We start from the raw sequence: 138715 nt of genomic DNA on the forward strand, positions 1-138715 counted from the left end.
CCTTTTCTGCTTTATTCTGATGTGTCATGTTTGACGCAAGCTCTGTGAGTAAACAGTTGAAAGCAGCACGGAGGCCAGTGACAATGTTACAGTGGTTGCTGTGTGTAGCACATCAACTGTGTAAAAACAAGGTGTAGCAGCAGTGTTTCTGGTTTAACAGCACCGTGCTAGGCAGGTGACATGTGTTTTTATGATCTATGTGTGTTTATGTAAATAACTTAGCTTGCGTACCGAGTTAAAATAGGTCAGCATTAACTGTTGGTTTCACACGGGACACAAAAAGCAGCCTCCTGGGTGAAGGTTTTTGTCCTGTGTGACTGTGTCTCTCTTTATACTACCTTGACTTCCTCTTTAACTCCCGACATAATTATATACTACAGCCACTAGAGGTCACCTCCTAACAATAAACGTAAATTTGTATCGTAATTAGCTGCTAGCACCGACAGCCTATGGCCGTATTTTGGGGGAGGATGGTCTATGTTTCAGACAATAGTTGGGAGGTATGGCTGAAAGGGGAAGGGTGGTCAAAATAAAAAACTAGGCCATGCTATCTTTGTAGGCCACACTGTCTGTCTTTCACAAGAAAAAGATTTGGTTTGGTGTTTGGTGTTGGATGGAATGCAAATATGCGAGAGGTTATATGGTGTCCAGTTTGTCATTTAGTCCTTTCCCACTTGGCGCTGGGGCAAAAGACTGTCCCAGAGACTAGAGACTGTCTCCTCCGGCAGCTGGAAGTAATGTACTACAAAGCACTTCTTATGTTGTTGGAGGAAACTGTTCTACCAAACAGCAGGCTATGTTGAAGACAAATAGCAGAAAGATAAAACAAATAATTTGTTAAATCCAATCTATAGTATGCAAGACAGACAACATAGGGATGCAAAACAACAAAAAGTTATACAAGACATTTACTAGTGATCTCACTCTCACTGGCCTAAACTATCCCATGTCACAATCTTCACTTCTGTCATTTAGGTTTGACCTTTGCTTTCCATTTAGTCTGTTGAGCTACTGAACAGGGACTCAGTCCAGCTTTGACCAGCCTCTGCTTAGCTCTGTACAGTTGTTTGGCAATATCAGGAGATGCCATGCTCTCCTTACAGGGATCATAGACTGGCATATACCAGATAGAACAACGGGTTGGATAGAAGGAGCGAGGAAACTACAGGACAAAACACACTTTATTTTTATTTTATGTGGGTTATCTGGGTCTAGCTTTGTGAGTTTTCTTCCTAATTATGTGTCAATCAAGTGATAAAGGTTGTCTGCCTCAATGGAAGTTTGAGTCAGAGCCAGTGAGGTGAATTACACCTCCTGGTTCAACTGAGGTCTAACCACATCAATGATTTGACCTTTGTTTTCATCTCAAAATAACCAGCTCAAAGCTGTAGGGTCACTAATGTGGTGACATCTCATGGATTCTTGGTAAAACTGGTATTATCCTTATGTTTCTGTATCTCTGAAATAAGGAAGGATTATCACAACTGATAAGATGACCTAAAGAACACAAATAAAATGTAGGCTATAAAATGCTGAATTTTTCTTTAAAATAATAGTTGACATTTTGGGAAATATGCTTATTTGCTTTCTTGTAAAAGAGTTAGGTGAGAAGATTGATACCACATGTCTATACAGTATGGAGCCAGGACACAGTTAGCTTAGCACAAACACTGGAGCCAGGACAAACCGCTAGCATGGCTCTGCCCAAAGGAAAAACACTTTCTTAAAAACACTTTGTTTAGTCTGTATGAAAACCAAACAATATGTAATGTTGTTAATTAGTGCAACTGTTTTTATGCTAAGCTAAACTCACCATCTGCTGGCTCGAGTTTCATATTTATCATATTCATTGATGGTTTATCTAACTCTCAGAAAGAAATCAAATCATGTGTTTTCAATCAAGTGTATTTCACAAAATGTCAAACTATTCCTTTAATATGCAGGTATATGCTTTATATTACCTTATTATGGCAATGTGGAACACTGGGTCATCTATGTTATGTTTTAACCAACAAGAGATTACATAGACACATATCTGCATTGTAGCAGAAAGTGTTAAAGATGTAACTTTAGTTTAAATCAACATGAACACATAGCTGCATTCTCACAAACATATTTGTCAGGGTCAGATTGTTTTTCAGGCTGACTTGTATCTTGTTCACAAACTAATAATAAAATTGAAAACCCCAAAATGAAATCAAACTGTAAACCTCACAAGGTAGACTTTCCTTTCATACAGCTTTTCTCCTCTCACATGTTGTTTGAGGGAGTTTGCAGCTGAATGGAGGGCTGCGGTTCTGCAGTAAACCATGTGCTCTGACTACCACTAATATGAATAACTTGTAGAGCCCATATGGCGTTAAAATTACTTTGACATTGTAATCTTCCAATAATTTGGCTGACTGACTCTGACTGACTCTGTCTTGCCTCATCATTTCCTTCGTGGCGACCATGTGCTTCTGTCAAAGCCTATCAGCTTTCTTTTGGATTGGCTGTCTACTTTTGCTTGCTATATAAATTGAATGAATGCTTTATGCATGCAGACTGTTGGTTATGTCTGTCTGGATTATTCCTTCACTTTATACATCTGTGAAGACCTGTTATCTCTACACATCAATGTCTACGTGGGGAGAATTCACCCCGTGTGTTTCATACATCAAATAAAGTGATTTTAAATAAAACGTTTACAGCACACCTTTCTTTTAAATAAAGTTTGTCTGAAGTCAAGTTTTTGAAACTGATTGAGCAAACAGCAAAGGCCATGAGGATTAGGCTGAAATAGGTTGAATCCCATATTTATGTATGAGGAGGTTAGATATGACCAAACACGTTCTTCATTGAACGGTGGGTAGTTATTGGATAGGTTTATCCTTGTACCTTTTAGAATACTAAAGTTCATTTAATTTTGTTAGCTGATAATTTACACCTGTCACCTAACACTGCCTCATTTGACATATATTTATAGAGGAAAATTCCAAACAGAAACACACTACTGATTTTAAGCATTGACTAAATGAGACAGCAGAACATCAAAGATTGTATCAAACTAAAAGTAAAGCCTCAGTAAATGAATCAAATGAAATGGACAGCTACAAAAGGGAAAAAAGGAAAGCAAACCAAACAAGAAAAAAACTGAATGACATTTTAAAAGACAATTGAAAAACATTTTGATTGATTGTAACTGAGTACTTGTAGTGTTTCTGCACTCTTACTTTTGTTGCTGTTTTACTGTACTACATTTAACATGCATTTCTTAAGCACTTTTTAAAGTTCTGATTACTGTAACTTAAGTTGATTTTCATTACATTGTCTACTGTCACACACCATTCACATATTCCATAAAAGCTAAATTAATAAATGCTTGTCTTACACACCCGGTGACTATTATTACATTTGTGTAAATTTGTGTGGTTGAATGATTGACCTTGCTCTCTGCTCTTATAAATTTATGGTTTTGTTATTTAACTGTTAGAACTGAGGAAATTGAATACCTTTAAATTATTTTACTAAACATTTCGAGTCAATATGAATAAAAAGTAGATATGCCACCTTGACAGTATGATAATAATATGTACGTGATGCAAATGTGATTCTCTCTCAGCTCTGTCAAGACTACCATCCTAACTTCTGTACAGGACCTAATAATGTCAAATGATAAGAAGAAGTTTGTGGCAACAGTAGATACATAATAAACACTGATGGAGGAGGACAGTTGTTACCAAAGTCCTGTCAAATTCTGACAGCTGAGATACAACCAGAGAGAATGGCACCTTAAAATGTTTAGAGAAACTTAGATGGAAACAAGTTTGAGGATAATCACCTCTTCAGGCCATAAACAGCATGGATTGCTGCACAAAGCTTTTTGTATTCACCCAGAACAACAGCCATGCAGAACGTTATTTACTCTGCAGCTGAGGATAAGGAAGAGGTTAGGCCTCAAACAGGCTACAGGTCAATCCCTAAGGGTAGGGCTGGAGATTGGGATTTTGTGCCAGGCTGAGCAACCATTTCTCAGGGACTAAGCGGGTTGAAAACCCTGTGAGGTACAAGTTAGGCAGCTAAAAACCACTTTCACAGCAAATGTAGGAATGCTGAACATGATCACCACATAATGGATAGCCAGAGAATTACACAGAAATTTTGGAAATGTCCACTATATGTCTTATTCATGACCTCAGTAGTTTCTTTCTGTCTATACAGGTCACAAGTGAAGAAACATGCCTGTGATGTCATGTCTTCTCATACTCCGTCTCCTTAGGTTACTATGTTAAAGGCCAAGTGTGGTATGTGTCCATGAATAAAACATATGCATGGCTTGTGGTTAAATTAAGGTACGGTTGGTCAAAGAACACTTAGTTGTATGGGTGAAAGGGAAAAAAAGTCAGAGTGATCACCACAGCTGGAATCTGACCTTTCATTGGGAAACCACCCATTAATCTACAAAGCCAGGATCAGGGCAGGGTGAAAAGGTGACAGACTGACAGGCAAGATAAAAAGGGTTGGCATTTTCAGCATTCACACAGATGTCACTAAGGTGGCCTATCAGCAGATTATTTTCTTTTTGATGAGTTGTTTAATTTTATGTTGCAACATTGAAACACTTGATTTACTTTCTGGATGTCACCTTAAAAAGATAAGGCTTGTTATATTCAATATTTTTCTTCAACAAATGCCATGAAACGACCAAAACCTGAAATGAAGTGATCCTACTAACAAGTATTGCCTGAGAAGCCTGATATAGTTTTGATCCATGCAACATAGGCCTGTGTTGTCATCAAAAAAACCCAAACACATAGATGAGTTACATGGTTGCAATAGCTGACATGTTCCTTCATTACGGGGAACATGCAACTATATACAGCTACAGCCGCAGAACAAATGTTAAGGAAGTTGAAGTGCCAAATATGGTTTGTCACAGGAGAGGCCGTGCCCAAAATGTGATGACATTTATCTTGGCCGCTCAGCCCACATAAATCCCCCAAGTATACAAGAATATCCAGCTGTGGCCATGCAGAGCCTCCGAACAAAATCCATTATCATAATTGGTTAGCAGGAAGAAAGTAATGCAGAAGCAGATCATAGCAGATCAAAAATAACTTGAAAATGTTAATAAAGGTAGCAATTTTAGCAACTACTAAGCAAAGAAATAAGGATAAGCTAGTCTATGCATTTGGGCCACAACAGTATGTCAACAGTATGACGCAGTACAGCACAAATAATGTGGTCTAATAAATGAATGAATGCAAACAAAAGGTGGCTTATGTAAACAAAAATAAATAAACATAAATATAGGTATTTTAGAAACTATTAAACATAAATAATGAGGATAAACCAAAGAGATAAACTCTGAATTGTGCCTAACTGCTATATATAAACATTCATAAAATTATAAGATGTTCATTAACCATATTTTGTCATTCCAACCAAGTTTGTCATTCTTACCTGAGCTCCGCATGCAATCATCTGCAACCTTTTCTGCATCAACACTGGACGAGCAGCCGAGATAAATGTCATTGCATATTTGGCACGGTCCCTTCTGTTACCCAACAAGCCCATGAACCATATCTGGAAGTTCAACTTCCTTCACATTTTTGCTACTGCTGCAGCTGGACGTTTCTTGGAACATGGGCACTGTAGCTTGTAGTTTCTCTCCTGCTGCTGTGAATACTCATGAACAGGACAAATGTTTATTAATCCGCTGCTGAAAATAGTCCCCAACAAATGCACAAACTAGTGCCCTAGCTGTTTTAGAAAATAAGTTTTTTAATCACTATGTCTTTGTGACATGTTTTTAAAGGAAATGTTCTTCCCAGGAGGTAGATGAGCAGATTAGCCAGAATAGCTATTTCACACTGTTACCAGTCTTCATGCTAAGCTAACCTGCTTCTGGCTATGGCCTTGTATTTATCTGACAGATAACAGAGTGGTGTCAATCTTCTCATCTAAGTCTTGGAAAGAACGAGAATAAGTTGAGTTTATTTCCTGAAAATGTTGAACTATTCCTTCAGTAGGAACGAATGCTTGGGGCAACAGACAGGGAAGTCTGTAAATACTGAGAGAAAGACACACATTCTCAGTTTTGGGCTATTTATTTATTGACAAAAGACAAAAATATAGAATGACCCCACTTTATCTTTTAAAATGAACTGGGTATTTGAAAATTACATATTATATATATATATATATATATATATATATATATAAATACATACATAGATACATACACACACACACACACACACACACACACACAGGTTTACAAACAAACTCCAAAAGACAAAATCCATAATTTAAATTGGCCAGACGTCAACTAGTTAATTGGCCTTGTGACATTAATATTAATCTTGATTTGGTGAGCACGGCCTTCCTTTGTGAAAATCTGGTGGGTGACATACTCTCTGGCCACAGCACTCATATTGAGCACCACAGCCAGCCAACTGTAGAAGAGCAGCAAAAGTAGAACTGCCAAGACCTTCAATTTCTGTTTCTCCACCATCATCTCCACATATGCTTCACCTTCCTCATCCTCACATGCTTGTTCTACACTAGGGAGCTGGCCTCTCAGGTTTCAGCATATGGCAAAAAAATAAAAATAAATGCATGACGGTAGGCAAGAAGCAGAAGGTGACACCAGTGTTAGAGTACACTTTTTCATTTCAGCACAACATTTCAGCCATTACTAATAAACTGTTTAAATAAATATAATATTTCAAATGTCTAGCATTTTACTAGAGTGATGAAAGTCTTCCTTGCTCATACAGCAGAGCCAAACACAAAAGCAACATTTGAATTATATTCATAAAAACCAGTGTAAATGTAAATGAATTATCAGTTTGAAAACCCAAAGAGGCTTATGATTTTTCAGCCATTCATAAGAGCAAAGTAATGCCATGCATCCTTAATACCCGTGCTTCAGCATAGGAGGAACAAGGAAGACTGAGTAATTGTATATGGTAAAGGTTAATCTGCTGTGCTTTCCACATAAAGAGAGTGACACCTCTGCCTGCTTAGGATCTGTTGGGTGAAATCCACTCGGGAAGACAGATGACTGCAACAGAAGCAATTTCAAGGTCAGACACTGTGAGTGATGTGTCACATTGTGCCACTACCCTGTGATCTCTAATATACAGAGACTGTAATGGATCCTAAAAGTGTAGATACACTGATCTATAACCTGACACACTGCACATCTAAAAGACACCTAGTAGGTATCTGATAAATGATTTATTCTCTGATAGGGATGATAGAACCCAATATCACAAGTAGAGTGATGATGGGCATACTGCATTTGGGGCAGCCCAATGCTTTTACATAAGATAATAATGGATTAATAGTTATTTGTAGTTACTGTTAAAATTAGAGTGACGGTGTACCAGTAGCTTTATCTCCAATATAAAATATGCTATGATTCAGTGCAAAAAGTATTGGGGGTATATAGGTGTGTTACTTTCATGCTGGAGACCTGGGCCCGTATTTATCAAGCTTCTCAGTATTACTCATAAGAACACTGCTAAGAACTGACTTAAGAGTGAAAATAAATCTTGGCTAAAAGCTGTGCTTAAAAGTTAGTTATCAAGCATCATAGTCTTAATTTGAGTGAAGTGTAGGACTAAACCTTAAGTGTCAGTCTTAGTGCTGATGTACGACACTTTGCTGTACGACACTTTGCTTTTGGACAAATACAACCGTGTTCGGACTGGATTATGCTCTGACAACTACGCCGTTTGCTCGAGGGAGAAGCTCGGAGTAAACTGCTTTTATTAAATTAGCTTTTCACTTTAGTTTTTAGGAATACAACGTTGATTTATCTTCACTCAAGCTTCTCAGCAGCTAGATGTTGTATGTTTAACAAATCTGCATCATATTGTAGTTATTTCGGCATCAGTTTGATCCGTTTATTGCTATTTAATCACAGCAAAATGTTGGCCTTTGGCGTTATTGCACTGTGTGTGAACACCTTAGGGATGTCCAGCGATAAAACCCAGTGAGGAAAGCGTTGCGTGGATTAAATTCGCATTTGATCTGAATGCGCAGTAAGGGGAGTTTATATTCAACACACATTTAACAATAAAGAATTTTCAAGATAATACATTATGATATAGGCCTTCACATTAATAAATGAAAGATAAAAAAGTTTATCTTTATATGAGCGTCATCAAACACACCTAGTTCTCCTGTATTGCTGGCTATTCGCATGAACTGTGTTTGCTTCTGTCGGATTACAGGGGTGTTGTTGGGAAGTCGATGAAACACGTGACAATGTGTGGAGCTGGAGCCTAAGTGCTATATTTGTTTTAATGGCTATTCGGCTTATTGATGGTTGTGACGGCCACAATCATCAGCATTGCTGCGTTTGTCCTGTGGCAAATAAATGAAGCGTCATCACCTACTTCAATTTAACTGAAAACGCATAACTGTGTAAAGTCAGTGGCGAGATGACATCCCTCACCAACTCGCTGACAAAGTTCATGCCTGCGCTGTCTGACCCCGTCTTATTAACTGCGTGTCGTCAAATAATTCAGAAACATTCTTCCTCTCCTGAAAGATTTGTACAGGTCTCTGTCTCCACAGTGCCATCACAAGCCCCAACTGGCAGCTCCTAACCACTTGAGAGACCTCTCCAGCTGTCTTAAATAACTGGTAGAATAAGAGTGATTCTTAGCTTTAAGAAATTTGATAACTTGCTTTTATTCTTAAGTTTAAAAGTAGGAGTAGATTTCATGAATTCTCAGCACTTAAGACTAAAGTGGCACTTTGAGAAGCTTGACAAATACCGGCCCAGAATTTCCACAGGAACTCAGACTGACACTTATCTTTATAAAACTATAACTGTGCACAAGTCAACCAGCAGCAGCCACGGCGCAATATTGGCTTTCATTTAAAGTAATGTTTCTGTCCACCTTATAAAACTTTGTGTGTGTGCTGTTTGGGTCTGGCCAGGTAGAGTTCCGTGGGTTTAACCATAGACTGTATAAAAGAAGTGGACGTAGTCACTGTGATTTCACACATTGACTTGTGGACTGCCGTTTTGAAGCCTTGAGTTTGGCCATGTTAATCTTTTGCAATCCGGCTCCGGACGTGATTATATCTGGACGAGACGGTGGCGCTTGCAAGAACTGTAATTCATGTTATCTATGATTTTAACTGGGATGCTAATTTATGCTAGCAAAAAACATTCTTAAAACAAAATGTACTTAAATAGACAGCCCGCTCCTAATAAGCTTGCTCAACGGTGCTGGTTAAATTTACACATTCCAGTCCATAGGAGTCACTCTAGCCTGATTGAGAGGTCGCCATGGTAGCGACTTGTCAATCACATGGTAGTCCCGCCCTAAAGCACACCCTGAGTTATCTTCTATTTCTTCTAAACAGGACCATAATTTACTAAATGAACATCACGCTGTACTCATTAGGAAACTGTATACTGAGGTAATAAATCAGGTGAGAAGTAGCCTCATTTTTCCAATATTTCTAATAGAACCAGACTTCTTTTTGCAACCACAGGAATCCCCCCCCCCCCCGTTGGCCGTTAGAAAGAATGCAGGTTTAAGTTACTTTGGCATTGTCTTCACTGGTGAGAGAGCAGGAGGTTGCCTTGGATTTAACAGAGCTTTTTTGCTACAAAAATAAAACAAAATGCTGAAAGCAGGAAGATGCTAAACCATTTGAGTTGTCGGAATTTGCGCAATAATTGCCTCTGAATACTTCACTACAAGTCAAGAGCTTTCACATAACACCAAGATCGATATTTTATTTGAAATATCGATAAGTGCACCTTTAAAGTCCATTGCCAGCTCTGTCCTCTAGTGGCCTACCAGGTGCACAACACTTATAAATGGGGAAAAGAAAATTGACATTCATTTAGAGATACTGACTCAATTAACAACAAAAACCATTTAAGCCCATTACAAGAATTCAACTCTAGGCTGTAATCCTACACATAAATATGCACTTTGTTTTCCTCCTCCACCAAGTCTCCTGATAACTAAAATATTTATTAGGATTTCACTCCAGACTGGTCATCACCAGAATGTATTCAGCACTGCAATTTAGCTCATCATCTCAGACATCACTCCCTCCGTCCTAATTAAGCCTAATTAACACATGAGGCAGCAATCAAAACAAAAGCTACTGTTCACCCTGTTTCAATTTTTGGAGGGAGGGGTAAATATACGAGCAAAAAAAAAAGCGAGTGAAACCTCACACTGTCACAAAAACACACTCACTGACACGCAAATTGACACTCCCTTTCAAAACAAGCACCAACACACTGACTGACCGACCAGTGCTGTCCTGCCGCCTGAAGCAGAAAGCCTGCTGTGTGGATGTGTGCAGCCCTCTGGACTTGGTGGGAGGGGGAGAAGTTTCCCCAAAGACAAGCTTGGATCACTGAGAGAGACGATGCCTTCCACCTCTAGCCCAGTCTCACAAGCTGCTCAGTGGATTTGCTGATTTCGGAAATTATTTTCTGCAAGTTATTCAACGGGACTGAGGAGAGATTTTGAGCCAGAGAATGCTCCCACAGGTCATTCGGATTCTGTATGTCTTGTCTTTCTGCTTTTTCCAAGGAGGCTTTATCAGGTGAGGCGCACTAACATTTATTGTTGTCTGTGTTGTGCGAGTTATTTTCTCTCTCATCAGCTGCTTGATATTAACTTTTCGACAGTTAAAGTCGACGCTGTACCGTGCTGTTCACATCACAGCTATCATTTCATAGACTTTTTCACTTGATTAGTATGCCGCTCTCAAGTTAATTATCAATTGTTAATGTTGTTGTTATTGTTGAGGCGAAAGAAATCTACCTAAAACTAACTGGCCATGTATCAGTTGTTGCTGCTATTCAATGAAACGAGAAAATGGCCCGTTACATAGCGTCACATCGAGCGAACATGATGATTGTAGGATTTCACAAATAATCCAGCATTTTACGCGCAGAGCCAACTGGGATCTCTCGCCACCAACTCTGGAAATCACGATGTCATTTCATGGTCGCAGTTTTTAAAGTGGCTGCAAATGCAAATTTAGTAATAGGCTACTACTATTTACTATGAAAAAAAGGCATCAGATATCAAACCCGGTTGTTTTTGTGCCTAGAGAAAATATGCCCTGGCGAAAACTACCTGTGGAATTCCTGCTTGGATTGCAGGAGCGATTGGTGGCTTTTGGGTGAGCTTAAGGGTGACGTTACGACTCCAGTGTATGATATGATATCCATGAGGTGATTCACATTTTAGCAGTAACAAAGAGGTCACTGCGAAATGCATGCACGTCATTGAAAGATGTCATGCAAGAATTTGCATCCCTGATTTTTTTTTTTTTAAACAACAGCAAGAAAAGTGAGTCGATTCATTATTGTAAGAAACGGGGGCAAGCTTCAGTCGGTGCGTGTTCAGTGCATCAGGAGACAGACAAAACAAAAACAGCTCCATCTCTCCTTCTCTGCTCCCTTCTTTAGTCTCACAGTTTGTACCACAAACCTCATGTCTCTCTTTCCTTCCTCATTCACTCACTCAGATCATCTCCAGCAACCAAGCTCCCTTTTCTCTCTTCCTTTATCCTTCCATGCCCGCTTCCTCTCATCCTCCCCCTCTCTATCCTTCTTGGTGGCAAAAACTTTTATTTGCAGTGAACACTTTCCTTATTTCATGCCCCGCCAACCTCAGGTGTGAGCGGAAGGGAATTAAGATCTGCATAATCCTGGAGTGGAACAGAGCCATGACTCTGTGAACCCAGGGGTGAGGAGAGCAGCTCTTAGCCTGGAGAGCTGTCAACTGACAGCACCTCCTCTGAGAAATCATATGCTCTCCTACCAGTCTCTCTGCTCTTCACGTACATTCGGATGGAGTGGGAAAAGGAAGGGATCGAGTAGGGCAGGTGTAAGAGACAGGCGGAATCTGATGAAGGTGGCGAGGGGAACGGGGAGAGATGAAGGGTGAAGGGAGAGAGATGGAGGGTGAAAATGGGAATGGAGCAAACTGGAATGGAGAGAAATGCAAACAAGAAATTGAGAGGGATATTCATTTAGCTGAAGGCGACTGGGAGATTAGTAAAGTAGAGGATGGGGCTGGGAGATGGAGAGAAATGGTTCAGATAGGAAAGAGGAGATGAGATGGAGAGGAGGGGGGTGGGTCGGTGGGTGTGACAGACAGGAAGTGTTGTAAGAGATGTGAAAAAGAGATTGTCATGTAAATTAGTGCACAAGCTGCACTGGTATAATTTCGAGCAGGATGATAGTCGACAAGAGGAAATGGGAAACAGAAATGAAGGGTCTAATATGTAACAAAGTTAATTTCATAGTCTGAGAGGTTGATGGCTGGGGGGTTAGTAGATCTGTGTGTGGATGAGTGTATGAGAGAAAGAGACTCTGGTTTCCTGAACCTATTCTGCGACCTAGTGTAGTTGCACGTGGGTTTTTTAAGCGGGTTTGGTTAAGGGACCTTTCAAGGGAGAAATTTCAATCACAGCAGAACTATGTTTTTCTTCACTTTTCCCCAGTTCCCTTCAGCTGCTTGAAATTTTGCTCCTGATTGGTAGCATTTATCATGTGTTGTTTCTGGGCTGTATGTTCCTGGTTTACAGTGCATTCCTCTTTATTTTCCAAGATGAATTAGTTTGGTGCTGCATATGTTTAAGTCAGGGCTGCGTATAGTATCAGTGCTAATTTGATAACTAAATTTTGGCAATAATGTATACTTTAACAATACTTTATCGATACCTTACACTAGAGATCATGTTTTTAACAAAAGATGAGTGCTTTCATTGGGTGAAGTTTCACTTATCAGTGGGGGCAACAACATGGTTATGGTGGTGGCACTCACGATTACAATATATAATAAGTACCTGTGCACTTAGTTGGTGTGTTTAAATTATGGAAAGGTATGATTCATGCACTGCAAGGCTGTGCTACAAGTCATACCATATGTCCACGGCGCAGCAAGCCCACTGCAACCCACAAACTCTGTAGCTATCTATTTACCACAGTGTCAGTTTGCTGTTTGTTGCCAGTAGCGCTTTAGACCTCAGTGACTCCAGGTGCCTATACTATGAAGCAAGTTCAGCATACTGAGGATATCATTTTGTTATCTGGCATAACTAACCCTTACAACTGCGATCAAGCTCAGCGGTCACACATCACTGGTCATCAACCCAGGGTTTTCCATTCCAGCTATGAGCGCATTCATATAAAAAGGGCAGTGTTTGCAGCAGATAACCAGTCGCAAACATGGACAAGTCTACTGACAGCAGAGTATATTAGACAAATAAAAATAAGTTAAACACATAATCAAGGCTAAAAGTAACAAAGTTGCAGCAACCACATGCAGTAGGACACAAAATCATTTACTATATGAATGTGTAAGTTTACAGGCTTTAAATGAATGTGTTGCTTAGTGTTGCTGTAGCAACTGTGTGTCAGTGTTTTGACATCAAAAACTATGTAACACGTAAACGAAAAATGCATTCATGCTTAGTGGTCGAAAGTTATCTCAACCATGGTTTCAGTTCCTAACATTTACTGAAAACTGATCTACGCCATGACTAGTCTCATTTATAAGAAATAAATGCAACCTAAAGTATACTAAACAAATTCATATTAAACTTATTGAATACCAAAATATATGTTCATATTTAGATTAGATTTGTGTCTTGAACATAACCTGCTCCGGAGCAGGCTATTGTCACATTTTTGCAGGCTATTGTCACATTTTTGTCAGAACTAAAAAGATATTGGCGGTGGATAGCCCAGTTGAAGTTGTGCGCACCCAATGGGGACTGTAAAGACACTTGATGTGTCATAAAGTTAACTAATAAGTTAAGTTGTCATTAGCAACCGTAACTGAAGCAGTGCTTTTTCACAGTGGGGTCTTAAAAAAAGTTTGTTTGATTTTGTTTCTGGTACACTGCTGCCGTAAGGACAATAAATAGATTGTTCATCTGTGAGGGAATTTCCTTCTTTAAGGTTAATATCACACAGGCTCCCCAAGGTCACGTTAGGGCCATTTGCTGAGCTAAAGTAAGCCAAAGGTGACAACCTGTGACTCTCCGAATGAGTAGGTCAAACTCCCTCCTCTCTGTCTGTGGGGTTGACTGTCTGACACAGCTGCTTGGAAAGGAAGGACTCTGTGGTCCATCTTCTAGGTAATCCAAGGTCAAGATTATTTTTATTTTATTACGGACAGATTGACTGAATGTCATTCAAGTCATGAAAGAGAGCCAATGTGACTTAGGATAACTTAGATAAGCACATTGTCTTGTTTTGAACCAATATCCAATCGAATCTTAACAGATCTGTGAACAAAACCTTATTTGGACACTTAGTGAACCTCTGTAGTTCTAGGAAGGATAAATACTCTGACCAGGAGGTATCCTTCTGATAAGGTTTGGTACTATACTGTTTTCTTACTACTGCTGATGCCTTTGTCTCCCCGGCTAGGCTTCAATAAATGTTACTGCTTAAGATATCCTGAGTTTTCTGAAACCTTCTTCTTCAGTAAGAGTTGACTAACTCACAAGAATTTCCATCACAGTATCCAGCGCAAAGCGATCACACACGCTGACTTCACCAGGATGTGAAGATCAAAACGCTGGACACTCAAACTGTGCAAATGCATCCGTGTCCTCAGGTCATCTGATGTGTATTTATTCATTGGCCAATTGAGAGTGAAGCATAGTGAATTGCGTTGAAGGGCAAAGAATCACACCATGGATCCCTGCTGCCCTTGCCTCCAGTCAGTGGGAGATGATGAGTCAGAACTGGAAATATCACAGAATAAGTCTTATTAGCCGATTGAGCTGGGTCCTCATCAGCCTGGTTATTGTGTGTCCATTTGATAGTGCGTGTGCACGTTTTTGCGTATGTGAAACAGGTAGACTTGGTAGGCCTACTATCTTTTAACATAAACAAATTATATGACTGATATCTTTGGAGATGAATATTAGCAAAAAAGCTATAATCCAGTTAGGGATATAAAAAGGGAAGTTACTGTCGACTTCACTGAGAGAATCCTCACTTTATTGATGAGAAATGTTTGGTTTCTTATATTTGGTTTTAAATATGTGGAACTGTTTTAATGCACTGTCACTGGGCTTACAGGACAAAAAAAATCAAACCTAAATGTATTCAAACACCCTTTTAAAAACAACTTAAGATTTGCATTGTTGTTTGGTGGCAGGTATCTTGTACTCCAATGGATGCCCAATTAAGATGATGTATATGTCACTGAGATACTTCTAGAGTTACTGCAATTTGTTTTATAAAAGAAAATTTTTTAGCTATCTAAAGGAGAATCTTTAAATGTCAAAATTAGAATCGAAGAACAAAGCTTTTCAGATTCTCCAGTTCACACCAATCTCTAAGAATCTGAGAGCTCATTATTTTCAGTTTCAGATGCCTGTTTACTGTAAACTGTGGTGAGCAGTGTCCTCTCACAGCAGGAAGCTAAACAGCTTTTAATGCACTTTCAGTGACCCAAATCAGTTGCCCATAGCTGTCATTTTATTAGTGGCATCTTATAACTCAAGAGTCATTTTGCTCTCAGTCTAAGCTCAGAGCTTCCAGTTTCAGTCAGAGGTTGTGAAGTGCAGGGAAAAGGAGGTTTGGTATTGGGTCTAGTCAGTTTGAAGAGGAATTGGTGGAACATTTTGTACCAAGTGACGTCTCTTAGGACAACTGTCCTTGAACACATCTAGTTTTTTTCCTGAGCACATACTTCTCATTTTAAGCACTGATGGTCTATGGTGCTAAAATAACTTGAATGGTAATAACCATTCTTTTAAATGTAGACTTGCTTTTCTTAGCATTTTCATTGAAATATAAAATTTGTATTTAACTTTTGTGAACAAAGTTGTGTTGTTGATTTGTGCTGGGGCTGAGCGATGTGGCTTGGGGTCGTATTGTGATTGTTTTGGTGGATGTCACGATATAACTGGCATACTGTTTGGCGATATTGTGATCTTGGTAGCATTCTAGTCAGCCTTAGCAAAGGTATTTATTATTGTATTGTTACCATGACGGCAGATGAAAATTAGCTTGAAACTATAATCTGGTACAGTGCATCAAATGATAATGTTTATGTTTTAATGTACGCTTCCCATAAAATAAATAAAGTGAATTAAACAAAGTAATTGACCAATAGCAAACTGACTTCACAGTGCTTACCTTTAAAGGAACAGTGCTGTGTTGCACAATCCACTTTTATTAATTAAAAATCTTATTTGCAGTTTTTTGACATGTCTCTGTGTGAGCTGCCCTGTCAGCAATTGACAATTGGCAAGCTTGACAGTTAAGTCAGCAATTTTGCTAATTTCCCCCTTTTTAAATAACTCTATAATTTAAATAAATTTAACTGCAAACAAAATACCAGAAGGTAGTAAACTGAGACTGACTAGCACTGGCATGTTCCTAGCTGGCTTGCACCTTAGCTGTTAGTTGGTCAGCCACAGTAGTTTACTGACTCGTCCTGAGAGTAGTCTCTATATAACCATGCTTTTACAACCCTAGATTTTGTGAAGGAGCACTGATGAGGGATGAAGGATCACTTTCTGGTGTCGTAAAGTTGTTGATCAAGCACTTAAGCTGCTGCTGTACTCATTGTAAGTGCATCAAGATGGTGTATCACAATCTTTAACTTTAATAGTGTAAAGTGAAAAGGGGTTTCCTAAGGATAAAGATTACAAGAAATATTAAAAAACTTAAAATGCCCCCTTCAAATTGTTTGTATCAAAATGTGGTATAATTTACTTTTGAGGCCCTTTCTAAGAAGCACCTGTTAATTAGCAAAGAATAGTAGTGTTGGTCACAGGAAACATTCTGGAAAGTAGTAAACACAATTTAGCCAGTCCAGACTTCAAAAGCTCAATTGGTGGGCGAGTACAAAATCTTTCTGTGATAGCTTTTAATTAAATTCTGATGTTAGTCCCAGCTGGTATAGAAGTATTGGCAAAAGCAAAGTAATATCTGGAGGCTAGTAAACAGTAAAGGGAAGAGAAAAACAAACCTTCATTTTATATGTTTAATAACCAACAAATAGTTGATAATGTGGCTTGTCTCTTATACATTTTCATGTGTACACTTCGAAAAACTTGAAAAATATGTCCTTTCTACCTGTGATTTGAAAAATCCTGAAGCAGAGAATACTTTTGCATACCAGTTTGAATTGCAAATGCTGAATTTAAGGAGAAAATTCACATAAAAAACAGACACGTAAACAAAGCAGATATGCTTTGAATTCATATGCAGGGTTTAATTTGTTTTTTTAACACAGCGGTGTGAAAAAAAAGTATCAACTGAATATTACTGGGATTTCACCTTGATTTAGACCGTCACAGACACTTTTGGGGCTCTCTTATCCTTTCTGAAAACACAGGAAATCCCCACACACTTGGCTGAAACTCAGACTAGAGCAGCGAGGAGTGCTGACGAAAGAAGAAGCATGAAAGGAGGACAGATGGGATGTTTACGTGAGTTAATGACTAAAAAATGAGAGCCAAGCTGGAGACAAGAGTCGAACAGACGGTTTGCTCTCCACAGCCAGCACCACCATGAACAGTAGTGGTGTACTTATCAATGAAATATGAAGATTAGCGATACAAAGAAAATTCATCAAAAGATAAACAAAGAGTTCATATTTTTGTGCCGGTAAGCTTTAAAATCCATTGAGGATATGCTGGGAAAAAAAAACAAAAAAACTTCAAAAACAAGTCATTAGTTACTCTGCTTTTTCTCAGAGGAATGTATGGATTTGTTTTTTCTATAGCTGGTTTAATTTTGCATTGTAAGTTTGTCTGCAGCCTGAAAAAATCCCTGAAACACTGACTTAAAGCAAAACTAACTAACCTCCCTCCTGATTATAAATATTTGTCATACCTTTTAAAAAAAAAGGTAGTTGGTGAGCACACATAGCCACACAGTCAAATCTAAAACCCCTGACTGAAGAAAGTTGTGTCACAGATCTCCCCACTGCTTCAGTGGGCATCAGATTTGTGTTTGGATATATGGTGGAGGTGACAGCTTACTGATGGTGTCTAGCAGTCAGCCAGTGCCTTCAGTGGCTGACACCTCGGGCTGTGCGATGTGACTGATGGTTTTCTGCCCATTTCATTCAAACCGTATATGACCTTTCTCTGTTTCTGTTATGTGAAATGTGCAAAACAACCTCCTTTACCATGCCTTTTAGACATAGTAATGTTCACTGAAATTCTGATGCTGGAGGATAGAAAACTGCAGTTTTGTCCTCAGGGCGCATATCCCTTTTCTCATATTAAGACTCACACCATGAGTTTAAAAGCTTAGTTTTCGTCTCAGTTCACGAGTTTAAAATCTTTGGCATTTTATAAAATGTTGTTTGTCATCCTGGAAGTGAAATAAGGGTCTCTCCCTGCCTATTCCTTGCCCACACTAAACCATGTGTTTGTGACATGCCTCTGCTGCCAGCCGAAATCAAACCCCCAAGCCACTGAATAATAAATGCATCATGAAGTGTAACTGATGAGCATCAGCTCAGGGTAAACTTTTAATCTCTGCAGAAATGTAGCCAGCTAATGCTAAGCTGGAAGCGCATTAAAATGCAACATTGTCCATTGGTCATGCAAGGAACCACCAAAACCTTTCAGGCATGCTCATAGAGGTTCAAATCAAATGTGTTTTTGTGTGTCCTGCATACCTCTCTCTTCACACACATGCAGAGAAAAAAGACAGAGTTAAAAGAAAGCTAGTTAAGTTAAATATATCACCTCATAGGAACAAACTGTTCTAACCTGTAAACTACAATGCAAGTAGATCTAATCCAAGATAAACTGAAGAATGAGGGTAAGAAAAGTGACAGTGATGTAGATCTTTGATATGGCAAAAAAAAAAAAAATTATATTAATAATGTATTAAATTACTATGTATAATGTAAAAGGGATCACTCATAGTGACAGACCCAAAGCAAATTATCACCCGACTCTGCCTTCAGCTCTATAGAACTTTTTTGCATCTTTCAGCTCATTGTAGCCTGGTTCACTCTCATCAGCATCGCTTTCAGGCGCAGAAATACATTTAGTAAGTAGCTTGTGACCATAGTGGAGCATTTAATAACTTTTCAGCTGCTATGTGTTTCCCTCGGGAGGTAGTGGTGAACACATAGTGATATATTGTACAATTACAAATACAAAATGGTATACAAATTTAAATATAGCCGCAAGCGGCGATTCCCAGGTTCAACATTGTTATAAAACATATCCTGCAAGTTTTGTAACAACTGGACAACTATTTTCTGATCTATAGCTTGATTTGTATCATTTGACATCCAGTTACGATGCATTTATAGCGCCCCCTAGTGGTCGATTTGAATGAGACATTCAGGGTATGTGTAAGGTGCTTATGTAGACATATCCTGGAAGTTTTGTGTTGATTGGACAAACAATATGCATTTTGTTTTATCCCCTGCAGTTTGTTTGCATTTATAGCGCCCCCGGGTGTTCGAATTCAATGAAACTTTCAGGGCATGTTTCAGTTACTTATGAGGACATATCCTGAGAGATTTGTGATGATTGGAGAATGAATATGGGATTTATAGTGTAATTTGTGTAATGCTAACCACCTTTCTTGCGTTTGTAGCGCCCCCTAGGGACGTATGTACATCAAACTGTTCAGGTACATCTGGGGCACAGTTCTGAACATGTCCTGTGAGTTTTGTGATGATCGGCCCTACGGTTGCTGATTTGTGGTCATTTATGTCCAGAGCCACGCCCCTTTCGAAGTTCATTGGTCCATATCTTGAAATGTAATTGAGATATCGACATGCTTTATACAACTTTTAATAAGGCTTGATCCAATAATGATTCACTGAAAATTTGGTGGCAATCGGAGCTACGGTCTAGGAGGAGATGTCAAAAATGTGATTTTCCAAAAATTCAAAATGGCGGACCTTAATAGTCCTTGAAGATTTTTTGTAGAGTACATTGAGCTGCACCTGTGTGAGTCAATCAGACTTACAGTGTAAGGGGCGTGGCCTTTCAAAGTTTGCATTTTTAAGCCTTATTTACAGCGCCACCATGTAGCCGATTGAGTTCATACTTCTATGGAAGCTGATGCACGCAGACAACAAATAATAATAATAATAATAATAACTAACTTTATTTCTTATAGACAGTTTGTTTCAACTCTGAAGGATATGGAGCAGGTGAACACTGGTCAGTGTTGCTGTTTATAAAGTTGTATTCTGCCTTATTCAATACAGGGGCTTGTGTTACATATGTATGTGTACTTGATGTCTTTTATGTTTTATGTTGGAAACTGTTCTTTATGTTATGTTATCCTGCATCTTGGCCAGGTCTCTCTTGCAAAAGAGATTTTAATTGCAATGAAATAAAAAAAAATAATATTAAAAATACAAGAGGAAGACCAGGGGCCTCATGTATAAAAGACTGCGCAGCTTCATACTGAGAGATGGCATACTCAGAATTTGAAAAGTATGTACGCACAGAAATATCCACATGTATAAAACCAGGCGTACGTCAGGTCCTACGCACCTTTCCTTTATACATCCCAATCAACGTGAAATTGAGCGCACCTGCACGAGACACATACTCCACCTTGGCTCCTCCCATAAATTACTATGCAAATGACTATAAATAATATAATAATAATAATAATCCTTATTTGTAGAGCACTTTTCAAAAACAAGTTACAAAGTGCTTTAACAAGTGTAAAGAATAATACAAAAAAGATAAGAGCATGAAAATTTAATATAAAATTAGTAAAATACAATAAAATAAAAGGGATAAAATAAAGTCAAATCAGATCGGGAAAAGCTCTCCTATAAAAGTATGTTTTAAGAAGGGACTTAAAAGAGTTCACTGACTCAGCCGACCTGATTTCCTCGGGCAGGCTGTTCCAGAGCCTCGGGGCCCTGACAGCAAACGCTCTGTCCCCTTTAGTTTTCAGTCGAGACTCTGGAACAGACAACAGACCTCTGCCCGAGGATCTCAAGGTACGTGCTGGTGCGTATGGGACTAAAAGGTCAGAAATATAACAAGGCAAGAGGCCATGAAGAGCTTTAAAAGTGATCAATAGAATTTTAAAGTCAATTCTAAAACATACTGGGAGCCAGTGTAATGAAGCTAAAATAGGAGTAATGTGGTCATATTTCTTTGTTCTGGTTAAAAGCCTGGCAGCTGAGTTCTGGACAGTCTGGAGTCGATCAATAGATTTTTGGGTTAAACAGGTGAAAAGGCTGTTGCAATAATCCAGGCGTGATGAGATGAAGGCGTGTAAAATGGTCTCGGTGTCCTTAAAAGTTAACATAGATCGAATTTTAGCTATATTTCTAAGTTGATAAAAACATGATTGAACAAGCTTTGTGGTGTGCTGCTCGAAATTTAAATTACTATCAAACCAAACACCAAGGTTCTTTGCCACAGGCTTAATGTGATTTACTAGGGAACCAGCAGATGGCAGTATTTGATTTGCCATCTGCTGGGACCCGATGACCAGGATTTCTGTTTTGTCTGAGTTCAGCTGGAGGAAATTATTTGACATCCATTTTTTAACTTCACAAAGGCAGTTGTTAAGTGAACTCAGCATTCCAGGGTCTGTGGATCTGACGGGCAAGTATATTTGTGTGTCATCAGCATAAATATGAAAAGAAATGCCATGTTTATGGATAATATGTCCAAGGGGAAGCAGATACAAGGAAAACAAAATGGGTCCTAAGACCGACCCCTGAGGCACACCATATTTAACTGGACAGAACGAAGAGACATAGTTGTTTACAGACACGCAAAACTTCCTATTTGACAGGTAGGATGAAAACCATTCTAGAGCAGTACCAGAGATCCCCACCCAGTGCCTCAGTCTGTCTAACATGTATATGTTACGCCCCCATCAGCTGCATGGTGCAAATAAAAATGGCAAAACAAACAAAAAAGAGAAACTTCAGAGAGTCTGAGATTGAGGTGCTGATCAGTGAAGTGGAGACGCGAAAAAATATTTTATTTGGTGGTTTATCTTCTGGTATCAGCAACAAACGCAAGGCAACAGAGTGGCACTGTGTCACAATGGCAGTCAATGCAGCCGGCTCAGAGACACGTACAATGGAAGAAATAAACAAGAAATGGTCAGACATAAAAGTAGACTTCAAAAAAACGTGTCACTGCAGAGTGTCACTGCCACAGGTGGAGGCACAGGAAAGCCGGAGCTGACGCCACAAGAAGAAAGGGAAACTCTCCTGTGTGGCGTCCTGCCAGCATTGTGAGGGCGAGTCAGACGTGTTTTTCTTTCTGGTAAGTACATGAAACACACGGTGACTTAAACCTTGCAGCTGAATTTACAGACCACTTGCAACAGACCTGACTACTCAGTGTCACATCACATTCCAATTTATGCACAAGTCAGCTGGACACAATGAATTGTTACACTATAATGTAATTTATTGTCACAGATTTGATGGAAAATCTTACTCCGTGCACCCTGCTGCATCCAGTTCGCACCCTGCTTCGCCCCTGCTTCCACTGCTGAGGTGAGCCAGTCAGGCCGTGTCCTGACGAACGCTGTGCTGGAGTCAATCGTAAATACAATGTCAGACATGCGTTGAATAAAAAAAAAATTAATGATGTTCTTGGTGACAAGTACTGCATTAAAAGAACTGGTTAAAAAATAAATGCCACTTCTAAGCTTACCACTGTTTTACATTGTGTGCTGCATTTGGCTCATTGTTTTGTGGGCCTGGTTCAGGTTCGTCATTCCACAGCTCCTGTGGCAGAGGGATGCCACGTTTGTTTGCCACACTGTGCAGCACACTGCATGCCTGCACAATGCGACATACCTTCCGTGGACAGTACAACAGCATGCCACCAGTGCGGTCCAAACAGCGGCAACGGCCTTTCAGCTGCCCGATGGTCCGTTCCACCACTGACCAGCGCAAGCATGGACAATATTGTACCGCTGCTCTTGCTCGGTCAGAGGGTTGGTGAGGGGATGAGGAGGCATGTCTACAGAGGGTAACCACTGTCACCTAAGGGTCTATGTTAACCACATCCTCATATTAAAATCCAAATGCACTATTACAAATCATAGTTTCTGTCATCTTACCAAGAAGCTAGCCATCTGGCATGGCCCCAGCTTGAAGTCTACACTACTATTCCGCAGGATGAATGAGTCATGGGTTGACTCAGGCCAGCGTGCCACAACATTTGTCAGGCACATTTGCGCATCACAGATACATTGATGGAGTGAAAATGTTTTCTGGTCACATACGCAAATTAATTTTCCGATGGTGCCTTTATAGCAATGTGAGTGCAGACAATCGCCCGCTTATCACACCTGGGAGACAGACGGATTATGCCTTCCCATACACCTGGCATGGGATGATTGTGAGATACCCGACCAGTCAGCAAGTTCCCTTTGGAAGGCCGAGTTGCAAGGAACCTAAGTGTGATGAGCACTTGCAAAGGGACTGGTAGAGCACTGTTTGCGGTTCCCCTTTCCAAAGCCGGGCCCAGTTCAGCACAGAGTTCCAAGAGGAATCTGAATTGGCTCGTGAGCCATCATCATCATGGGCCAATAAACACACACTCCCTCCGAATTCTTCCATGCACAATGTCCTCCAGGGGTGCCAAAGCAGACATTGCTTATCCATCCATCGTCAACTGTACAGGGTCGCAGGGGACTGGAGCCAATCCCAGCTGACACTGGGTGAAAGGCGGTCCATTGCAGGGCCACACATAAACCGACAACCACTCACACCTAAGGACAATTTTGGAGACACCAATTAACCTCTTTGGATGGTGGGAGGAAGCCGGAGCACCCGAAGAGAACCCACGCGGACAACATGCAAACTCCACACACGACCTTCTTGCTGTGAGGCGACAGTGCTAACCACTGCACCACCGCACTGCCCATGCCATTGCTTATCATGTTAACTCATCCTTTTATAGGTCTTCCCTATTTGCCTAAACCTTGTTGACTTAATTACACATCATTCACCTGAGCAATTACGCATCACACCTGACTTATTCCGAGTGCATGGCCACCAGAATGCGTTTTCTTCTGGAGAGAGTAATGCGTAATGGTATGGGTACCTCTGCGCCTTGGCAACTGTACAACTCCCAACTTGCGGTAACATCTCCATGGCACATGAACAGTTTACCAGCGAACTTGTTTGGCACTGTGAGTAAGGCTTGCCATCTGTGTGATATAAGTTTCACCAGGTTTACTTTGCACTTAATAAGCCAGACTTGATCTATTATCTATCTACTTCACGCGTCTTCTTTCCATTCATTTGCCGCCATCATATTGAGCACAGTTAGGCTATAGAGGGTGTTTCCTCCTGTGTTAGGAGAACAATATATTAGAAATGACATACCAGTAGGTTTTCTGATGTTAAACATTATCCACATACATGATCAAACTATTATGATGTATCAGCGGACATAAATATGCTTTTTCAAACACTAATTCATAGACATGGCACCATAACTAAAGTGAAAAAGTATCAGTGCTTTGTAAAGCCAGACAAATTAATTTAATTTTTATACATCCCACGTGTGCGTGAAAACCAGCGTACGTAACCTTTTTGTGTGTAGGCAGCGTTTATACATGAGGCCCCAGGTAGATAGCTGAGGGTGCAGTGTAGATGTGCAGGGTTCAGTTGGCTTCACTATGGTATTAAACCACAGTTGTGCTAAGAACACATGTGCATCTTTGTTTCAACATATTTCACTCTGTGCACTTATCAAACCAATGCAGCATACTATGGGTTTCCCATCAATATCTTAGTAACAAAAGATGTAACAAAGTGGTATGGTAATGCAAATAAGTTGACCTCTCCACTCTTCTTCTCTGGCCCTGGGAGATTAAAATGGCCATATATTGACTAGAGCAGCACTTTGGCACTGAGGTTCATTGCTGTGGGTCATTATGTTCTCTGCGATTAGGAACATGAAGTAGGGGAACATTATGAAACCCTCTATCATGTCATTATGTCTGACCATAAAGTCCATGCTGATTAAACTTCACGTCAAGTGGGGGGAAGGAAACGTTTGGCCTACAAAAAACAGACCTCATAATCTATGGTTGGACAAAAAGAAATAGTGGGTAGTGGAGTCAAACTAAAGCTCTGCTTTGTAATTGAATCAAAATCACATTAACTGAACCATTAAGAACCGTGCTGCAATCAATCAGTAATTACAGAGGCGTGTAATTTATCAACCAAATACTGCAGGCTAAAGCTAAGCTAAGTAGTAGAGCATACTGCACTTAATCATTAACTCAAAGTAAGATTTACACCTCAACCTAACCCATTGGCTTCAATTTTGTGTTTTTTGGCTTATTTTATCAGAAATCTAAATTTGTCCTAAATTGACGTAACATTTTCAAGGATTTATTTCCTCTTTGGACTGCTTTTAATGTACATGTAGGGTAGAGAGACATCATGATCTCAGGGTTTCCTCTAGTATACTCAGTTGTGAATTGTACCTGCATTATCTTACGGTACGACAGTCTTTAAATAATAATCAATAGTTCCAGTTCTACATTGAGCTAGAAGCTCAACTTTAAAAAACTACCTTGTCCAAGGAGGTTGGGAGGAAAATAAGATTGTATTACAGAAAAGTTACAATTTAAAAGATATTTGCTCAAACTATTAACATTTTTTGCAATGGTGCACTTTAACAGCCCTTTCTGTGGCTCAGGTAGCACATAGTAACACCAGGGTCACTCATATAAGGAAACTTGGGCCTAGCTGCGGTGAATCTAAAAGCCAAAACAACAAACACAATTGTTCTTCCTTCTCTATTTTACTCCAGCCGAGGTCACACACGACCAGTGAAGCAGAATTTGTGGTAAAGGGGAGGGGGTGGGCCGTTGAGGGGGATTACAGCTCATAAAATAACACAACTGCAGTAAGGTCTTAAAATGAAGGTGCTCCATGTTGGGATACAATGCAGAAGCCTGTTTGAATTCCTCTACACCATAAATGAATTGGTGGCACACAATTCACCCCCCCACACACACACACTCTACAGGAAGAACGAAATTACATTCCAAAGCCCCAATTACAGTTTCACCGCCAGTAATTAAACAGATGCATTGATGACCATGGGTTGCTTTGTGTATGAAACACAATCAAAATGTTCTCCTTATTGACATTTAGCCGTCTTTGCTGTAACAGCAGGAGATCTAATAGGGTCTCCAAAAATCAGTTTCCATAGAAGTAGCTCTGTATTTATGGTTGGACACGCACTATAGGTGTCCATTATCTGACACTTTGTGATATAAGCAGGCTGTTTGCCATAAGTGGCCTGCAGGTGACGATCTTTTATACACAAAACTGCAAAACTGCTTCAAGGGTATAATATCACCAGATCATGTACTTTCACAAATCCCTTGAGATGTGACTTCTGCATCACTGGCAGACTTTTTTCTCCACATTAGCGAGATGACTAGTTGTCCTTGACAGGTGAAGTGCAGTATTAATGATATCATTGTGTGCTAAAAAAAAACTGACGGTAGCCAAACTAAGTTTTTCTTTAGAGGAGAACAAAAAATAAATTGTCTTAGGCATGTGCTAATTAACAATCAAGACAATACAAATAAATACTGCCTTCAAAAAATACATCTTTTAATGAACGTTTCTGCTCCAGCAACAGAAAGTTCCGCTGAAATCCAGTCCTTTCATGGACCAAACAGGTAAACGTTCTCCAGCTGTAAATGTCTTTACTCCGTTAAACTAAACTGTGTAGTTATGGCCCAATGACGTCATGAACGAATCATTATTAAATTTGTTGCCAGCGAATTTAACAATTGATTTTTGTCGACTACATTGATTAGTCGTTGAAACCCTAAAATATAGAAAGATGTTGTTAATAAGCAACTCCAAGGTAGTTAGTGAATTTCGGTTGATTTTGACAGTTATTGCCAGATACAAGATATATGAAAGAAACAGAACTGCTGTTTTCCAACTAAAGAGGCTTCAGTGGACACATGCTACTCGTGTGTTGAGTTGGCCAAAAAATTCAGCTAAAGCCCTTATTCGGTCGGCTGATAAAATGGTCATTTCAATATAATCCAATATTCCAAAGCCCTAGTCTGAGCTGCATCAAATTTGAAATCACATTGACATTGTGTAAAAATTGTAGACATTGCGGTCGAGAAAAATGTGTTCTGACATTTTATTATGACTGTTTGGAGGACACAACTTGGTGTCTGGCTTGATATTCAAAAGATGTGATTTTTATCGTGGTTTTGTAGCTGGTGACGCACACTTTATTAGTCATGCATGGCCATACTGTGCTCATGGTTATCTCAGGACACACACACTAGGCTCAGACCATCCATAACAGGGCTAGGAACACATCTCTTTATCATGTTGAACAGATACTGTGAGTCCTAAATGTCTTCTTTCTCTCACTTTGATTCTTGACCGCTGAGACTCCCTCCATTTGTCTGTATGTCCCCATGAGACGCCCACATTGTAGCCTGAAATAGTGTGTCAAATCCTGTGCTCCCTTTTGGATCAGAAATGTTTGCTTTTCAATAAATGGGTGGTACATTCGATAAATGTGTCATGAAACACTTAAGACATGTAATTTAATCTTTGCAGTATGTGTCTGCAGTGTAGTGCATTTTTCTCTGTTATACAATGAAGTATGGAGGTATTATGGTAGCATGTAATATTATTTGCAAATGTGTGGAGGTTGTGAAAGTACAACGGCGAGTTAAGGCCTTTGTAGATTTTTTTATATTACCGAGACGGGAGGTAAAATTCAGCAAAAAAAAAAAATCTCTGATATTCTCTGACATTAAAGTGGTAAATTTGCAATGGGGTCACACCAGCTGAAATGCCAAATCTGTATGTACGGTGCAATGGAGCTTGAGATGCACCATACACATGAGAGAAATCAGTGTGGCGAAACAGGTGAACTGTGCCATTCGCATAGTCAATTGTCATTACTGGCAAGAGATAAATCATCAGTTGTTTGGCAAGAACATTAAATATTGAATAAAAACTTGCTCCCGCTACAGTAAGTGTCTCTAGGCCCACGCTTTGCCATGATCACACTCACACACAGACTCACAAGGTGAAAACAATACCAGCCACAATGCTGCGGCTAGTAATAAAACAATGTTTTACAAAGTTTCATTCTTCACATTAAATTTCACGTCCACCTTATATCACCTGCAGCCATCTCTAGAAAAGTGTGTATGCCTGGTATGCGTGAGGGGCACACATTCTTACTGCACAGTCTTCTTTGATAAATACCAGTTTATAGTATGTGCCTAATGGCGTATGCCTACATATTGTTTATCCATCTAAACATCTTGGACATTGGGGTGAAAGACACATCAATGTTTCACCACTGCGGTAAAAATGTCAGGAGACACTTTCCACTCATTAGGAATTAATTTCCCCTCAGATAGCAAATTAACTCTGTTAGTTAAAGTGAGCATTTAGACAATTTTAGCTGACCAACTTGATAACTACATGATCTACTAACCAAGGATACAAACATAATATATCACGCTCTGTAAAAACTGGCTCATCCTTATACAAAAGCTGGATCTTGCTCCTTTTATACAGAACATCTGTTGTAAATGTCTAGTTTACATTTAACATTAAACGTCACTGTATATTTGACCCAATACAGTTTTAGTGGAAGGAACCACTTGGGAAGAAGTTTTAAACAAAACGATTTCGTTCTAAAACACTTCATACTGTGTATCTGAGAAAACGTATTATCTGGTGTGTACTGTTCACTATCTAAAAAGCTTCACATGCATTATTATGTTGCTCAGAAGGGGGAAAGGTGCACGAGTTAATTAAATCCACATGTAAATATTAAACAGCTTTTGGCATGTGATAGCGAGTTAGAAAGTTTTAGATAACATTTGATGATTTGACCAAAGGATTTTTTTCTCGTGTTAGAGGTGCCAGCTTTATTTTTATGAGGTAAGTGATTTACAAAAAACAGAATGGGGTTTAAGGTAGTAAACAGATAACAGTGCATATATGAAAGTAAAATAATTTTTCAATAATGTACTTGGGTGGGTAAATACATATTTCTTCCTTTCATCAATGATAAAGGAATTATAATATCTGAATTATTAAAAAACATATTTAGGGATTGCTCAGTTGCAATGGTAATTATCTTGAATAAGGATAAAGTAATATTCACATTGATGATATGGCTGACCTGACATTTGCCTCTAAAACTGTAACAGAGTCCATCTTTACAGAATGTTCCACTACGCATCTGGTAGTGGTCAGAAATGTCCCAGAATAATTAGACAAAACCCAAAATGTCCTCAAACAATGCAGTGAAAGTTCTCATTAAATGGGTAAAAAACAACTTCTACCGTTAGACATAGTGAAATTCTACATTAGCAGCATGGGTGAAATGAGAAACTAGCATTTCACAAAGCATTGTTAGGCTGCCTCCTTTATGGGTATGATTCAGAAAATCCCTGGTAGACCCAGAGTTATGGTGGCTTTGTCATGATGCTGTTGGTTCCAGCCAGCAGCTTTATCAAGCGAAACAGGCCAGCGGCTATGCCTACAACTTCCTTCGTCCTCATTGTCATGTCCAAAATATGGGTCATGTAGAGTGCAGCGGCTGTCTTTGTGTGTGTGTGTCTGTCTGTCTGTCTTTGGGGGAATCATTTTCTATATGACTATGTGCCTCACCACACTATAAAGATTGACAGCAAAACCCCAGTAGCTTTTATTCTTTGGTTTAAGGCACAGGTGGACCATAACCGGGGCCAAGCGCACACTGACTCACCTGCAGACCCTTGGCTTTCTCATGTCTCTCTTTTAATGCAGTAACTGCTATGGTGCTATTGTCCCTGGGCAAAAAAGGATAAAGCCACCAAACTTTACTTCCATATAACAGCAACTGTAAGCAGTTAATAACCATGAGGGAGTAGCCAGAGGAAGGTCAGAACTGCAGAACACTAATCAAGGGCTAAAACCCTATATAGAAGAAAAAACACCATTGCATAAGCCGCTTAAAGCAGTTAGCAAATGGCTAATAGAAGAAAAAGATTATGGTAGTGGGAAATGAGCAGCAGGTAACAGGAAAACAAGCATATGCAATCAGAGGATGTGATTTACACTGTGACTGATGGGAGTGACACCTCCTTCCATATTCATATAGGTGCATGTAGCAAATGGAAGACATTAATCATCACAGTCAAGCAGTCCACAATTTCTAATTACATGTTCACTGTACAAAGACTGTACTACCTCTGTAAGAATCCAGGATGTAATGGGTTGGGGGGATGCAGGGGACAACATATGAAGGGACACACATCTGGTGAAACTCTCTTTTCACACACACACACACACACACTACTTTAATCACTGCATCTCATTACCTTGACTACAGTACACGGAGAAGATGAGAGAGACAAACTCCCTACTTTGATTGTGGTGTTTATACTGCCTGCATGTGAACCCAACCATTCAGCTTACATGACGGTTTATACAGCAGCAGCATAAATTGGCATGCAGGCCTCTCTCCCTCTCCCCCTCCCCCCCTTTCCACTGGTTGTCCTCACTTCAGGGCATGAGGAGACATATTTTGCAGCAATTATTTGATATTTGGGCATTTCTTCTAGTATATAGGGGAGTTTCTGTGTGTCTGATATAAATTTGAATTTGGGGTATATTTGGGAAACATGAGTGTTTTTGTCTTAGTGTTTTATATTTAGGGCATGAGGTTAGAAAGCGCAGCTCTGTCTCTATCTGTCCTGTGTCACACTGGGAGCTTTGTGGAACACTTTTTTTCTATGTGCTTGTGTGCTTTTTGATCCAAGAGAACAAAATGGACAATTAATTTAGCATTTTACAGTGCCTAGAAACATGACAAAACAAACTTATGTGGTGAGGAGCTAACTAGTGCCGCAGTCCATCTCAAGCCCCAAAGCAGACACATCAAAGCAGTCTTTTGCAGTCAGTACAGTCCCTTCTCTCTATCAGAGATCCTGCTAGCACTGTTTCACAGAGACTGACAGGAGGCTGATATCAGATCTTAGATGTGAAAAAGGTGGCCTGAATACAGAGAGGCTTGGAGAGACATCTGGAGGATGGGTAGGACTGAGGAAGCTCCATGCTAGATTCATCTCCCTTGGGGAGGGGGAAAGGTCAGTTCCTCAGGTTTATCTCAGAGATTGCCATTTAAACTGCCGCTGTTGGGAACCTAGTGTTTGTTTGATTTTGCTTTGGGGAAAGCTAAAAGGAGGTAAATGCTGAACACTTCATATTAAGTTAAATACATATTTTTCCTTCAAAGTTAAGTGCTAATGGTGAGTTGGAAATGAGGGTTGTCAGTTAAATGCCCTTGGTTGAGTCACCATTGATTAAAATGTCACAGATGACTGTAGCTTTTAGCTGAGAATATACATTTGATACCATGTATACTGCACAACAGGGACAAAAGGACTAAACAAGGGGGGACAGAATGTGATTAGCCAAGTGGTTCAACCAAGTGGTATGGCTACCTTATCTCCTTGTTTACCCATTTAAAGGGACAGGTATCTTCACCAATTACCACTACATCCGTGCCGTGTGTCTCTATGCATCATTTTTCTGATTCAAATCCCAGTAGCTCCTTAAAGTTGTATCATAGAGATCTAGAGGAAATCATCTTTTCCTTCACTTTCTTTTACATAGTTGAGTAGAAAAACTAAGTGATTTACACAAGGATGTCAAAGGTTGTTGTCCCACACGTCAGAGGATATTTGCATGAAGCTAAGCATTTTTTTTTTTTTTTGAGTGTTTGAGTTGGAGCCGGCTCTATTTACATGGTTTCCAAGGATTGTGGTGCGTTGAAAACAATAGGTACAAAAGCACACAAATACCCAGCAGGGACATTGAAAATACAAGATCAAGACCATTCTTTGACAGATCCCCTGCAACATAATCTAAAGTAAGCATACAGTTTAACCACAGAGCTCTCATAGATCTTTGGTCTTGTTTGACATTTCTACATTTGTGTCTTTAGAAATTAAAATTCAGTTCCTCATATCCCCACATTTAAAAAAAAAAAAAAAAGTTATGAAATGAGCTCAAAAAAATAATATTTTCTAGATAATGTGTGTGCTAAACAATTCATTCTGTCATGACATTTTTGACAGCAGATGTAGCAATTTGAAGCTGGAGGAGTTTTTCAGTAACCCAGCAAATAGAATAAAATTACATAGAGAAGGATATTGTAGTTCACACAAATATGAATTTTAAGTCACTAGACTTAGTATTAGAATGTATTACAATACCGAAGATTAATTACGGCTGCATGGGAAAAGCCTGGGGTGGTAGTTGGAGTTCAGTGTAGTAGAATCAGACCATCATCAACATAAATCTGTCATCAAGCCGCAGCTCATTGTGGCTTGTCATTACTGTGGCATAAGCCTTGAACATCATTTCTGCTGGGTACTCTAGAGATGTCAAGCCTCACTCCCACAAGATTAAAGATTACAAATTAGTAAGCATGAGCGATGGCACAGAGTTACCATTTACACTAGGTTAGAATGGATTAGTCTAAATAAAACCCTGGGGTTTGCATTGAGACAGCTAAAAATACTTTAACAAGAAGTAGATTCTACCATGGCTGAACTAATTATGTTTTACTACAAAACAAAAGATCAAAGATAACACCAAAGAGAATAGAAATAGTTCAAAGATAAGGATGGAACTGAAAGCAAACTCAGTAAACACCACAATATCTAATGAAAGTAAGTCCTCTGCCACTGTTTAAAGTATGCTTAATCCGCCAACTATCATGTTCTTCTGTTTTTTCGGTTGGATAACCCTCCTCTCCAAACATACACTGAGATGTATAAAAATAGTGATACTGTTGCTGAAGCAATGAAATTAATTTTTTTTTTTTTTATGTATTTGCCTACTCTTTTCACATGCCTGAACATATACAGCACAGTGGTATTAAAGGACAAATCTTGTGATATTCTAGATTTCTCTTATTGTCAACAAAGCCCATGAAAAGATCAATAGCAACAATGAATTGATTCTACTAATGGGTATTGCATGTGTAGCCAAAGGCTTAAATAGTATTCCTTTGTATCATAGACCTCCATTCTTGTCCAGAAACTATTAAAAACACATTAGAGTCACATGGTTGCCGGCTGTCATATTCCTTCATTACGATGATCCACGCACACCACATAAATACTTGCAGTGCAATCAATCTGCAGCAGGAAATAGTCCCTAACAAATATAGTGCTTATTATTAAGTAACACTGGAAAGAAAACCGCAGTGGCCAGCTATTTTTTCAGCCTTTAAAAAAATGAAAGTATATATTTGTGACACAATTTCTGAACATTTGCTGGAGTCAGCATGTACTGAAAGGCAGACAGACGCATTGTTGGTTTTGTTCTTTTCATTTGATTAATTGACAAAAGCAAAACAATAGAATGTTGGCAGCCCTTTTTGTTAACAAAAGCAGCAAAACAGAATGTCGCCCATTGTCTTTTTTAACAGTAGACAGTATTAATGTGTATTATTAATAACTCTTTTGCTCATTAACCTCCTCCTGCATAATGACACATTTCTCTACATATGGAGGTCATATGCAAAAATGAACTGTCTGAAAAATTCAGAAGTAATGCATCTACCTTATATTTTATCTACTATAGATAGAATATGCATGGATGCCCTCCCATGACATTGTAAACCCAATGGAACAAATTCCAGTTATCTGCCTTGCAAAGGGGACCTCTGTACTGAATACTTAATCTGCACACAACTTTTCATTTCATCTCAGTCCTGCTAAACTCTTTTTTTTGTTGGCTTACAAAAAGTGTATTGTAGAATGTCAGTATGTGTTTTGTCAAATTTTAAATTCTAGCTGCATCCATTTGGGCCTCTATGAGTTTTTTTTGTGTTTTCCATTCATGTCTTCTTCACTGGGCATCCACATGTGGTTTGCTAGTTAATGTCAGTCAGGCTCAGTGAGAAGGTTTCTACCACAGAAAGCTCTGTCTATATCTATGTTTCCATACATAAGTGTCAAGGCAGGAGTGGCAGTGGTCATGTCATTGAAGATAAATGTGCAAGGTTAGATTGCAGTGTGCTCCAAATCCCATTCCCCTGTAAGCCTATTGATCAAAAGGGGACAGCAGCAGCCATATACAATAGTGTGAAGACGAGGGCTGTACAGGTCATTAAAGGCAAAAAATGACACGTCATTGTATTACCATAAAGCATGCAGTGGTTGGACGTATTGTTATCAAAGGCCTGTTAGTGGCATGAGTCAATTTGTATGGTTTGGAGGGCCTGATATAAAGTTGTGTTGATTGTCTAAAAGCCTTGCATTCAACCTCTAAGTGAGAGCCCTTCTATGAGAGAAATACCTAAGGCTCAAGTGAATGTCAAGGGCAATTTGACAAGTAGGAAATTAGAACAATGTGTTTCAACAGGCAGAGAGAGCACTTTCGTTCTGTTTCCCATTATGCTAATGGCACTAAAAAGTTAGTATGTTCATGCATGGATGTCTAATGGCCCTGTTATCCCCCAGTTCTTCCTTATAGGAAACCATGGAGCAGCCATACTGTGAGATGATGTGCTTTTCTGATCCCCAGCTTCTTAAGGAAAAAGCAATTAACAGAGTATGTTTGCATTCCATGGGCAGAATCCCATCCCATCTAATTAGAGATAATTTTGATCGGTTGCTTCTAAATCTGAGGCTCAATGAGGTTAAAGCCATACAGAGGAAGACAATAACTTACAGACAAAAATGCTTCTCATTGTTTCTAAGTGAAAATCACTCAACCAGGTTTGTGGACTGAATATACTGTATATAATGTACATCTAAAGGCAAGCATTTAACACTTATGTCTGTCCGCATTTGTAGTGTATACTGAGGCTTTATGTTGTAAGAAAAAAGAAGAAGCAGGGAATTGTGCAGATAAAAAGATAAGCTGGTCTCATGCTGACCTTGCCTCCCAACCCCCCTCGCCCCAGTCCATTTATGTCCTCATACATTTGAGCCTTATGTACTCTATACAGAGTGACAGCTCCAGCTTCTTTTCTTTTACTGTGATTGGCTATATATTCCTTGAAACTAAACGATACAATACACTGGAAACAGGTACCATTTCTCTAGTTATGCTGCCTCTAATTCCTTGCCTGAGCTGTCTGGTCACTGAAATTAAATGGATATTATATATAGGATTTTCTACTACTCATACCTTAATGGATGCTTGTGAATGGTCAGCATCTTAAATTGGCTTACAGGATCCATTTACCCCTTTTGCTACTTCATAATCATAACCGAAACTCAACATGCCTCTCAAACACTAGCTGCAACAGCCCAGTCTGCCTAGTAATTATGTATCCATTTTGAACGATTCTCCATACACCTAACCGTTTAATTCCAGTACCAACATACGATGCCAATACAGGGAAGTAGTCTGCCATCATTCTTCAAATTAAACAACAAAAGTCCATGCCCTCTAGAACACACAAAGAAGCTTTTTTCTTTAATTGATGTCATCCTGCTAATAGGGATGTCAGATCACTGTTGGAAGAATAAATGTGTTTTATGATTTGAAAATGCTGTGGTTAAGGTTTAGTTAGGTCTAGGCACAAAAATAGCTTGGTTAGGTTTTTGAAAGATAATGGTTTGGGTTATTTGAGTTAACCACTCAAAGGTCCGCTAACCTTAACAACTTTGTTAAGGTTAGTGGACCTTTTGATTTCATGGTTCCAATGATAAACACTTGGTCAAGGTTAAGGAATGATTGTAGTCATTCTTTAAAAACGAGAACCATACCATCCACGCTGACCCTCATTAGGCTACATGTGGACTTTGTCACCTTAGTTCTTCCTTGCTCCCGTCATAAGTCCTACGGCCACTAGAGGGCTTTGTCACTTAAATAAACATCATGGCCACTTGCATCAGTCGTTCTTCCTGGGATATTACCCTCACCATCATTTATTTGCCATCACTTGATCTTTCTCTAACTTTCAATACATAGTAGTTGTCATGCACAAACATTGTAAAAAGTGGGAAATTTAAAACCATTGGCACTGAATGTAAAAAAAGAAAAGAAAAAATTATTGTCTTAGGGTTGGTTTGAACAATGTATAGTGTGTCTGGACCCAACCTGATCAGGACTCTTAACGTAATGATTTTGGATTAATACCCATTATAAACTATGTTGGTCACGATGATTACGGACAATGTTAGCTATTGCTGAAGGAGCATTTTTCTGCACATGAGAAAAATTGTAAAACAAGGCAACCATGTCCAACACAGGCCCATGCATCCATGTTAGCGAAAAATAACTACATGCAGTTTTCCCTAACAGCATGTGTACATACTTTGATTAAAATTAATGGCTGACTGGAATTTTACAGGGGCTTCTGTTTGCCAGTATTTCCTTGTCATAGCTGTAGAAAAAACTAAATGGAAACTGAAAGACTCACTCATTTTTGAGCAGCTGTTTGAATTCTACATTGGTATAACCACCTCTGTTTTTCTAGTACTTAAACGTGTATGTATACAAATACGTTTTACCTTACCTGATTCAGATTTGCTTTCAAAGACAAATTGAGTCGCTTACTAACAAGAGAGTGACGGCCAAAACTTGCTCTATAATAGAGGGTAAAGAAAGAGTTCTTGTGTATTCTTGACAGCAGTCTGGCACGGATGAAAGGGATGTAGGGGGAAGCAAAAGGTCAGGCTCATTAAATGTCAGCAAAGAGCATCTTAATAATTGAATCATTCAGGAAAAGAACCACATAATTTAGCTTTGAAGGTTTCTGAGGAGCCACTTGCAGTATAACTTCTAGTTTTACAGTCATTAGAAATTGTACATATAATCTTAAGAGTAGCTGTTGTATAGTGCATTAACCTCAAAAGACTTAACATCCAAAAACCAATTCCATAAGAGATACATTTTTGAAAGGTATCTAGTTTTTTTTGGTTTTTGTTTGACTTGCTGCCCTGTCTCATCATCCCTCCAGATGCAAAATTTCCAGATGTGTCTGTGCCAAAAACTTGTAGATCAAGATCTTTTGACATGCTTGTAAGCAGAAGCACTGAGTCCAATTGGAAATGTATGATGTAGACCCAGAGGGAAAGCAGAAATATACAGCTCCACCCACAGCTCAGTGTGAGAAGTTCAGCTGCAGATAGAGAGTAGAGTAGTACTGTGGTAGAGTAGTAGTAGAGAATATATTGTCTTAACAACACTGTACGAAAATGACATAGAAACAATGGTCCGCTGGCAGAACACCAGGGCTTTTTGTTCAGCTGCCGTCGTGCTGTTGCCATAGCGACATAAGTTTTGTTTTATGGTGGACGGACGGTAACATTACAGAGTTGTTTTCTTTAGCTTGAACTAATTCCATGCTTTGGACACTTTCTTCTTTGTCCCTCGCTATTTTCTCCATCTTCCTCCACTTTGCAAACAGCTACCTTATAATCACGTCGTGTTCACAGCGTAAGCACGATGTGCGACAGTAATAAATGTCAATGTGCAAAACACTGTGGTGTATAGTTAAATGGATTAAACGAACGAATTTGTGTCGATGCATTTTATGAATCAGTTTTATTGATGAATCGTTTCAGTCCTAGTTCATAGTTTTGACTTCAAGTACTGACTCATGAATGAACAGTATAGGGGTAAAAATTAACCTTGTCTTATGAAAGAATTGCTATGTCTTGGTAAGACTGAGTTCTTTGACTGTAGTGAACCCCTTATGATTAACATTAAAAAAATAAAAATAAAAATCTCATCAGTCGTTAGATGACTGTGTCAAAGTGCATTCACAAAACTCTGCTAGAACATCCAACAAAGACCCATTCTTCTTCTATCAATATTTCTTGAAAACTACAGAGTTTATTGTCACAGTCATTTGTCTGTGAAAGCTTTGCACCACCTTGTCAGAGAAAATCACACTTGAGACCAAACAGGATATTTTATTGGTGTTGCTTCGTAAAACGAGCACAACCCAATACAAACAGTTTGTTATCAATAGCTTAGTCTAAGCGTTAAGAGCCTCACCATAAAGCCATCTCCCTGTGTTACGGAGTGAGTTTGTAACTGGTTGTGTGAGAGAGAGAGAAAACATACTGTAAAATCAGCAACACTAAAGAATGGACTTTAGCCAGAAGCAGTGGAGTCAGGGGCCCAGTGAATGTTGAGTATTTTAATGAAATAAATACAGAGATATATGCACAACACATCTGGGGAAAATCAACAAAAGGTGCTGGGTGTTGTATTATTTTAGCCATACAGTACCAGCGGCATGGAAGGAAACTATTGGATGATTAGCAATAAAACTTAAACGTTATGAAGATGAATTCATCAGCCCTCACTATGTGTGCACTGCTATGCAGCATGCTAAACATGCTTCCAATAAAAAGTTTGAAACTGGGAAAACAACCAAAAGTGGTAGCACTTTATTTATTTAATAACTACACACTATAAAGCATTAGTTAAGCATTAGTAAATAAGGAATTCATCATTTATAAAGAATTATTCATACAGTAATACACATTAGTAAGTCATTCATAAACAGTTAAAAAAATTTTATTCTTTGTTATCTACACACTATGAAGCAGTTGTTAAGTATTAGTACATTTTTAATTCATCATTTATAAACCATTGTTACGTTAATACACATTAGTAAGTCATTTATAAACATAGTTATACATGTTGTATTTATTAATAAGCTCATCTATAATATGCTTAATAATTGTATTTTCTTAGTTCATATATGATCGGTTCACTATTTATAAGGCCTTTTTTTTAAGGCCTGTATTTTTCATTTGCCTTTGCCTTTAACATCTCATAGTGCACCAACCATGTTTGAAACAATCCAAATACAATTTTAAAAAGTGTCCAGTGTCTTTCAGTTATTTGTATCTCTACCTGGGCAGGATAATGAACATGTGGTGGATCTTTCTTATCTGCCAGTGTCCTGTAATCTGATGTGTCAGTCCTGTTGAATGGGATCCGAAGCAGCTGGCCACACCGCGGTCCGATCTCACCATACAAGGTGCATCTTCTCTGGGACTCGCCATCTGCATTCAGCGAAGAGTTGACCTCTAAGCTACAATCCAGGGTCTCAAAAACCAGTCTGCAAGTATAGTGCAGAATAAATCAGATAAATCATCACAGTCAGTGTTCTTCAAATAAGATCTCATCCCGTTTGTCAAAACTCAATATCATCACCCTGTTGTCTAGGGACTCTTCTTAAGTTTTACATTGTTATAACGTTACCAAAGATTTATAACTTTACCAGGTAGCATTTAAGCAAGACATCACTACTATGAATTAATTAAATTTCTTAACATTACATTACATTAAATTACAACCAAAAAATACTGAAGAGTTTACCCATTTTAGTCAAGGAAATTATCTTTAACATGTATTATCATAAATACTGTAAATAAAAATACCTCTGAAGGTACTACATGTGCTTAAGTTACACATCCAAAAGTACCTCCAGAGATTAGTTTGAAACCACGACACAGCAAAATACAGTTGAACAGTTCATCATCATGTTCACAACATCCTCCGACTTCTTAAACTTACAGTAATATGGTTTTAACCCACCCATTTAAGCTAGCATCACGCTGCACTTTTAGCTCTCTCCTAAAGGTTACAAACTTTACTCACCGGAGTTTCCAGGGGGAAAAAACTCCTTCGGTAAAAGACGGCATTCAAAAATCCCGAGTGATGGTGTCTTTACACTTAAGACCCGCTTCTGGGCCCGTGTGATCTTGTTTTTATTAACTTGTCCCGCTTCTCTCTGTTCTTCCTCTGTGCGGTCTGGCGCTAAAGTGAGCGCACACGGCAGAGACTACTGGAAGCGCCAAGGGTCAAAATAGCGCTGCTTTAAGGCCTGTATTTTTTATGTGGGCTACAGTCTATGGTACGGACGAGACATGGTTGAGAAGGGCGGCTTGACCAGAAACCATAGTTTCACTTTTTTCCTGTGTTAAACACAAAGTCGATATTAAGGTTTTTTTCTTCGGTTGCGTATGGAACGCAAATAACGTTCTGTTTCAAAACGTTATTCACTAGTTTTATTTTGAAAGCGTAACCGGACATTGCGTATTTATTGTTGCTAGCTTGACCGCCAAGACGTCCAAAAACGACACTAAAGGGGTGTTAAGGCGTTAACCCAGGCCTTATTAAAGCTGAGACTTAAGAAGCCTAACTGAGAATTTTTTCAATCTGATTTGTAATGTTTTGTATGGCTTAGATAGTCCTTACTTTACAGAGAAAATACTTATTAAATTATTTCCTTAAATGTTCTACATGATCGTATGAACCATAGGCGCATATGGTTTTTCATTGGAATAACACTTTTTATCAAATACAATCATTAAGCACATCATTGATGAGCTGGTAGTGATAGATGATCTGTCTCAGAGAAACGGTACCAGCCCTGTCACGGTGAGGCTTTTACCCTGTAAAGTTAGCTGGGGCATCTTTCGGGTAGTCTTAGTAGCATCCTTTGGGCTTTGCCACTGGTAGATTAAGACGTTATGCTGAGATTGTTTATATTAATCGCAATATAATTTTTTCCCCCAATAACAATATAACAAATGTTAATAAATATTCAATAAATGTTTGATTTTATTCACTTGAATCATACACAAATTAGGACTTAATTTTTCTTATTAAGATGTTTATTCTGAAACCAGCTGCTGGTCGCAGAACTAGAATGACAAGGTCCCATTGTCCCAAACTTGCATGCTAATGCTGTAAAGGTTAATTCAGAGTGAACTACTTTCCTGTTTGTGTGACAGTTTAGACTATGACTGATCTCGAAAGGGACTTCAGTTCTGTGATTTTATTTGTACATTTATATTTATTAATTTAGCTGACGCTTTTATCTAAAGCGACTTACAATTGCTATACATGTCAGAGGTCGCACGCCTCTGGAGCAACTAGGGGTTAAGTGTCTTGCTCAGGGACACAATGGTGGATGGGTCACAGTGGGGGATTTGAAGGCATAGTCTTATCCATTGTGCAATCACCAACCACAGACCCCTTTTTATCCGAAGATACTGTCATCACCAGAAAACAACCTATGTTTGCATTCATTTGACAAGGAGTCCCTGTGACTGTGTAAATTAGGACTTGTGTCTGGTTAGGAGAAAAAGCCCAAGTAGTAGTAGTCACATTGTTATAGCACTGCAAACCCTCTTGTGAAAGAGATCCCAATGGGTGTTTGGGAGTACAACATCTGACTATTACAAATGTTTTTGTACCAACAATCAAAATTGTGTTGTATAAGCATGACCATGATCCTTTCCTAACTATCCCCAATAGGGATGTGGAAAATAATTGATTTTTAGATGCCTCGCGATGCGGCCTTGGACGATTATGTATCGATTCACAAATGTCAATAATCTATTATTTAGAGGTTAATTGATAATATAATGTCGACAGGACGAAAAAGGCAGAACTCGGAAATGCGGAAGTGCAGCTCAGGACCGTCTGTACAGTGCACACAACGGAGAAGTGTAGTTCTCTCTGTTTAGCACAGACAGGCAGCAATTGATTGAGTGACTGTTGCTACTAAAATTTCACATGATCAGTAAAATCAATGCGCAACTCAAGTTAATGATTTTCACCTGCACACTGTGCAGCGCAGTGGCGCTTAGCTAGGGTCCCCTCCTCATTCTTCAAATGACAACTATGTGACAGGCAGCAGTAGGTGACGGTGAAAACAAGCGGAGCAGAGGAAAACATGAGCGCTACGTTTCAGTTTGGCTGTAAATCTACAGTGTAGGTGACAGCATGTCTGTTTATTAAAGTCTCTCGGTTTTCCAACTACTAGAACGGCACTTTGCGCTAGCAAACATCTCCTCTTCAGACTGCGGTCTGGAAGCTGAGCAGGATGTTATTTAGCTGCTGTAAAGTTGGTTTGTTGTCATTCATCCACATATAGAGTACACAAATGAACAAAATCCTGTTTCTCAAGGCCCATGGTGCTCAATAAAAGATTACAATAATCACCTTACAGGACAAGACACAAACATATTACTACACTAGACTAGACAAAAAAAGGAATAGATATATTAAGGTGGAGTGAACGTGGTTTGGCTGGAGCATTGAAAAGTGTGTAGTTTAACCCCATCTGAATATATACTAATAACAGCAGCCTCAGAAATGAAAATAGCTGCAGAAGAGGAGTAATAATGCTGTAATAATGTAATAATGCTATGCAATGTTAGCTAAATTTATATGAAGTAACATTAAATAGCTGCATTTCATTACTACCTACTACTTGGGATTGTTACAAACACCAAATAGTCACACAGTGAGAAAAACACATCTTCATGCTATTCGTTTTACAATCGCATCGTAGCCTCATAATTGTATTGAGGTACCTAGAAATTCCCACCCTTGAGGTGATGCATTATCATGCATCGTGATGCATCGAGGGATCAAGTCAAATCGTTGACCTGATAATCGTAATCAAATCGAATCGTGAGACCAGTGAAGATGCACACCCCTAGTACCCAAGTAGGTTTTGTATCTAAGCCTAATACGGCTGGGCAATAAAACAGTAATGATAATAATCGCAATATAATTTTCCTCAATAACAATATAATAAATGTTCAATATATCGTCAAATATTTGGTTTAATTCATTTGAATCACGGACAAATTAGCCCTTAAATTTTCTATTAAAATATTTATTTTGTTGAGAAGAAGAGGCCTAAAGAAAGATGAACTAATCATATTTGTTGAAAAAGATTTTATCATAATTGTTGTGAATGTTCTACCTCAGACTTGTGAAGTGATCAACTGTTTGGCATCAAGTGTTTGTCACATTCTGACCATAAAGATAAGTTTAACCACATAATTAACCATCTGGTTTCTTCAATTTTTACTAAGAAAAAATGAATTGACATATATGTTGATAATTATCGAATGAAATGAAATGTATTTATCATGATAACATTTTTGGCCTTATCGCCCAGCCCTAAAGCCTAACCAAACCTTAACAATAGCGGTGTCATAAAACAATCACATGACTCATTTGAGACACTGATGATATGATGTATAGCAGGGGTCGGCAAATAAGTCATTGTGCCAAAGTTTTTTCAAGTCATTACAGGGCCAGAACAAAGTCAAATTATTTCAAATCCTTAATCACTTATGTGTACGTTTAGTGTAGTCGGTAGGAGCGTGACTCCTGTTGGGAGGGTTGTATGATCAAGTCCAATGTACAGCAGATATATTTTTTCTCCTCTGTTAAACAAATGGATTATAAGGACACTTTTGCACATGCTCACAATAAAGCATGTGCTGGAGTTTGTGTGCGTCCCGGCATTTGATCCGCCTTCATAAACCTATAGACGCTTATTTTCATTTCCCTGAGGAAATTCAGGGGAATCCAATCACACGTTTACTGACGGCTTTTTTAGAGGTATGTCAAGCAGGCCAGAGACTTTTTTGAATGTCCTTTAGAACTTTTCAAAGTAAAAGCTCTCAAAAAAGTCGACATAAGGCATTGCTGCAAAAAAACATTCTCCTGCTTTTTTTTTGGAGACACAATCACTTAAGAGGAAGTGATTAACTGCAATGAGTAACTGCATGACTGGGATCTATTTCAGCACCAGCTGCTATCAATGTATTTATTTTTCTACTATCAAAGCAATCTGGGCCTGTTCTGGCCCGCGGGTCGCCTATTGCCGATCACCGATGTATAGTATGTTCTGTGCTGCAGAAAGCTTAAAAAAGAAATGATTGAGCCACTTCAATAAATTAGAGGTGGCCTTGACACAAACTTCAGCCTTGCAAGGTGTAGAATTGTTTACTTCTGGCGGAGGTTTACAGTCTATGGACTGTCTTACAGAATATTTATTGCCAACGGAACATTTAAATATTCCTCGATTGATTTATGCGGATGGCTGCATTCATTCAAATTCAGACATCGAAGGACAGACACGGTCAGTTAAGTATGCTGCTTTCCATCTGAAGACTGGGAAGCATTGACACATCATGGGTGAGCAAGGACACTTCAAATGTAGGTGTGTCATTAAGCAAACATGGAATAATAAGTAAAATAATCTTTTGAAAGTAAAGCCTCTTAAAAACAATGTTGCTGTTTATTCTGTAGGGTTATAAACAACCACAGTACAGGAAAGAGGAGGTCTTAGCTCAGATAGTGGTAGTAGAACAACTGATTAAATCCCTTGGCAATTATCATTCACCTGGGGTTAATATTAGCATGCAACATGCAATAACATATTTAACCATAGCTTCATAATTATATTACAGTTAAGTAGTCGCAATGACAGCCATCACAATAGCTCAATTTTCAAACAATTCCTAATTGTTTCCTTCACTATTACAAGAGGAAGATCTCTCAGGATGAGCTCAGCTTTAGCCTTGAAGTCCCAAAAATATCCTCCACAAAGTCTTTGATCCTGTAGCTCCTGACAGTGCGGTTTATGTGACTCTAAATAAAGCTAAGGAGCGGTAAGATTGGTGGATCAGTGACTGGCTACACACACACTCATGAGAACACAGGGCATCAGCAAAGCTGTGCCTCGGAGGGGACTGAACCCGCCATCTGTACTCCAGAGTTTCAGATCATGACGGATCATGAACTGTTAACAATTGTATCAAAGGCATGGGGTGCAATCATCTGTAATGCAGCTGGGGTGTGTAATAAATCAAATGCATCATAAACCAGGGTTTCCTGGTTTAGAGTTTTCTTTTATATGTTCCCTTTTGTCTTTCTTCACATTTTCTTTAAGATTTTTCTCCTTTCCCTCCTTTCACTCTGGCCTGTTGGTTATTCCTGTCAGTGGCTGCCTGAGCCTCACTGGAGCTTGTATCAACTCCTTCCTCTCCCCGGTGTGACATTCATAGCATTACAATTGAGCCATCAATCTGTCAAGCCTTACCCCTGCTAAGCCACGAGCAGTGGGAAATACAGAGGAGGGACAAGTTTACCTCTTCTTCTGTTTTGCTTCTCTGTAGTTAGGGCCTAACAACCACAGTAAGTCTCAGACATGATGTAAAATAGATAAGCTTTTAGTCGCTAGCTGAGGCAAGCCTTTGGGGCGTCATTTTTCACTTTTCACCCTCATTTCCCCATCCACCGCTAGGTATTTTTTTGCTGATGAACTGACTTGGTGATAGCTGTTGGCTTCTCATTCTCATTATTTTTTCTCCACCACCCCCATTGCTACCTCACATACATACATACATACATACATACATACATCTCCTCTGCTGTTTCTTCTGTTTTTTCTTTGTCTTTGTAATTGTTCCCTGTCTAATTCCCTCCCTGGGTAATGTCAGATTGAGCTCCTGTAAGGAGGAGATAAAGCCCCCCGGCAGGGCAGGACCACAGCTGTCACCTTCTGACTTCCTGGACAAGCTCATGGGGAAAACATCAGGATATGATGCCCGCATCAGACCCAACTTCAAAGGTACAGTATATGCCAAGGCAGACCATCACAGTAGCCCTCAAGAAAATCCATTTGAAAAAACATTCACAGGAAAAAAAACAAAGATGAGCGGATCTGTGCTGTGAGAGCTAAACAGCTGACTATCCTCATGTGTATGTACAGTACTATATGTTGTTCTGTCAGAAACTATGATGTCAGTTGGACTGAAAAGAATCGTGATGATTCTAAGGCAAGTTCTGGAGCATCTTTTTATTTTCTATGAGTTCTAACTAGATTTGAGGACGTGATGGATACGATATCTTGAGAAAGTATAAATTACGTGCATCATGTCTGGGTTTTTAGATTTGACCAAGTTATGACACAGAGAAGGAATAAGATTTTTGATGCAAATTGCAGCAATTGGGCACTAAGGGCTTTAAAGTACTTTTAACGGCCTCTGTGAAGTGTGTCACAGCTGCTGCTGCTCCAATTTTGCCATTTTGTTTAATGACTCCCTCCAATGCAAAAAGATGTCTTATGGGAATTTTGCTTCTTTTGAATATGTGGCTCTTCAGCTGAATTCCACTTCTCGAGCTATTTTTCTAAATATATACAGGCCCCCTAAATACTCTACAAACTTTTTTGATGACTTTGGTGAACTGCTGTCTATAATCTGTATTGACTGTGTAGTTATTGTTGGTGATTTTAACATCCATGGTGACAACCCCCAGGACAGAGGGACTAAAGAACTGTGTTGTGTTCTTGATATATATGGACTGACTCAACTTGTGACGGAGCCCACATACAATAAGGGGCACACTTTGGACTTTGCACTCTCCAAGGGTCTGAACATTTCCAAGGTTATGGTGACTGATGTTGCTCTCTCTGATCATTCCTGTGTTTTCTTTGAGAGTACAATCTCCGTGCACACAAATGTACAGACAGAGGTTATCACAAAACGGCATATCATTGAAAACTCTAGTGAAAAATTTATTCAGGCTTTCTCTTCGACACCCGCCCTTTCATGGGTCTCAGTAAATGAGCTTGTAGATAATTTAAATTCTAAAATTACAAATGTTATTGATGCCATTGCACCAGCCAAAGGTGGTCTCTGGTAAGAGAAGATGTCGAAAAAGCTGGACACAGGTGGCGGAAAACAAATCTCCAGGTTCATTATGACGTCCACAAAGAGAGACTTCGCATTTATATTTTAGAACTGAGAAATACAAGGCAGTCCTTCTTCTCTGACATCATCCCCAAAAACACTAATAATGCACGTGCCCTGTTTGCTACTGTTGACAGGCTAACCAATCCTCCTGTGTCTGTAGCCTATGAACTTCTATCCACCAGGGCCTGCAATGAAATCGCCTCCTTCTTCACAGACAAAATTCAAACTATTAGACAAGCAATCAGTGCCTCCATATCAGGTTATATGTTGTACCGGTGTCCACTTAAAAACAATTCATATAGCATGACATAATTCGATTTTATCCACCATAACAACCTGGAGGAGATAATACAAGATCTGAAATCCTCCTCATACTGCCTTGATATTCTGCCAACAGGTTTTTTCAAAAATGTTTCTAAATGCATGGCCTCAGATCTACGACAAATTGTCAACATGTCTCTCCTCTCAGGTTTGTTCCCACAGGCACTGAAAAAAAGAGCAATCTAGACAGGTCACTAATGAGCAATTACAGGCCCATATCAAATCTCCCATTTTTAAGTAAAATCATTGAAAAGGCTTTTTTCCAACAGATTTGTGCTTTCTTGGCACTAAATAACTGTTTTGATGTCTTCCAATCAGGATTTCGACCACACCACAGAACTAAGATGGTTCTGGTTAAGGTCTTCAATGACATCCATTTTAACACAGACAGTGGTAGAATTTCAGTCTTAGTATTATTGGATCTCAGTACTGATTTCGACACAATCAACCATAACATATTAATAGACAGACTTGAAACCTGGGTTGGACTTTCTGGCACAGTACTAAACTGGTTTGAATCCTACTTAAAAGACAGGGACTACTTTGTGTCTATAGGTAATCACACATCTGAGCTAACAAAAATGACGTGGAGTTTCCCAAGGCTCCATTCTGGGGCCTCTTTTGTTTAACATTTACATGCTTCCACTGGCTCAGATTATGAAAAACAACAAAATATGTTACCATAATTATGCAGATGACAAACAGATTTACATAACCACATCACCAGGGGACTATGATCCCATACAGGCACTGAGTGACTGTATTGAGCAGGTCAACGATCGGATGTGCCAAAATTTTCTTCAAATGAACAAAGATAAAACTAAAGTCATTGTTTTTGGAGCCAGGAAGGAACGATTGAAAGTCAGTGCTCAGCTTCAATCGGTAATGTTAAGAACCACAAACCAAGCCAGAAATCTTGGTGTAGTCATGGACCTGAATTTAAGGAGCCACATTAAGACAATTACAAAGTCAGCCTACTATCACCTGAAGAATATTATCAAGGATAAGAGGACTTATGTCTCAGCAGGACCTGGAGAAACTTGTCCATGCATTTATCTTCTATCGACTCGACTACTGTAACGGTGTCTTTACAGGGCTCCCTAAGAAATCCATCAGACAGCTGCAGCTGATTCAGAACTCTGCTGCTCGAGTCCTCACTAAGACTAAAAAAATGGATCACATTACTCCACTTCTGAGGTCTTTACATTGGCTTCCTGTATGTCAAAGAATTGATTTCAAAATCCTGCTGTTATTATGCTCCTTATATATGGAACAAACTCCCAGATAACTGCAGGTCTGCTGAAACGGTCAGTTCTTTTAAATTAAGACTGAAGACTTTTCTTTTTACCACTGCTTTTAATTAAAGCCGTAGATTGGTACCTTTCACTGCACTGTAACGTCCGTTTTTCTTTGTCTTTAGATTTTCAGTGCCCTGATTGTACACGGCACTGTAACTTTTACTGTCCCGTTTTACCCTGTTTTTTATCCTGTTTTGATAATGTGTTTTATTTTTTCAATTTTCCTGTGTTGCTTTTAAGTCTGATGTAAAGCACTTTTAATTGCCTTGTTGTTGAAATGTGCTGTACAAATAAACTTGCCTTGCCAATTTCTGACCATAAGCAGTAAAAACCAATGAGCCAAACTACAAAAACTATCTTCCTGTTGTTTGTAGAACACCAGCATGTACCTGTCTCTTTTACCTCAAACACCATCTTTACCTCACATCTTTCCTTCCAGACCCCTCTGGGGAGGCGCTACTCATAGTGTGAAAATATTTGGGCTTAGGCAACGAAAGCACTTTGGTTAGATCACTGCTTTGGTTAAATGTTAATAAGTACATCAAGTCATTATTGACTTTTTAACCAAGTGCTCTGAGTGCCTAAACATAACCATGCCATTGAGTGGATGTATCGTGAGAGCTACTACCAGGACTAAATAAGATTTTAAATAAGAATATTGCAAGATTTTGCAAATATGCTTGCAAAAATGTAATTCAGGTGACGTTTCTCACTAAATGTATTTGCTGTTGTAAAGTAGTAGCATATAAACATAATTTAAAAAGTAAGAGTTGCACACTGACAATTTTCTCAGACACCAAAATGTGGGCAGACCCATCTATGACCTTCCTTGCTCTGAATTTTAATAATGCAATTTCCCTAGAATCGTTTACTAAAACCAACCTCAAAAAGTTTTAAGAGAAGTTTTTTGGATGTAATTGCACTTGAATTAAAGGCCAGAAAAACATTGTTCAAAATGGCAGTGCCTCTGGTCTTTAAACTAGGATGTGCAATGTACATACAGTTTTAGTTATTAGAAGCCATATTCTAGTGGTTTTTTTTTTGTTTTTTTTTAAAAACACTGCAGGCCATTTCAGACCAGGCCCTAGAGTCTTTATAGAGTAGGCTCTTCAACAACAGAAAAGGAGCTGACATGACTTATGTTGTTGCAACATTTTCAGTCACAATTACTGTATGAAAAGTAATAAAGAAAATGAACCTTAAAAAGCCACACATGTAAATTCAGTCTTTTTTCCTCCCTCAGGCCCACCTGTGAATGTCACCTGTAATATTTTCATCAACAGCTTTGGGTCGATCACAGAAACTACAATGGTAAGAAGACCATGGAGATTTCAAATTTTTCACATATGTTGTATATTCTTAAAAATGGCATTATTATGTTTAAAAATATCACTGCAGTTTATTTGTTTCTAGACATGATTATGGGGTATGGTTTGTGTTGTTTTAGTTGTAGCTTATTTTCTTATTTCTCTATTTTAGTGTATCACCGCACGATTTCTATAGAAATCTTGAAACACTCCATCCCCTTTCTTTCCTACCAACTTCTTTCCTAATCCAATCAGTGCTGAAGCTGTTCCCTCATGTTTCCTGGAGGATAACAGTGCAACCTTCAGAGACCACTGGGTCACTGACATGCTGATAATGAACTGTCCACTCTGCAATTAAAATGAAAAATTGAGAAAGTGAATGAAAAGTGGTATGGAAGAGAGGACGAGGGGTTCAGGGAAAAATGGCTGTCCTCACATCCGCATTTACAGTGTTATAGCTGCTGGGTCAGCACAATACACCAGTGAACAGTTTAAGGGTGTCTGAGGGAGGACCAGAGGGTTAGACCTCCAGGCAGGTCAGCCCAGAGAACGAAAACACTAATGATGTCATTGTATGTACTGGTGAAGCATGCTTTTTATTCTGATAAATGAAGTGAACAAGCAAGAAAAGAAACAATTTACAATGCCCATGGATGGATTCTGAATTAATTGCACAGATTAGAATTCTAATTTAATTAGTCTTGTATGATGGCTGCAGGCAGGAATGATTGTGTCCTTGGCCTGGCTTGCATTGCCAACCCTCTGTTCACCAGCAGCAAGTGGCTACAATCACTAAACAAACAGTACACCATCTTAGTCAATCAGTTACTTTAGTAAAATCTGATGAATATGGTGAGGGGCATTTCAACAAGAATGATATGGAGTTTGACCGTGTTCTTTAATTTTATTCACATTGTAACACATTATCATGTTATGTATGTAATTCTTGTCAACTCTTAAAACTTTCATATAGTACAAAAGCTTTGGTCAGCATAAATTTATTATCAGTTAGAATGGACTCTAATGGTGACCAGTAACAGAACATTCCCAGAAACTTCTCAAATAACGACTGCAGAATGATCCACTTCTAAGCTCTCCTTCTGTATTACAAGCTTCACTGATGACATTTTCTATTAACTAACCTGAGTTCTTCTACAGGACTACAGGCTCAATGTATTTCTACGGCAAAACTGGAATGACCCTCGTCTGGCGTACAGCGAATACCCAGATGATTCCCTTGATCTGGATCCATCCATGTTGGACTCCATCTGGAAACCTGATTTATTCTTTGCAAACGAGAAAGGAGCTAATTTCCACGAGGTCACAACTGATAACAAGCTGCTGCGGATTTTCCAAGATGGCAGCGTTCTGTACAGCATCAGGTAACTAAAATAATATTCCCAACATTTGTTGGAAAATGACATCAGGGGCTTAACTGAGATGTAGCTACAGAATAATGTGAAAACATCTGTGCATGTAATTCATTCATTCTCAACTGCTTTGATATAATCAGATTGTTGTTGTCTTAATCTGGGAGGCTACTGTTGAATAAGTCAATTCATTTATGCACAATGAAATATATTTTTTTTTAAAGTACTTTGAAAATGAGCATTTTAAAGTGCTGAAGATGGACATTAATTTGTATCTCAGTACAGACAACCTTGGTTGTAATGTAAACAAATCTAGTGTGGACTAGAGGTTTGCAAAAATTATCTTTGCACATTTCAGGGATGAAAGAAAATGCAACACATTTCCAAACTGGTCATTTTGCCTATGAAAACACACTAATTTCACCCATATGGGAGCCTGCTTTTCTGTAAAATATTATGTTGCTTAAAAACTGAAGTTAAAAAAGTTAATATTTATACATTTTAATAGGATGTCATTTTTTGACATATACTACATAATTCCTCTGTTGTATTCAGACTCAGTATTGCAAATACAGATAATCACTACCTCATGCCATAGATTTACTGCTCCCTAATTATGTTTTCTTTATGGATTATGGATCAAAACATCTTCGTCTGCTCTAAATACATGACAGAATATATGCGATGTTAGGAGAGTCAATCACTTGGGTATTTGTAGTTTGTTCTTCAGCTGGTGAAAAAGATATTGTGTCATCATAACACAGTAGCAAATGTGTGCCTCAGTGTATACTGCTGCCGGCTCTTGTCTCGCCTGTGGGCAATGCATTACAGCAGGTAATTACACAGCTTTCCTCCAGACAGACTCCCAAATGGCTCTTTCTCTCTTCTCTGAGGATTCTTGAAAGCTTAATGCATCAACAGCACAACAAATTATGTAGGGATACCTATACCAATTACTTTGCCATAACAGTGGTGTGACGAGTAATCAAATGGCAGAGTAACTCAACATTCTTTCCAATCTACTGTTTTTAAAGGAAAATCTATTTAGGCTTTTTTTTGCAACGCATACAACTCCTGTTTTGTAATTTGTAAAAGCAAAGTAGCTTGGACTTGATTTATTGTTCAATCTGTTAACTTTCGCCTTGTGTTTTGGTGTCTTTTCCTTGATCCCCTTTGTGCCTTTTGACATCCCCTTTTGCTCCTCGTATCTGTGTCTATCTCAGGCTGACTCTTACCCTGTCCTGCCCTATGGACTTGAAGAATTTCCCTATGGACATTCAGACCTGTACCATGCAGCTTGAAAGCTGTGAGTCTTCATCTCTTCTACCTCTTCCTTTTGTCTCACTTTCCTTTTTATCTTCCCACTCTTCCCAATTTTCTGCCTTTTGCCTGGCTTGTAAAATGTCTAATCTTGCTATATTCCAGGAGATAGGAACTGTTTCACAACATAAGCTGCGAACATTAGCATGTCAGGCTAACTAGCTTACTACCTACATTAACCCAGCACGACTTCCACATAGCAGGGGCGTTACATGCTACATGCTACATTAAAAAAAATGACATTTTTTTCATTACATGCTGTAATACTGTGTAGTATTTCCTCACTGTGTGGAAGCCAGTCATGGATGCCAGCTAGATCAGAGTGTAGGCTAACTTTAGCCAAAACACATGGGTTAGTCCTCACACTATAAAGCTTTCTTCTAACATTGAAAGTGAGACATATTTAATATTTAAGACCCATTTACATGGTTCTCATTTTAAAAACGAGTCAACGGTCACTTAGTCAGCCAAAGAGTGTTTTCAACTAACTCATGAAGCTAACATTAGCTTAGTTACTTAGCTAGCTAGCTAATTGACTGCGTCTGGACAAATTCAACAGGAGCCTGGTTTTATGTACCACTGTCTACAATCAAGGACCCATTATTTCAAAAATTACTAAGATAAATGAGTGGTAATGCATGACAGGTTGACAGGCTTGACAGGTTTAGCAACAGTATGGGGTGGTGCCGCTACATTAGGGTGACCAGATGTCCCTGTTTCTGGGAACAGTCCCTGGTTTTGGTGGCCTGTCCCCATCTGGAGCTGTCCCCGGAAATGTCCCCGTTTTTAACTGTGTTATTCATAGACTGTATAAGGTGTTAACAGACCTGAAATCAGATTTTACTCTTCTGAATGAAATCAAGTAATTTGGAGGTATAAACTACCTTTCAGTCAATAGGTAGAGGCTGAAATCACTTTCTGGCAAGTATACTGCATATTATGTGTTGTTTTCGACATTTAAAGGTATTTTAAGGGTAAAAAGTAGAGTTAAGTTATAATCTGTCAAATGTAACTTCTGAATGAAATAATAAGTCAGTTTGAGGCCGAATCTACCTTTCAGTCAATAAGTAGAAGCTGCAATCACTTTTTGGCAAGTGAAATACTGCACGTTATGGATCGTATTGGCCATTTAAAGATATTTTAACAGGTAAAAAGTACTGGATTGGTTGGTACACAGCAAGTTAAATAATGTAGAGTCATAAAGATAATTGCAACAGAGATCATGTATTTATTTTATATATAACTCAGCAGTAAGTCATAATTATGGGCTACATTCCGTTTTCCAAATATAAACAAGGATTTCAGATATAGGCCTACCAAACACATAATCCATCGGCAACAACAGGCTTCTATTATTGCCTATAATCATATAAATGTCAGGCCTGTTTACGCTATAAACACTTATTTGGCTACAATTGTGATTATTCTGTTAAAACAAACGTTAAAGTATCACAAAGACGTCTTTGCTGTTGCCATGGACATAAAGTGATGTTTATTTGTACGTGAAGATGTGAAGAGACTGGGCGATACAGCTTTAACATGCTGCACGCGCTCCCGCAGACGGCAATCAATTTTTGGCGAACGATCACTTTTTACCACAACACCTGTCTGCTCTGCTGTCCTGTCTTTCTGACCACGTAAATCTGATTTCAAGTCTGTTAACACCTTCTACAGCGTATGATTAACACACAGTTAAAAACGGGGACATTTCCGGGGACAGCTTCAGACGGTGAATGGCCACCAAAACGGTGACTGTCCCGGAAAATGGGGACGTCTGGTCACCCTATTATAAGCAATAATTGAAGCCTGTTGTTGTTGATAGATTATGTGTTTGGCAGGTCTGTCTCTAATGTCCTTGTTCATATTTGAAAAACAAATGTAGCCTATAATTAACATGGCTTACTGCCGAGTTACATATAAAATAAAGACAAGATCTTTTTTGCAATTATCCTAATGACTCTACATTATTTAACTTGCTGTGTACCAACCGATCCAGTCTTTTTTACCTGTTAAAATACCTTTAAATGGCCAAACGCACACATAAAATGCAGTATTCTACTTGCCAGAAAGTATTTACAGCCTCTACTTATTGACTGAAAGGTAGTTTCTGCCTCAAAATGATTTGATTTAATTCAGAAGAGTTATATTTGACAGATTATAAAACCAAAATCGTCCCCCTTTTTTATTTCATAATAACATATTTTTAATGACATACTGACCACCCAACCAAAAATGTCCCCGGTTTTCGTTTCAGAAATCTGGTCACCTTACACTACGTAAATTATTTACCATTTTATACTTGTTCACATTTAATGTACATTTATTAAAACTGAAAAGTTCAAGAACCATACAGAAGGCATTTGAAACCTTTTAAAATGTTATAAAATTGATAAAAAGTAGGGCAAGAATAATATTCTCCCCTTTCAGTATTCCTTTGCTTTTAGCAGAGATAGTATCTGCCCTCATGAAACCAATTTCCAGGATATAAATAATAAAACTTTAATTTTGTGTCCCTTTTATTATATGTGACCCACCCCCTGCGCCTAGAGGTAACCTAATTTCCCATCATAGGGACAAAAGAATTAAGTCTAGCAAAAGGGAGGCGACAGAAGGAGCACTCGTACCATGAAATCACTGCACCTTTTCAGAAGCATTTCTCACAAATAAATAAGTCAAGCTGAAAGCTGGTATCTCTATCTGTGTCCTTATCTGATTCAACAAGAACAAGAGGTATTGGTTTGTACAGAACTCCCTCTTTGTGCTGAAGGTAGCAGGATTTATTTCTGCAAATGAATGCAGGGACAAACGGATAAAAAAATCCAATAAATTTAGTGCAGCATGTACGTCATCCAGCTTAAAAAAATATATAAAGATATTTTACCCTTTAGGAGTGTAAGCGAGAGGAGAAACAGATGTGTGCTTAAAGCAGCAGTGTGTGTGTGTGTGTGTGTGTGTTTGGTGCATCACACTGCCATTAGAGGAGACGTAATAGTTTCTGATTAAAGGCCTGGTGAGAATACTTGGCCTTGTGTTGACAAGTGCTAGTACACCACCCAAGGGTGTGATCACCTTGGCTTGATGTTAAGGAGGACATTATAGGTTTTACTGCCACTACCACAGTGTTGGAAACACTGTTCAACATGAGAAAGAGAGAGAGAGGCGAGTGATGGAAAAAAAAGAAAGAAAAGCAGAGAGTTATCTTTGGGGTTTTAGAAAGCCAAGGCCAATCTTCTTTTCTGCCCTTTCATGCCACAGGCTTATATAGAAATATAAATAGAACCAACCATAAGATTCAGCCTTATTCTGACACATCAAAGCCCCATATATGCAGCTTATACCACTTCGCTTTGCCTTTAGCCATTAGTGTCCAGGAACCTCAAATGTACTTTGTAATTAACACGATGAGTAAAAAGCAAGACTAAGACCGCTAATCTGAAGCATAACCGTGGCTGCATTAAGATTGTGGCTTTCATTAGGTGAATGGCTTTTTAACATGAAAAAGAAGATGGCATGTGACTAACAGTAATTACTTTACCTTGCTAAGATATTCCAGACATTCTGCCTCATGAATTTCATTTTTATTGCACACCTCTTAGCTGTAGCTGGCGGGAGAAAAGTGACCATTATCATTGAAATCATTGAAGGCATTGTTATTCCCCTTGCTTTTTACAGCAGGATGTGTGAATGACATCTTGTACATGAAGAGAATTCGCAAAGTGTGTTTGATGGGCATTGTTCTTCAGGCGTGTGGTACAGGATAGGGTATAACATTTTGAATAATTGATGTTTTTGTAGCTCAGGCCTTAGAGGGTCTCACCAGACATCAGTATTATTCAGATGTGCAAGGAATCCTGCGTTGCTGATGCATCTGGCATGCATTTTTAATATACCTATAATCAGGCAGCTGCGAGAAGGAGTGCAAACCTCAAAAGGAGCAGGCAAATCAACCGTGTGTGGAAGCAAAATAATTATTTACTTATCCTGAGTGGTCTAAGTGTTGTACTAAAGTGTATATTCACTTGCAAAAATAAATATATACTCCATTATGTTACAGTTTGTACATTACTATTGGTGCACTGCACATGGATGGTAATGTGCACTGGAAAGATTTCATACACTAATCAGCTCAGTGTGTGTAAGCACATTTCCCACTGTCCTCATGCTCCCCCCTTATGCTGTAACCTTCAAGCAACCGTGATAACATGACTGTAGCTGTGGTGGGTGACCTTTACTTTGACAAACATGATGGCAGAGGGTAGCTGGTAGCTGGACAGATGGGCAAAAGCATCACCACCACAACCTTCCAAGTTTTTCTCTCTGTCTCTCTTTCTCTCTCTGTCTCTGAGTCTCTCCCTGAGTATCTCTCTCAGAGTCTCATTAGCCAAGGTTTCTGATGCTTCTCATGCACAGATTTTATACTAGGTAACAAGATCCCAGTTAGATTTGTGGTGTAGGAAAGAAATTGGGTTAAGAAAGAGGAAGCAGGTGGGAATCTCAGCAATAGTGATAACAGTAATACAAATATTTAACATCTGGTGGGGTGGTGCACCTGATTTTATGCAGTTTTAAAAACAAATTCAGTAAACAGCTTTGTTTTTGTAATACAATGCAACAAGAAATGTTAATGTTATGTCCTGTGACTGATGTGTTCCGCTGTCATAGTTGGTAACCAATACACAGCCCCTTGTTTTGATGTTCTTCGCTGAAATATTATCAGTATGATGTTAAAAATGCTGGAGTGTAGTTGCAAGTAAAAAGCATGACTCCTTTGCACAAATGCATTGGTGATACGCTACCTTAACCCAGTTTAATGGGTTTGACATGTCTGAGATATTGTATATTAGAAACAGTCTGATACCCCTCTTTGGCAAGTCAATGTAATTTTGAAAATGTGAAATAGTAAAATGCATATCATGATGAAATAATGACATGCGTCACCTTACCAAAGCGTGCCAGAATTATTCTGAAATTATGTGCAAGACACATGGAAAGAAGTGAAATGAAGAATACGAGAATTCACAGTCTATTCAGTCTATAATCTAAGCTAAAGTTGAAAAAAATTTAAAAATACAAATTTCTTACTATTTCTCCCTTATTCAAACAAATTCTCCCTCCTCTTTATCTCCTCTTTTCACAGTTGGTTACACCATGAATGACTTGATCTTTGAGTGGCTTTCTGAGAACCCTGTTCAGGTGGCTGATGATCTCACCCTCCCCCAGTTTGTGCTAAAAGAGGAGAAGGATTTGGGCTACTGCACTAAGCATTACAACACAGGTACATAATGAATTCCATTTGAAGAACAAGGGACCCCACACTGAAAATCCAAATTGTAACTGAGTGCTTCAGCTGACTTCTTCTCCAGATGCATGTAAAATGAGGCAGGTATACGAGATTCAACAACTAAAACAACTTTAAGAACACTGTAAACTGATGGTTTGTTAGTATTTAAACATATGATTTGCTTAATGGTTCAAAGAACAGTTACTTTAACAAAAATCCTATCCTATATTGTTAGCATCCATCTACATTCTATTCTCCCACTCTAACAGCATAATTAAATAACAGTGCTGTCTTTTAGCAAGACAGTTAAAATGTACTATATCATGCGTCTACAGGTAAATTCACCTGCATTGAGGTGAAGTTCCACCTCGAACGTCAAATGGGTTACTACTTGATCCAGATGTACATCCCTTCCCTCCTCATCGTCATCCTCTCATGGGTGTCTTTCTGGATAAACATGGACGCTGCGCCAGCCAGAGTGGGTCTGGGTATTACCACTGTACTGACCATGACCACGCAGAGCTCTGGTTCAAGGGCCTCACTGCCCAAGGTGAGTCTGGAGACTAGTGACCAAGATGTTTAATGGTTTGTACGTTGTGAAAGGTGTTTTGTTTGTTGCAGTCAGACTATTTACTGAGAAAACTGATGAGCATACAAACAGAGATTCAGGTAATGAATTATCATCAGAGCCCAACATTTTGCATCAGTACATTTCTTTCAGTTTAGTGGGGTAAAATGTTTCTGTGTCTGAAAGTCAGCGGAGCACAAATAAAGTTCTATATTATAGTAATATTGGTCGCCAAAACCAATAGACATATTTTGTAGTCAATCATTTGCTCATTTTCCTCCAATATGAAAGTATATATGAGAGGAAATAGCATTAATGCTATCAGCCCAACAAAAAGGTCACTGACAAAAAAATCTAATAAACAGATTATAGCCTGTGTTTGTAACTTGTGGACTATTTTGACATTTTGCTCTGACATATTCCCCAAAAAGTGATACATGATTTAGAAATGTCATTACCTTTCATACCTGACATTTCCTGACAAGCCCGACCCAAATGCTACATGAAACAAGTAACAGACATGTTTGGTCACTGAGGACTGCAAAAGCTGCACTAGTTGTGTCTACCAAGGTTGGATAAAAGAGGCATTTTGAGGGGTTTGTGGAATGGGACAACCTATTAGGGAATATTTAGTCAGGAAATGCTGACTTTGCATGAGGCAGGTCCTGATTAAGGACAAGCCCAGAGACTAATTAGGGAGCAGACAAACAAGGGCCAGGTGGGATGAGAACACTGGAGTCTGGTATGTGAAAGACAGGGCACACAGTACCTGGGGGACAAGGTTAGGGAGAGACAGACTGTATTATACCATCATCACGGTAAGTACTTTTTCTGATTGGCTGGCCGGTGCCCATTCACACGTTTTAGAAAACCATGACGATAATTTCGGCGAACAGTTTAACCGACGTTCTAAATCAGTGCACAAGGTATATTAGATTGCTGGTAACCATAGCAACAGCACTTGGGCTACCAGTGAACACTCACTGGTGGCTGTAGAGTTTGAGTGCATTTTGACCTTGAGGAAGGGTAATAATTTGCTGAGAGCCAGGCTCTCTTTCTCACACACCTTGTACGCATTCACACAGCTACATTCACACATTGAAGCTGCCAAATACAACCAGTCTTATTGGCCAGCCACTGAGTATCTCCACTGGACTAGTTGGGTGTTAAGTGCATTGCTCAATGACACCTCAGTAGTGGTAATGAGGGAGGTGGTGCGCTGCTCATGTACTTACCCCACCCAGATTTAACCAGTGGTTCCAGAACTGTATAGATTGCAAACCCATAAAATGAATAGATGTCTACATCATAGCCCTTGTCACTGGTACATACAATACATAAATATAAAAACATTAAATTGACACGGTATAAAAAACTACAAGAGAATAATAAAGAATATATGCAATAGGGCAGTTTGTGCAGTGAATGCAAAATATTTACATCAGAACCGGGGGGGGGGGGGGGGGTTGGTTTTGCATTTCTCAACTAGTCATTTTTCATTGGTCACTGGTTTGGTGATTTTTGAAGCTGTACTTGTTGGTGTATTGGACTGTATGATAAGGAAAACTGTTTCTAATATTTATATATATATATATATATATATATATATATATACATATATATATATATACACACACACACACACGCATACATACATACATACAGAGAGCGAGAGAGAGAGAGTGAGAGAGCGAGAGAGAAATACAAATGTCTGAAATACTTAATAGAATACAGTACATACTGTCCTAGAATTAAACCTCAAAATCTGACATCATCATCAGACTCTAGGTGGATACTTAGATTTTTGGTAGTCCAGCTACCCTCTTTTTTTTGTGTTTTAACTCAAATAGTTACAAAAATGAACTCCCTGAAATATGAAAAAGAACCATTTTAAAGGATAACCATAGAATGAAGGGGTAAATAATTGGATTTTTCCATTTGGTTGTAATACTTTTATTAAGAATTTTAAAAAACCTAGTAGGTGTTAATTGGCATGTTAACACAGTGAGAAAAGAGTAAGATGTGTGTCATCTGGAGAATGATACTGTAATGCAGTGGAAGTGTTGATTAAAACATGGATTAAGTGTTTTCAATTTTTCACAAGAGTTGCAAGGTTGTACCCTGGTGATGTGTCATTTCCTGTTCCCCCCACCCCCGTTTTATGCATGTATCTTTATCAGTTAGCAAACTGCTGCTCAATTGAGTGAAGTTTCCACACAATGCTTGCTCAGTGGGCGTTGTTGATTTGCTGTGACATATCTTCTCTCATGAACGACTCGGCCCGGGCTCTACTCGAGTCTTAGCTGTGACCTGTCTCCTGGCTATGTGTCAACTGCCCACATCCCATTGACTCATTACATTTCTTGGCCACTCCAAAGATGTGTGTCATTACGTGCCAGAGCTGGGGAATGGGTAGATTTGTGAACAACCCACAGACTACCAATTGGCTTCGTTGATTGGCTGTTGATGACCTTGTCTGTTCCCAGGTATCCTATGTGAAGGCCATTGACATTTGGATGGCGGTGTGCCTTCTGTTTGTGTTTGCTGCCCTGCTGGAATACGCAGCAGTTAACTTTGTCTCAAGGCAACACAAGGAGTTTATCAGGCTGAGGAAAAAGCAGCGGCAGCAAAGAATAGTAAGTGTAAACCACACCCACATGCATGCATTCATCCTGTAGCAGAAAAGTAAGCACCACACACACATACACACACACTCCAGTCCTTGTCAGCCTCTATAATATTGACGTATGCCTCTTGTTATTGTGGAACACTGTATATTCAGGAACTGACAACATCAACACGCTACAGCTGGCTGTCATATTAAATGAGGAAGATCAACTCATTTCAGTTCAGCTTGTTTCAATGGTGAGCACTGACCTGTGAAGGGTCGTTGTGATCCTTTCCCGCTGTCACTAGATTTGACACAGAGCAACTACCAACCCCTTGGCAATGGGATACCCTAAACCCTGCATCCACACTCCAGCATTGATAAATCTTTATATTCTAACCTGTTGTTGGCAGCGTGAGATACTTCAACTGCATTTTTTATACTGTTGTTGTAGAACATACAACTTGTCCATAACATATACATTTCAATTATTTAATATGGCAAGCTAGCGAGCACTATAGATATATTTTCTTAGGTCCCTTAAAATACTGAAGTGTTCTTTAGTACTGCTTTCTCATAAGGCATGCATTAAAGCCTTTGAACACTTGGTATAAAACTGTAAGTTTTGGGCAAAAACATCCTTAGGTGGTAATTAACACAAAAACTTAGCTAATCTGCTTCATGAGGATTGTTTGGATGTGGTTCACTCAGATTTGTTTTTTCCCCTTTTTCCAATTGAGCAAACCACTGAGAAGAGCAAAGGCAAAATAGCACAGGCAGAAATCGGTCATGTAAAATAACCAAAACTGTTCTAATTTAAGCAGAAAATTCTGTGTTTATGTAGGACCCCATCATTCATAGTAAGAACTATAAAATCCATCAGTGATGCAGCCTGTGGGCGAGCAAGAGACAACCTTCTCCCTTGCTATCATAACATTTTTAACTCCGCGCTCTCCCTGTCTCTCTCTCTCTCTGCTGCCCGCTGTCATGTCTGAATGAAGCCGTGAGAACCATTAACATAAAAGTCACTTTTGGGACTCAAACTTATCGCTTTAACAGATAGATGAAACCAGTACTGTTACATATTCCATATCTGAAAAGGACTTAAAAATACAAAGCAAAATAGTTACCCTGGACTGTCACAATCCTGGTTGTCCATTCTGTGATTTTACTATTTTAGTCTATTCTGTCTGCACAATATCTATTGCATGTCTGTATTCCCTGAAGGAGGCATTCCTCCTCTGTTGCTCTTCTTGCGGTTACTACCATTTATTTTCCCCGTTGAAGGATCTTTTTGAGGAGTTTTATCTGAATTGAGGGTCTAAGAATAGAGGGGGTCATTTCTTGTACACATATTGCATTCACATCTTCATAATTATCAAGGTAAACAGCTAGTGAGTTATCAAATAAAAGCGTTTACAGAGAGATGAGAGACCTTTTTCTGACACAGAGAGGTTTGTCTCAGGAGAAACAGACAGGACATCTTGAAAATCCCATTAAACAGCTCACAGGCTGGACAGCTTCCCAGACTCATGGCAAAGTTCCCCGTGAAGACAGAAGAGTCCAGCAGATTTACTGGGCAGTCTGCCCTCCTGCATCGATACAGGAGAGAGAAAATGATGGTCTGTTGGAGAAAGGACTTCCCCTTTCCAATTCAGTTGCACAATTACTCCCACTGAGGAGTCTGAGGTCTCAAATTATCCATCTGAGAGGTACTGACACATGACCCAATGTGTTGTACAAGAGAGAGATTGAGAATCTGATGGAGTGTACAAATCCCAGACTGACCAGGTTTAATCAATGCGCTTTACCAGCTTTGTGTTTCTGACATCTTTCTACTAGACAAACAGTTATGTCAAAGACTTCAAAATGACAAAAATAAAAATAAAAAATACAGCTTCCATTTATAGTCTTTACAGAAATAACTTGAACTGGCTCCTTGAGGATTCTTTATTCATCTTCAAAGCTAGTTCCCTAAACTAACAGCCGCAGATAACGTCCTGTACTATCACACTCACAGTGCATCTTTAATTAAAAGCCGAGAACGTCTGTTTGAGTTTGTTGTTTGAATTTGAAGTTTGCATCTTTAATCACTTTATTTTTGGCATGGCACAGGTAAGTTATTTTAAATGAAGAATGGGGAATTCTTGTTCCCAGTGAAATGTGAAGACCCAAATATAAATTCAGTACTAATGAATTTCTCTTAAAGAAACCGACAAACTCTTCTTTTACAACAAAAGCTGAAATAAGGAGAAATAATAATTATTTTAATTTGTCTACCTGCCTTTCCAATGGAGGTGTTTGCCAGTCAGCCTGGGAGTGTTGAGTCGTTGCGGAAAGCGAATGACATCCCTGGTAACAACTCAGCCTACAAGAATCTGAATCAGCACTGCAGCGTCTGTGCCAGGGTAAAAGATATACCCTGTGTCAACCCAATTTTTGTCCATGCCCCCAGTCCTCCAAATTAATTGTGTCATGCAACTTTCACTTCAAACCTGAATATATCCTGACATCTTTCCCACAACCAAACCCACGTTGTGCTGATCCCTCCCTATTACTATAGCCCTTACTTTCTGACCTTCTGCCTCTTCATACCAACATTACAAAACTTTGAATTCTTTCATTTTAATCTCTCCCAATGTATAACTGTTTTAAGGCTAATTTAAATTCAACATACATTTCCTCTTGTTCTCTCCTTGTTATCAAACTTTAATCTCTTTTTTTCAGGATACTTTAAAGACTGTCTGCATTTACTAAAGACAAAGCAATGCTTAAGTTTGTTTAATGTTTTAAGTCTATTAATTGTCTAATTTTAAGAAATAGTTTTGGGATATAGGTTTATTCACTTTCTTGACAGGAGTTAGATGAGAAGATTACCACTCTCTGGTATGTAAGGTAAATATGAAGCTACAGCCAGTTAGTTTATCTTCAGCATTAAGTCTGAAAACTAGCCAGGCCCCGTCAGAACAATCTAAAATCTGCTACAGCCACCTTCTGAAGATCCACAATTAACAGGTTACATCTGATTTGTTTAATCTACACAAAATCTGAGAGTGTAAAAATTAAACTTGAGACTTGTTACTTTTTCCTGCGATGGAATGGCGACCTGTCCAGGGTGGACACCGCCTTTTGCCCATTGACAGCTGGGATAGGCTCCAGCCCCCCCGCGACCCTGTACACAGGATAAGCGGTTGACGATGGATGGATGGATGGATGGACTTGTTACTTTTTGGCAGATGAAGGCTAGCTGCTACCCTGTTTCCAGTCTTTATGCTAAGTTAAACTAACCAGCTGCTGGCATTAGCTTCATTTTTAATGAACAGAAATGACAGTGGTGTCAATCTTCTGATCCAGCCAAGTGTATTTCCTGAAATGTCGAACTAAACCTTTTAGTTTTAGAGTTAGCATTATTTATGTCTAAACAGGAAAATTCTCCACAGAGCACAATGTGAGAACCAGAGCTGTCTCAACTGATCTTATGCCAACAAATCACACTTATTATTTTTAGAGAAACCCACCATTAGGCTTTAGCACATGATGTACTGTATCGTTTAGGAAGGAGTAGGAGGGACAATTAAGCTGTGCTGAAAGAGCTACAATACCCTATCCCCCTGTTGGTGGTGTATGGTGAAATTTGTCATTGGGGCAACAGACCGTAACCTTAAAGTTACTCAAAATTAGGCAGGGGTAAAAAAGAGGAAGTTTACAGTAAATTAAGTTAGTGGCATAGTCTTCAGCTAAACAGTGAAGGTGCAAGCAAAGGACAGTAGGCAGAGATCAGATGTAAAGTAAGTTTTTTAAAGGACTAAATAAATCCATATAGAAGAGAATGTAGGAGACAGGTGGAGACAGGTGTGAAATAAATTAGTAGCATTGGACCTTTGACAGTACTGCCAAGTCTGTCCAGCACTGAGATGCGAAGTTCGGCAGAGTACGAGGGAGCTGCCAGGGTCAGTGAGAGAGAAACAGAGGGGGATGCAGGGATCAGAGCTTACAGGGCACTTCACACTGACTACTAATCATCCAATTTAGATCCCACATCTTCACTTTCCCCTGCTAAAGTGAATATCTCAAAGTGTCAGAGTGCTGTCAGAGTTAAGCTAAATGTCTATTAATATTCTCTTCAGAGGGCGGGAACAATGTCTCATTCACTGTATGCCCCGCCATTCATCAAAGCATAATACCATGTGCAAGTTTTTTTTGGTGTAGCTGAGATCATGACTTTTTATTAATAGGCATTTTGAAAGGTCTATCATTCTGCAACTTTGAAAAGAGCTGAAAAGGAGAGATGGAGGTTAAGTTTTAATTAACTTCCAGAATATTATAATTTCTTTTCTTACTTCTAATGATGATGTCCTCCAATTCCCCTCTTTGTGTCATAGAAACTTCAAAAAGCTTAATTGATTAAAAAGAAAGTTTATCTAAGGCTAGTGCCTGTTGTAGCCCTGGTTTGAGCCCCTCATGTATCACCATTACATTCAAATCACAGATGCAAGCAGACAGTTTTCTGAAAAATAAATAAACTGCAATGTTTAAAAGTAATTTAACAACACTAGAAGGTATTCTGAAGGCATTTCCAAAACTCTCAAAAACTTTTCGAACCACTTGCTACACAGCAAAAAAGATTGTTAATCTGTTTCCCAAATTGTAGATTTGTTTGGATTAATAAATCCAAACACAGATAACAGTTACAAGTATGTTTAATTTGAACAACCTGAGCCAAAATGTATACATTTTGTGGTCGGTTATGTAATGATTCTACTTTATGTTTTATGTTTTCTTACCTGTGTAAATGCCTGTGTTAACATTTTCTTGCGGTCATTTCCAGCTACCTGGATTAGAAAATATAGTCGGATCTTATAAATTGGGTCCAAAATCTGTTTTTGCTTCACATCAGACAGAATGTGTTTTCATCTAGATGGTTAGAAGAGTCTTTTGCTGTCTCAATTTGCACACTTCCATACTTGCACTTACTATTTTGAGGGCATAAGTGTGTTCACACTGAGAAGTACAGCAAAATGCTGCGCACGATTGTGCACTCATAACGGCTAAGAAGTTGAGTGTGGAACGGGGGACACTTAGCGGCTGCAGTTTGGTTAGGTTTAGGCACCAAAAGTACTTGGTTGGGTTTAGGTACTAAAAGTACTTGGTACACACAGAACTCTGGCAGCCAACGCAGCAGAGACTCCAGCAACAACGGCAGAGGAAAACAGCTGTAGGATAGTTTTAATGTTCGTACCGCTGTTATTCATTACATTTTGAGTAATTTAAATCAAATGACTGACATCTGGCTCGTGATGTACAGAAAATCTTGCCTTGTGAAACCTAAATAAATAAACAAACAAACAACAGAAATAGTATTAATAGGGGACTGTTACTTTATTTTTATTATTATATTAGACATTACATTGTTAGTGTACAGTTGTGGTTACAATACTTGCCAATTGCTTTTATTTGACATAATTCTTATTTATGCACCAATATAGCAACGCGAATTACAATAAACCAGATTCTGAGCATTTTATTTGGGGTGATAAAGCCTGGCTGTTATTTTGGAGCTCTGCAGGCAGCCTCTGTGCTGGGGGGATTGCGCAATCTTGCGATAGTCATTTCCGGTTTGTGCACAACAGCAGTGTTTAATTTGAGACAACACTACCCTGTCAAAATTAACACACTAAGCAAGTAAGTATATGGTGTACGCAGTGTACTGCATGTTGGTATTCTCAAGGAAGTACCTGAATTGAGACACAGCTTCAGAGTATTTTGGAAACAACTTCAGAACAGCATTGTTGTTGAACGCCCATATGTGTTTTTACATGGGCAGACTAGGGGAAACAAAATGACCCGGGAATTTGTCAGTTTGTTGAGTGGTCAGCCCACTCAAAGCATTTGAAGACAAAGCATTTGTTGGGGGCTCTGAATCTTTAGAGACTTTTTTCCTGCATTCTTGAGAATTTTATGCAAGTACAGTATATCATGAAATGAGCGATTCAAATGCATTTTCAAAACTAGCTCCCCTCAGGTAATCACCTCAGTTGAACCCTAAAGTACTATAAATAAATTATAGTGTACATACAAGCCTAGTGGCTATCCAGACCATGGATCTGTGATTTAAATATTAATAGATCGTTGATGCAATAAAATTTGGACCCACCCATTTGCTGGATCCAGGCTAGACCTTTTATACACAGTCTATGGGCTAGACACATGGAATAAAACGATACTGCATATACCCAAAATCAACTACTAGAAGGCAACAAAAAACACTTTACAGGCCATTTCAATGAAAATTGTATTTGAAAAGACATGAACAACAATTTCTTTCTGCACCAAAATGTAAAATGACCATACATAAACTCTCAAGCTTGTGAATATACACTTGTTTATCGCTGCAGAAACTCACTCACTCAGCTACAAGAAGCATGGAAAATGTAGGACAAAAAATCAACAGTACTCATGCATGCGTTGCTATTAAAGGGAGGAGGCTATTAGGATTATATTAGTATAACACTAGAAAATAACACTATTAGTAAATATTGAAATGGGAGAATAATTTCCACTAGATAGTAGCTACAGCAGGTTGATAATTATAGGGCCAGCATTTATCATTTTAGTAGTTTTTGTTTCAATAACCCAGAAAAAGATCCGACTTGTGGTTAGCTGTCTCCACTGGTGGCGGTAGAAGTAGAAGCAGCAGCAAAAGCACTTTACCGCACCTGCCTCGAGCAACTTCTTTTTTGTCTCCCTCAACTTTTTAGCACCACCTTTTGTGTTTCGTCCTATGTTGTTTTTATACATGATTTTGAAGCACAAATAACCGAACTAGGGGTTAGGTCCGCGTTTCAACCGTTTCATTATGTTCTGATGTGGAGTGTTTGATGGACTGACATAACCAATCATATTATAACGGCCCCCACCACACCACCATCTGGGCCAGTAACCACACACTATGGGCCAGTTGATCAAGCCACATACCAATATGCGTTTTTTTGTCTCCATTTTTCCACGTTGTGGTTTATCAGCCCAAGTGGCCAGTCCACCCTTGAGTTTTTTCAAACATCATAATGTATTTCCTTTTAAGAGAAACGAATGCTTACCTCTGTGACTTGAATGTACTGTAGCGGCTACATGAAAGGCACAAACTCACTTAGTGCGTGTTTTACACACAATCACTGACAAATCATCTGCTGGATTTCATCCCTTTAAAAGGGTGGCCCATTTTTCTTTTTTTTTTTTTTTTCCTGTGGATGTTCTCACTCTGTTGCACTCTGCTGCCCTTTTGTGCTACTACACCCCAAACGCATTTGGGAATCAGCCACTGAGAGGAAATGTAAAAAGCTATGAGCTAATTCTTGTTGACAGCGAGAGGCCAATCTGCTTTCCCTATGCTTGACTCCACAGGAGGAGGAACTGGTGAGGGAGAGCCGTGGTTTTTACTTTCGGGGTTATGGACTGGGTCATACCCTGCAGACGAAGGATGGTACCACTGTGGAAGGGGCCACTGTGTTCACCCCCCCACCTCCGGTTTCCATATACAGCGGAGAGGTACTTCACAAGCGTTTTGTGGACCGGGCCAAGCGCATTGACACCATATCCAGAGCCTTCTTTCCCTTAAGCTTCCTCATATTCAACATCTTCTACTGGATCACCTATAAAGTGCTGCGACACGAGGATATCCATGCAAATTTGTAAAACGCTCTGTGCCGGCTTCATGCTAAATTTTAGTTTTTTTTCTCAGAACCAAAACTGCCTGTCAGATCTACATTACAATGAGGAAATGTGTCAAGAGGCATATCTGCTTCTAAAAACTGTGTGCTCAGGTGCGTCTTCAGGATCTCAGACGAAGAGTGATTAAGCTAAAAGACAAGGTTAAGCTGTGTGGATTCAGGCTGGTGTTGTTTGTGATTGCCCTCTGGTTTCTGTCTTGGTTTGATTCGTCTGGATTACAACAGAGACAAAACACTGCTGGTACTTGTGGGTTCATGACTTTTGTTTGAGATTATAAGAGTTCAGAGAGGTTGACGTTGATCCTGGCTGAATGAGACATACTGACTTGAATTTTGACACTAGGCATCTTTGAATGAATGTTTTTGAAAATTCAAAAGATAATGTTTTTTTTAGCTTTACCTTTTTGATTATCAGATCGGTACCGGGGGGTGGGGGGTGAGGGTCTTTGATATTTAATAATATTCAATAAGTGGTAATAATTCAAATTATATATAAAGTGTACAAAGTGTATATAAACAAAGCTCTTCATTAAACTACACAAAGCACAAATATGTATTTCCTTTTGTCTAAATTGAAATAAATTGTTATTCTGCCAGGAAACAAGAAATGATTGATTCATCTTTTAGCTGAAGGTTGATTACTTAGAAAAAGGATATAGGGTTCATGCACAGAAATTCAGTCACAGAATAACTGCATCGCATACAATTACTGCTATTTCAGCCCTTTAATAGACCACATCAGTTCAAAATCCCAAGAGAGAAGGGAAAAACCTTAAATAGAAGGTGGAAATTAAATTCTACAATAAAAGCAGATTGTAAATGCTGCAAAGCTGTAAAGTTTTTTTAAAACCAACTATAATTGTTCGATGTGAAACCATACACTTCATTCTGGGAGGAATCTGGACAAACGTCTTGATAAAATTGAATAAGAGCTGTCATTTCTTTCCCAATCTCAGGAGTGGCTTTGAAGGTGTGGAAATGCAGGGATGCGGTGGAGGGTGAGCATCGCCAGTGAGGGAGGACGAATGGATTTTTTAATGGGAAATCAGAGGGTTGTTTTATCAACTAATGAGTTTGAAAAGGGCTTGGTGTTCCACTGCTAATGACAATGAATTCAGAGAGGCTTGCTGGAGCCTACTGTCCTTTTGTCGGAAATCCTAATCAACTCCTCTGTATTGTATAGTTCCCTAGGTAATGAAAAAGAGTGTGTGTGTTTTAACACGTCCTTTTGTTTCTGTTCATCAACACACAACACACACACACACACACACACAAAAGTGGTCCATGGAAGGAAAAACGGTGAACCAGCGACAGGTTCGGGGGCTCATTGATGCGTGTGGGGAACGAAGGGTGGCCTGTGTGGTCCGATTCAACATACAAGCTACTGAAGGTCATATTGCTAAAGAAGCTGATGCTGTTTCCAATAGAAAGGTGTCAGAACAGGTGGCCTCGTCTCATGAATGACGTTTTCTTTAACATCACAAGAATGACTTGGTGCAGGTGCGTTGCGTACCTGGAAAACACATGGCAACTTAATTCACTCTGAAGAAGGCAAGCCAGCAGAGGCAGTGTGATGCTTTGGGCAATGTTCTGGTAGGAAACCTTGAGTCCTGCCATTTATGTGCATGTTACTTTGACACGTACCACCTACCTAAGCATTGTTGCACATCATGTACGCCCTTTAATGGAAATGGTATTCCCTGATGGTAGTGGCCACTTTCAGCAGGATAATGAGCACTGCCAGGAGCTCTGGTTCAGGAATGGTTTGAGGGACACAACAATAAGTTTAAGGTGTTGCCTTGGCCTCCAAATTCCCCAGGTCTCAATCCAATTGAGCATCTTTGGGATGTGCTGGACAAATAAGCCCCACTTTTCAGTTTACAGGACTTAAAGGATTTGCTGCTAATGTCCTCATGCCAGACACCAGAGCACACCTTCAGAGGTCTAATGGAGTCTATGTCTCGACGAATCAGGGCTGTTTGGCAGCAAAAGGGGGGCCTACACAATATTAGGCTCAGAATTTTACAGCTGATTGGTGTTTCATGTCATCTTTTCAATCACAGCCTACTGTACTGGGGGAAAGGCTGAAATAAGACGGTTCTGTTGAAACATTTTTACAAGCGTTGATGGCATATACATACATACATACACTTTGAAGTATCACATACAGAGGAGGAGCAGACTTATTGCCACAGATAGCTTATGGTATGGTAAATAAGAACAAAAAGGGAGTGACTTGACATATTCACTGAAGTCCTGCATACTGACAGCAGATTTATACAACAGAACGTGAGGGCATTCAAATACAAAAAGACTGGCTGTTGCTTGTCACTGGCACTGCTTTCCCCATTGTTTAAGTCCAAGTTCAAAGAACAAACAACTCCAAATTTGAACATCTTTGACTGGGGAAATTTTTTGTCCTAGACATTCTTAAAGCCACTGATAAAAGGACTGATATTGTGCCCATTTTAATGTTGTAACACACTACATACTGATAGAAACCAAACCGAAATCAGTATGGAAATGTCAAAAACAATGGTGATTGCATGTCACTGGCACGGCTTTCAAAATAATCAAATTAGATGAATCTTTTAAAGAATAAAAAGGACTTAATAGTTCAAACTAATGATTTTAGTAATTGTTAATAAATAATTTATTAGGGCTTTATACAGTAGTCCTGTTATAACTTTTTGCATTGAGAGTTACGAAAAATCCAATTGTGTGGAGTGTGTGATCCGCCTTATTATTTCTTTAGTTCATCATGAAGATGCCTTAAATTGGTCTTTTGAGAACTCATTTTCTGGAAAAAAGCTTTATTAATGACTATGACTATTGAGTAATGACTATTTACAGTAGCTGGGCAGATGGCTTATTGGCAAGTGCGATACACGTGAGCATTTAACAATGGACAACCAACATTTATAATTGCATTGCACCAATAAATAGAAAAGGATAAACACCAGCCAAGCAATTCTTCACAACATGGCAGCCCTAAAGTTTTTTTATTTTAAAGACTATCCATCTAGAACTACTAAATGATTTAAGAACAAATTAATAAAAAACAGGTTAAACTTATAAAACCTTTAATTGGTTCCACAAAAGTGCAGCTACAAAAGAAGGGCTGCAGCTAACAATGATTTTCTTTACAGATGAATCTTGATTCATTATATGATATATTTTAAAATTTCAGAAAATGGTGAAACAAAAAAAATCACGATTTCCCAAAGCTCAAGGTGACATTTTCAGATGGGCATTCCAGTAGTCTAGCAGCAGATCCAGCGACCTACTAATGGCATCAGACAAAGGGCTTGTCTCTGTACTTGTTTTATTAGATCTTACATTTACAGTACATTAAATTTATTCATTTTCACTTACATTTGAGAATCAACTTAAAAGCATTAACAAGATCTTAGTGCTGCCTTCAACACCACTGATCATCACATCCTATTACAGAGAATATTTAATTGGCATTAAAGGAACCGCTCTAAGCTGGTTTAAATTGTATTTATCAGCTCGATTTCAGTTTATACATGTTAATAGTCACAGAGTTCCACAAGGTTCTGTGCTTGCACTAATCCTATTCCCCTTATATATGCTTTCTTTAGGTAATATTATCAGGAAACACTCCAGTTAGCTAAACTTCAAGCATGCCTTAAGGACGTTTAAACCTGGATGACCTGTAATTTTCTGATGTTAAACTCAAACAAAACTAAAGTTATTGTATTTGGCCCCAAACGCCTCAGAGACACATTATGTATATATAGTTACTCTAGATGGCATTGCCCTGGCCTCGAGCACCACCAAAAGGAATCTTGGAGTTATCTTTCATCAGGATATGTCCTTTAACTCCCACATAAAACAAACTTCAAGGACCACCTTTTTTCACCTATGTAACAAATCAGGCACATCCTGTCTGATAATTATGCAGAAAAACTAGTCCACGCATTTGTTACTTCTGGGCTGGATTATTGCAATTCTTTATTATCAGGCTGCCTGAATAAGTCCCTTAAGACTTCAGATGATACTGAATGCCTCTGCATGTGTACTGACAAGAACTAGGAAAAATATCATATTTCTCCTGTATTAGTTTTTCTGCACTGGCTCCCTGTAAAACCAGAATAGAATTTAAAATCCTAATATAGTACCTTATTACTCTACTAGAACACTGCACTCCCAGAATGCAATTTTACTTGTGCTTCCTAGAGTTAGAGTCAGAGCCTTCAGCTATCAAGCTCCTCTCCTGTGGAATCATGTCCCAGGTCTCTCTGTCTCTGTCTCTCTCTCTCTCTGTGTCTGTCTGTCTCGCTCTTGGCATGAATTTTAAAGTTAAACAATTTTGCCAAAGCGGTTTGCAACAAAATCAAAAAGTTTACATTTTTACATTTTACAAGTTACAAAAGCAAAAATAATAAATGCAATTAGAATGTAAACTACAAACCAGAATTAACAAGATTTAACCTGACATGCAGCGAATATTAAGTGCAACAGCTTGCTGAGTCACTCGCTGTCCCTCAGGTTGTGACACAGGGACACATACTTGGTGGCAAGGTTTTCCGTATGTCCTTATCTCTGTCAGTCTCTTTCTCTCTCGGTCCGCTCTACACCTGCTCTATATTAAAAGTGCAATGAGATAACTTCTGTTATGAATTGGTGCTACATAAACAAAATTGAATTGAATCGGGGAGATGAATGCATGAACCAATTTATCAGCATCTGACTGAGACAAGTGGTATTTTTGGTGGTAAAATGCTCTCTTAGTTGTACTTGTAATTTAACTTGTGAAGTTTAGTTTCAAATCCAAGATAACACCTACAAGTGCTGGTCATTTAATTAGAATATCATCAAAAAGTTGATTTCAGTAATTCCATTCAAAAAGTGAAACTTGTATATTATATTCATTCATTACACACAGACTGATATATTTCAAATGTTTATTTCATTTCATTGTGATGATTAAAACTGACAACTAATGAAAATCCCAAATTCAGTATCTCCGAAAATTAGAATATTACTTAAGACCAATACAAAAAAAGGATTTTTGGAAATGTTGGCCAACTGAAAAGTATGAACATGAAGAGTATGAGCATGTACAGCACTCAATACTTAGTTGGGGCTCCTTTTGCCTGAATTACTGCAGAATGCGGCGTGGCATGGAGTCGATCAGTCTATGGCACTGCTCAGGTGTTATGAGAGCCCAGGTTGCTCTGATAGTGGCCTTCAGCTCTTCTGCATTGTTGGGTCTGGTGTATCGCATCTTCCTCTTCACAACACCCCGTAGATTTCCTATAGGGTAAAGGTCAGGCGAGTTTGCTGGCCAATTAAGAACAGGGATACCATGGTCCTTAAACCAGGTACTGGTAGCTTTGGCACTGTGTGCAGGTGCCAAGTCCTGTTGGAAAATGAAATCTGCATCTCCATAAAGTTGGTCAGCAGCAGGAAGCATGAAGTGCTCTAAAACTTCCTGGTAGACGGCTGCGTTGACCTTGGACCTCAGAAAACACAGTGGACCAACACCAGCAGATGACATGGCCCCAAACCATCACTGACTGTGGAAACTTTACACTAGACTTCAAGCAATGTGTATTCTGTGCCTCTCCTCTCTTCCTCCAGACTCTGGGACCTTGATTTCCAAAGGAAATGCAAAATTTACTTTCATCAGAGAACATAACTTTGGACCACTCAGCAGCAGTCCAGTCCTTTCTGTCTTTAGCCCAGACGAGACGCTTCTGACGCTGTGTCTTGTTCAAGAGTGGCTTGACACAAGAAATGCGAAACCCATGTCTTGCATACGTCTGTGCGTGGTGGTTCTTGAAGCTCTGACTCCAGCTGCAGTCCACTCTTTGTGAAACTCCCCCACATTTTTGAATGGGTTTTGTTTCACAGTCTTCTCCAGGGTGCGGTTATCCCTATTGCTTGTACACTTTTTTTCCTACCACATCTTTTCCTTCCCTTTGCCTCTCTATTAATGTGCTTGGACACAGAGCTCTGTGAACAGCCAGCCTCTTTAGCAATGACCTTTTGTGTCTTGCCCTCCTTGTGCAAGGTGTCAATGGTCATCTTTTGGACAGCTGTCAAGTCAGCAGTCTTCCTCATGATTGTGTAGCCTACAGAACTAGACTGAGAGACCATTTAAAGGCCTTTGCAGGTGTTTTGAGTTAATTAGCTGATTAGAGTGTGGCACCAGGTGTCTTCAATATTGAACCTTTTCACAATATTCTAGTTTTCTTTAGTTGTCAGTTATAATCATCAAAATTAAAAGGAATGAACACTTGAAATATATCAGTCTGTGTGGAATAAATGTATACATTATACAAGTTTCACTTTTTGAATGGAATTACTGAAATAAATCAACTTTTTGATAATATTCTAATTATATGACCAGCACCTGTATATCGGGCTTAAGAGACAGTGAGTTCAGTTTTGAGAGGATCTCCTGTCTTTGACCTCGAGCGCCTACACAATACAATTGTGTATAATCAGCATATGAATGGAAGGATACATTGTGCTTCTATATGATGGAACCAAGTGGCAGCATATGTAGATTGAACAGTAATGGGCCTAGAACTGAGCCTTGTGGGACCCCACAACAAATGTTATAATAGCCAGCTTTAAAGTTGTCAAGAGATACATAGGAAGAGAGCCAGTTGATGACTCAACCAACTTTTCTACTCTACTGAGTGAAATGTTGTGGTCAACTGTGTCAAAGGCTGCAGTCAGGTCTAGTAGTACCAGGATGAAAGGTTTGTTTGCTGTTTCAGTGCTGCAGTTAGTCCTGAAACCAGATTGATAAACATCATACAGATTGTGGAGTGATTGGTAAGTATGAAGCCAAAGAAGGGATATTGTAGATTGATCTGTAGTTTCTTACTACAGCTGGGTCCAAGTTGTTCTTTTTCATTAATTGTGTGCTTGGAGGAAGGGGGGGGAAGACTGATTGTAAAGACGTCTTTACAATATTCAATACATCATGTGACAGATAGTGGAATACACATTTGGGAAAACAGCATGCCCTTGCTCTCTCCCTCGGGTGTAATCAACATGCTTTCCCCCTCCTCATTTCAGCTGAATGTCAATGGTGCCAAAGCTAAAACTGATGTGTGAGCTTTGAGAGAGCAGCCTAAGACCTGCAATCAATACTGCTGTCCCTTGGAGCACCAACTTCCTGCCCATTCATGCACATAAAAACAGAAACACCTACGTAGACAAAAAAATAATAATACTCCTACGGGTGGGATTTTCACACTCAGTGAAATTTTACAACAACAATCACGGCTACATTGTATGCGCTGTTGTCTTTCAGTGGTTGGCTCTTCTCCTCGGTTGGTTTTTAAAAGTTTTTCAGACAAAAAGGAAAAGGAGTCCTTTACCATCTTAAATGATGTCAGAGGCTTGTTTTTACAGCAACTGTAATCTAAACAGTAATTATTTTGTTGAACAAAACCATTAACATTTATGGTACAACTGAAAAAAGGTTAAAATTATTAGTGACGTAAAACAAAATATGTAGCACCTGTGTAGCCTGGTAGACGACTGCTGGATGAAGAAATATCAGCCAAGGGGAAAATGGTGGTTCCTTTTGACAGTGATACATTAATGAGACAACGCTACACATGTCACCTTTAAATATATGAGTGTAAACAGAGGAAACTGCTTGCTCCACACAGCATTATGGATACAAACCTTGTGAATGTCACCCGCACATGGAAACAGATATCCTTGCCATGTAAATACATGTTTTTTTTACAACATGGGTCATGTACAGTTTTAATGCAAATGTCTGCTAAAAGACCTAATTCTGTAATGCTAGACACACAAATGCAATAGTCTCCTTGTGTGGGTTTGGTTTCCAGTCGGATTTATAGTACATTAAGGGTGTGATGTTTTTTTTGTTTGCACACACAAAGACACTGAAATACAGTATATACACACACACACACACACACACACACACACACACATTTACTTAGATATACATGAATCCAAAGGTAACACAAGCTTGTTCAGAAGAGGCAGGAAGCTGAAAGCTTACAGACTGCTTCTAAAAACTCAAAGCTAGATGAACAGGACTTAATTCGTTCAGGTCAGTAACTTAATAAATAACTAAGCTTATTGGTATAATAAAGTTTAATCACAGTTTGTGTATATTTTAAAAAAAGAAGTTAAGTTTCATCCAGAAATCTTTGGCAGTTATTGTCTTTGTTGTCCAATCCCAGCAGACATTGGGCAAAAGGCGGGGTACACCTTGGACAAGATGCCAGTCCATCACAAGGCACCTAACCATAACTCTTAAGAATACATTTTGTTTATGTGTATTGTTACATCCCAAATTACAACTTTCTGCAAAATTATATTTACATTAGAATATATAATCAACATACTTTTTGTAGGACTGTTTATATTTGTTTAAAAATGAAAAATCCAAAAAATCCATTAGGCAACATTTTAACAAGTTTCAGCTTAAGGTACATATGGTACCTCATGTTGAGTGAAACTGCACAGGACCTGAAAAATATGTAATGTCACTGTTCCAATGTGGGTAAAAAATATTGAGCAAAGCAATGATGAACTGTATGAGCGGGATGCTGGAGTTTGTAGTTGTGTGCCTTGTCTAAAAACAAAGTAATGGCACATCGCTGGAACATGATTTCTCCGTTTCTAACAGTGCTCAATGATTTCCAGTGGCCAACAACAACATTGCAAGGAATAGTTGGATGAAAGTGATCTAGAGTAAGCCAGAAGGTCCTACCAAAACAGAAAATTTATGCTAGAATTCATTAGTCATACAAGTGAATGTGAGACAATGCGCCAAAAATTAGAGTACAGACAAAAATGTAATGTGATTGTACCTTTAGAAACATGAGCTTGCCTACAAACTGCCTATACTCTGTTAAAACTGCCACTAAGCAAGCCCTGTACTGACATATGCAGTAATAGCTTGATAAACCAATTTCTCACTTGAGTAGATCCAAATTGTTGCGGTTACTGGATGCTTTATGATAAAATAATGAAAGAACCCCCCCACCCATTTTCACTGCCAAATGGTCCTTTCAGCACTTAATACCATGTGATATATGTACAACTACAGTTTTGTTTTAATATTTGTATGCAATAGCTGCATTTTTAAATGGAAAAGAACAGCCATTTGCCATATTCTTGGCCTCATCTGTTTGAACCACCAACCTCATGGCTGATGGCACAAAACCCCAGATAATGGCTTGTTATGAACAAACAATGTTGTAACCACATTCCTGAAGCTGTGTTGAGAAAGGTGGAGACTGGTTGTTGCTGTGATTGTGACAAATGCAAACAATAAAAAGCCATCACAAATATTTCTGCAGTTACCGTTATATCTACAACAGCGGTTTATAATAGTACTAGATCTATTCTCAGAATTTAAGCTCTTGACACTTTTTACACAAACAACATACCTCTAACAGACAACCTTTAACATCAGCCAGATGGCCTTTGTAAGGAACCATGATGCTGAGAAGAGTTGACAAGTCACTCTCTGTCCAGAAGAGTCAAGAAGGTTGATGCACCATGGATCATTCCTCAAAGAAGGTCAGACAGGCTCCCAGGCAGTTCAATTTATGACTTTTTTTCTAATATCATTTCTAGGAGTACCTTCATATTTTTTGGAGGGGGGGGTTGTCCTTTTTTTCCTCATTTGAGTGAAATCACAAAAACATGCATCTTCAAATGACATGCATTTGAGAACACAGCAGGGGGAACCTACATCTCAAGCACTACTGAAAACCTCATCCTTGTGTATATTTATACAGATGATCCTATGTGGATTCATTTCCACTAATCCCTTGCTGGGCTTCTACATTTCCGTAATTCCAACATCTGAGAGAAGCACTACAGCTGGAAAGACTCTGGGGTTTTAGTGGATAATGATTATAGACATGCATGTATATGCGCACTGCATTTCCTTTGTGTGCAAACAGGAGATACAAGGAATTAGTCCCTTGCCAATCCCTTGCAGAGAGAATAGGCAGCAGTCAGAATTATGTTACTGGCTGTTTCAGAAGCCCTCACTTTAAAAGATATTTAGAATTTCTTGGAAAGAGCTGAAGCTTAGAAATTGAATCAGGTATGCCATGAAATCCTTAAAGGGCTAACTTCTACACACACACATTATATATCTATATCTCTATCTATCTCTATATATCTCTATATCTATCTCTCTATCTATCTATATATATATATGTGTATATCTATCTCTCTATCTATCTATCTCTCTCGATATATAGATCTCGATCTCTCTCTCGATCTAGATCTCTCTCTCTCGATCTAGATCTCTCTCTCGATCTAGATCTCTCTCTCGATCTAGATCTCTCGATCTAGATCTCTCTCTCTCGATCTAGATCTCTCGATCTAGATCTCTCTCTCTCTATACACACACACACACACACACACACACACATATATAGGACAGGTTTCTACACAGTATAATGGGTCACAATTAAAAAAAAAAAGAGACATCTGTATCAAGATTGTTTGTGTACGTTATGCGTTAATGTAAATCAGATTTTTTGAATTTACATATATCAATATGGGCCTAAAAAAACCACATTATCAGCCATGGCTTTAAATAAACGTAGCCCCTGCAGCTGCAACATTATGGCTACTACTTTCATTCAATATTTTGATACATTAATATGATAGTACTCCTGTATTTTAAGTTCTATGTAGGATTTTAAATGCATGATTTTTACTTGTAATGGAGTATTTTTACATTGTGATATTTGTACTTTTTGAAATCTTACAATTTAACTACATCATTTGCCCTACACTTAATCCCACTTCTCCTCTTTGTCTAACAGACAAACTGCAGCGGAAAGGTCCGCAGGTAAGTAGCCATGGGCCTAAGGACAGACTTGAAGAAAAGGATGTGTGTGTGCGCGTCTATGTTGTCTTGCTGACTTCCTCAACACATCCTTCCTACACCTTGCTCGCAGACCTCTGCTCTTGCTGCTATTTAAGTAAACAGAGGATTTTCTCTCCCTCCGTTTCTGCCCTGTCCATCAGACACGACTCTCACTACGGTTAATACCCAAGAGAGCAAGTGAGGGAGACAGCTCGCAGCCTTTTTCCTCTGCTGCTCTGACACTGATTCAGTGCTGAAGTTGGCTGGGAGAGGTGAGCCAAGAGGGGAAATAATTATTTTCCTGGGAGACGATGCGTGCATGTGCACACGCGCATGCATTTGGGGTGTGTGTGTGTGTTTTATGTGTGTAGTTGAGACAGCTAAATGTCTCCTTGGCTTCTCACCAACGAGAGAAAAAAATAGAGACAAACATGTTCTTTCACTCCTCTCAAAGTGTGTGTGATTACTTTCATTACATTTACCTCTGAGGCTGACAGTCAGTCCAGAACCACACACTTTCGTACTTTGATTTTGTTTGTAATGTTTCCAATTCATTATTTTGTAGACCGGTATAAGCACAGCAAGCATGCAGATTAATGTTGGTTTGATGTCTCTTTTCAATTAGTTTGGGGGATTACTTTTTATGGTCATGCAGCCCATTTCTGTTATTCAAAGAAAATATTTATCACAAGAAACAGAGAAACCTTCTCTCGCAGGCCTCATTCTCCTGTACTCATGTATAGCTATGAAGATCTTATGAGCTTGGTTGATGCAACAGTACAATTCTTTAACTGAAAAGCACTGTTATCTCTGTGCTGACTTCACTCTGTAGCAGTATTAAATCAGAGTTTCTGAAAAAAACAGTAGCCAAAAGGCTGAAGTTACACATTTTTGTTCTTAACATTACCTCAAATGACTCCCATACTTTTCAAAAGGCCACATTTATTTGTGTCTGCTTCACTTTTCACTTCTTCTAGTGTATGTGGCTACCCACAGAGAAACTCTTTTAGGTATTTGGTGCTGTGCAGACTTACAGTACATCATGCATAGCAATTAACCAATGCAGCCTGCTGGTGCTCATTTTTATGTCCTTTTGTGTTTGTGTTTCCACCTTGGATTTATACTAACCAGTGTTGGGGGTAATCATTACTTTTGTCTGTAACACAGTAATGTAACACATTACTGTTGATAACTTCAGTATTCACATTATAGTTACTAATAACAAAATCATTGCATTACTTGCTAACTGATTCTTGAACTATCTGCCTAACAGGCAGGAGAGAAAAATAAATCAAACGTCCCTTTTCATACGTTTTTGCGTCAACACTTGTCCGACCTAACTTTTGACTTCAGCGCCAGTTCATGAGGACGCAGAAATTGCAGAGCTGCCATTATTGACATTAATCTCTATATTTCCCTACCATCATGGATCATGTGAAGCGTCAGACTTCATCCAGCCAGAGGGAACAATCATCGACCGTCCACAGCAAGCCGGTCGCTCCGCAATCTCCTGGTATGCTCCACCACCCCACTCCCTCTCCGGTACGGATTGTGTTGCTAGTACGGCCGACGCCCTGTGAATGGTTCATGATCGTTCCCTCTGGCTGGATGAATATTACGCATGGTCCATGCACTACTGCAGCTGGGGGCTCTCCACAGCGTCACGTAAATTTTTAAAATTTTCCCTCTCACGGAGAAAAGAAAGGTCAGGTCACAAACACAGCTGCAGCTGTTGTGTCAAGCATAATTGTAGCAAAATGGCTGCATATGATAATAATAATAATAATAAGACATACATGCCTGATACTTTCATATTAAGAATCGCAGTCTTCATTATTTAAAAAATAAATGTTTCCAATGAAATGTCCAAATAAAGTTTTAAGCATTATAGTACTGTACTCTAACCTTGTTCTTGTCTTGACAAACGTTGGGCTGATGTTCACAACTTTGTTGTCTGCTTTGTAGTATTAAAGAGCATCTCATTATAATAAGGATTTGTGTTGATCTGAGCAAATATGACGTGTAACTTACTGGCCCTAAGACAACTTTTACTGTCCCTCCCTCCAAAAGTTATTTATCAGTGTTACAACAAAACTAAAGACTTAAGTTATGTTTAATCGGTTATTAAATACATCCTGGATATTAAAAAAAAAACTAAACTAAAATGTAATCAGTTGAAATTATAAAAAATAAGGTAATAATCCCTCCATCCATTGTCAACAGCCTATCCTGCGTACAGGGTCGCGGGGGGCTGGAGCCAAACCCAGCTGACATTAGGCGAAAGGCAGGGTACACCCTGGACAGGTCGCCAGTCCATCACAGGGCAAGGTAATAATTAACAAAACAATTTACTTTTAAAAGAAAACATACTAACAAAGAGTCAAACATGACGTGCTCTCTCTCCTGCTGACAGCCATTTAACAAAAAAAATAAAAAAATAAAAAAAAATAAAAATGTACACAGAGCAGCGGACACAAGTCGCTTCTATCGCCATGGTAGCGACCTGTCAATCACAACATAGTCCCGCCCAAAAGCATACGCTGCATTATCATCCATTTGCCCCTAAATAGGACCATTTACTAAATGTACATTATGTGTTGAAGAAGACTTGAAACTAGCGACTGAGACCATAAGCTCATTATGAAAGTGTTTACTGAGGTAATAATTCTGCTGAGAAGTAGCATTTTGCTATTTCTAATGGAACCCGACTTCTTTTTGCAACCTGCGGACTCGCCCCCTGCTGGCCGTTAGAGAGAATACAGTTTTAAGTTCCGTCTGCATGGTTTCACTTTCAGATCCAGAGGTTGCCGCTTGATTGAGATTAGAGAAATAACATTTGACAACCACTCGTCACGTAACTACAACTCTGAATTGGACAAAAGTCCAAGAGCTACAAAACAATTGCAGGATGTTGAGTTGTTGTTTTTTTTTTAAATACTAATGTTTTTGAACTGGCCCGGTCGGGCCATGAAGGTAGATCTTGGTAGGCTTTCTGGACCACTTCAGACAAAGGCAGCAGTGAGTGATCAGTTCTTCTGATCAGGTAGCGCTCTTCTGAAAGCAACATCTCATGTTCTCATCCTCTGTCATTTTGGGAATATAGTTGGAGTCCTGAGAAGCCACTGCCTCCTCCTATATCTTCTGTAGAGTGCCATATTTAAGCATTTGTTGCTGCTGGGCAAGTACAGTAGGGTTTTTCCTCTGTATGTTGCGTTCAGGCTACATGAGTTACTGCAGCAGCTCCTGCAGACCCCTGTGTTGTTGGTCTCCAGTCAAACAGTCTCAAGTCTTCTCAAATAACTTTTAATATCTTCAATGTAAAGCTCCAAAACATACTTTTGCATTATTTGGCTAAAGGCTTCAGCTTGGTTCACCTTAGGGCAACCCATTCTCACTCCCCAACTCGTCACAAATGGACGCATGGTCAAGACCCATCGGTGTCAGTTTGTAACGCACAGGGGATCCCTATAGCGTCATAGTTCAACGCAGTGGGGGAAGCCCTGTAGTGTCGGTTTGACAGTAAAGGTACGTATATGATATTTAACAGAAAGGACAGAGTAAGAAGGTGGTTGTTATAAGGGACTGTTGGGCCCCCCCCATGGTTGAGTAGAAATGGTACGTCCCAGCAGAAAGAGCACGGCAATATTATGTTCTGTAAGCAGTTCATAATACAGATGCACAGCGCATATACCTACCAGAGTCTCCGAGTGATTAACCACACAAACAGTGGTTGGGGTGGATGGAGGGTCAGAACCCAGACTTTGAACCAGGAAAGTGGAGTTCGTGTCCCGTGTGAAGCAAAAAGTGAACATTAAAATTTTTATTTAAGTTAGGCAAGTTACGTGAATTGCGTAAGTTACGCAAATGATGTGAGTTAACTTACGTGTTAACTGAGGTCCGTAGTTATTTTAACCATGATCTTTTCCTAACCTTAACCAAGTACTTTTGTTGCTTAAACCTAACCCAAGTACTTTTTGTGCCTAAACCTAACCAAACTGCAACGTTTCACAACTTTAATAACGTACCGTTTCAAAATGGTGATGTTTCAAAACGCTAGCATTTTATTTTGAAAGTCTAACCAGACTACCAAACGCTGCATATTTATTGCCAACTTTACCGAACATTGCATATTTGTTGTTGCTAAGCGTTGCTAACTTGACTGCGGAGCCCTAAAATTGTAAAAATGACTCTAAAGGGGGTACCCAGGGCATTAAAAAATGACGCCAAAGGGCCTTGACCAAGCGTCAATATGTGTTGACGTTGAGTTGGGAGTGGGAATATGTTGCTCAGGGCCCTATTTTGTACCCGGCACAAAGTGGTGCAAAGTGCAGCGCAAGTGTCATTGCTAGTTTCCAACCGACGCAGTTGTCATTTTCATGCCCAGCGACCACATTGTTTATGGCAAATGTACTTGTGCCCATCTGTGCACCCACAGCAATGTTGCTCTTAAAATGAGGTGTGGTCAGGCAAATTGTTGGTGCATTGCTATCTTGAGGCAGCAGAAAGTGCACCATTGACCACAATAAAACAGGTTAACGGCGCAGTATTTCACTGTTTTTGTTATTTTAGGTGCGCATTACTCCCATAGTAATAGAGACGTGCGCATTTACGCACGAGGCCCAGCAGTGGCTGTGATTTTACTGTGCACATGAAAACGTTTAAAATGACTGAAAGCAGCCTCTTTAATCATGAAAGTAAATCATTATAGACGGCAATAAAACACAAAATAAAGTCTGATAAAACAGAGCTGTAGAGTAACTAGGGCTGTCCCCAACTAAGGGCCCATGTCCACCAAAGCATTTTTTCTGATGCCAGCATCTTTTTTCAATTCAATGGGAGCACCACGTTTTTACAACCTAGTAAAAACGGCAGCAGCTGTGCTCTCATGACGCACATGAGCAAGTTGGCCTACATACTTTGTGGGGACATTTTCACATTCAGTAAAATTAAGTACCCTACTTGCAGCACCTCACCTCCACAGAAATCATGTATCATAGCAACCACAAAGTCTCTGAAAAAAACTGTGCCTCCAAAAACGCACCCTAGGGCTCCCAGCTAGGTGTTTTCACAAGAGCAGGTGGCGTTTTCAGCTGGTAAAAAATGCTTTGGTGGACACAGGCCCTAAGGATTTACATCAGAATTGACCCTTCGCAAAGCCCCGATTCCCTTAGTTACTGTTGCAAAGTCCAACAAACTGCCTACTGTCTATAACTGCACTCCCCGGAGAAATATTGTCAAATGTGCTGGAAAAAGCGATCTCAGAAAGAAGCAGACAGTTTTCCAGTTGCATTATACATTTGAAGGTTGTATTCAGGCTGTCAAACTGACGGACGTGAAAAAATGTAAGATAAAAGCTAAAACCTACCGATCCCACAGTACAAGTGAACCACCACATCCCCTGACGAGGATCAACACTGTTCCTGTACAGCTGGGTAGGCCTCTATTCATTATTACAATCATTAAAAAGCAGAACAGTAGGGCTTTATAACGTTACATTCAGTAGGAAGTTAGCTAGCGTTAGCTAACTCTTAGAAAAATACAGTCAAAGAAAGCTAGAAAACAACGTTTTTACATTAGTCAATGGAGCGCATCCATGAAAGTGTCAGACCTCAGTTAGAGAGAGTCCTATACTGCGCTGTGATTGGCCAGCTGAGTATTCGGGGCGTGGCTTAGCGAAGGGTCACTTGTCAAGTCTTGCCTATAGTCGAATGATGTATTATGTTTGTGTGCGGCGATTGCGAGCAAGGGGGCAACACATGGTAGCTCCACTTTAATCTTAAGCTGCAGAGCTGTAGTCTCTAGTCATTAGTCACTATAACTTACACTGTACAATTCCAGCTAAACTGAGTCTTATTGTTGACCCTTTTCTCTCTGCTCGCCTGCCATTCACCGGTCTTGTGCAGAGTTTTTCATGCCTGTCACAGCTGCATGCACGTTGCGGTTCCTCACGGGTCTATTTCAAGTACTGTTTAAAAACGATGGAATATTCTTTGTGTGGTTCATCAATAGTGATTCGAACGTCCCGCGAGGTGCGGACAACTCCGCACAACAATGGTGAAGTTAAGGCTCTGTCTCTACAGCAAGTTCCTCTTCTGCCACTACAGTCAATTCTTATTCACGCACTTTAAAAACATTAAAAGCTTTTTTTCTTTTCCATTTACAGAATTATATGTTGAAATGGATATTGTAATAGGCAGTATATTAACTTACTGGGAGAAAACTGGCAATTCTATGTAAAATCAGACGTTAAGCACCCCCATATCGCCAAAATGGCATGATTTTTTCATTTTGCTGCGAAGCTTAGAGTGCGAGATTGACAGTCGAATTAGGCTCCGCCCATTGAAGCATCGAATCTTCAACTATTTGGGGTCAGCCCTAAGAGTAAGGCTTCATACTCTGTCCTTGATCTGCTCCTTTAAGATCCAGAATATGAGGAGTCAATATGCTGGTTAGAAGAGACCATCACTTACCACACCTAACTCAGTTCTCCTGAATAGCATATACTATGCCCTTTTTCTTAGCTTAGTAGAGCTAAATCTTACCCTCTGATTATCCACAGGGCAGACTGATGCCCCCAAAGGGCCCCAGAAGCCACACATACACTTTTCTTTCAGTACCCGTATATCTGCCCAAATGTGTGAACATTTCCCAAAAAAGACATGTGGCTACCTAACCTATTGTGATATTATTAGAGCTGTGAGCAATATGCTTCATTTTTGCCTCAACACTTGATAATGTCTGCACTGCACTAATTGAATGGACACACAGTACATGCAAGATGATAAATATATCTATAGATTCAGATATAGGTATTACTTTAAATGCTGCAATCAAAATTTGTAGCTATGATGCCAATAAACAGATGTAATGTCAATTCTGAAAGTAACACAGGCTGTGTCAATTTCAAAAGGTCATTTTCTTCTACTAATTAAACATGGGGCAAAGAAAAGTCCCTTTGTTAAATATCATGTGTCCCAGAAAATGCCAAAGACACCATGATAATGAATGCTTGTGATGTCTCTTAAGGTTAGGCTTTCCATCTTCATCTTCCTTGTTTTCACTGTCAGGTCAAAAACACAGTTGCGCCTGCAGGACCCTGTCAGTCTAATTCTTCTACCTCTTTTTATCTCTAAATTAGTATTTATGCAAAGAGTTTGACCTCTTACAACTAATTTATAATTTCGTCAATTAAAGGTTCAGTGTGTAATATTTCTGAGGATTCATTGACAGAAATGTAATATAATATCCATAACTATGTTTTCAGTGGTGTGTAAAGACCTTGCATAATGAACCATTATGTTTTTATTACCTTAAAATGAGCCATTTATATCTACATAACCACAGGCACCCCCTCCTATGGACATCGCAGTATTTTGTCGTCATGTTTCTACAGTAGCCGACAACGGACAAACAGCGTTACAAAGCGGCTTCTTCTTCTGCTTGTATAATTCCGGCAGTGTAGACGCCGTCACTACATTAAATGCCTCCGTAGAAGAAGAAGAGGGAATAATAACAATAATAAATATGCAGTCTCTGAGTAGTCTTCTGGTTTATTAAAAGTAAGAAGAGAAGTGACATTTGGACAAATGAACGAGCACACGTTATTTAGCAGGAGAGCCGACAGCCTGTGGATCTTTATACCATGAAGCCAGAGGAGTCAGACAGATGCAGACAGCTGACGGCAAAAAAATCACAGACATAATCAGTTGTGGATTTTCCCAGTTGGAAGGCTTTGATGTGGAACAGATGTTTTCAAAGCAGAGCTGAGGTTGTCCGTTTTCTGCTGGACAGGTAATTAAGTTAGTTGCACTTTAGCGATGCTGTTGTTTGATAGCTTTAGCTAGAAGCTGCCCATAATCACAGAGAGCCATGGTGTGTTTCCCCTGTCAGTGTTCTCCAGTGCTCTGTTTTGGCTTTGTCGGTTACCTTCGTGAGACAATCAGCTGGTAACAGCATGGAAGCTCAGATCAGCAGCTAAACTTCTGTTGAATACTGCCCTGGTGGAAAACATGTATTTATTTTTACTGCTAATAGTGACACATAACATGACCGTGCGCCTGTCAAGTGACCAATAATGAATACTTTCCGAATTTGCATTAAAAAAAAAACAACGTGTTTTTGGATATTGCTTCACCACTGTGCACACAAATGTGTAATTTGTACTTTCACATACTAAATGCCCATTAAAAATGTTGCACCATTTTAGCACAAGCTGAAATTATGGCTGTCAGTACTACTTTGTGTTTCTGTTGTATTTTGGTATTGGTAAGATTTGCAGATTGCTTATCTAATAAATTAAACAAAGGAGAGGAGCCTTGATCCTCACCTGACAATGCCTTTTTTATAATGGACTATGGTGCAGAAACAGTGAGCTTACATTGTACTGTAATCTGTCTGAAGCACTAGATGTCATAGTTTGAGATGTTCTTTATTTACTTTGGTATGTTAGATGCCAGATGAGCCAACCCTCCCAAGTTGTAAAATACTGTATTACAGGAGTATGAGACATCATGTGGTACTTCATTTCTTGATATGGCTGTTGTTTATTAATGAACAAATAACAATAATATTCATAAAAACATGTTTTTACTGAATAATTTAGTAAACATAATTTATTAATACATCTATCTAAAGAAACCTAATTTCTTGACTGGCAACTCTCTGCTATCTCACATCTTTTGTCCTGTCTCAGGCACCGTAGCTATACAACTCGCTTGGATAGGGGAGGGGGGTGCAATTCACAACTCTCACCACTAAATGCCACTAAAACTTACACACTGAACCTTTAAGGTTTCATTCTAAAAAAATCATAAGATGTGTTCTATTGCCATAATTTTTAAACTTGATTAATCAAATACCTGTATTAAAATATAAGCTCTCAAAAGTTCTATTGTTTTGTATTCCAAGACATCTGGATAAAGGCTTGTGCAGACTACACGACTTTCAGCGTCAGACAGTGGCCGTGCTGTTCATACTACACAACTTGCCATCTTGTGACGGGAGTCTTGAAGTCATGGCGTTCACACTACGTGACTGATCGGTGACAGGGGGTCACACACACTACATGAGCTGACAGCGGCTGTGTTACTCGACGCTGGTCTCCAATCCACGTTTTGTCAAGAAAACACACGTGAAATGTGAAACGGGAATGACATGTACCTACACACAAAATAGTTGTTTGTTATTATAAAGATAGCAATTATAAAGACAAAAGGATATGGGTGAAAGAATGGATTAGCACATGCAGATAGCAGGGAAAGCTGGAGGTGAGTAAAAAGTGTTTTGCGGTGAAAAAGTAGCTGCCTGCTCTTCCGGCTGCCTGCTCTTATTGGCTGGATGTGGATGTCGAGTCGGCCGACTCCTCCAGATATTTGGCTTGCCATTTATCTGGCTGGCGTCGGCGATGTGTCAGAAATGTGTCGGGGAGCCGTTTTGATGCATCGCTGAGTAGTTCACACATAACGACTGCCGCTCAACTGTTGATTTACCCCCAATCATAGCCCGACAGTTGCCAAGCGGCAAATCAGGCTAAAAATCGTGTAGTGTGAACTAGGCTTAAATGTTTCAGTAGTCTTGAAGAGTATTGCTGTTATGCATACAATCTATTTACAAAAAGGTATCATTTTAAGACATAACTTCGGAGATAAACAGGGACAGGGATGCCAGCGGGCATACAGATGTAGTACCTAGAAAAATGTGTGGCATTTCAAAGCCCTAAAATTCAGACATGATAAGATACCCTCACTGTTGGTCACCTCCCTTCCTGTTGATGGAAGGAAACCAGGATGACAACATCTTTTATTTCTACAAAAGTAATATCATGTATCTCCACATCCTGCCTCGCCTCCCACAGCTGCTGAATGCATCACACTGAGATTATATGTTGAGAAAGATACTGAAATGCATCTAGGAGATAAGTTCAATGCAATAGTTTAGAAAAATTTAAAAAAGGTTGTAATTGGAGTGCAGTTAAATTCTACAATAATCTTCTCTAGTTTATCAGCCAGGATGCTATTTTTACCCAATGAGACTGATACACTTTTGATGTAGTGTAGGCATGTGAGCACCTAGCAGCAGTTTTTGCTTTGGTCAGGAGGGACCTGAACTTTTGGTGAGACTATTGGATTCTGGCATTATAAAACACAATTGGGAAGAAAGGTATCCAGTGTGTCAGTGATCCCAAACACCTCCCAGACACAGAGGAGAGGAGGAGAGGTGACCTGCCTTGCTAGGTGAGCAGGTGTTGTGTGGCCTTCACCACAAATCGGCTTTAACTGACAGTGGTGTTATTAGCCATGTAACACTTCAGACTGGTGACAAGAAGATAGGGTGTGTTGGCAAGGATCAGCCAGTGGACCACAGCAGCCTCTATCAACAAGGTGGTGTTTGAGCCACCTGAAACAAACATTTCAGTCAGGAGGACATTCACAAGGTTTTAACCAACTAGATGAAGGCTTCACCTGACACAATGTTAATGATGTCTAGCTTGGTACACTAAGCTAACCACTGGACCACAATGTATAATATTATACCTCTCTAAAGATAAGCTACAGTTGTTGACAGCTGGAGATCGAAATACAAACAGGGACAGCCTCCCTTGTGTGAGGTCTTAAATGGCTACTCAGCCAATCACTAATGAATCCCAAGGGTTTATTGGTTTTAGGGTTCTGTCTTGTGTGCCATTTTCCCATCCATTTATGTGTATTATATGCAGGCTTTGTGGAGAACACAGGGAACATCATCATAGTTGGCGCTGTGGACCCATTTCATTTACTGCTGTAAATGAAATAAGTCCATCTTTCTTTGTTACAGTTCAGACCTGTTACCAAATATGCCATCGCCAATAAAGATACATTACTTCCCCTTCCCTTCAGTGTGCGAGATGCTTCTTCAGAGAACAAATTTGACAATGCATAGCTATCAATACTGCGTAATGTCAATAGCAATCATTCAATTCTCAAGGATAATAAAGCCATGTGCTATCTTGGAAACAATAAAAATGTTTCTGGTCAACTTTTTTTGTCAAGCCATGAAACCTTAAAAATATTGATTGTCTAGACAAGCAAACACACCATCACACCAAGTCTTGTTACCTTGGAAACAAAGGCCCTGCTGAGAAGCCAGGAGTGAATAATTCTGTGAGGTGTGAGGATGGTACTGGAGGGGAGGCAACTAGGCTATGGGGGCTGAAGCATTAAGGTGTGTGTGTACAAGTATGTGTGAGCATACATGATGCACAATGCATTTGCTTCTGCTGGAGTGAAGGGACTTTGGTGTTTTGAAGAAGATGCACCAAGATCAGCACCAGTGAGTTGAGCTTGTGTGCGCTTCCCTCACCTTCTTTTTCCCCCTCCCTATCTGCTCTAAAACTCCCATCGTCATCGCTATGAGCAGTCTCTGCAGGAGCTTCAGAAATAAACATCACATCTTTCTTTGTTACTTCTGTGTTGAGCTTTGCATCACAACACTTGCGGTGGAGTCGAAATGTGAAAGACTCAGCAGGGAATGCTCAGCGGGTACTACCACGCCTTTTATTTACTGTCCCCTCCTTGCTGAGTAATGGTCTGTCCCATCCAGTTACCCCCTACTACACACACCTCATCCAGTGTGTCACTGTGACAACATGGCCATAAAAATTGCTGTACAAACTTGCATTTTCCTATTCCCTGCCATTGCTCATGATAAATAGATATTAAATGTATAGTTGAATGTCATAAATTGTCCTCAGCCAAGCCATTTGTTGAGCGTTCAACCCTGCTGTGAGCGCTAAAAGCTTTTCCACATTGTCACCAAGATCTCCTCTTTCAAGTTAATCTAAACAGAGAGCAAAACATTTCAGAAAATTTGATGTAGCTGACATTTTATTTTAACAACACATTAAAATGTACTTTATCAGGAACCCTCATAAGAAGGCTACTCGTGATTTAAAGTACTAATACACACACACACACATATATATATAATGTGAAAGGGGTCCCCTTATAGTGATGAACCCACAGCTAGTTATCACCTTACTCTGCAGTTCTCCCCAGCTCTGTGAAGCTGTATAGCACTTTTCAGCTCATTGTTTTGGATTTATGGCCCGCAACTTTATTCTCATGGCTGTCATCATTGTCATTTCGTGCAACAGCAAGCAACTGTTTTCAGGGGAAAAGTTCTGATAAACCCAGACAGTAGCAAGGCAGTAACAACGGGCCCCACTGCAGGCTGTTATGATGGGCCCTTGGGCTACACAGTTACGAAGCACACGCGCACACATTGCGTTCTGTTCTAAAAGGGAACTCTATATTGCCAAATTTGCGTGTCTTGTTTCCTTATTTGTGCAACAGCTTATAAGATAAGATGCAGTAAATACCTCATTTAAACCTGCTTAAATCGATTTCTTTCCATATTAAATTCAACAGTTCTCTTTGTGTGCGTCTCTCTCCAGCACACACACGCGCTGCTGCCGCGGCTGTGTTGCGTGCGACTGGACGCAGCAATCTAAAGTACCATCAAGTGACGGACTGTGTCACCCAGACTTCTGTATTTGCAAAGTGCAGAAGTCAAAGAGAAAGTTATAAGGAGCATGGCTATTGCTGTCATTGTCAAAATCCTGAAACGTCACTCGAAACATCTGAATGCAGGAGGTGCCCACAGTGCTGAAATGACGCCGACTTTTTCGGGCATTTTCTTTACAATAACACTCCCGAATCACGGCAACCACATTCCACTTCGACAGAGAAGCAAGACATTATGGTGAACAAGAAAGAAAAGTGGCCTACTCATAAACAACACCATGTCCTGAAAACAAGCCAGCTACGGCTCACACACAGTTTAATACCCTCAAGCACATCCACAATATCCAACAGGTGCTCAGCAGCACCTGTCCCTGAAACGATAACAGCCTTTTAAACAGCGGCATGGCAGCCCACACCAAATCCATTGAAAAAGCACTTGTAAAGTTACTCACCTATTTGAATGGCATCCAACGTGCCTTGCATTGAGCGAAATCTTTGACAGTGTCCTTAGTAATCCAAAACAATCTTATGTGGGAGATTGCGACCCTCTCCTCCTGTTCCTTTCTCTCCTGTCTCTTCTTGAAACTACTTTTGTGTTTGAATGGCACGACTGCTAGCTTGCACGTGTGCTCTGCTAGTCTACGTTTTGCGTTTCACCCGGTTTCTCGAGTTTTGTCACATGATTGGGTGGCCATATTACCCAGCAATCAGCACTGCATATGTGACGCCAATATTATACCAAACAAAATAAGACTAAATTCATTCTGTTGAATCTGTACTATATTTCACCATATAGGCTCCCTTATACCCTACTAGAAGTCTGTGGTGTCAGACTGCTAATGGGGAAATATACATTTCAGTGTATATCCATTGATCTCCAATCAGAGAACAGCCTGATTTGAATTGGGTGTTAACTATTAACTTGAAAAACTTTGATTTCATTTTTCTAATTGAATAGTCCAGCTCGTAACTTTGCGGGACTGCTCCCGTCACGGGCCCCAGAGCGGCTGCACCATACACTGTCCATACCGACACCCCTGAACCCAGAGTACACAACCTGCTCAGATCAAACAGGAGATAGATACAGTTAGCGACAAGCTGGTGAACATACAGGTGCACTTTTGACAGTGTGGGCAGGTGCCAAGTCCTGCTGGAAAATGAAGTCAGCATCTCCATAAAGCTCGTCTGCTGAAGGAAGCATAAAGTGCTCTAAAATGTCCTGGTAGACGGCTGCGCTGACTCTGGACTTAATAAAGCACAGTGCACCAACACCAGCGGATGACATGGCTCCCCAAACAAACTGTGGAAACTTCACACTGAACTTCAAGCATCTTGGATTGTGTGCCTCTCCATTCTTCCTCCAGACTCTGGGACCTTGGTTTCCAAATGAGATGCAAAATTTGCTCTCATCAGAAAAGAGGACTTTGGACCACTGAGAAACAGACCAGTTTTTTTTCTTTAGCCCAGGTAAGACGCTTCTGACGTTGTTTGTTGTTCAGGAGCGGCTTGACAAGACGAATACGACATTTGAAGCCCATGTCCAGGACCAGCAGTAACTCCAGCCTCAGTCCACTCCTTGTGAAGCTCACCCACACATTTGAATGGCCTTTTCCTGACAATCCTCTCTAGGCTACGGTCATCCCTGCTGCTTGTGCACCTTTTTCTTCCACACAACTTTCTATTAATGTGCCTTGATACAGCACTTTGAGAACATCCAACTTCTTTTGCAATTACCTTTTGAGGCTTTCCCTCCTTGTGGAGGGTGTCAATGATGGTTTTCTGCACAAATGTCAGGTCAGCAGTCTTCCCCATGATTGTGAGTTCCACTGAACCAGACTGAGAGATCAATTAAAGGCTCAGGAACCCTTTGTAGGTGTTTTGGATTAATTAGCTTATTAGAGTGTGACACTTTGAGCCTACAATACTGAACCTTTTCACAATATTCTAATTTTCTGAGATTTTGGGGTTTTCATAAGCTGTAAGCCATAATCATCGGAATTATATCAAATAAAGGCTTGAAATATCTCACTTTGCATGTAATGAGTCTATATAATATATTAGTTTCACCTTTTAAGTTGAATTACTGAAATAAATGAACTTTTTCACGATATTCTAATTTTCTGAGATGCACCTGTCGTAGAGCATTTAGCATCTTAAGAGCCAGATGGGTCTTCCTAAGGACTAACAATTGCAATGAAAATTATTCAACCCACACTGCAAATTAGGTTTATTGTCAAAATGTACATACTTTCAGCTGTTTGCAATGACAACAACAACAAATGCTTCAGTCAGTGTTTTCTCCAAATTCAACTGAAAACGCAACTTGTAATGATTTCTTCAGTCTCAAAATTATTCATCCCCCTGAATAGAATCCTTCACAAGAGCACAAATATACAAAACAGGTGTTGTCTAACACTTGATGCAACTAATCAAGGGCTTTATTAGTTGCACCAGGTGTGCTTGAGCTGGAACACATGAAATACCTGAACAGACTACAGTTTATTGAGCGACACATTTGACTGCATGTTAGAAATAGGGTTAAGTTAAAAGAATGGTCCAAAAAGTTAAGAGAAGAGATCACCCTTCGCAAACAAGGAACAAGATACAAAAAGTAGTGAAGGCACTGAATGTTTCTAGAGACACCGTTGGAAGTGTAGTTTGCAAGTTCAAAGTTAAAATAACAGCAGTACCTCAAATTCCACGAAGGCTTAGTTGCAGGATTGTCCTGAGATTCTACAGTGACCATCACAGTCACCTGACTTGAACCCCAGAGAAAATCTCTGGTGGGATTCGAAGAAGGAGGTTGCAGAATGTAAACCCAGGAATATTACTGAACTGGAAGAAATTGCTCATGAGGAATGAGCTAAGACTCCTCAGGAACGCTGCCAGAGGCTAGTGTCTGGCTATGCTCTCGTTTGTAGCAGGTCATAACAGCAAAAGGGTGCTCTGCAAAGTACTAAAGGTGCTTGCCATGAAGGGGTTGAATAATTTTGAGACTGGAAAGTCATAAGTGGCATTTTCAGTTGAATTTGGGGAAATGGCTTAAAGCATTCATTGTGTTGAGCTATTTAATTACTTTAGTTGGATTTGTTCACTGCAAACAGCTGAAAGTCTGTAAATGTTGACAATAAACCTGATTTGCAGTTGGGGTTAAATACATTTGATTGCAACTGTAGTTGGAGACCAAAACAAAGTAAAGTAAATGTTATACTCACTTAATGTGTTAGGCTAGTGAGTCAAGTCTGTTTATAGTGACCCTTCTGGAGTCAGTCAGCACTAAAAGTGTTTTGTTAGCCCTCTTTAATCTACAGGAGTTCCTGAAGGCGAATCCATGCATCTCCTGACATATTTACTGCAGAAACAGACTGTAGACTGAATCATGTGTCAAGAAGCCAAGAATAAAAAAGTGCTGATAAAAACTGTAAGAGAAAAATAATCTGCCTGCTCCAAGAGACTGACAGTAGTTAAGTGATTATGGGATAGACTAGTTAGAAAAATTGTGGGATTTACATTCTGTTTCAATGGAGCTTTGTCATGTTTCACTTCTACCAGAGAAATTGCTTAAAGCATGAGGACTCCCTTCTCCTTGGATTAATAGTATCTCAGGGAAACCTTTTCAACGGGACCAGTGTGAAAGTGTGTTGTATCTTCAAAAAGTCTTTATCCAGGAAGAGCTGTTGGAAAAAGGGGAGATGTCTTACAATCAGTGTTATGTTATCTTTCGACCAATACGATACATCAATCATGAGTTTGCAGCTTGTTCTGCTGCCACCAAGTGGCTAGAAAAATAATTATTGCAGCTTTAATTATGTCAAGACTGGAAAAGACAGTTTTCAACATGTTGGTCTTAATTCTAATGAAACATTAGTTCATTTTGACTTAAAGGTCAAACTTGCATTCACATTTGAGTTTTTTCATTAATTAACAGTTAATAATAGCTTCCTGTCATGGAAATAAAATTTATCTCTGACTGGAGAATCTCACAAAAAAAACACACAGTCCATGAGAATAACACCTCTTCCTGCTTTTTCTGTCTCACCCGAGAAAAGAGACAGATTGCTCTTAAACTTTGTTGTTTTTTTTGATGTTGCAGTTCTAATGAAGAAAATGTGAAGCAAAGCAGGTTCAGGTTATTCACGCTCAAAGAATGGCAAAATGTCTTTGCATGTCTATTTTGAATTATTTAATCACATTAGATGAATTAGGATGCCCTAAAATGGGCTTCTAATCTTCAAAACCATCTGGGAATAGTCCTTTGTCAAACAACTTTTTAAAAACTCAAAGATGCACACACCATTAACAAAAACATTTTGCTGAGAGTAATAGCAGTCACAACCTTTAATCTCCGTGTCAGATAATTAAAGAGCTGTGAATAGGCTTTGCTTTGACCTACCAATTCTTCATTAGCATTTAATATGAGTAGAACGAAGCATTCAATTTTTAGCATCTTCCAGCACACAGAAAATTATTCTAATAGGTTAAAATCCCATTTGAATGCAATTATGCCTTTGCCATTTGATTCAAGTGTCAAAAAGCTTACCAGTCAAGTGTAACAGGGGTAATGAGCGGAAGCCTCCATTTTAGCATGTTAGAGATTTCACAGGTCTGTAAACAACAGGGGGATGGACGGAGCATGAGAACACATGGAATTGTAATCATGAGATCTCCTGAATGCGCAGTGATAATGATCTTGCCTGGTTACCATAGTGATGCTGTTCATAAAATCCTGAATGCATCCCATTGACTATGCTTTTTTGTGTAGACAATTTAGAAATTCACAGAGAACCTATATATTCTTGATTACATCTGTATTTCTGTCCATTAAGGTCACATGTGGTCTTCCACTGTAATGAAAGATGATGTTACTAGTTAAACTAAGGAGACAATAACACACTGCCTTTTTTAAAAACCTTTTCCTTGGCTCTACTGCCTTCTGCATGACCAGGTGGAATAATATGACTTGATAACCTGCTCCCCTTAGGCTACTGCTTATTTCCATCGCCAAGTAGAGTAATATAGCAATACATTTCATGTGATAACAAAGAAGTAGAATGGTGTGCTTCAAAGTATTTGTTTTTGCTCTCCAGGCTGCAAACCTGCCTAGAGAAATCAATTTGCAGGTTCATGGTAACCTGAGATATATTGAACTCCTATACAGAATAATTTCTTCAGGTAATACAGAGGTAGTGTCTCAGAGAAAACACAAGCTGTATTTCAGCCTCAAATGAAAAATTAAACAGAAAGTTCAGCCCCCCGTGCCCCCCAAGCAGTTTGCAGCTTGCAAGCTAGTACATGGTTGATTTGGCTTTTAAAAGCTCCGGGGGGGGGGGGGGGGGGGGGGTCATTTCTGGCATCACAGTTTATCTCCATGTGAAAAGGTCTTGACTGCATCCATTACACAGATGCAACATGTGAACCATGAAAGATGAATCTGAAGTGGTAAAAAGGTTGACTTCATCTTCACTTTATGTATGGCATGTATCTGTGTAATGCCTGGTGCTGCTATTCTACTCTCTCTAAAAAAGGTATTGTAATCATAAATAACCTCCAGACATTACTGACTCTATAAGTGAAAAAACACCCAAACAAAGGTCACTCTGTCTGGAACTTACGCAGCAAAACTAGTGAAGTAAAGCACAATGAGTGGCAGTGATGGAGGGCTGAAAACCTGCTCTCAGCTATTCAGCAGTTCAGTAAACAGTCTTTCAAGGACCAGCTTTTGACATGTTTGCTGTGGATTTAAGTCTAATTTGGTGTAAATGTAGTTTCAGTATCTTGCAACTACTAATCAACAGCACTTCAACCCAATAAACAGTTTTCTCAAGGTATAACAAGAAAATTTGTATTCCTCAAAATAAGTGACATTTTTATATATTGGGAGGTGTAACCGATAGCAGTTTCTTGAATCATATGACAGCTAAATGCAATGCTAACATTCTTATGTTTGCTTCTGGGTGTCCTGGGTAAAGTCCCTTGTTTGTTTGATTTACCCTTCCATAGGAGTTGCTAGACCCTGTGCTGTGCCCCAGTAGAGACCCTATGGCGTCGTTTTTGGATGTGTATGGCTCCACGGTCAAGTTAGTAATACATCTGCAACGTCTGGTCAAGTTAGCAATAATAAATACGCGACGTGTGGTTACACTTTCAAAATAAGTTTTATTTTGACTGGTTAACGTTTGAAACGTCGCAAAAGAACGAGTCACAGGTGAAAGCCAGTGATTACAACACTGAAGAGAGGATGAAGAGGGACTATTTTTCTGGGCACAAGAAGAGAAAAAAACTCAATGAGAGTGGCTATGTGGAACAGCAGTCAGGTAAACTTGTGTTCTCTCAGTCTGATGTCAGCAAATAATAATATTGGTTAATGTGCAGCTGCAGTGAATCTGTCTACTCTGTCTATTCTGCTAACCCAGCTGGGCAACGCATCTCGGTCTGTCTGCGTTTTAGTTGATAGCCAGCCTTGAGCCTCTGATAATGTTTATATCTAGTATATATATATATATATATATATATATATATATATATATATATATATATATATATATATATATATATATATATGAGCACAGCCAAAGAGGTACAGCCAGCATCAGACACACAAGCAAATAAAATAGAACCCATGGAAAAGATCTGGATGAAAAATGTGTTACTATGTGCTATATCAGCTTCCCATACTCACACATTTTACACACTTTCAAAAATTAAAATGGGGATGGCCCCAGAATAGATTTATGTCTAGAAACGCCCCTGCATCCATCCTCCACGACAACCTCCCTACGCAGACTTTATGCACTTTATACTATGTCACCTGACATTGACCTAAGGTATACTGCTTGTAGTGCTGAAAGATTACGCTAAACGGTACCCAGTGTGTTAAAAAGTGACGCCAAGGGGTCTTGACCAACCGTCCATATGTGACGACTACAGAGTGCGAACAGGTTGGTAAAACAGCTAAAAAAAAAATTTCCAGTTGCCTTTTGAGTCACATCTGATGTCACATGATGCACAACAGTTAAGTATGTTGATATTTTTTGTATATTTTTGTATAATAATAAAACTGCTAAAACAGTATACCACGGTGATTAGTAAATCATATAATTAGTTTTGCAGGAATTTGGTCATAAACCAAAGTACTGGATGATGGTGACAGAAAGTTACGTGATCTTCAAAGGTATTTCGATTCATCCCACAGTGGTCAAGACATTTCATGGTGGCGCTAGAGGAACCGTCTGGGTATCAACAAAGTTATTAGGACATTATCTTAGTACCATGAACGTCTGTACCAAGAGATAGCTCAGAGACATTTCATTATGGACCAAAATGGTTGACCAACCATCCAGTATTTCAATCCCAAGAGCCTCGCTGCTAGCAATCACTGCTCAGTGAATAGAGCAATAAAAACAAATTACCCAATTTTGGACATAACGACTTGTTAATCACCTGTTTACATGAATCTGCTACATTTGGTGAAGTGATCCAGTCCTTAACAACCCTAGTTGTAAAGTTTTAAAGGAGCCTGTTACGACACTACGGGTTGTGTGTTCCTTCTCTCTCTCTCAGGTAGTGGCCATTCCCCCCATGCCTCAGCTGCATGAGTGAGTGGCAGCAGGTGTGCCTGATCACCACTCAGTGCCTGGAGGATAAGAAGGCTTTGTTTTTTCACAGTATGTGGTCTGTTTCCCTTCTTACCTGTTGTGACCACACTGCAGACCAACACCTGTCAGCCGACCACTGTCAGCCGACCACTGTCAGCCCAGCGGACAGAGGCAGCCCATTCAACCAGTGGGTTGAACACCAGCCTAGAGCTTCTGTGAGTCCAGAACAATGTCTGGTAACCTCCTCAGTGGAGAGAGGACTATTTCAACTGTTCATTTAGTGTTGAATCTTTCTCCCTCAGTTACTTACCCTGTGTTTATTGTTGCCTTACCTTTTTGGCTCGCTGTCTCCTTTTGAGAGAGTAGTTTTGAGTTGGTTTTCCATTGTTAATATTGAATAAATACACTTTAGTTTGCACATAACCGTGACTCCCTGTCCTCTTTTGCCCCGGTTTTATTTCAAATATTGTTGCTCCTCCTCCCCCTGGACTTACCATCCGGAGGAACGTAACAGAGCCTTTTTATGAGACTTTAAGCAAAATTGTATCTGAAGTTGTCCTTTATCCATCTGCTTTGACTTAAATAGACAAAGACATGGCAAATACCACAGAACAAGACCAAAACAGATGCCAAGTAGACAGCTACAAAACATCCTTGAGTTGACGTTCTTCATACTGAACTGAACAAGTCATTGATTTCATCACAAATGTACTGCCTCTCTTTGCTTTCATTGATTTGATTAATATTTTTTTTTTACAATGCATTTTGTTACCAGCAATTGCACACAATACACAGTTCTATCTAATTATTGTAGAGATCGTGCATCATCAGGTCTCCTCAAAGGCAGGATTAGTCTTGGCAGGCCCGTGATGCTTTTGTAACCGCAGCCACAGCGAAGGTCAGTCTTTGTGTACTGACTTTCGACTACAGACTGACTCATGTATCGATTACTCTATTAAAATTGATTTTCTCAAAATATACTGAAGTACGCTGCGGCTCTGTAACTCTCTCTGTTGTGGTAGCTGCTCCTAAGATCTTTAGTAATAATACATTTCAGATGTAATCACTAGGAGACTATTACTGAAAACTATTTTCACATTGCCAAGAGAGTAAAATTATAATTAGGTACATAATTTCCAGGAAAAAAAATTGACACAAGTTTAACAGTGTCTAGGCATGAGAACAGAAGATACTTAAGGTTCTCTTTGCTCTCTAGAAAAATCACAAAGCTTAAATAGCAAATACATTTGAAAAAAACTAACAGGAGGAATATGCTGACTGTTTTTTTCGATTAAACCCTTTGGCTGTAAGGCAGTGAATAATGTATTTGTTGAATAATTTATTATGAAGGTTTATTGATAAAAATGACCTGCCTTCAGTACGGCTCCTAAACATCTGCAGGGGAGCTGCAGAGAAGCATAAACTAAAGTGAAGACAATTTCTACATTTGAGAAGCAAATCAATTTCTTGCTTATTCATGTGTCAGATGTAATGTCAAATAATTCATCAGATCATCACTAAGGAGACATACTGTATTTGAATAAAGGATGCATGTCAGCCATCCACTTTGCTCAAATTGTCTTAATCTGTTGGAATATGCAACTAGTGCAACATGAATACTGCCCGTTGGTGTAAAACGCTGTGGTCCCATTCTGTGAGTTGAAAGAGATTAATTCACAAAGAACTGTGACATATACATTTGCACCAACATGCTTACCAGCTTTGCACATGTAAGAAAATTTAATTAAATAACCAGTAACACTTCACTAATACTTTCCAACTTTCCAAGGGCAAGCTGATTTAACATATAATATATAAAGTTGAGAGTATTCACGTTAAAGCTATGTGCACTACATTTATGACTTTTTTTTTATTACATTTTGACTTGCAAGAATGAACCATTGAGAATCTAATCAATGCTATCTACAATTTAGTTTTGAATCCCCATACAAACTAATAGTTAATTCTTACTATTCAAAAAGTCATTAGCGATATTTTAAATAAAAAATGTGAAATACATATAAAATCATAATTCTGGTGGTTGAGTGTTTTAAAATGCAAACCACTATGATTGCAACATCCCTGGTTTGAATCCAGCCCAGGGACCTTTCTTGCATGTAATTCACTCTCTCTCTCTTACCCCTTATTTCCTGTCAACCCTTGACCGTTATTGAATAAAAGCAAAAAGAATTGTGAGAGAAATTGTGTAATACCTGTAACGTCATTATAGATACTGAAGGATTTCTGACTAGTTAAAATCTATTTTGGAGATACCTCAAATTATTGCTCCTACCAGTCAGTGTAATTGCACATATCTTTAACCAGTTACATTGTAATTGTGACTTGAGAGACTAGAGATAGTAAAGTGAAACTTTATACAGATTATATTAGCTCTCATGGAAACCCTGAATCAACCACCTGAGATCAGGAAATCAGAGAATTTTAAGTCCATCTTCAACTTGTCTTGAACTGTACAGAAATGTGAAAAGAAACAAAATCACCTGAACTAAAAAAGTATCATCAATTAACAATGTAATTTACAGGTCATACTGTAAGCTTATTACCAAAGGCCATTTCTCAGGTCCGTTTCAAAGGTCAGTTCAATAAGGACCTAATTAAAGTAGCAACATCAGCACATGTAGGCTCCCTCCCCTGTGACACTCACATAAACAACTTAAGCAGGTAATTACAAGACAAGAGATTAAATTATTTTCCACTGAGGGTGTGTGAGCCATATAGTGTTAGTTGTTGTATTTATGGAGGCATAACTTTTTTATGACGTGCTCGTGCTTCCACCTGTCCCTATAGATCAATACAATAATGGAACTCCTTTGCAAGATAGCACACCATAACACAGCTTTCCCTTTCATTTTATATCCATAAACTTCATAACAAAGTTGCTGACATAAGTCAGCCATGACAGTCCCTTCAATTACATGACACTTGAGAAGAAAGGAACATGATGGATTGGTGTCAACACTCTGAGACAGAAAGCATGGGTTGCCCATCTGTCAACAATCTCAATTAACCACTGTACAGATAGAGGCACTGCTCTTTTATGCAACACTATGAAATAACAACAAGGGTCTCTATCGCAACGGTGGCCGAGATACCATTTTTATGAAGAGAAAACTGTGTATTCAAGTGAGCTGGACTGGTCCATCCATCAGCGGGGGAAGGGGTGTGTGTCAAATTGAAATCTGACATTTAGAGCCTCAACGCCTTTGCTCACTGGCACTGATATGAACTATAGCAAGTGACAAATTGTTTGTATCATCAGGCCTGTCCCTGGGTAAAGCCTCTGATAATGTTCAGGGTTGAAATAGACACCCTTGACATTTCGCTGAAAGGTCAGGTTTTGTGTTCATTAATGCTCCCGTTTTACATACACCCAGCAGAGGGGATGAGGATTATTGTCTTAATCTGGGTTTGTGCCAACTCATGAATGCTGCCTCATTTGTTTTAACGCCTTTCAATATCAGGACACAAAGAGTCATGCACAACGGTGACACACCGTCAGGAGCAAGATCACAGGACGGTTTTGCTGAGGCCGTCTGCTGATTCAAATGGTGTCACGTCTGTGAAGTTTCAACTGTTTTGTGTACCTCTGTACAAACTGTCAAAAAGCTGATTTTATTAGCAAATAAACAATTTGCAGCTGTTTCCTTAAATATTACAATAAATACAAAACTCATCACTCTCTCTGCGTGTGAGAAGATCTCTGACAGTTTCACAAGGAAAAACATCCAGGATTCATTTGGTTCAGTAGCAGGGTGTCTGTTTAGAGCGGAATTAAGAATACCTATCTGTAATTCATTTAATGTCGGTACCAGACAAATTAGTGTCTTGGATCCGGAGCTAATAAACAGCTTGAAGCGGCGTCAATATGTACACAGTCCCACATTATTGCTGATAGCGTGTGCAGCATTTTTGATTAGCCAGGCTCTTCAGGGAACAGTGAGGTAAATTGGCTCATTTTATTTCATTCTTGGTTGGAAAGCGAACACAAATAGATATCCAAGTCATCTTTCACTTATAGTTGAGGATCTAGTATGAAAATCTGACTTTATTTTGGACACAAAATAGTCATTCACTTCCTCAATTTACCCCTAATTATAATAGTATATGTAGTAAGACTATTGAGGCTTTTGATCTGTGGCTCTCAACACGCCTGGATTACCGAACAGCCAGAGCCGGCAGCTGTCCATCTATGTCCAAATTTGTGATTTGAATTTTTAAGATAAACTGAAGGATTAAGACACTTTTCCAATTTCTTGAGCTAAATAAACCATTTAAAAACACTGGCTTATATGAAAAATGCATTGCCACAAAGGTGAAAACAAAGTTGATTGTTGAAATGTTGGCACAGAAATAGATCCCTATGATGTTAGCTAAGAGCTAATCCTGGGGGACTCAGAGACAAACATATGATATTTATGTAAAATGTCAGTTTATTTTAAAAGCTTTAGGAAACTCCTGCTGTTTTGCCCCAATAAACATTGCATTTGGTTAGTGCAAAGTTACCATGAGTCAAAGTCAACATGGCCACATTTACGAGAATAATAAAATAAAGGAATTTCACCTTGCTTTATTACCTGATCTTGATGAGCAGCACTGTATCAAAATCTTGTTTTAAGCAGTGATGAAAAAAGTATTAAGATGTTTTGCTTAAAGCTGGAGTGTGGGACCTTTGCATAAAAATGAACATCTGTTACATTCAGACCTTTGTAAAACAAGTTCACACAAAGCTCATTAAACCTATCACCACTAGGTAAATCTCTCTGAATTTCTGTATATCTGTCTAGCATAGGGTTAATATACACATTACACTGAGATGGGCCCAGCAGCTAATTTTGGCCTTAGCGCCCTCTAGCAGATTAAAGAAATAGTTCTTGCTGAGAGTTAAATGTGAAGATCAATACCACTGGCTTAGCTTACAAAACAGGGGGAGACAGTTAGCCTGCTACTGTCCAGAGGTATAAAATCCAGCTACCAGCACCTCTATATCTCATGAATTACATTTCATTTGTTTGATTCATACAAAAGCTGAATTGTAAAAACAACAAGTTTGTAAGTTTCAGTGACATCTAGTGGTGAGGGTTGCGAATTACAAAAAAACTCCTCACACAATGTTCCACAAAAATCCACAATGATTATATCCTTTACTTCTGCCGTCATCTGTCTGTATCTGTACGACCAAATCCCGACATGTCTGGCTTCATCGTGTAATCGATTCTTTGACAACGAAGATCCACATGCTTTCGGCTTGTGCTAAATAATAGGTGTAGTCCTCCATTTGTCCAAATTTCCCTTGTGTTCTTAGTTACAACTTACAGCAACCTAATAACAAAATGCGCGCTGTAGTGCTGTTTGTCCATTTTTGGCTACTGTAGAAACATGGCGACACAACATGGCGACCTCCATGGAAGGGGGGGCCCTCGGTTATGTAGAAAGAAATGTCTCATTCTAAGGTAATAGAAACATAACGGTTCCTTATGTAAGGTTTTTATACACCACTGAAAACATAGTTATGGATCTTATATTGCGTTTCTGTCAATAAATCCTTAGAAATATTACACACTGGATCTTTAAGGGGTATTATGTGCTGGACTATTTCTGACTTACTAAAGTGACCTGTCACTTTGTTTTTCAAGCACCAAAAAACTACTTGTTTAAAACTTTCATTATTTCATCTGATAGTGAGCTTATATGTTGCCTATTACATTAATCGCATTACAACACAGCAAACTTGGGGCAATATCATTGTCTGGTGTAAGAATACTGTACACATTACACACAGTGGAAGTAATGCAAATAGTCTTTGCTCTAGGGCCTCAAAGCAGGTTAATCCAGGCATGGCTCTCAAAGATTTCAATGTATCTCATATTTGATGTTAATTTTATTAAAAATAAAGTGGTGTTTTAAATGGGATTTAACATCCCACTTGTACAAACAATGTTATATATAAATAATATATGGATATTGTTGTAATTTTGATGTTGTTTGTAGTTTCAGTTTTAGAAATCACGACTCGTGACATGTCATGTCAGCTGACTTCTCCTGTTTTCACCTGAACCTGGGCGCTTCCTTGTTTGTAGTAAAGGAATAAATGCGAAACGTCATTGGACAGTTCCACGCGCATTTTGAGTTTATTGGTCCAGATTTACGTCAATCATCCAGGTGGGGTGGGCTGAAACGTTTTACATGAGGAAATAGATCCAAACGCAAAAACAGTCGATTATTATCGTTGTTCGAGAAGTGTCGAGTTTAAAAATAAAAATGTACAGAGCTGCGTTTCTCCTCGCGCTCGTCTCTTCAGTCAGTCCTGCTGCGGACGCGTTGGACAATGGGCTGGCGCTGACACCCACAATGGGCTGGTTGCACTGGGAGAGATTCTTGTGTAATATCGACTGTGACAAGGACCCCGATAACTGCATCAGGTAAGAGACAACAGAGGTGTCAGAGGTGATCCAGCACTGTCTGACATGTTTGTGAGCTAAAACACAAGGAAACGTACTCAAGTACCACATATCAAACATAGCATATCGTCCATTGAATTGTCTGTGAAACGATCACATAAAAGTGATTCAATATGAATGAAAGCGCTTAAATATAGTGCAACGAGTCACGTGGGATTTTACCGACCGTACCGGAAGTGATATATTGAAAGCACAAAAGTGTAGTAATTGTGGTAATTAATCTATAGACGCACATTGGATTCACAAAAGAAAGAAAATCCTTACCTAACTAATTATTCCGTTGTGTAATTATTATTCCATAATTATGACATCTATCTTGCAGCCTAATTATTTTTATTTCATAAAGACTGTATCAGAAGGAAAGAAAACTGGATCACAAATGTGATTGTAAAAGCACTGGACGCATTTGATAAGGCAGTGCTATAATGCCTCTGTTTAAATTTGCCTTTATTTGGTCTTTGGCTTGAGGCACTGGGAGATATTGATGTGTGATGTAATGACCTAAATTGTAAAACTCACTCTTTATAATCAAGGGACATAAACGTCTGCACACATTTCGTGGAGTTCAATCTGTAAGGTAATATGGTAACCTATGTACAGGGACAGACCAGATTAATTGAAAAAACACACCGAAAATAGAACATTGATCTCAAGTAGATCAGTGTTTTACCTTGTAACCTTCCCAATGCTCCCAATATTCCCTACAAGTCAAAGTACCAGGTTTTTCTCACAACTAATGATTACTTTTATAAGTGATTAATCTGTTGGTTATTTTCTTGAGTAAATGATTCATAGTTTTGTCTATTAAAATTTCTAAATGTTAGAAAGAAATGCCAATCCAGAGCACAAAATGACTTCTCCAGTCCAGTTCACAAGATATGTAGTTTACCATCATGGAGGACAAAAAAAAGCGGCAAATCTTCAGATTTGAGAAGCAAATGGTTTTTATTTGCTCCAAAAATGATTTACCCAATCAGTCGATTATCATAATAGTTGCAGATTAACTTTCTTATGATGGACTGATCAATTACATGACTAATGATTGCCGCTCTAGTCATAAGTGTCAAGTTTTTTTGTTTACGGAGCACTTCAGAAGTAATGCAAGATCCTGCTCTGTGTTTTATTTTAGGGACATCTTGTTCAGTCAAAAAACTCCCCCAAAATCCTCTATGCTGATTAGTGAAACACATACAATGCCTCACTTCCTGTGCACAGCAAATGTTTTGTTTCTTTTGCCCAGAAAGGTCAACAAAACGTTGCAAACACCTAATGTCAGCCTGCAGGTTGAATCAGTCGACAGTGGAAAAACAGAAAAACTGGCATTTGTTTTTAGGAAAATAACATGTATTTGTGTCTGCCATATTGTTCTTGCACATGACATTGAACACTGGCATCTAACTGATACTATCAGCCCCACCTGTCTCCTCCTGTTGCCCTGGCAGCGAGCGTCTGTACATGCAGATGGCAGATGTGATGGTGAAGGAGGGCTGGAAAGAGGCCGGTTACGAGTACGTCTGCATCGATGACTGTTGGCCCTCCCACCAGCGTGATGCCCAGGGCCGCCTGCAGGCAGACCTCAAAAGATTTCCGGGGGGCATCAAGAAACTGGCCAACTATGTGAGTATAAAAGAGGCTGGATGTGTATATACTATTAATGCCATAATTCCTCCATAGATATCAAAGAGAGAGGGGTTCAGATAGACTTATGGAAATATTTAAATTTCACTAGCTGGAAGGAGCAAAATGAGAATATGTACTATAGTTTCTATTATGAATGGTATACACAGTTATATATTGGTAAACTATGTAATGTTTAAAACATTTTTCCCACAGATGTGATTCCACGAAGTGCCGTGTTAACAGATATGTGGTGCAATGCGTCTAACTTTGGAAACCTTTGGGAAATACAAACTTTGGGAAAGCCTGGTTAAAAACTCTAGAAGTAAAAGTGATTACACAGTCAGACTACATATTCATTATACATCCATCTGAGCCGACCAGCAGTTATTTACATAATGAAGGGGGAAAGGACCAGATGTGGAACACGGGCCTCAGATTTCATACCGGTGGAAATTCAGCACCTGGAGCCAATAGAGGAATATTGTCTTAGGTAGGAGTAAGCTGTCGTTCCCCCTCTCTGCTATAGTCACAGTGGAGAGGAGCTCGCTGTGACAGGCTGAGTCTTACACAGGCAGCTAAAAGGCGATGTTCACCAGGAAAGGGCCCACTAAGGTAAAAATGTGTCCTGGCACAGAGGCGTCAAGTTTCTAGCTGAGCAACATCGCCACCTACTGGCACTTATCCAGAACCTGCCCAGAACAGAACTGCAGTCAGTACTTGTATTAACTAAATAAAAATTTATTTTTTTCTTCCTGTTTTAAGGTCCATTCTAAGGGACTGAAGCTGGGTATCTATGCAGATGTGGGGAAATATACCTGCGGTGGATACCCAGGCAGTCTGGGCTACTATGAGACAGATGCTCAGACTTTTGCTGACTGGGATGTGGATCTACTAAAATTTGATGGCTGCTACATGGACTGGACCCTTTTGGGAGAGGGTGAGTTTTTATTTATGAAGTATAATTTAAAATTATTTGATTGATGCTGGTCCCCACATAGGCTGTCAACTCAGTCCCTGATTATTGCTATGTACTTCACCTAAAGCAAATGTTACTTTACAAAGCCCATTGATATATATACAGTACAGTAGGTAAATACGCTTGATATGTTCACATGACTTAACTCTAAAATTACATCTTTATCAATGTTCTGGGTCCCTTTTTCTAATTCTCCTCTCATGCAGACCCTTCATGGACAACTAGAAAAGGTGTTGTATGGGGTTTAATCTATCTATCTATCTTTATGATTTGTTCTGGTTAAGGCTACGTGAACATGTCGAAAGCACTGAACAAAACCGGAAGGAGCATCCTGTACTCCTGTGAGTGGCCTTTGTACGAGTGGCCTTATCAACAGGTGAGACAGATATTGTTTGTTTTTACCCCTCTTAAATTAGAGCTGCAACAATTAGTCGATCGACAGAAAATTAAGTGAAAGTGAATCCCTTTTTAAACTAAGCACTGTAGCACTGAACATGCTTTTAGTTATTTTTACAAATTCTGACATTCTCTAGCCAAAACAATTACTTGATAAATCGCAATAATCAGTAGATTAAGTGAAAACGAAAATAATTAGTTGCAGCCCCACTTTAAATCTCAATATACATTATCATGTCGGGTTTATTTTCCAAGATTCTACCCACACAACGGTAATTATTAATGATTATCAGCTGCATAATTAAGAGCACTTCTGTGTCTGCAGCCCAACTACACAGCCATTCGTGAAACGTGCAACCATTGGCGCAACTTCGCTGACGTGTATGACTCATGGAGCTCTGTCAAGTCCATCTTTGACTGGACTGCTTCTCATCAAGACATCATTGTCCCCTCAGCTGGACCTGGGGGCTGGAATGACCCCGATATGGTCTCTACTCGAGCTCTTACATACACTCCTCTCTCTGACCTCCAACTAAGCATAGAACCAGTGGCCTTCAAGTGCCAAGCTGTTTAATTAGCATTTTAAAAACCTCATTAATTCACTTGAAGACAGAGTGCAAATTTGTTTCTGAACTGGAGGTCCACTGGCACTTGTAGGAATAGTTTAGCATTTTGGGAAATCAAGTTATTGTCTTGCTGAGAGGAAGATAAGAAGATTGATACCACTCGTAGTCTGTACAGTTAGTATGAAGTTACAGCCAGCAGCTGGCTGAGCTAGCTTATCACAAAGACTGGAAACAGCTAGCCTGGCTCTGTCCAAAGGTAAAAAACCACAACACATCATTTTTACACTTTTGGTACAAATAAAGATGCAACGTGTGAATGAATTACTTTTAAAAGTGTTTGTAGGTTGATTTTGTTACTTTTGGACAGAGCCAGCCGAGTTTTTTTCCTTGTTTCCAGTATTTGAGCTAAGCTGCTGGCTGTTACATTCCTGAGTAGTATGGATCTTCTTATCTAATTCTTGGCAAGGAAGTAAATGCGCATATTTCCCCAATATTGAACCATTCCTTTAAAATGTCAATGCCTTAGCTGAGGCTCTTGTATTTACTTTCTTTATTTATATAGCTTATACATTTAAATTTCGGTTATCAAACGGTAGATTCAGTAAAAATAAAGTAGGATTATTTGTGTTAAAAACCCCACACACACTTGCAGTAAGACTGAATTTACCTGTTATTTATGACTTTGGTCCATTTCTCTAGCTCGTGATTGGGAACTTTGGCCTGAGTCACGCCCAGCAGGAGTCTCAGATGGCGTTATGGGCCATCATGGCAGCCCCTCTTCTCATGTCTAATGATCTGAGGGACATTTGTCCTCGCTCCAAGGAGTTGCTGCAGAACAAACACATCATAGCCATCAGCCAAGACGTACTGGGCAAGCAAGGATACCGCACTGTCAAGGTGGGTGGGGAGGTGACGCAAAGCAACTGGCAGCCTTTATGGAATATTTAGTTTCTATTTAGAAATGCTTAATGGTCACCTTGGAAGGGTCTGACACACAAACAAAGACTTTTTAGTAATTATCTTAATGAAATCGATCAATGCAAGTGACATTTATGTAGTAATGGCAATTGTAAGTATGGAACATTACTATTTTTTTATTGTCAAAGGAATAAAACAACTTGCTCTACAGGTGGACAATTTTGAGGTGTGGGAGAGGCCTCTGTCGAAGAACAGACTGGCTGTCGCTGTGCTAAACATGTGGGAGATCGGTGGTCCCCGAGGGTTTGTCATCAGAGCAGTTCCTGGCTGGAAGATCTGTGACCCCCAGTGTAACGTCACACAGATCCTGCCTCAGTACAAAGAAATGGGTGTTCAAATTCCACAAAGCAAAATGGTTTTATCTGTCAACCCTTCAGGCACCGCTCTACTGACTGTCACTCCCATCAGTAGCGACTTTAATAGCCTTCACAAGCTGCACTGGCAGGACACGTCAGTCCAACGCAAGCGCACCATTTTGTAGCGGTGTGGGCGATTATGCACTTTTGCTGCCTACACTATAAAATTGTTCTTTTAAAATTTTAGTTTCTAAATGTAATAAAGGGGGAAATGTTTTAGTCTATAAAGTCTGCTTTAATACCACAAGAGGTGGACAGATGATACCGAAGGTAGTTTCACAACACTGTGCAGGAGCTTCTTTCAAACAGTATCACATGACTGACAGTATCTGAAGCTTCAAACGTTACTGGTGCTTCGGAGAACGCTTCAGTTTGACAGTTTCAGCAAATGAGTGGGATAAGAAATTACTGATGTACATAAAATATGAAAAACTGAAAATATTCCATCCCAATACCATGTAACAAATTTTCTCAAGTTATATAAATTGTGACTAAGAAATGACAAGCCATGAAGTTTGAAAACATGATCCCACCACAGTAGTGACCAAATTACACTGAAAGCAAAAGTATTATCCAAGCTTTCTGCACATCGATAAATAATTCAGCACTTCTGAACAAGTTTAATAGATTTCTTCAATTTATTGCATACATAAGACAAACTTAATTTGGTGGTGCTCCAGCCTTAGAAGGGCTACTATAAGTTTTACAAGCCACCAGGTGTCCCCGTTTTCTCAGTTTGAAACCCCAAAGCTTCAGGCTTCTTCTGTCCATCATGACAGTACGGTTTCATCTTGTTAAATAAGTCACTGGTAATTGTTTTTGCACACTTGCTGTGAAATGTCCAAACTAGGCTGCTAATAGGTCAAATTATGTTGATAACAAAACATCTGACAAGTATTGTGAAACAGAGGTAAAGAAGAGGCCAAACACCAAAGTATGTTTTCAGACATTTATTGAAAATAGTGACAGCTTCCTCCAGAAGACGGAGCCACAGTTTAGAACTGGATGACCTGGCCCTGTAAGAGAACAGATAAAAACCTTAGTTAAAATGATGCTTAAACATGTTGTCAGTGATGTATGGTTTACTCTAAATGCTGCTGGAAATGACTGATTATGAATTTATGCATTATATTCAAATAAAGATGGTTTTGAAACAGTCTCCATATTTGTCATCTTACTCTGATCCTAACACTTTGGGTCAGTGTGGCACTGTAGGATGGGTGGACAGGAGTTCACTATGAAAACTAATTAGGCAAATATGCTATATTAGGTGTCCACTCATCCTATTATATTCCACCCTCAGTCAAAGTAAGGTCTTCCACAAGCTCATCCTTATGAAATGATGCTTTAATTAAAGAATTGCAAATTTCTCTTCAACCCTTTGTGGGGCTATCAGGGTTCATGAGATAACTGCTTAGCAGCAGTTCTTTGCATTTTACGATTATGGTGCTACAGGAATCACAATTACACCAAATTATGACCCAATTTTCCCTCAAATTACATCCTTACTTGACCCTTCCTTACGATCAGTTCACAAGCATTTATGGTTAACAGTAATATTAGAAGCTACAAGGCACTTAAATTATGTGAGGGTTTACACTGCAAGTATTGACACTTAAAAGTAGTTCTAGATTCACTGCAAAATTAACACATTTGCATTATAAAGCTGTCTAGGACACTTGCTACAAAACCGGGCATAATGCAGATTAGACCAGGCCAATCTGGGCCATTTCCTTAATGTTTACAGCATGTTAATGTGGTATTGACTTGATGTAAAATACCATATCATCATGTTCCCCCGTGTTGGCAAATTAGACCAACATTTTGGTAACCGATTTTTCCTCTACACGGGATGTCAACATGTCTAATTACTAAAATTCTAAACAAACTGTCAGCAAAATAGTTTAAGTTAGTGGATTGAATTTCATTGTTCACATTATTTAGTCTCATTGTATTTAATCTCATGTGAGCTGTATGTAATGTACACTTTAAAATGCAGATCAAATACCACTGACAATTCCTATTACATTCAACGCATTTCACCCCACAAATAAAACCCTGGAAACTTGCTATTGACAGCAAAATGACGCCTTCCATACATGTGTCAGGTACAATATTTGTGACGCAAGACTGGTTCAATCAATTCCTCATTCTCATGGACATGTTTCCTACACATCTGATCCTTCCTCTGCATCATGTTTCAGAATGTGAACCAACTTTAACAGCCACTATTGTCAGAATAGGGTTATATTGTCAAACATCTGTCACTCAAACCTCATTCCTCAATGTTTGTTCCTGCCTAACATTGTCAATTTTTACAACTTCTGTGGAAATGTTTAAGCATAAAAATTCCACACTCACTAGTTAACATGCAGAAAGTTGTGTTGAATAAAATTCAAATTCTATGCTCTAAAAGAAAATCCAACTGGGGTGCCGTTTACCTCCTATTGTTACATATTTTACCTGATATTTTGTCAGTGATCCAGCAAAACCTAATAAACAAAATCTAACATTAGATGTAAGTTTTTGGGATCATTTTTCATAAATCATTGTGATGTCCAGCATAAAGTGAGCAGGACTTTCAAGAGATGACAATTTCAAACCCATTGTCTGACAAGATGTGAATGTTTTTGTGGCCATTTCTTAGATCCACAATGTGTTTACTCAATAACCCTCTACTGAACATAGTGAATTAAAAGTGAGACAACCTTGCATTCACAGGTTGATCTAGATAAATTAGACAGAGTTAACCACGGAGAATCCAGGATGTGATTTTTGGTTGCTGTGCATAGATTTGACTTGAGACTTCAAATTATACAATTCTGAAAGCATTCAAGCGCTTTGAGAAGTACCCATAAAGCAGTGCACTGTACGAAGGCACATGCTTATGTTACCAAATAAGATCTACAACGCTTACCTTTCTCTTCTTGTCACCACCCAACTCAAAGTGCTTGCATCTCTTGATGGCCAGCATTCTCTTGGATCTGCAGTTGGGCTCCACACACTCAAGTCTCAACACAATCTTCTTTGTAGTCTTAGCCTAAAAAGACAGTATATCATTGGATCCGATTTCACAACAGAACTGGTGCAATACTTGACTTCAGATAAACCAGAACTGGAAAGCTGAGCATACCTTCTTTCTGAAAATGGGCTTGGTCTGACCACCATACCCGCTCTGCTTTCTGTCATATCTCCTCTTACCTGCAGAACATGTACAGTTCAGCTACATTTCGTAATACAGCTCATTTCACACAGTATATAACAACTCATTAGCATGGGATTATTTACCCTGTGCATAGAGGGAATCCTTTCCCTTCTTGTACTGGGTAACCTTGTGGGGTTGGTGCTTCTTGCACTTCTTGCAGTATGTCCTGCGGGTCTTCGGGACGTTCACCTGGATAGCACAGAAAACAAAAAATTAAGAGATTAGCAATACACCTGATAGGACTGAAAATGTGTGGCAATTTGCTAAGTTAACCATATTGATATCCAAAGATAGTGAATGAAAGCCTCCGTCAACGGGACTGGTTGATAACTGTTAACAGTTAATTTGCGTTATCAAACTAGCTAAGGTTAGCTAAAACGTTACGTGAAGCACAAGGGGACGTTTTTCCCCCCCCCCATTTCAGACTGTCGATACCGTGTCACAATGGCACACTGAAAACCTACCCTAGTAGACGAGGTGTTTTATCATTTTATCCGTACGCGCTACGGCCAGGGTAAAGGCAGCTAACGTTAGCCGACAAGGTACCATGTTAGCATTGTAGCTATTTAATGTGAAGTCAGTGCGAGATTTATGTGTAAACTTGTGTCACAGCAACAATGCAAAAACTGACACGACAGTTGTTTGCCATAAATTACTTCGATTGACATTTAACCATAATTTTCCTTAGAACAAAGGCCGGTTAGAGTGGAGGTATGCTAGCAGCGGTATTTCATCACCAACACAGCAAGCATTTCTAAATCACTATTTAACGACGTAAAATGTGCACAATATGGCCAATATTGCCATCACTATGTGTGTCGAAACCTTGTTAACACGTATGATTTAACTACACGCAGAAATGATTCCTTAATCTGCAAGATTGAGTTTGATTCTATAAAGTGTATTGGTGTAGTAATTTCATACCATGGTGGCGACCCGATGCAGAGGAAAAGAGGAAGGTCGAGGCCGGAAGGACTCCCTAATGTAGGCCTCAGCGGTAAACAGCCTTTACAACCTGTACAGACTGCCCCCTAGCGGCGGGATGTTTCAGGAGGCCAAAAGCTTCAAAGAAACAAACTAAACTAAACAGCTCAAAGTTTAAGGAAATGCAGGGAGTTATAAATTCAGTATGTGTTTAACACAATGAGCATACTTTGTAATGTCTGCAGAAGTTTTCAGTTTGAAGTTGTTTTATCTCTTGTGCCTGCAATACTCAAACTGGCAGCAGACTGAACAAGAAATCTCCTCAAATAAAAGTGCGTGACTTTAACTATATGCCATATACAAATGTGGACCTGTGTTAATGTTTAGTCTGCTTAGGCCTTTCACCAAAACTGTCCACAGGGCTAATATGAAAATGAGCAGGAAGAAAAAGGGGAAGTAAGCGGAGTCGATTCCTCTCTGTGGGTGGGTTTAAGCTTCTTGCATCACAAAGCAACACACATTTTATGGAAGGCGAGCAACTGAGGCAAAGGTTCATGCCACCACTTCAAGCCTCAGCATCTGCAGTTGTATGTCTGATGCTTGAATTTTCTGGGTCTCTGGGTAAGTGACAAAGCTCTTTGAATGTAGGCTGTAAGGTCGAGAAGTATTTTTAGGCATTAGTTCACCAAAGTATAACTGGTAAAGGCAGCTATGTGAATGCATTTCATTTGAAAGGCTATAGACAAAAGCAGTAGTGAGTAATGTATACATTTGTGCAAGTACTGAATTGAAACCCACAGTTTTTATGCAAATCCTAAATTAAGTGTGTACTCACCAGACACTTACATATAAGTCAAATAATAGTGACATTATCTGCTAATATACACAGATGTCATGCTCAGTGTTGCATGTTGTATTTATATTTTGTATAGATACATCTTGCAGCACTAGAGTGGTTTAGATGTATGGTGGGGTTATAATCAGATAATGTTTCAAGTGGTTACCATATTAATCTACACATGACAAATTATTTGTTTGCTGTGAATTAGTAAGAACATGATATACAATAACAAAAAGTGGTTTCCCTAAAATGTATTTGCATCACAGCTAATTCTCATTCCACATTACATTTGTTTATTCTGAAAATGGACCTCCACAGAACACCATATGTTAAATTGCTGCGGTATCTTAACATGTGTGGGAGAGCAATTCTTTGTGGTTAGTCTTAAATCTTATCACTTGTACTTAACATCCTTGTCACTCTCTTTTTCTCTCACTGTCTCTTTCTTATACACCCAAACACACACACGCACACTTTTTTTTTTTTGCATTTACCACTTATCTCTCAGGAAACGTCAGGAAAGAGAGCATCTTGACAGGTTCCTGTGTAACCAAGTCGTCTCTGGTTGTGCTTGCTGTGTCATACACAGGGGATATTATGCAACAAAATAAATAACTGCATTCTAATTTAAAAAAAAACACGATCATTAGTGTTCATAACTTCTTGAATTCAAGCCTTTTCATTTTAAAATATGTTGCAATACCCTGCATGCACGGAGGTAGTGACACAGTTGGCAACAATTATTGGTTATAAAGATCAGTTGCCCATCACTCTGAAAGTCAGAAATATAGGCTATTAAAATATGTGTTTGGTTGTGATTGGTGATTCTATGACATTAAAACAGTTATTTAGAGGATACATTTTTGCTACTTTTGAGTTTTGGGTTGCGGAAATGTGTGCATTTTTTAAAAATATAGTTTTTGAGCCCAATTTCTTAACAGACAGAGTCAAATGGCACCCAATAACACATAAGCAACTGAAAGGATAAACATTAGAAAGTGAGAAAAAAACATGTCTCTGCTAAATGTAAAAGCGTTGTGGTGTCATGCAGAAGTGAATTCTGCGAAATTTAAATAAGCGAGTACTGTACATAGTTGTCAGCGCGTAATAGCATGAAACACAGATATGTGAGAAGGAAATTAAATCCCATTTGATAAAGACATAAAGTCAAGTTTAAGTGCTGCAGGGTGCTGGGTTTCTTCTCTATTCATATTGCAGTACAACACTGATGCAACTTCCCTATGATATGCCTGTCAGCTACCATTAGTCAACTGTCCTCAAAAAAGACCCAAAAAAATCTCCTTTTGGTAGCCATGATACAGTGAAAGATAGACGTACAGTTTCACTCGACTGGCTCCAATCGATCACAGTAAAAGAGAGGAGGGATGGTACACTAGTCTTTTGATTATCTACAGAGTTTGTTGACCTCTACTCAAGTTAGTGATGTGAGAAAACACTAGGTGGTGACGCATGAGGAATAAATAAATGTTTCACAGAATGAGGAACTAATGCTGTCTGCTCATGACGGCACAAACAATACCAATAGGTACTGTCAGTCTACTGTGAAGAAATGTCACACTCCTGGTTAGCGGGGAGCAACAGAAGCTTCTGGTAACGTTACAGTTAATTCAGATGCTACAAGGAAGTGCTCACCAGCTGAAAATAGGCTGTGCAAACGCATCTGACAAAGAGTAACAATTAGCCTTCAGCTGTGAGACGAGGGTGAGTTTCAACATCCGATAGTCCATATTTCACCTGGCAATATGACACTATGATTTTAGTGCATTGTGAACTGTTGTTGAATTTTAAAATAACATGTTTTTTAGACATTAAAGCAAAATTTTTGCTTAATAGTTATCGGTTGTAACAAAAGCTGACCCTGCTTTCCTGTTTCATAGTAGGTATTAAGTCAACACACTGACCTATCACTGGGCAAATTAGTCAACATCTCATTTCAATTTATTTCCAGTATTTGTGGCGATTCTCTTCCTGTACTGCCAGTTATTTTTGAATGAAACATTCACCAACTGTATATAGTGAACTATGTTCCATATAGCTTACTTCAACCTTAACTGTCAAGACATTTAGAGCTTCTGTTTTTTTTGTGTTAGGAATGTTTGAGTGCTTTTATAGACATCGTCCTCATCCCTTCACACTCATCTCTGACCCTCTCCACAAGCTCTGGCATCAATACAGAACATGTCTTGTTTTGGAGTTGCAAGTTTCAGTTCAGTACTAGCGGTTAATAGGTGCTGTAAACAAAACAGAACAAGCTGTCATAAACTAAAAAGAGACATTACATCGCAGGTAAAATGTAACTGTCTGTGTGTGAGTGAATGTATGTGAGAGAGAGATGGGTAGCCTTGTGATTGTGATTGTTGTGATTGTGAGATATTTTATCTGATGACTTTGCCAGAAAACTAATTTCATTTAGATATTTTTTCTGTAAGCAATGCACACATTTTATGTGTTGAACCTAAGTTCAGGTTTACTTTTCTCATTAACCGGGTTGTTGGATCATAAAAATAGCGCGCACGCGTGTGTGTGTGTGTGTGTGTGTGTCTGCATAGTGACAGAAGTTTCCTTACTAAGCCAGTCAAATTCATCTACATTTATATGATATTAAATATACAATCACCAAAATGTTTAGATTGCAATTGAGTGTGTTTTATCCGACAAACCTTCTCATATCACAACCATCCAAGAAGTGGGTATGAAGTGGAGGAATAATGCCAACCCATCATATTAGGAATACATAATCAACAAGGGATTTGGTGGACAAACTTATCCAGACTCTCTTTACACAGTTTTCTACCACAAAAGCACTTGGGTCACTGCGCTGGTGTGATGATGGCCAAGATACAGTAGCTGAGGGAAACAGATGTTGCTGGCAGGAAAAGCAGGGCTTATGCAAACTACAGCTAATCACATGCTGATATGTGCTCGTACTCTTGCTGCATGTCTCTACATCTCTTTCCAGATCTATACTTTTACACATTATAGTGGCACTTCTCTGACTCTATGAAGGTTGTCTGTTCAAATACACCTTTCAAAGGAAGAGAAAGCACTGGATTATTAAGAGTGAAGTGACCCAAATGGCTGCCTTGTATTGCTAAGCTAAGCACAGTCTTGGCGAGTCAGTCACAGCTCTCAGCAAGTTACAGCTCTCAGCAAAGTGTTTACTGTCTGAGTCGAGGTGTGAATGTGCTGTTCACTGTTGTTCTGTCACAAAGAAAAGTAAGAAAACAAGCTGCCTTACAAAAGTATGAATTATTCCTTCTTCCTGTGTAGATTAATCCTGACTGAATCATGTCAGAAATTATACTGGAAGAAATCTTCATTAAACGATCTCAGCAGAAGAAGAAGACCTCTCCTTTGAACTACAAGGAGAGATGGTTTGTTCTCACCCCGGAAAAAATATCCTACTATGATTTTGATCCTGACAAAGGGGTACGTACGTATATGGAACTACCGAAATCCTTTTTTTGAGATAATACCACATTTGTCTCAGACTAATGTTTAATGGCAACCTGAAGAGAACTGTGCAGCTACATGTATCTGTTTTTCCTGGAGTTACCTCACTGTTTCCCCATCTGTGAAGCAGAAGCGAAAAGGTTTGAGAGGATCAGTTGACCTAGAGAAGATCAAGTGTGTAGAGACGGTCCAGCCTGAGCCCAATGCCCCGCAAGAGCGCACATTTGCATTCCAGGTAGACATTTTTGTCAAATTACATGTCTAATAGAGAGGGACTCTTACGACACCGCCTCATGACAATCAATTACAGACCAGCTGCAACAACATGTAATATTCCAGCCACCTTAAACTCTTGCTGGTCTAAAATCAGGACCAAAAACATTTCTTTTCATTCCTACCTCTATGCTCGTGTGGCAATGGTAGGCTTGTAACATGAGACCAAATGTTCTCCTTGGCAAACAAAAAGTGTTCAATCCTCCAACAGTTATTAATGTGAAAGTCCATTGTTAAGAAGTGAAACCATGTCTCACACTCAAATGTAAAACTAGGGGCTTTCAGTGACCATGCAGGTGTTGCCATTGCACACGTACACAACATAAGGTAGCATGAAAAATGTGCCTGTCTGGTGCTTGCCATAAAAGAAAACTCCCAAGTGACAGTTTTTAAAAGTTTCTGTATTGAATTGCAGAGAATATGATCATACACTAGAACTGTAATAATTTTTTGCTTCCGTCACACTAATCACAATATATTCTGGTATCACATTTACTCAGCTAGTAACTTAAGAAATAGCAAATCACCCAATGCATGGAAATGCTGTAATAGACAAACTTGACAAAACTGCTGATTTCGGTGTTTTTTTTTTTGCCACAGATCGTTTATGATGAGGGGCCGCTGTACATCTTTGCAAAGACAGACGATGTCCGTGCTCAGTGGATAAAGAAGCTGAAAGAAAGTTAGTATACAAATTTACAAAAGTATTTGGTGTCACAGTATCTCATACAGTATATGGAATATTAGACCATATCTTAATATCACCAAGTGCCTGCACAACAGAAGAGCTGGGTGCATATGCAAATGCAATGTAGATTCAATGTAAATTTCCTGTGTATGTATTCGTGTGTGTGTGTGTGTGTGTGTCCATACTTGTGCATAGTGGTGCGCTTCAACAAGGATCTCATGCAGAAGTACCATCCTTGCTCCTGGATGGATGGGGTGTGGCTGTGCTGCCAACAGGAAGTTAAACAAGCCATGGGTTGCAAGGTGCTGGATAGTAAGAACGGTGAGAACAAGATTCCCTTTGGCCTAAAACCTGCAACAATCCACAACTAGACTTTAGCCTACAGTATTCCTAAATGATTTCATTCATAAATTAAATTATGTCACCCATAGGCTTTACGTCTAAACCATCTCGGCGAAGGGGATCTAGGAAACCTCTTCCTCCTACCCCAACAGAGGTATACATGCAGTTCCTTTGGAACGATATTCACTGACTACAAACAGCCATTTTTTAATGATACATGCACTAATCTTATCTTCAGGAGAAGCCTAGTCGGCCTTTACCTCCACAGCCTCCTGAGCAACCTACCCGCTCTGTAGGCATGACTGTCATAGCAGAGTATAATTACACACCCTTGACACCCCACGACCTGGAGCTGAGGAAGGATGAAGAGTACACCATCCTGGAGATGTCTGATGCAAACTGGTGGAGAGCCAAAGACAAATATGGGTGAGATGAGTGAGATGAAAAACAAATAACGCAAGAGGCCTAACCGCTAAAAGAAAATCTATTCATTTTTAATATGAGATTAAAAATACACTGGCTACACGCTAATGACTCTCTGGTGAGAATATACAGCAGATCCTAGATGGACATACAGGTCAGACCTGCATCCACATAAAAATAACAATGGGAAAAGTGCTGTGCAAAGAAGCTCACTGCTTGTAAAAGGGAAAGTATTCATTGAGTCATTTGGAGAGCATATATTAAAATGAATGAAAACAAGATCATAAAGAGCAGGAGTGAATATGTATGGATGTCTTTTTACTGTATTTTACCAAATAAATTTTCTGGGCTACTTCTTCAGGCCTTGTGGCATATAAATAAGAAAATAAGAACATTTTATAGCATGATCAGTAAAAAAAAATATTTTAATACTGACCATCTATAATTTGATTACAATTTGCATTTAGAGTTCTAGCAGTATGAATTTGTTTATGAAACACTACTGGACGTTGGTGAGCGCTTCAGTGTCCAGCCAAGATGCACATCATTAATAAAGACAATATGTTTTGTTTTCTGTTGCAGAAAAGAGGGATACATACCTAGTAATTATGTTGTGGAAGCAGAAAATGGGCTAGAAAGATTTGAGTGAGTATGGGTACTATCGTTACTACTATTTTTATGTTAGCAGATTTATACTTGGTAAAGTTCCTTGTCTGTACATTAATGTATGTTTGATTGCCAAAGAAATAAATGCTGCAAAAACATGTTCACATTTATTTTCACAGCTGGTATTGCAAGAATATGAACCGTAGCCAGGCAGAAAAGCTGTTGAAGACTGAGGTAAACTTAATAACTGACATTCACAATTTCATAGGACGACAGCCTGAACATGTTTGTGCCCCTTCAAATTAATAAAACATAGATGGACCAAATTCAACTTGAAATATACACTTGTGTGTTGTTTTCCAGAATAAAGACGGAGGCTTCTTGGTCCGGGACTCGAGCAAGGCCGGGAAATACACAGTGTCTTTGTTTAGTAAGGGTGGTGGGTGAGTAAGCTCAGAGGTGTTGAACCCTGCGGCATGGTGCACCATTTTTATTCTGTATCCTCTGACTTCAGTCATGCACGAACGTATCAAAAGAAGAACTGTTTGTAATGAAAGCGGAAACAGTGGGCCACAGAGGTAGAGAGATGTAAATTATTCATGCAAAACCTGGACTAATCTGCCAGCATAACTTTATCATCGCAGGGCTCTAAGACGGAACTGTGTTGCGGATAACGCTGAGAAGACATTAACTACTCATTGATACATGACAAATGATATGTACCTGTGTCGATGAAAACCTGTTGACTAAATCTACTTTATGTTACTGATCCTATTCTCTCCACAGGGAAACTGGTGGGAGCTGCAGACATTATAACATCTGCACGTCCCCACAGGGCCAGTTTTACCTGGCAGAGAAGCATAATTTCAACACCATCCCAGAGCTCATCAACTACCACCAGCACAATGCAGCAGGTTAATACAGTGGCACACATACAGGATATGAAAATATAGAAACAGTCAAACATCAAAAATGTTGACCTTACAGGTGATGATGTGGTTTTGTTATTATTTCCCTAACAAGGGATGGTGAGCAGGCTGAAATACATTGTGTCTAACCGGGCGCGGCCTCCATCAACAGCAGGGCTTGGCTATGGTAAGAGTATGACTTCATCAGTTTGACTTGACTTGCAACTAACAATCATTTTCATTGTTGATGAATCTGTTGATTATTTTCTCGATTAATCAATTAGTTGTTTGGTCTATAAATATCATGATTGGTCTATAAAATGTCAGAAAATGGTGAAAAATGTCCATCAGGGTTTTCCAAAGCCCAAGATGAGTATGGAAAGTGGCAGGGCCAGCATGACGCTGCTAGATGGTTGTTGACTTTTTTACCTAAAAACTTAATCAAGCCAATAAATGGATTATCACAATAATTGCAGATTCTTTTAATAGTTGACAACTAATCGAATTAATCATTGCAGCTCCAAATTGTTAATCATTAATTTAATAGTTGACAACTAATTGATTAATTGTGCAGCTCTAACTTGTTAATCACAATGTCTGGTGATTAAACTGATGACTGATTCGAAACCTGTGTGTGGGTGTGTGTGTGCGCGCACACCAATTCTTTGAGATTGTATTAACGCTGCATGTATTAACATAATGATAATTTGTTAATAGTGTTTTGGAGCACAAGCACATTTGTCCAGTGATCGTGAAAGGAAATATTTGACATATTGGGGAATATGCTTATTTGCTTCCTTGCCAAGAGTTAGATTAGAAGATTGATAATATTCTCATGTGTGAAAGGTAAATATGAAGCTGGATATATCAGATTAGCTTAGTTTAGCATAAAGATAGCAGGAGGATCAGCTAGCCTGGCTCTGTGCAAAGGTAACAACATAGTATATCTTATTTATTTCCTCTGTACAACCACTTTTTTGTATGAGTCCCTTTTTTGTACGTGCATTTAATGAATCAAATTCAATGTGTTAAATACAAGGCTTCAGAAGTGCTGGTAGGCAGATTTTGTGAACTTTGGACAGTCAGGCTAGCTGTTTCATGATAAGCCAAGCAGCTGCTGACCATAGCTTCATATAGACATCATAATGGCATCAGTCTTCTCATCTAACTGTCGGCAAGAAATTGAAAAGGCATTTATCCCAAAATGTTGAACTATTCCTTTAAAGTAGATGCTACAAGTATAGACATGGTCCTCCATTTCTCTTGTCTGCTCTGCAGGTGTGTGGGAGATTGACCCCCGTTACCTCACCTTCATCAAGGAGCTTGGCACTGGTCAGTTTGGAGTGGTGAAGTATGGAAAGTGGCAGGGCCAGCATGACGTTGCCATTAAGATGATCAAAGAGGGCTCCATGTCCGAAGATGACTTCATAGAAGAAGCCAAAATCATGATGTAAGCAAAACTAAATGAGTCTGAATTAGGAAGGAGACATAATTTCACAGCTGAACTTATAAAAATGATTTTGTGCGTGAGACTAACTGGTGCACAGGGAAGGGGGGTTTCTCTAACTTAAGCGATGAAAGCTGACTCATAATACTTCATTTGCTTCTCCTTTTGCTCAAACCAGGAAGCTCCGTCACGAAAACCTAGTCCAGCTGTACGGCGTGTGCACCAAACAAAGGCCCATTTATATAGTGACAGAGTTCCTTTCCAATGGCTGCCTACTGACGTACCTGAAGGAGGGCTTGAAGCAGCACCCAACAGCTGTCCAGCTCCTAGAGATGTGTAAAGACGTCTCTGAGGGCATGGCCTATCTTGAGTCGAAGCAGTACATCCACAGAGACCTGGTGAGAGACATTGTTACACTTAATGATAATGATAATAAACTGTATTTATATAATACAAAAACTAAGAACAATAGTATCAATAAAACAACACATAGAATAAGCAATAAAACACAAAACACAGAAATAAAAGATAGCAGTAAAGATAAAACAATAAAAATGGTGTGAGAAGATATGTATTTAAATAAACAGAGTTTGTTTTGTCCTCAGGCTGCCAGGAACTGTTTAGTAGATGGCAATGGCACCATCAAAGTGACTGACTTTGGACTGTCAAGGTAAAATACTTCACATAAATTATAGGATACTGTGGTATATAGGGTATTACTCTACTGTAATGCAGTACAATTTCTCCTTTCCAGGCACTTTTCTTTATCTGTGCTGGTTTATACTTTGACTCCACTACATTTATTTTACAGTTTTAATTACAAGTTACTTTACGATTTTACATACAAATGAAAGCATGAGTAATAATTAGCCAATAATATATGACGTATAATAATATATAATAACACTCACAGTGGACATTCCTTCTTCACACTGAGTATGTTTGATTCATTCAGTACATTTAGAACTTTTACCTGTAGGCCTACAGAGTATTTTTACATTGTAGTTTTTGTACTATGACATTTTAAGTAAAGTATCTGAATACTGCTTCCACCAATGCCTTAGGTATGTCTTAGATGATGAGTACACAAGCTCAGCAGGTTCCAAGTTTCCTGTTCGCTGGTCACCTCCTGAAGTTCTCCTCTACTGCAAATTCAGCAGCAAGTCGGACATATGGGCATATGGTGAGTAAACACAACTTACAGTATGTTTTTCAATTCTGACTGCCCATTCTCTACTGCATTTCTGGTTAGTTATTATAAGTGTGTCTAAATGTCTTCACAAACTAGGAAATCACTGTATTAAAGCAACATAACTATTGTTCATCTCATTAACTTTTCTGTATCCTTAGGGGTTCTTATGTGGGAGGTGTACACTTTGGGAAAGCTTCCATATGAACGTCTTAACAACACGGAAATAGTGGAACAGGTGTCCCGGGGCCTGCGCCTCTACCGCCCCCAGCTGGCCAATGAAAAGGTCTACAACATAATGACAAGCTGCTGGTTTGATGTAAGTGAATGTCTTTTGTGTTGCAGGCCTCAGTAGAGATTATGTCAATGACCCTGTGCAGAATGTATAAGCATATTTTCTGAACACTGATCTCACAGCTTCTCTTTGTTTTGTTTTCAGAAAGCAGATGAGAGACCTGCCTTTGAGGAGTTGGCTCTGACTGTTCAGGATTTGCTGTATGAGCTCCAATAGATATCAAAATAACTTAATAATAGATAACAAAATAACACAATAACACACACACACACACACACACACACACACACACACACACACAGTGTAGCATCTCCGTATGTCCCTAGAAAGTTAACACAGTCATTAAAAAAGTTGAACATCGGATTGCACAGCCACACTGAGATCCTCTGTAATGTGAATATGTGTCACTATAACTCAATTATTAGAATAGCTGCATTTTTAGAAGTACCTACTGTCCTACAGACTAGCAATTTCAAATATGTATATTTTATTGGAGATTGTTGTATTCTGTGTATTGTATTATGTGGAATCATTGTAAAATGTAGACACATTTGCATGTGGAAACAAGCTTTGTGAGAAAATATCTATTGCACAAATAAAAGCCAAGTATGCAGGGCTTTGAAGTGACTGAAATGTGAAATGAAAATGTCAAAACATCTGATTGAGCTGTTGTTCTCACTCTAATCAAATATGAAATGTGTTTTAATGCAACGACACTGCCTTTGCATAAGTTTGTATTGGCTTTATTAGTTCAATTAAATAATATATTATTCATTGAATATGGCTGTTACGGAAACTTACGTTTGTATGATGACGAGCGCCTTCAGAAGAACGTGCTCTGTGATTGGTTGAAGTACTTCCTTTTTCCCGTCGTCCATACATACACGTGAAGGTCAGCAATAGAGCCATAAAGAATTCATAATTAGGAATATATTACTTTTAGGACCTCTTTTTAGCGAACTATGGACGCCCAGGGAGCGACCGCAGACCCTCAGCTTCAGCACTTCATCGAAATCGAGTCTCAAAAACAAAGATTTCAGCAGCTGGTGCATCAAATGACTGAGGTTTGCTGGGTAAGATCAGCTTTAAGCTAGCAGCGCAGCTCTGCAAGTTGCTTGTTAGATATTTGTGTGTAACTATAACTGATAGCTATCTAGCTTGTCTTATATGAACAGAAACGTGTTTTATTTGCTGTTATAAAAATAATGGTGTCCGAATTAATTAGGTAGACCCATTGGTGACCCCAGCACTCCGTATGTCTCCGGGATTTTAACGTTACATAGCATTCCCTACGCAAATCCTAAGGGAGGAAACGTAATTTGTTTCCACTTTTCGGGCCTCTTGTTTTCCAGTGTTCGTGATCCTAGAGATTTCTACTGTCTTACCTGAACGATAAAATGTTTGCACAACAAGTTTAAATATTTCCTTCCTACTGCGATGGCCACTAACAACCCAAGAGCAACACGTCGGTGTTTAGAAATGTTGGATTTAAACATTGTTTTTTTTTGTCTATGGAAAACATGGCATTATACCGGCCTGAGTAAAGACATATGTAAGATCACGAAAATACATTTGGGGACGTAGCCTGCTGCTGTAACGCTTCTAAAATACAGTAACACCACCCTTTAGTGTTTGCAATTTCAACGCTATGTGACCTTATGTACTACTACTTGTAATACCTTGCATCAACCGTTGCACCTTGCATCAACCGTTGCACCTCGCCTGAAGTGGTCTGTCTATCTCTAGGAGAAATGTATGGACAAACCCGGGCCAAAGCTGGACTCAAGGACAGAAGTGTGCTTCGTTAACTGCGTGGAGCGATTTATCGACACCAGCCAGTTCATCCTAAACAGACTGGAACAGACTCAGAGGAGCAGGGGCGGCTTCTCCGAGGCCATATCGGACTAAAAACGACTCACTGAAAAGACACATGGCACGCAGGCAGTTCCTGCTCTGTGAGGAGGCTGTTTGGAAATGCAGAACTGTCTCTTCAACTGGAAAAAGTGTTACTTTTCATATAAGTGCCTGAGGTTAACACCATGGATGGACTCATGCAGAAGTCAAGGGTTTTATTTGTCCTCCATTAAGCAGAATATGAGTGTTACAAAGTGTTAAGATTCTGGTCTGTTGTCAAGTCAGTCCACTGATCAAACTGAGCTGCGTTAATATCCACTGATGTAACTAGTGGGTTTGCAAGTGTGGGAGACAGCAGAAAGACGGATGCATCTGGGACATTCAGCTTGCCAGCTGTTTTTGACAGCCACAAGGACCACGGCACACTCTGCTGTAATGTAAGAGAACCAGTGCCCATGACTGAAGAGGTTCAGGACTGTACATATGCAATAAACAAAATGCCAGATAATTCTGTCTATCTTTTGGAATAGTGTGTATTTAAGTAATGTTGTAATTATGTTTTAATCAGCAATATCAAACACACAAACTACAGTTACATTAGATATGTTACAACTTGGCACATGTTGCAAATTCATTTTTATAGGGTAAGAACAATCTTTGGTGCTGTTTTTATATAATAATACTGAGGTATTACAGGAACTCATCAGAGGAATTATTCAATCTTGTTCATCAACAACATGTGATTGAAATGCATTCAGGGCTAATCACATTTTCTGGCTTTACAATGAGTTGCAATATATTACATTTTTACAATAAGGTTAAAAGTGCAAAACTATGAATAAGGTCATTGTTTTCAGTAACAGAAGGCAGGTAATAATTTAGCTTATACAGGCTAATAATATTCAACCTTTACTCAATATACTGTAAAAGAAAACACACAGCAGTGCAACAGACATTCCCATTGATAAAAAACATACTACCGATTAACATTATGTTCTGTCTTTTTTTTTAACCAGAGGAAAAAGATGTGGCGGCTTTTTATATAAAATCCAGTGTGCTGACATTAAGCTCACTTTGGGCAACTTTGTTCATCCAATGCTTACTGCATTGTGTAAAACAGACTTGAAATTCAGATTTAGTAAACTAACTTGTCACCTTGTAAAACTGTGATGTGTATTAAATCTTCAGAATTGCAATAAGCAATTTAAAGTAGTAACAAGATTATTGGTCCTAGTTAAGGAGCTCTTTGGTGTGTACCCCATCCCCCCTTTGAGCCTCCTTCTCTGGGCAGCTTCATTTCATCCTCTGCTTGGTTGTCATGGCTAGGAAGAGCCACATAAGGCTGGTGCCCCCATGGAAAGCCCTGAGGGCCCTTCCTTAGGTAGAGTGGGAGGGAATCCAAGCTAAATGTAATGTCCTTGAAGGCATGAAGGAGGAATATCCCCAAAATGATGGTGAGGAACCCACTAATTGTTCCCACTACTCCGTCAGTGGTCATACGCAGCCACTCCTTGAAGAGGATGGCTGAGCAGGCCATGACAGATGTAGTGAAGAAGACGTAGTAGATGGGAGTAACTAAGGAGGTGTTGAAGATGTCGAGGGCTTTGTTCAGGTAATTGATCTGAACGCTGACACAGATTACCAGGCAGATGACTAAGGACCAGAACAAGGGTTCCTTCAGCACTGCTGTCCCAGCAAACAGCCCCTTAATGCCAATGCCCAGGCCCTTGACACAAGACACAGAGAGGGAGCCGATCACAGAGCAGATCAGGATGTAGACCATCACATTCTTCTGTCCAAACCGTGGAGCCACAGCAAAGATAAGAACCAGGCTGCTTCCCACAACGCACACAGCAAACACAATGAAACCTAGCGGAAGCATTCAAGAATTTGTTAGTATCCTGAAAAATGTCCATTCAGCCATTATGAGTTTGGGATTCAGTTTGCACAGCACGGTTAATGGGATCACACTGATGAAGGGCTGGTCCTACCTGGGTCTCTGAGCTTCTCAGCCATGGCAGTGAGGGAAGCAACCTCCTCTTCCTGCGGGGCATGGATCACCATCACTGTGGAACCCAAGACGCAAAGCAAACAACCAATCTTCCCGTGCACGTTCAGCCTCTCATTCAGAAAGTAAGAAGAGAGCACGGCACTGGAAGGAAAAACAAATGATGCAGACAAAGATAGTTAGCACAAATGATGCTATTACATATTAAAAGGCAATGTCTGGTGGTTGATTTCCAACTAATATTACTTTTACATTTTGAGGCCAATCAAAAAGACTGAGAGGGAAAAATTACTCTTGTTGAGCTGCTCACAATGCTTGTCCACAATAAGGCCCTATCCTGTGATAAAGGGTAAAAATATTAATTTAATATATTAGAGTATTTACATCACCAGGATGGTGTATATGAGACCAGTCCCAAAATAAACAGTCAATGGCAATGTTCATTGTAATGAAGGAACATGCCACCCAGTGCAACAGTGTGACTCACAAGTGTTTTTTTGACAACAACGGAGGTCTACACCACAGAGGAATAAGCTATATTAGGCTTTGGCTTTTCATATAATAGTTGTTAGTGGGACCAATTCATTGTTAGTTTGGGTCTTTTCATGGGATTTATTGATAATAATAAAAAATGAATATCACTTATTTCTGATATCTTTATTTACTTATTTCTCTTATCTTCAAAATAAAACTGGCATGACAAAGACAATTACCTTACAAGTACACTCAATGCTCCAAGAGGAGTCACCAGTGTGGCCGGAGCAAATGCATATGCAGCAAAGTTGGCGGCCTCTCCAGCTCCCACTAGACAACACAAACATGACCATCAGTGTCATATTAATAGCGGTTTGCAGCTGTTTAAACACTGAAAATGTATTCTCTTCCAACCCACATGTGCAAATGTGCTCTTTGGAAAATTGTTCACTTCAAAGATATGGTGTGGGTGTTGCATCTACTGCTGCAACGTCACCAGCAAAAAATACCAAACCCACAGGAGCCTCCCCTTGAAAAACAAAGACCCAATGTTTCTGGAGCATGGCTGGTGAGCAGCATAACCAAGTGAAAAGAAAACAGCTGACCATGTCAACCATTTTGCAAAATTAAGGCTGTAAATCATTAACTTACTTGAAATTAGTCCTGCCCACCACAGCCATTCTTTCAGGTAAGCATACCCCCCTTGACCTGTGACATACAGAAAACAAAACTGGATTATATTGCCAAGTAACAGTTACGGGTTTCTTGCTTAAAATAATTCCTCACTGATTTTAAATTGGAGGATCATTAGCTTCTTTTACCAAGGCACATCTTAAAAAAACTTCTTTAATCCCAATAAAAGTCCTGTTTAGAGTTATTGGTCATTCACTTCTACTTTAATTGAGTAATTAAATACTCCACTGCCTTTCAGAGGGAAATACGGTACTTTTTATTCCACCACATTTATCAGACAGCTACAATATATAACTTTAATATGACCATCTTATAAAATATGATTCAATGTTGTAGATTAAACTATCCATCAATTTATAAATTAGTTGAAATCAGCAACACGTCCACCAGCTACAATAGCAAACTGTTTCTCACACAGCAATACATCAGTACTTTAGATACTGAGAACTTTTTGATCATGACACTTCCATACTGCATCCAGTTTGAATGCAGGACTTTTAAATGTAGCCTTATTATAGTATTATGGTACTGTCAGTTTATTTCTTTAGTACTAAACTAAAGGTTTAAATAAAAGTGTTGAGTAAAAAAGAACAAGTTAAAAACATTTTTAATAAAGTTTACCTGCTCGCATTGAACCCTTGCTGGCCAATCGCAGCAGGCCTTTCTTCTTCAGGATGAAACTTGCGCCGATAAAAGCGCTGGAGCTCACAGCCAGTGAGAGACCGATGTAGAAGTCCAAACGGTTCACTTCCATCTGGAATATTGAATAACACAAAACGTCGTTCATACGCTAAAACAAATGAACTTCTGTGAGAAGCGAAGCTTTCGACAACTTTTCAGGAGCAACAGACAACCCATGTTTAAAATCACATGATAGGCTGACTCTCTCTTTCGACGAGGCTAAAACTAGCTTTTTAGACTGCTACAGATGTCAGCAAATCGGAAGCAAACTACTTCTCTCTCTAAGTTTTGATTTAGATAATTCTATTTCACTATTTAAATGACGCTTGGCGTTACAGTTTGCGAAATGTTTTACCTCTGCTGTCACGTCAACCCCATTCGTCGTCGTAAACTGACTCCAGGAAGTGAAGCAGCTGATTGGCTGGCCGTCACCCCGGTACTTCCTGGTTATTGTGTAGGAAACGGTAAAGAGGGCGGGAGGCTTCTCTCTAATCCTGTCCGTATGTTATACCTATACTCTTTCTATAGGATACTGTCTGTGGTCCATATTATAACGTCTATGGTTAATACTATATCAGTACTAGGCAACATCAGTGGAGCTGAGGTGGAGCAGGTGAACAGTTTCAGGTTCCTGTGAATCAACATAACAGAGACCCTGACATGGTCAACTCACTTCTCAACGCTGGTGAAGAAAGCTCAAAAACGACTGTATTTCTTAAGGAAGCTTAAGAAGGCTAAATTCCCATGCCAAATTCTTGTCAGCTTTTACAGAGGAGCGACAGAAAGCATCCTGATTGGAACATCACCAACTCGCATGGGATGTGCACGGCCCAGGACCGGAGGGCTCTGCAGCGGGTGATTTAAAATGCTCAGAAGATCACTGTTACCCATCTCCCGAGCGTCAGTGATATCGATGAGGGGAGGTACAGAGCAGAGCCCAAAGGATACTAAAGGACAGTCCCAGACACAGCCTGTTCACCCTGCTGCCTTCTGGGAAGAGATATAGGCCTAGAAATAACCGCTGCCGCACCACCAGACTGCTCCCCTGCTCCCACTGTGACACATATGTTAAAGAATATATAGAATACATTTTAACAGTGTTACAAAGGTCACATTTTTTCATTTAAGAAACATTGCCAGAGTTAGACCCCACCTTGCCTTGGAAGATGATAAAAAGTTGTTACATGCTTTTGTTTTTTCACGGTTGGATTATTGCAATGCCCTTTTTACTGGTATACTCAAAAAATATATTAATAAGCTACAACTAATTCAAAATGCGGCAGCAAGAGTTTTAACTAAAACCGGAATGAGAGAACACATCACTCCAGTTTTTGGCTACCTGTAGCATTTAGAATTGATTTTAAAGTTTAAAGTGATTTTAAACTTTTACTTGTTTTTAAAGCACTTCATGGTTTAGCACCTTCTTATCTATCTGACCTTTTATCGAATTATGTTCCAACTCGCTCTCAGGTCCTCTGATGCTGGTCTTCTTAATGTCTGAAGAATGAACAGTAAAACATTTGGCGAAGCAGCTTTCTGTTATTATGTACCAATGGCTTGGAACAAACTCCCATTACAAATAAGAGAAGCAACCTCTCTTGATAGTTTTGAGAAGCAGCTCAAGACCTACTTTTATGCCTTTGCTTTTAACTGATTATAGTTATTCTTTTGCTTTTGCTTTTATCTGCTCTTATATATTGTATTTATTTCATACTGTAGCCGTGGCTGCTACCCTTTCCCAGTTTTAATACCTGTGTTTTTGTGCTTGTGGATTATTTACATGTTATTGTATTGTATGTTTTATTTATTTATGTTTGAGCTGCATTTTATGTATGAAAGGTGCTATACAAATAAAGATTGTTATTATTAAGATTAATATTCTTAGCGTTCTTAATTGATGTAACAAGGAAAGGTAAGACAGGTCTAGCTTGAAGTCATTAGCTGACCCTACAAGTATTCACTGACCTTCCAGCTCTAGTTATTACTCACATGTAACTGTCCTTGTTGTAGGGAGACAACAGACTGATAAGGTACAGACAGCAGCTCGGGAGTCAGGCTAGCAGAGATCTTGTTCTCTGGGACTGGCAAGGTTGAGTCTTAAAATAACTTACTGGCTCCACGTCCTAAAAATGTAAATGTAAACTATAACTTGAGGATCGGTTTAGCCTAATGTGTTACATCTCTAAACCTGCAATCATATTCAAGATGAATTGGTTAAGAAATGTATCCCTATTCCGTGTCACCCTCTATCTTATGATAAAACTTAGTAATAAATGTACAAAACATGCTTAACTAATGCAGCCTATAAAACTATATTATATCCCATGTTTGCATTATTAAATAACAATCAATACATGTTCTATAAAAGCAAAACCATGTATTTAAATAATTGGATTAGCAGCAGCAATAACTTTGTCATAACTCTATTCATATGAACATTTGTGGTAATCTTTATGCATAATGAAAAGCTCTTTGAGGTTAAAGAAATTACAATCAACAAAAAACAGTGACATTAAGCTTATTATACTCGCTTTTCTGCAGAATGGCTCACTATGGCAAATCCCCAGACTCTGTATTGAAGGAATACATTACTAGAAGTGTAACAATTTGCATATGACAAGGACCATTAAAATGTACTAATGTCTATCATCCTAAACTATCTAGTAGTGGTCAACACAGACCAATCAGAGTACGGTCTAGACATCCTCTATATGAAAAGCACTGTGAGATCACTGTTGTTGTGAATTGGCGCTATATAAATAAAATTGAATTGAACATAATTATTTATTATTATTATTTAAACAGACCCAAATAAGAAATAGGTTAAATCAAAGTAAATATACAGATATTTCTCCTCTGTGGGTTAAAATAGAATCAATATTACACACAAAAAGGCATGCTTTTATGTGTTTTTGCAGAATTATGGATGATGGTATAAAACATATTTGTATGTATGAAATAGTATATTCATACATCAAAAACAACAACCTCCCCAACTTCCCCTAACAATCTAAAACAGAAAAAAACAAATGTGCTCTTTTCTGAAAACAATATGGAGCAAATTTGATGTGTTTATTTCTTGGTTACATTTTTTTGTATTATTCATGTCTTACAGCCATGTGCTTCCTTCTTCTCACATTGTGCATCTCCCGTAAACATTTTCCTGCTTGACTAGTTTAAAACTTCATGACAAGACACCTTTAATACTGATAGCGTCTGAAAAATTAAACCAAACTGACTACTTTGGCAGATCATTGCAAAGAGTCCAAGCAATCTGATAGGTGGTTGGTGTTTGTTGCACACTATGCAGGGTTTTGATTGGACGAGCGAAACCGGAAGAAGCGGCAACCTTGACAAGCGAGCAAAACACATGCGCTGCTGGTCAACGAAATAGCTTAAAAAATGATTCTTGCCAATTTACCGGAAAATATTTGCTAGGACTACTAAGAGCGTTCATTAATCTTTCAGATGCGTTTCTCTTCTGGGAAAACGAAAATATTTTAGCTAGCTACATGAATGGCTAGCACTTACCAAACCATTACTAACTTCCTCTCCCTGGACTAAATCATTTGGTGCACTTTATGTAGGCACCGCCTGCCATCCAGCGATGAGGACCCCGTTTGTGTTTGTCACCAGAAGCTGTAAGGCTGTTCACAGACTTCAACAAAGCCCATTTTTCTCACCAATTTCAGCTCTATCGAGACACCACAGGATGGCTGTGTTGAGATACACAAGCACCCACTTCTGCAAAGACGACAGGAGCTACTTCATAACCACTCCCATCTTCTATGTCAATGCTTCTCCTCATTTAGGACACTTGTATTCAGCTGTGATAGCTGACTGCTTACACAGGTATAAGCTACTTCAGGGCTTCAACTCAAAGTTTGCAACAGGTAAATCCTCCATTGACTCCAAAATATACTGTGTGTATGTTATTGCAAATGCTTTTGTGATGTCCACAATATAGGAAGTATTGTCACAGCATAAATCTCTACATTATACTCATCTTAAGATGTGATGTGAGATGTGGGACTTTTTCTGTTTAATATAATTGTAAATTCAATATATTTTTGTTTTGGACTGACTGAGAGTCATCTTGGCCTTTGGGAAATTTGGATGGGCACTTTTTAAAACAAATCTTGAAATTTTATAGACTAAGTGAGTCATTGATTTATCAAGCAAATAGTAGTAATAATAATACACCATATTATCTGGTATTTCAGGCACAGACGAACATGGCTTGAAAATCCAACAAGCTGCTGAAGCTGCAGGAAAGGATCCCCTGACCTTCTGCACTGATGTGTCTGAGAGATTCAAACATCTCTTCAGCAGCTGCAGCATATCATATACAGACTACATAAGAACCACTGAGCAGAGACACAGCTGGGCTGTGAAGCATTTCTGGTCAGTGCTCTGGAACAAAGGGTTCATCTACAAGGGGAGCTACGAAGGCTGGTACTCCACCCAAGATGAAAGCTTCCTCATGCCATCGCAGGTGGCCAATGCTTTGGACTCATCAGGGAAGGAGATCAAGGTATCGCTGGAGAGTGGACACAAGGTAATTTACATAGTAAATTGCACAGCATAAATGTGATTTTATTGGTGATGAATGAATGCAAACATTAAAGGTGCTCTCCACCGATTTGACACATTAAGGTTGGTTTACTCGTCATGGATAGTGCTACTCAGGCTGGGAAAACAGTTAATATAATGTATTCTGTGGTTCTAGAAGAGCTTTCTAAAGTCTAAGAAAATTACCTTTGGGTCTTTACCAGGTAGGGTTTAACAAAAAGGTGCCATTGAGTTGCATTAAGACAAATCTAGAATTCAGTGTTTTGTCAGTTTCAGGGAGTAAATGGGATATCTCAGCCACTGATACTACAATTTTGACTATTCATGTTTTTAATTTGTCTTCCAAGTCCCCAAACTTTATATTAAGTCCAGTTCTAAATTGCTGGAGTGTTCCTTTAAAGGAATAGTTTATAACTTTGGGAAAATCATTTTCTTTCTCGACCAGGGTTAGATTGATACCATTCTCGTGTTTGTTCAATGTCTGTAACAAGTGAATTTCCCCAGAGTTGGATAATTGTATTCTATCTTATCTCAATATAAAGCCATATCCAGGAGCCTGTTAGCTTAGCTTACCTCAAAGACAGGATGGCTACAGGAACCACTACCCTGGCTCTGTCCAAAGAATTGGCTGCCTACCAGCCCCTCTAAAACTTAAAAAAAAGTTGTGGGTTTACACCGTGTTATGTTCCAGACTATTTCTTGGGAGGAGCAGTGCCTTCGTGTCAATGTGAGGTTGGCAACCAGCAGAGAGTCCAGGATTTTTTTTTACTTTCAGACAAAGCCAAGCTAGCTGTTTTCCCGTTACCAGTCTTTCAGCTGAGATAAGCTAATGAATGAGTGTATTTCCCAAAATGTCGATCTCTTCCTTTAAGCAGAAATCACATCACACCTGCACAGCTTGTGCAGTTTTACTCAAATCTTTAATCCGCTCTCCAATATTCTGCAGGTGGAGTGGATGAAAGAGGAGAACTACATGTTCCGTCTGTCTGCGTTTCGGCCTCAGCTGCTCGACTGGCTCAGAGGAAATCCTCAGGCCATACAGCCTGAGCGTTTCTACCAGGCTGTTCTCCAGTTGCTGCAGGAGGACCTTCCTGACCTCTCAGTCTCCCGTGAGAGAAGCCGCATTCAGTGGGGTATCCCAGTCCCTGGTGATGCTGAACAAGTCATCTATGTGTGGCTAGATGCTCTTGTGAACTACCTTACAGTAGCTGGCTATCCAGATAAACACAACCAGTGGTGGAACGTGGCCCACCACATAATCGGAAAGGACATCTTAAAATTTCATGCGATCTACTGGCCGTCTTTTCTTCTAGGGGCCGGACTGCCGCTGCCACAGACAATACGTGTGCACTCTCACTGGACAGTAGGAGGGAAGAAGATGTCTAAAAGTTTGGGTAATGTTGTGGATCCTCTTGAACGCTCACAAGTGTTCACAACTGATGGTATGCGGTACTTTCTTCTGCGCCAAGGTGTCCCAGACTCCGACTGTGATTACACAGACGACAAAGTTATGAAGTTGCTCAATGCAGAGCTCGCGGACTCTCTGGGTGGTCTGCTTAACCGCTGCACAGCTCCAGCGCTTAACCCAGCTCAGGTCTACCCCTCTTTCTGCCCTCTGTCCTTCCCAAGTGATCAAGGAGGCAAGGCTGTGGTTGAAGACTACCACATGTTGGATGCTGTGAAAAATCTCCCTGCTGTGGTGGAACAGCATTACGAGAGCATGCATGTGTACAAAGCTCTGGAAGCCATCAGTGCCTGTGTGAGGCAGACGAACGGGTTTGTTCAGCGGCATGCACCTTGGAAGCTGGATAGGAGGGACAGTAAGGACCAGCGCTGGCTAGACACCATCATCCACGTGTCCCTTGAATGCCTGAGAATTTACGGCACACTCTTACTGCCAGTAGTGCCAGAGATTTCTAACAAGCTGCTGTCCAGACTCGGGGTGCAACCAGGCGAGAGGAGCTGGGCAGATGCGAACTTCCTGCCGAGGTATCAGGGAAAGGACAGTCCGTTTGAAGGGAGAGCACTAGGATCTGACACTGGAGTGCTTTTTTGTCGCTTGGAAAGTCAGAATCAAGATAAAGAAAAAACTAAGAAAACAAAAAAGGCTGCAAAATTTAAATGAGGCACTGTTTTTTTTTCTTCCCTGTACTCCAGTTCAAAGAAATAAAACTCCTGTGGCTGTTGTCACTTAATCTCAAGTCTCTGTGAGGTGTACCGACATCTTCCTGACTTGATTAGTTTTGCTGCCAACTGTGAGGGTGGGGCAACATAACTAACAATCTTTTTAGTGAGTTTGAATCTGGTGGATCAAGGCTTTTTTTGTTTTTTTTCCTTCAGCAGACATTTTGACTTGTCATAGCAGGTTCATACTGTGAATGATAGCTCCGTTAAATTCAAGTATTTCAGTAAGCAAGATAGCGAATGAGCATGCACAGTACCTCGACCCTGAAACAGTTTAACCGCAATGCATTCATTATTATGAATTACACTTGTGCTTCCTCGTACGGTAGCATGTCAAACTGTATGCTGTGAAAACAGATTATTCCTAGTATAGCTACACCCAGCAGAACAGAGCAGAAGTCTAATTGGGCAGAATAAGTGAAAACACCTGTGTGGGTTTACACTTTTAATTTTGTGGTAATACTTTTTTAAAAATTTTGTTGTTTGAAATTATTTAAAAGGCATTTTCTTTTATACTTTTACATACATACATTGTATAAATGCCTCAAAGTCTGAAACACAATGGATCTGTTGTTAAAAGGAACTCAAATACTGAACAGGTAGGAATGGTCTGATTTGGGACAAACCTGATGTCAAAGCATCCTTCAACTTGTTTCTTGGCCATTGCAGCAATGTTGCAGATGTTATTTTCACTTATCAGTCATAAAGAGACACAGCTTGAGATTACAAATCAAAAACTCATCCAATTATCAATATGCCCTTTTCACCTCAGACACATCTGTGTTGTGCTATTATATACAGCCATCTACCAGTATGCAGTATGTTGAGTTTATTCCATCAGTCGTATCTATTTGTTATGACATTCTTTCCCCCCAGTACTGGATAGTTAATGCTCGTGTATATTAATTTGCTCTTTGAACAATTCATTTGAATTAGTTATTGGATCAAT

The 138715-nt window shown here is 39.3% G+C and overlaps 7 protein-coding genes and 1 long non-coding RNA gene across 12 annotated transcripts; 5 read left to right on the plus strand and 3 right to left on the minus strand.

The window, feature by feature from the left end:
- The first annotated feature begins 10268 nt into the window (after positions 1 to 10268).
- Positions 10269 to 68953, plus strand: glra4a (glycine receptor, alpha 4a). Of its 2 annotated transcripts, XM_038698577.1 has the most exons (10): positions 10269 to 10581; positions 45290 to 45420; positions 49409 to 49476; positions 50631 to 50854; positions 52066 to 52148; positions 57300 to 57437; positions 57779 to 57993; positions 60498 to 60653; positions 62917 to 63027; positions 68021 to 68953. In XM_038698577.1, the coding sequence occupies exons 1-10, from the start codon at positions 10514 to 10516 to the stop codon at positions 68309 to 68311; spliced, it is 1485 nt and encodes a 494-aa protein (XP_038554505.1). In that variant the 5' UTR covers positions 10269 to 10513; the 3' UTR covers positions 68312 to 68953. The 2 variants fall into 2 exon arrangements, with proteins under 2 accessions (XP_038554505.1, XP_038554503.1); XM_038698575.1 differs by lacking the exon at positions 62917 to 63027 and having other exon boundaries at positions 60498 to 60647.
- Positions 68954 to 105491: 36538 nt separating this feature from the next.
- On the plus strand, positions 105492 to 111844 carry gla (galactosidase, alpha). Of its 2 annotated transcripts, XM_038699367.1 has the most exons (7): positions 105495 to 105754; positions 107236 to 107410; positions 108176 to 108350; positions 108674 to 108765; positions 109111 to 109272; positions 110051 to 110248; positions 110481 to 111844. In XM_038699367.1, the coding sequence occupies exons 1-7, from the start codon at positions 105594 to 105596 to the stop codon at positions 110808 to 110810; spliced, it is 1293 nt and encodes a 430-aa protein (XP_038555295.1). In that variant the 5' UTR covers positions 105495 to 105593; the 3' UTR covers positions 110811 to 111844. The 2 variants fall into 2 exon arrangements, with proteins under 2 accessions (XP_038555296.1, XP_038555295.1); XM_038699368.1 differs by lacking the exon at positions 109111 to 109272 and having other exon boundaries at positions 105492 to 105754.
- On the minus strand, positions 111621 to 117403 carry rpl36a (ribosomal protein L36A). Its single transcript, XM_038698978.1, has 6 exons — positions 117309 to 117403; positions 114815 to 114896; positions 113974 to 114079; positions 113819 to 113886; positions 113603 to 113725; positions 111621 to 111701 (listed from the first exon to the last, which is right to left on the minus strand). The coding sequence occupies exons 1-6, from the start codon at positions 117401 to 117403 to the stop codon at positions 111681 to 111683; spliced, it is 495 nt and encodes a 164-aa protein (XP_038554906.1). The 3' UTR covers positions 111621 to 111680.
- Positions 115290 to 125927, plus strand: btk (Bruton agammaglobulinemia tyrosine kinase). 2 transcript variants are annotated; one of them, XM_038699365.1, is made up of 18 exons: positions 115290 to 115435; positions 118947 to 119105; positions 119260 to 119364; positions 120003 to 120084; positions 120286 to 120411; positions 120522 to 120586; positions 120671 to 120858; positions 121438 to 121500; positions 121641 to 121695; positions 121825 to 121904; positions 122248 to 122375; positions 122485 to 122556; positions 123648 to 123819; positions 123995 to 124214; positions 124422 to 124486; positions 124881 to 124999; positions 125167 to 125324; positions 125445 to 125927. In XM_038699365.1, exons 2-18 carry the CDS (start codon positions 118965 to 118967, stop codon positions 125514 to 125516), a joined length of 1911 nt encoding a protein of 636 aa, XP_038555293.1. In that variant the 5' UTR covers positions 115290 to 115435; positions 118947 to 118964; the 3' UTR covers positions 125517 to 125927. The 2 variants fall into 2 exon arrangements, with proteins under 2 accessions (XP_038555293.1, XP_038555294.1); XM_038699366.1 differs by lacking the exon at positions 115290 to 115435 and adding an exon at positions 115526 to 117377.
- LOC119888681 lies at positions 119939 to 120848 on the minus strand. Its single transcript, XR_005441921.1, has 3 exons — positions 120762 to 120848; positions 120276 to 120441; positions 119939 to 120074 (listed from the first exon to the last, which is right to left on the minus strand). It is a non-coding gene; the product is annotated as an uncharacterized LOC119888681 (long non-coding RNA).
- A 227-nt stretch (positions 125928 to 126154) lies between the features above and the next one.
- Positions 126155 to 128141, plus strand: timm8a (translocase of inner mitochondrial membrane 8 homolog A (yeast)). Its single transcript, XM_038699372.1, has 2 exons — positions 126155 to 126373; positions 127047 to 128141. Exons 1-2 carry the CDS (start codon positions 126263 to 126265, stop codon positions 127206 to 127208), a joined length of 273 nt encoding a protein of 90 aa, XP_038555300.1. The 5' UTR covers positions 126155 to 126262; the 3' UTR covers positions 127209 to 128141.
- zgc:101583 (uncharacterized protein LOC494104 homolog) lies at positions 127697 to 131448 on the minus strand. 2 transcript variants are annotated; one of them, XM_038699371.1, is made up of 6 exons: positions 131366 to 131448; positions 130951 to 131083; positions 130288 to 130344; positions 129876 to 129966; positions 129146 to 129306; positions 127697 to 129023 (listed from the first exon to the last, which is right to left on the minus strand). In XM_038699371.1, the coding sequence occupies exons 2-6, from the start codon at positions 131081 to 131083 to the stop codon at positions 128389 to 128391; spliced, it is 1077 nt and encodes a 358-aa protein (XP_038555299.1). In that variant the 5' UTR covers positions 131366 to 131448; the 3' UTR covers positions 127697 to 128388. The 2 variants fall into 2 exon arrangements, with proteins under 2 accessions (XP_038555299.1, XP_038555298.1); XM_038699370.1 differs by lacking the exon at positions 131366 to 131448 and having other exon boundaries at positions 130951 to 131339.
- Positions 131449 to 134194: 2746 nt separating this feature from the next.
- On the plus strand, positions 134195 to 137783 carry mars2 (methionyl-tRNA synthetase 2, mitochondrial). The gene is made up of 3 exons (XM_038699375.1): positions 134195 to 134903; positions 135234 to 135568; positions 136529 to 137783. Exons 1-3 carry the CDS (start codon positions 134618 to 134620, stop codon positions 137705 to 137707), a joined length of 1800 nt encoding a protein of 599 aa, XP_038555303.1. The 5' UTR covers positions 134195 to 134617; the 3' UTR covers positions 137708 to 137783.
- The last annotated feature ends 932 nt before the right edge of the window (positions 137784 to 138715 follow it).

This window comes from Micropterus salmoides, unplaced genomic scaffold (genome assembly GCF_014851395.1).
Source record: "Micropterus salmoides isolate LMB-PRFRI ecotype aquatic unplaced genomic scaffold, ASM1485139v1 Ms_hic_scaffold_5, whole genome shotgun sequence".
Lineage (NCBI taxonomy): Eukaryota > Metazoa > Chordata > Actinopteri > Centrarchiformes > Centrarchidae > Micropterus > Micropterus salmoides.

Excerpts from the sequence above, each read along its gene's own strand:
- glra4a (XM_038698577.1), top strand. The coding sequence starts at position 10,514 with ATGCTCCCACAGGTCATTCGGATTCTGTATGTCTTGTCTTTCTGCTTT. Across the intron at positions 57,438-57,778 it reads CACTAAGCATTACAACACAG|GTAAATTCACCTGCATTGAG; the intron begins GTACATAATGAA and ends ATGCGTCTACAG. Across the intron at positions 60,654-62,916 it reads GGCAGCAAAGAATAGTAAGT|GTGTTTGCCAGTCAGCCTGG; the intron begins GTAAACCACACC and ends TTTCCAATGGAG.
- gla (XM_038699367.1), top strand. The coding sequence starts at position 105,594 with ATGTACAGAGCTGCGTTTCTCCTCGCGCTCGTCTCTTCAGTCAGTCCT. Across the intron at positions 108,351-108,673 it reads CTGGACCCTTTTGGGAGAGG|GCTACGTGAACATGTCGAAA; the intron begins GTGAGTTTTTAT and ends GTTCTGGTTAAG. Across the intron at positions 110,249-110,480 it reads AAGGATACCGCACTGTCAAG|GTGGACAATTTTGAGGTGTG; the intron begins GTGGGTGGGGAG and ends CTTGCTCTACAG.
- rpl36a (XM_038698978.1), bottom strand. The coding sequence starts at position 117,403 with ATGGACTATCGGATGTTGAAACTCACCCTCGTCTCACAGCTGAAGGCT. Across the intron at positions 114,080-114,814 it reads TGCATCGGGTCGCCACCATG|GTGAACGTCCCGAAGACCCG; the intron begins GTATGAAATTAC and ends TGTGCTATCCAG. Across the intron at positions 113,887-113,973 it reads GGATTCCCTCTATGCACAGG|GTAAGAGGAGATATGACAGA; the intron begins GTAAATAATCCC and ends CATGTTCTGCAG.
- btk (XM_038699365.1), top strand. The coding sequence starts at position 118,965 with ATGTCAGAAATTATACTGGAAGAAATCTTCATTAAACGATCTCAGCAG. Across the intron at positions 121,501-121,640 it reads AATGGGCTAGAAAGATTTGA|CTGGTATTGCAAGAATATGA; the intron begins GTGAGTATGGGT and ends TTATTTTCACAG. Across the intron at positions 123,820-123,994 it reads GAAGAAGCCAAAATCATGAT|GAAGCTCCGTCACGAAAACC; the intron begins GTAAGCAAAACT and ends TGCTCAAACCAG.
- timm8a (XM_038699372.1), top strand. The coding sequence starts at position 126,263 with ATGGACGCCCAGGGAGCGACCGCAGACCCTCAGCTTCAGCACTTCATC. Across the intron at positions 126,374-127,046 it reads AAATGACTGAGGTTTGCTGG|GAGAAATGTATGGACAAACC; the intron begins GTAAGATCAGCT and ends GTCTATCTCTAG.
- zgc:101583 (XM_038699370.1), bottom strand. The coding sequence starts at position 131,116 with ATGAACGACGTTTTGTGTTATTCAATATTCCAGATGGAAGTGAACCGT. Across the intron at positions 130,345-130,950 it reads CAAGGGTTCAATGCGAGCAG|GTCAAGGGGGGTATGCTTAC; the intron begins GTAAACTTTATT and ends TGTATGTCACAG. Across the intron at positions 129,307-129,875 it reads GCATTGAGTGTACTTGTAAG|TGCCGTGCTCTCTTCTTACT; the intron begins GTAATTGTCTTT and ends TTTTCCTTCCAG.
- mars2 (XM_038699375.1), top strand. The coding sequence starts at position 134,618 with ATGAGGACCCCGTTTGTGTTTGTCACCAGAAGCTGTAAGGCTGTTCAC. Across the intron at positions 134,904-135,233 it reads CAACTCAAAGTTTGCAACAG|GCACAGACGAACATGGCTTG; the intron begins GTAAATCCTCCA and ends CTGGTATTTCAG. Across the intron at positions 135,569-136,528 it reads CGCTGGAGAGTGGACACAAG|GTGGAGTGGATGAAAGAGGA; the intron begins GTAATTTACATA and ends AATATTCTGCAG.